This window comes from Hyla sarda, chromosome 2 (assembly GCF_029499605.1).
Source record: "Hyla sarda isolate aHylSar1 chromosome 2, aHylSar1.hap1, whole genome shotgun sequence".
NCBI lineage: Eukaryota > Metazoa > Chordata > Amphibia > Anura > Hylidae > Hyla > Hyla sarda.
Window position 1 is genome coordinate 338,403,019 of NC_079190.1, and position 121,896 is coordinate 338,524,914.

General features: G+C 42.2%; 3 protein-coding genes and 1 long non-coding RNA gene across 5 annotated transcripts; 3 read left to right on the top strand and 1 right to left on the bottom strand.

Moving 5' to 3' along the window:
• Positions 1 to 4,129: 4,129 nt before the first annotated feature.
• On the top strand, positions 4,130 to 31,512 carry RBBP5 (RB binding protein 5, histone lysine methyltransferase complex subunit). Of its 2 annotated transcripts, none has more exons than XM_056558076.1 (14): positions 4,130 to 4,368; positions 8,927 to 8,952; positions 9,505 to 9,677; positions 11,201 to 11,341; positions 17,026 to 17,188; positions 17,277 to 17,386; positions 18,207 to 18,326; positions 20,545 to 20,698; positions 20,842 to 20,913; positions 22,547 to 22,664; positions 24,396 to 24,465; positions 24,881 to 25,110; positions 26,328 to 26,519; positions 30,716 to 31,512. In XM_056558076.1, exons 1-14 carry the CDS (start codon positions 4,350 to 4,352, stop codon positions 30,742 to 30,744), a joined length of 1,617 nt encoding a protein of 538 aa, XP_056414051.1. In that variant the 5' UTR covers positions 4,130 to 4,349; the 3' UTR covers positions 30,745 to 31,512. The 2 variants fall into 2 exon arrangements, with proteins under 2 accessions (XP_056414051.1, XP_056414052.1); XM_056558077.1 differs by having other exon boundaries at positions 4,131 to 4,368; positions 26,328 to 26,405.
• A 2,736-nt stretch (positions 31,513 to 34,248) lies between these two features.
• On the top strand, positions 34,249 to 35,540 carry TMEM81 (transmembrane protein 81). The gene has a single exon (XM_056558079.1). The coding sequence runs from the start codon at positions 34,541 to 34,543 to the stop codon at positions 35,321 to 35,323; it is 783 nt and encodes a 260-aa protein (XP_056414054.1). The 5' UTR covers positions 34,249 to 34,540; the 3' UTR covers positions 35,324 to 35,540.
• Positions 35,541 to 41,698: 6,158 nt separating this feature from the next.
• On the bottom strand, positions 41,699 to 118,006 carry CNTN2 (contactin 2). The gene is made up of 23 exons (XM_056558078.1): positions 117,853 to 118,006; positions 82,398 to 82,459; positions 80,508 to 80,637; positions 80,176 to 80,351; positions 78,948 to 79,043; positions 65,517 to 65,726; positions 63,324 to 63,426; positions 62,864 to 63,039; positions 62,328 to 62,464; positions 61,916 to 62,045; positions 58,826 to 58,976; positions 58,574 to 58,701; positions 58,308 to 58,483; positions 54,613 to 54,733; positions 52,647 to 52,805; positions 47,767 to 47,916; positions 46,134 to 46,204; positions 45,731 to 45,965; positions 45,506 to 45,615; positions 45,091 to 45,277; positions 44,850 to 44,962; positions 44,604 to 44,772; positions 41,699 to 42,174 (listed from the first exon to the last, which is right to left on the bottom strand). Exons 2-23 carry the CDS (start codon positions 82,450 to 82,452, stop codon positions 42,083 to 42,085), a joined length of 3,075 nt encoding a protein of 1,024 aa, XP_056414053.1. The 5' UTR covers positions 82,453 to 82,459; positions 117,853 to 118,006; the 3' UTR covers positions 41,699 to 42,082.
• On the top strand, positions 44,860 to 54,985 carry LOC130356479 (uncharacterized). The gene is made up of 4 exons (XR_008888894.1): positions 44,860 to 44,980; positions 46,383 to 46,526; positions 51,801 to 51,970; positions 54,858 to 54,985. It is a non-coding gene; the product is annotated as an uncharacterized LOC130356479 (long non-coding RNA).
• Positions 118,007 to 121,896: the final 3,890 nt, after the last annotated feature.

Here is a 121,896-nt window from a genome sequence, read left to right on the forward strand (position 1 = left end):
CGGCACAATGTTCCTAGTTGTTCAGGCCAGAAGAAGCTCGAGTACCGAGCGAAACAGATTCTGTCGCCAGACAGTGAATACCCCCCACTGCGATCCCTCTCTCCCCCCTTTTGCACCAGTTTTTATATGTGGGTATGCAATAAAGAAACAACCCTGAAAAAGAAGTCCATGGTGAGTTTGCCGACTTTTTTCACTTTTTCTTCTGCATCAAGATATGAGATTTGTAAATTACTTCTATTAAAAAATCTTTATCCTTCCAGTACCTATTTGCAGCTGTATGCTACAGAGGAAATTATTTGCTTTTTGAATTTCTTTTTTTTGTCTTGTCCACAGTGCTCTCTGCTGACACCTCTGTCAGTGTCAGGAACTGTCCAGAGTAGAATAGGTTTGCTATGAGGATTTTCTCCCGCTTTGGACAGTTCCTGATACGGGCATCAGGTGTCAGCAAAGAGCACTGTGGACAAGACAAAAAAGAAATTCAAAAAGAAAAGAATAGAAGTAATTTGCAAATCTGTTTAACTTTCTGGGACCAGTTGATTTAAAAAAAAAAATGTTTTCCACCAGAGTACCCCTTTAAGTCTCATTTACATACTGTGTGTGACAGTTATTAAAGTTGTTTTCTCCACATTTACAGACTTACCAGCAGACATCCAATCATGGTAGAACACATGATATTAATCTCTGTTACGTGTTGCCACTCATTATATGTGGTAAAACTTAGTGATGGGTTCCCTTTAAGGCCCAGAACGCATAACAGGAAAAGGGGTAATCCTATTGAGAACCTGTGGTCAATGCAAAAGCAGGTGAACAAAGAAAAGTTTGAAAGCACAGAAATTGTGATAAACTTCAGTGATTAGGAAAGAATCGGTTGCCATCAATTAGGATTGGGTCCAGAAGCTGATATCCAGTATGTCAGGCCAAATTGCAGAAAGGAAGGGTCAATGCTGTAAATATTGAGTCATTGCATAAACGTGGTGTATTTGTCATTAAATGGGCACTGTCAGCAACTTTATTTTTTGATATGTTGTAGTACTTATGTACTACAACATATCTCTAATATACTTTTATTATTATTTTTTTCATTAAAAAGGTTTCATTTACATTTAAAAACCGGCTACTGAAAAAGGACTGATTTTGGAGTGGCAATCAGTCCTTTTTCAGTTAGGCTGCACTCGCTCCCTGCCTGTCAATCAGACAGGCGGGAGCGAGCGCATTGACTCCCCGGCCACTGGCTATGAGGCCACTCCTCCCGCACATCGCTGCCGCCGCCTCGTTGCCGCCGCTGTCCCTGCACGCCCGCTGCCGGACTCTGCAGTAACTGCAAGTGTAATGAGGGAACGGGGTATGCGGTGCGGGGGGGGGGGGGAGGAGGAGGGAACGGGCTAGTGCCATAGCGGGGGGGGGGGGGGAGGAGGAGGGAACGGGCTAGTGCCATAGCGGGGGGGGGGGGAACGGGCTAGCAAAAAAAAAAAATAGGATGGTGAGAGCTACCCTTTAAAAGTCTTCAAATGTATAAAATGCTTATAATTGTAGTTCAGTATACCATAGAAACATTGGACTAAAAGATCTAAGAACACTGAAGCAGCAAACTTTGTCAGTCTAAAAACTTTGGGCCAGGACAGGGCTTTGTCCTTCCATATCATGTTCAGTCAAGGTGCAGAAACATCTCAAGTATGATCAAGAAAAATAGGAGGCCTCCAGCGCTAAATGTCAAGTGTCATAGCAGGGGCTCGAATACTTAAATCCATGCAAAATTTTAGTTATTAATTTTTAATACATTTTCAAAAACTTCTAATTCTGTTTTCACCTTATGGAGTTGTGGTGGCCCACTACGGGAGGTGTTACCCCGTACCCTTGCTGCCCTGTCCGTTAGCCTCCCTTAAGTGTCCCCTGGGCCCCTTGTACTTTTTCCCCCCTGTATATATGTTTTGCTATGTATTATAATATATAATGTGTTGTTGCTTTAAGAAATGTACCATGTGATTGTTACCCAGGAGGTACCAGTGACCAGGTGATCCCAGGGGTGACCTATGGGCTCCCTGCTAGTCTCCCCATATAAGCCCTGGGAGGAGCTAGCTCGCTCTCTTTGAGCTCTGCTCTTTCTGCTAAGCTGAGGTCCAGTCAAGTCGAGTCCTAGTGTGTGTGTCCAGAGTCATTGGACTGCAGCCACAGTCAATTGCAAGTAAGCTACAGTCATAGCTTTGTCAGTCATCAGTAAAGTCAAGTCAGTCCCTGTCAACAACTGTCAAGTCAGCGTGGCCTGCATTAAAGGGGTACTCCACTGGAAAACATTTTTTTTAATCAACTGGAGCCAGAAAGTTAAAACAGATTTGTAAATTACGTCTATTTAAAAATCTTAATCCTTCTAGTACTTATCAGCTTCTTTTTGCTCCACAGGAAGCTCTTTTCTTAGTTGAATTTCCTTTCTGTGTGACCACAGTGCTCTCTGCTGACATATTTGTTCATTTTAGGAACTGTCCAGAGTAGGAGCAAATCCTCATAGCAAACCTCTTCTGCTCCAGACATTTCCTAAAATGCACAGAGGTGTCAGCAGAGACCACTCTGGTCAGACTGAAAAGGAAATTCAAAAAGAAAATAACTTCCTGTAGAGCAAATAGAAGCTGATAAGTACTAGAAGGATTAAGGTTTTTAAATAGAAGCAATTTCCAAATCTGTTTAACTTTCTGGCACCAGTTGATTTAAAAAAAAAAAAAAAAAAAAAGTTTTCCAGGTGAGTACCCCTTTAAATTGTCCCAGCAAGCCCTTAAAAGGGTACTCCAGTGGAAAACTTTTTTTTTTTCATATCAACTGGCTCCAGAAAGTGAAACAGATTTGTAAATTACTTCTATTAAAAAATCTTGATCTTTCCAGTACTTATCTGCTGCTGTTTGCTCCAGAGGAAATTGAGTTTTTCTTTTCTGTCTGACCACAGTGCTGTCTGCTGACACCTCTGTCTGCATCTGTCCAGAGGAGGAGCAAATCCCCATAGCAAACCTATCTTGCTCCGGACAGTTCCTGACATGGACAGAGGTGTCAGCAGAGAGAACTGTGGTCAGACAGAAAAGAACTACTCAACTTCCTGTGGAGCAAACAGTAGCTGATAAATACTGGAAGGATTAAGAGTTTTTTTTAATAGAAGTACTTTACAAATCTGTTTAACTTTCTAGAACCAGTTGATTTGAAAAAAAAAATTGTTCACCGTAGTACCCTTTTAAGGTCTCTGAGTCGCCTCCGTGGGCCTGGCTGAACTGTATAGACTTTACCATCTGTCACTCAGTAAAGCTACTGTTATCCGTAACTTGGCGTCGGAGTCATTATTGCCCCCGTGCCTAGCTCAGGATCTAGCAGTATACCTTCGGGTGGTAACGAGGATAAACCATGCCCTGGCGTCACAAATACAAGAGGTTAATGCCATTTGCCCCTAGGGTAACAACAACTGCCCTCATCACACCCCGTTTCCACAGAGTATTGAGGGCAGAATTATGGGGTGGGGAATGGAAGGGTTCTTTTTTGTTATTTTATTTTAGCACAAGGCCTCAACATAATGAAATGTGAAAAAAGGTAAAGGGTCTGAAGATTTTCTGAATGTGTTGTATGTCAGCCATTAGTCACAATACATAGTCTGTAAAAATAAGGGTATGGGCCTCCATTAGACAGTGTGAACATAGCCCAACTGTTGGCTTTTTCACAAATGCCCATCACAGCTGAATAAAAAAAACAAGTAAGGCAATTTTACATAAAAAATGGCATATAAAAAGCAGGCTAGGATGCCCTTATTGAATGTTTCTATGGTGACTTAGAGATTGGCGGTAAACTTTATTGGATGCATACATCTGTGTTTTCTCCTATTTGGCCTGCTTTTACTAGCTTGGGTTTACATAAGGCAGTGTTTCCCAGTCAGGGTGCCTCCAGCTGTTGTAAAATTACAACTCCTAGCATGCTTGGACAGCCAAAGGCTGTCCGGGTATCCTGGGAGTTGTAGTTTTGCAGCAGCTGAAGGCACCCTGGTTGGGAAACACTGACATAAGGAAAGTGCAGAATGGGGAGGATTTTTAGAAGCACTCGAGTCTACATGGACGCGGAACGTTTTATTCAGTGCCGCTGTTGTAGTAGGGACATTGATGCGCGCTGTACAGACTCGCAGGCCCCCGGGCTGACCGCTGTAGATGCCTGATCCCAGATCTTTAGCTGTCTGTGAAAATGCCATTTTGAATTCCCATTTGTGGCTCACATTTGGGGGCTGTTACCCGCAGCCTCCCCCGTGACTGACGGTACCCCTTTACCGGTGGCGTCGGCCCCGTTTCTGGGGCGGCGGTGAAGCTACGGAGCGTTAGGTGAAGGCCTGAGCCATGAATTTGGAGTTATTGGGTGAGCGCAACAATGGGAGAGAAAAGGAGCGGGATGTATGAAAGATGAAGGGGGCACAGGAGGCCCGGGGACGTCAGCTGTGGGCTCTGTGCACCCTTAGCGATCAGCTACATCTCCCCATGTTGGGTGCTGAACGGGGACGTGGACTCCATGGGATCGCTCTTTTCCTGACTGCTATAAGGGACAAGAGGCAGTAGATCCTAAGGGCTTGATGGAAGCAGCTCCTCCACTTACACTTAGAGTCATTGCCATTATGTAGATCAGTGTTTCCCAACCAGGGTGCCTCCAGCTGTTTCAAAACTACAACTCCCAGCATGCCCGGACAGCCTTTGGCTGTCCGGGCATGCTGGGAGTTGTAGTTTTGCAAATCTGAAGGCACCCTGATTAGGAAACAATGTAGTTGAGGATCCTGTCCCACGAAAGCCCTAGAGATATTATAACAATTTATTATTGGTGCTTCCTATGAGTGATGGGTGCCAGCCAAGCCCATTCTTTCTGGATGCTGCAGGTGTGCCACTAGACCAATGTTTCTCAACCAGGGTGCACTGTCTGAGCATGCTGGGAGTTGTAGTTTGGAATAGCTGAAGACACCCTGGTTGGGAAACACCATGCTGGACATATGGCTATTAGTGTATACTGTGGTGTTTCCCAACCTGTGGTGCAAAACTACAACTCCCATCATGCCCAGACAGCCAAAGGCAGTATGCTGCATTCACATCTTGTTTTTGCAATACTGTCGCCGTATCCGGTTTCATAAAAAAAAAAAAAAACGTATCGAACCGTATTGCAAACCGTATATATAGACATTTCATTGTAAACCGTATGCCAACCGTAGCATCAGGTTGTGTACGTTTTGCATCATTTACAAGGTTATACGGTTTTTAACGGTACACCAATCCGTAGTCTACTACGGTTTTGTGTCCCGGTCAAAAACCGTATCCAACCTGTATACGGTTATTTTAAAATGGAGTTCTCTGGTAACCGTATTGAACCGTATGTGCGTATGGTTACATCAGGTTTGCACAATGCTGTTTTAAATTATTATTATTTTTTTGGGGGAAATTCAATAAAAAAAGAATTTAATTTATAATGTTGACAAACATAAACCGTTTTTTTTTTTTTCAAGGAAAATGTATTAAAACTTATGCAAACGGACATCCGTTTTCAAACCATTTACGGTTTAAAAACGTGAAGAGGCATATATGGTTGCATAAGTTTGGGTCCAGTTTGGAGACATACGTTTTTTGTACAGAAACTGGATACGGGACTTGTATTGCAAAAACAAGATGTGAAGGCAGTCTTAATCAAAGTTTTGTTTTTTTTGGCAAAATGTGTTGAGGGCCTAATCTCAGGATTGGACATGAATATCAGATTGTGGTTGAAGTGAATGGGAGCTGAGCTACATATTTGAGCTGTTGCCTGTGTCGGTGTCACACACGCCAGGACAGGAGGGCAGTGTGTTCAGGGACAAGATATGGTAGTCTAATCCTAGAAATGCTCTGGAGATAACTGTAATGCTGTGGGCCGTTACCAGTGGCAACTGTGCAGAATGCCAACACAGGCACCTGGGCCGCAGATTCTGGCGCAATGGGAATAAACATGTGTATAGCAAAACATGTGTCACTGCAATCCTTTTCTGTGAGAAATACTTCATTTTCTTGAAAAATTTCAGGGGTTCCAACATTTACGGCCATGACTATCAGCAAAATTGAGATGTTCTTAGTTTTAGAAGTGATAATTGTCTTGGCTGTGTATAAAAGGTGTCATAATTCTCCCCTTCCAGTAGACTGAAGTGCTTTTCCCTGACTACATGCTCTTTAATTGTTCAAAATATTCAGGTGTCATAAACCCAATTTTTTGTAATACTGTAAATTTAATTGGGGATGTCTTATTGCTGTAAGAAGGGCAGGAGTTGGAGCTTACCTCCAACTTCATAAGTTGGCCATAAAGGTATGGCGGGCTGTTAAGGGAATATATGGATATACTGACATCGCTGAGGATACCCCTCTATGGCATAATCCTCAACTTCCTCAAGTGAGCGATGCTCTGGACCCAGTCTTCTGGCAGAACGCGGGGGTGCTTACTTTGGGGCATGTTTATCGTGACAATGTGCTCTGTTCATTTGATCAGTTGCAATCCAGTCATGCTCTTCCCAGAAACAGTTTTTTTAAATACCTCCAGCTCCGACACGCCCTGAATGCCCAGTTCCCAATGGGGAGCCCATTGATATCAGCGTTTCCCCTCATTGGGGTTCTGAAGTCCCAGGGTCCCAGGGGGCTGGTGTCCATCCTGTACACGCACCTTATTCAGGCCAAGAACTCCTGCACTCCAGTACCGGCGGTCCGGCATTGGGAATCCCATATCCCTAATTTGACTAAGGATGAATGGGAGGACATTTTTTCCTCCCACATGTTAGTGTCCCCGGCAGCGAATAATAAATTGATCCAATTGAACATTATCCACTATAGTTATATCACTCCTTTTAAGGCTCCATAGAATGGGTCGTTCAGACTCCGATGCTTGTCATCGCTGTAGCGCTGCCAGGGCAGACTTTTGGCATTTGATTTGGGCCTGCCCCTATATCGCAGCTTTCTGGCATGCAGTGCTTACTTTTTTAGCTACTCTGGCTCAACCTTCCCTATCTCTTGATCCTTTGATCTGCCTTTTTGGTATCTTAGATGAAGAGATATGGGCACATCACGTACGTACGTTTTTGCGGGAAACTTTGTTCTTGGCCAGGAAGGCTATTGCTCTTAAATGGATGGACCCCGGCTCTCCTACCCTGACTCAATGGAAGGCTATGGTAAATGCTACACTGCCTTTCTCACACATAGTGTACAAAAATAGGAAGTGCCCGGGTAAATTTTATTCTGTGTGGGGTGGTTGGTGTTCCTCTCCCTTGACTCAATGCTCGTACTCTGTGACCTCTTCTGGGACAATGTAAGATACATTGATGCTATGCTTGCTGTCTGTTGTCTCTACTAACCTTTGTTTCTCTTTCTGTGTACGTTTGTCGATTCTTTTTCTCTTCCTTGGATGCGTGGGCTGCCTTCCGGGGTTATTTATCATGGGTTATTTGATGGTACCACTAACTAGTGATAGTATTGTTGCTCCTCGCGGGATGGTATACGATTGCTAATTTTGGCGAATGTTCGCCTTCTTGTTCTATTTTGTTTTCAGTTTACCTACCTCAGTTGGGTAGTGTTTTATGACTTCGATGTATACCATGTGATGTAACCTGGAGTATCCTGTCGCTTGCATTCTGTATTTTGATGTATGGTCTCATGACCCTTTTCTATGTACTGTAGATATGCTTCGTGTTCACTTTAATGGGCCTGTGGTCTAAAGTTATTTACTTTTCAATAAAACGAATTTAAAAAAAAGAAGGGCAGGAGTGGGGGAGGGTACATCTTATTGGCTCACAGTGCGGACCGAATCACAAGCATCACGCCAGGAAGAGCCTGTCCATAAATGTGAAGGCAAAAACCTAAACACTTCTAAGAACATGTACGCTTTCTATGTGCGACATTATGTATAGAGATGAGCGAACTTACAGTAAATTCGATTCGTCGCGAATAGGGATGTAAGAAAAAATCGATTCTCGCGATAATCGCGATTTTTCATTTGCCGATACAGAATCAATTCAAAATATTTTTGAATCGATTCTTTTAGGGATGTGAAATTTTTATCTGCGGATGCCCGTATCTTACCTGCCAACGAGCCCGCGGAGCTCCGGTACAGGTGTTCGGTCCCCGGGCTGTATTCTTCTTACTTCCTGTTAGCCCGGCACGTCACATGGAGCTTCAGCCTATCACCAGCCGCAGCGATGTCCCGCCTCCGCTGGTGATAGGCTGAAACTCCATGTGACGTGCCGGACTAACAGGAAGTAAGAAGAATACAGCCCGGGGACCGAACACCTGTACCGGACTGTACCGGAGCTCCGCGGGCTCGTTGGCAGGTAAGATAAAGTGTGTTTTATTTTATTTTGCAGCCCGGACGGGATAACATGAGAAAAGTGTGCACCGGAGTACTAGATCGCCGCTGTCAAAGCTGACAGCGGCGTCTATTGGGATCTATGAATGCTCCCAGGTGGGCGATATATCGCGATGTATCGTCACCTAGACGGTATCGCGATATATCGGGATATATCGAATCGCCACACTGGTATCGCGATTCGAATCGAATCGCCAAATTCTTGGCGATTCACACCCCTAGTCGCGAACTTCTCGGCTCGGCAGTTGATGACTTATCCTGCGTAAATTAGTTCAGCCTTCAGGTGCTCCGGTGGGCTGGAAAAGGTGGATACATTCCTAGGAAAGAGTCTCCTAGGACTGTATCCACCTTTTCCAGCCAACCGGAAAGCTGAACTAATTTATGCAGGAAAAGTCATCAACTGCCGAGCCGAGAAGTTAGTGACGAATCAAATTTTACTGTAAGTTAGCTCATCTCTAATTAGGTATACTGTAGGTTGATGATATACTATGATGTGTGTTTGTTAGGGTTTTTTGTTTTTAAATATATATAAACATGTGACCTTATTTTTTTTCTCCTTTTCCAGAATCCTTTGGTCAGAATTACCCAGAGGTAAGAGCTTGCTGTGTTTTTTGCTCAAGTTACTTTACTGTGTGTAGAAGTTTAGTTTTTATTTTACCTAGTAGGTTTGCTTTGTGCTCCTTTATATTTGTGTCAAACTTTTTTGTTAAATTTATGTATTTTTTTATTTTATTTATTTATTTTATTTTTTTGCGGACATTGGCAATTTTACTTGTCATGTCAAAGACTCCAAAGATGCCCAGACACCTTCAGTAGTAGTTGGACGAAGTCTTATTTGGCTGGCCGACAACTATTTTCCCTGCTACCCCCATATTCATGGACATTTGGTTTGGCCGAGTTTTTATTGGGGAAAATGAAAAGCAATTGTGGAGCCTATCTCCAAGGAAAACAAAAGGATTGTGTTAAAGTTGATCATGCCTTATCTCTCTTTCCCTCTTATATCCTCCGCAGGATGGGGTCAGGAAGTCAGCAGCCCCCCCCCCCCCCCCCCCCCCCTTTATATGTATAAGAGAGACCGTTTCATCTGACGTCTATAAAAGTATCTTATTGTTGAATTTTAGCCACATACTCTTTGTGTTTTAGGAAGCAGATGGCACGTTGGATTGTATCAGCATGGCCCTCACCTGCACATTTAATAGGTGGGGGACACTGCTGGCTGTAGGCTGCAATGATGGTCGTATTGTCATATGGGACTTTCTTACAAGGGGCATTGCCAAGATTTTAAGCGCTCACATTCACCCTGTGTGCTCCCTTTGGTGAGTGTATCTCTTTTTTTTTTTTTTTTTTTTTTCTTTATTGAATTAAATGACATAAAGAAATAATAGTTCTTACAAAATAAATACAATTTATATAGATCAACAGTGGACATGCAGGACTCACACTGTACAATATTGTATACTTAAGATCCATTAAAGGGGTACTCCGCTGCTCAGCATTCGGAACAAACTGTTCCAAACGCTGGAGCTTGTGACGTCATAGCCCCGCCCCCTCATGACATCACACCCCACCCCCTCAATGCAAGTCTACAGGAGGGGGCGTGACATCATGAGGGGGTGGGGCTATGATGTCACGAGCTCCAGCGTTCGGAACAGTTTGTACCCCCAGGTAAAAAACATGATAGATGGTACATAGTCATAGGTTATAATATAGTGTAACTAAAATAACATGAAATCTTTTCTGTCTTCTGTTCTATTCCTGTCCATTCTGACTGGGAGTCATAAAAATTGAGCCTGATCCCTCTAAGTGTTTATGGATTTAAAATGGTGGCAATTTTTATATATTTGCGGTATGATAGAGAGGAAAAATATAACTTACTATCAATGTGCCTAGAAGTGATATTTTATAAAACTGTATTAGACAGATAACTTACTCCTAAAAGTTGGATGACTGTATAAAAATGGAGTGTTCCAGTAATAACTGATTATCACATATTCGCTGGATAGGTTCAACCTCTGAGACTGGCAGTCCTGTTTAAGGGGAGCTGCAGTTCATATCCTCAGTTGCCGATCTATTCGAACAGCAACAGGGTATTCCGGACCCCCCTTCTAATGATTCGTGGCTGTTTTAGGCTCCTGCTGATCTACCAATTATCATTCATCTAATGAATCCACGAATAGATACCAGAATATGCCTGCTTACATCAATGACTGAATCAGTAGCATGTATGCACCTTTTAGTAAGCAGTATATTGTTTGTTGCTGATTAGAAGTGATCAAATGAACAAAAGATAAACATTTGCATCAGGATTCACTCCATTATCAACAATAGAGAAAATTCTTCGGTTTCACATGTAGACTCCACAAGGAAAATTTCCAATGCCTGAGAACAGGTTGCAGAGACCACATTCACTTGCATTGAAGGCAGAATGTAATTGGATTTTATCTGGTTTTGGTTCAGAATCGGGTCTAACGGATTCTTATCCAGCTCTGCCAGTTCTGTGTTGCCGGTTGCTGCAAAGTTATTATGGCCAGGACACTGCTCCGGACAGTGATCAGTTGTAATGGTCACCTGACTTGTTGGTACTATAGATGTCTCATAGGTGGGCACACTAAATCCCTTGTACTATTCGCAACACAAATGAGGTACAAAAGAAACTAGAAGCAAACTAGTGAACCAGGCTTGTCATAGGTGTGGTGCTGTGGGAGCACTACTGGTTTTGTGAATTAGAGGGTCCTGTGCACTGTGTAAGATGCCTTCGTACAATGTAACTCTCCAATGAAGAGGATGGGAGTAAGGAAAACCTCTGAAAGTTTATCCATCTTTTCTTTCTACCTTTCAGCTGGAGCAGAGATGGACATAAGCTAGTAAGTGCTTCTACTGATAACATTGTATCCTTGTGGGATGTTCTGTCTGGAGACTGCGACCAGCGGTTTAGATTTCCCTCTCCTATCTTGAAAGTCCAGTTTCATCCACGGGATCAGTGAGTAACATATATTTCTTTACGGGGCATAAATGTTTGACTGCATTATGTTTTAGAGTCACATGAGACTTCTTTTCATTTCACTTATACACGCTACAACAGTGTTTCCCAACCAGTGTGACTCCAGCTGTTGTAGAACTACAACTCCCAGTATGCCCAGACAGCTATCGGATTGACAGGCAGAGAGTTCACTTGAGTATAAGCCTAGGGGGGCTTTATCAGCACGAAAAATCGTGAAGACAAATAAGTCACAGGGACCTGATGGGATACATCCAAAATTATTAAAAGAGCTTAGTGGTGAGCTAGCAAAATCGTTAACAGATTTATTTAACCAATCACTGGTAACAGGAATCGTCCCTGAAGATTGGAAATTAGCAAATGTCATGCCCATTCACAAGAAAGGTAGTAGGAAGGAATCAAGCAACTATAGGCCAGTAAGTCTGACATCAATAGTGGGGAAATTAATGGAAACCCTACTAAAGGATAGGATTGTGGAACATCTAAAATACCATGGATTGCAAGATGAAAAACATCATGGGTTTACTTCAGGGAGATCATGTCAAACAAATCTTATTGATTTTTTTTTTTTTGATTGGGTGACTAAAATAATAGATGGCGGAGGGGCAATAGACATCGCATTTCTAGATTTTAGTAAGGCTTTTGACACTGTCCCACATAGAAGACTTATCAATAAACTGCAGTCATTGAGTTTGGACTTCAATATTGTTGAGTGGATTAGGCAGTGGCTGAGTAACAGACAACAGAGGGTTGTAGTCAATGGAGAATATTCAGAGAAAGGTCTTGTTACCAGTGGGGTACCTCAGGGATCTGTACTGGGATCAATTTTGTTCAATTTTTTCATTAGTGATATCGTAAAAGGTCTCGATGGTAAGGTATGTCTTTTTTGCTGATGCCACAAAGATATGTAACAGGGTTGATGTTCCTGGAGGGATACGCCAAATGGAAAAGGATTTAGGAAAACTAGAAGAATGGTCAGAACTCTGGCAACTGAAATTTAATGTGGACAAGTGCAAGCAGAATGCTTGGATGTATAGGGAGAGGTATAAGCAGTAGAAAGAGAGAAGTGCTCATGCCGCTGTACAGAACACTGGTGAGGCCTCACTTGGAGTATTGTGCGCAGTACTGGAGGCCGTATCTCCAGAAGGATATAGATACTCTAGAGAGAGTTCAGAGAAGAGCTACTAAACTAGTACATGGATTGCAGGATAAAACTTACCAGGAAAGGTTAAAGGACCTTAACATGTATAGCTTGGAAGAAAGAAGAGACAGAGGGGATATGATAGAGACTTTTAAATACATAAAGGGAATCAACACTGTAAAGGAGGAGAGCATATTTAAAAGAAGAAAAACTACCACAAGAGGACATAGTTTTAAATTAGAGGGGCAAAGGCTTCTGCAGTAATATCAGGAAGTATTACTTTACTGAGAGAGTAGTGGATGCATGGAATAGCCTTCCTGTAGAAGTGGTCACTGCAAATACAGTGAAGGAGTTTAAACATGCATGGGATAAGCATAAGGCTATCCTTCATATAAGATAGGGATAAGCATAAGGCTATCCTTCATATAAGATAGGGCCAGGGACTATTCATAGTATTCAGATTATTGGGCAGACTCGATGGGCCAAATGGTTCTTATCTGCCGACACATTCTATGTTTCACATAGAGGTTCCCTCCTGTCACTTCAGCAGGTGATTCCGATGCAGACAGCACTGGAGATGAGCGAAGTTACAGTGATTCGATTTGTCACAAACTTCTCGGCTCGGTGTTTGCTGACTTTACCCTGCATAAATGAGTTCAGCTTTCAGGTGCTCCGGTGGACTGGAGACTCTCCTAGGACTGTATCCACCTTTTCCAGTCCACTGGAGCACCTGAAAGCTGAACTCATTTATGCAGGGTAAAGTCAGCAAACGCCGAGCCGAGAAGTTCGTATCGAATCACTGTAACTTCTCTCATCTCTAGGCAGCACCTCTGTATGCGTGTTAATTTGGCAATAAGGCTCAAACATTATTTAGATCCTAATATTTACCTTATTATGCATTTGATAAAACTTTGGCAAAAGTTTTCTAAAAGTTGGTCTAAAAGGGTTGATATAATAACTGCTGGATACAGCACTAACTTCCATCACAGAAATAAATACAGGGTGCCTGCATGACCCACAGCTCCATGAAGGAATGCATTGGAGATTAACAAGGGGCTCAGTACCCATATTCTATTGATCATAGAAGGTTATAGCAGCCATACATTCCATCCTCTGTATGACTATATAACTTGATTTTCTGGGGCAGCCATTTAGGTGACATCTGTCACACCTGATAAACCGCACTGTCACCATATTACTACTGCACCCCGCATACCTGATACCTTGAACTTTTCCTGACTGGGGGGGGGGAACCGCAGCCTACTTAATGGTGCCCCCCACCATTCCCACCACACAGGCCACCGACCACCACTGCACCAGAACGCCCACCCATCGGTGCAGCTCTGCCATACATACATACCTACCGGCACCGCTATTCAGGTCCTCTTCCTCCGCACAGCCTCTTCTTTTCTTCCTCTGCGCTCCGGTGTCTGATGTCATACATGCACCGGAGCGCAGAGGAAGGGTCCAGCCTCTTTTTTCTGCTGGCTTTCTGTAGCTAGGGGCACAAGAGTGATTAACAGGGTGAGGAGCCACTGGCTCTTCACCCTGTCAAACTCTTTACTGAGTGGCACATTTAAGAGGCATTTACAGTTAATTACAGGACAAGTGGGGGCCGTTCTGGGACGGCGGGACATCACCGCAAAAGCGGGAATATCCTGCCGGATCCGGGACGGTTGGGAGGTATGCTACCTCACCCCAGAAAACCTGGTCTGCAGATCATTGCAACATGCAGAGCATAACCAGTCAATGTGGGCAGCACCAGATCAAGGGCTGGACTGGGGAGAAAAATAATTCCATACCAGCCCCACAGCATTGCGGCACTGTGGCAACCACTGGACGCAGGAAAGCCTGGCATTTGATTTGCCAGGCTTCCGTAAGAGAACTATCTTGTGGCTGCGCCCTGAAGTCAAACAACGCAGGCGCAACATACAAGACAGCGTTTGTAGTCGCTACAAAGGCTATAAACACTACAGCCCAAGAGGGAAGCCTGGCCTTTGATTTGCCAGGCTCCTGTTCATCGTGTCCGGGCTTGATGCTGTGCACTTTGAATTAAACTTTCAGTGCACAACACAACAGACTTAATAATTAATAATAAATGTGTATATAAAAAACCAAAAAAGCAAGCACATTCTAGGTAGAAGCCACCAAGCAGTCTGTGAGGAACAGGATCCAAAAGCAAGTCAGCACTCCAGATAATACCGTGAATAAGTATACAGTAATCCCTCAATTTAACAAAGGATCTTTTCTGGACCATTGTAACTTGAAACCAGACTTGCCATACAATGCTATGGACAGTCCAGATCTGTGAAACATGTCAATGGCTGGAAGAACTGACCAATCAGAATGGGTATTTCACTGGTAAAACACCTGTATAGCTGAAGTGTATGCACTGACTGGTGTCTGGTAGCGCCTCCTATAATACAGGGAGGTACTACATGTTCTGTACTCTTTACCTGTACCAGGGTTAGCTGCTCCTTTGGACACCAGGTAAGGGCGACTCAATTTTACATTTTTAGGACAGTGCGTGTACTGTACTGGACCTTGAAGACGCTACTGTCCTCTACATAGATTTACATGATTTACAGCTCGCAGCAGATCTTTCTTACTTTTATATGTAAGGATTTGCTTTATCTATATTAGTTATCTACTTCTTTTCTTTAATCCTCACTTTTTTCCTATTTTTTGATGACATTTTGGGGGCTTCAGAACCAATTACCAGATTTCCATAGAGTTATGGTCTCTACATACAATGATCGTCCTGGAACCAATTAATATTGTAACTTGAGGGATCACTGTATTTTTTTACATCAAAGTGTACAGGGAAGGTTTCAGCTCTCTCCTGGAGAAACATTGCCTGCACATGTTTAATATAAGAAAGTACATTTTCCATGTATGATAATACTGTATACCTTTTAAATAAGTCATACAGTTACCAAGTAACTGTTACCAGAGAACTCCCATCATCTTCTACTGCGGGAGTGTATAGTGCCTAGGTCTCCAAACTGTAGACCTTCAGCTGTTGCAAAACTACAACTCCCAGCATCCCTGGACAGCCAAAGGCTGTCTGGGCATGCTGAGAGTTGTAGTTTTGCAACAGCTGGAGGTCCACAGTTTGGAAAATACAGGTATAGGGAGAGATGCGTCACCCGCCCCGCTAGTACCCGCCCTGAGGACTAGTTACTCGGGAGCCTTCTTAAACTAGGATTACTCCAAATGTCTGAGTGTCTCAGAGTAACTCATAGTGTCCTGGATCGTGATGCCTGCACCAGTTTTATGCTACCCCAACAGCATAAAACTGATCACAGGTTCACAGGTTTAATTAAAAAAACAACCATCTCCCCCCCCCCCCCCCCCCCACACACACACACATATAACAGGTCTCCACTTACTCCCCAGGGCTCCCAGCCCCCTCCCTCACACTATAATATCAGGCTCCCCTCTCCTCTCACCCAGCGCTGCAGATCATCCCTAGAGGAGCTCCAGTGGCTCCAGTTTGCCGACAGGAGGAGGAGCCAGGAGCAGTGAGGAGGCAGACAGGAGAGACAGTGAGTGTCCTGTCTGTGCTTCTCCTGTACATACTCTGTAGCCTCCGGTCACTGTGCAGCAGTGCTGCGGTATGTGTAATATGTGTCCGGACTCGGGCAGCTTGTTCTCCAGCCCCTGCCAGCCCACAGGGCGGCCAGCCTACCGGGAATTTTTCCGGTAGGCCAGTCCGGCCTGACCAGATCCCCCTCCTGGTCTGCAGATGGTTGCACCTTCATACCCTGTAATGTGCCACTCTCAGGTATTTGTAGAGTTGCCACTTGTGGAAGGTTTTCTCGGTGTCCTGGGACAGGCGATTCAGGAACGGCTCCCCCAGCTGCAGGTGCTCACAGCTCAGCAGGCACTTGGCTTTCCCCACCACGGCCTCCTCCAGTTGGGCCCCTTGGAGCCTGCACGTCTCCCCGCATCTCAGCTGAACCTCCCGCACCTCCTGCAGGACCGGCGGCTAGCTGCTTTGGGCACCCAGGAATGACAGGGCCCAGGGCAGATGTCCCTTTCGCCCCATGTTAAAGACGGCCTTGGCTAGATAGAGTCTGCACTTCAGCATCTATACTTATGTTATTAGAATAGGTTGAGCAGCAGAATTCTTCAGACCCCAGTGGGAATAGTGAGTCAGTTTATATATTACATAAACATTTATGGGCAGTCCTCTACAAACCTTGTTTAGAAAGACCAGTAATAGGATGGCAGCCGTTCTACTGTTACATCCTTGTTATGACACCTACTTGTGTTCTTTTAAAGGCGGGAATAAAAAAAAATCCAAAGGGGCGCTGAAAAGAATGTAACACCAATATCTACTTAAGGAGAAATATTACCTCTTTAGTGCCAATATCTAGGAGCATTTTTTAAATTAATTCTGATAAAGTTGCTCTGTTTGGTCTGAACCGATGGAATAAATTAATTCACAAAGGTACACAATTGTACTATAGATTTTAGAACTGTGATTACTTTCCTTATTTACGTGGGTGTTTCTCAACAGGGATAAAGTCCTAGTGTGCCCCATGAAGTCTGCGCCTGTCATGCTAACATTATCAGACTCCACTCATGTAGTCTTACCTGTGGATGATGACTCTGATCTTAATGTGGTTGCATCTTTTGATCGACGAGGGGAGTATATCTATACAGGGAATGCCAAGGGAAAAGTAAGAGCTGCAATTCCTTTATTTATTTATTTATTTTAAGGAGACATAAGTAATAAAGTTACGCATGTTTTATTACATTTCTTCTCAGATCTTGGTGTTGAAAACAAACACTCAGGCATTGGTAGCGTCTTTCCGGGTTACAACTGGGACCAGTAATACAACTGCAATCAAATCCATAGAATTTGCCCGAAAGGGAAGGTAAGTGGAGCTGCCTGAGAGACTATATCATGTGCCATTCAGTCATCTGTAATGGTGCTGCAGGGAAATTAAACAGTCATTGCCAGGTTTCCCAGCTCACAGTTGTTAAAGACATAGATCCTACTTGCTTAACCCTTTAATTGTTGCATGATAAAATGGGATTCTCTGCTCTGTTTGGGTTTGTCAGTGACCCAATCAGACACCAGGAAGTTGCTCTGCAGTCAGCCCTGGGGACCTATAAAGGACCACAGAGCTGTCCGCTGCTATGGCAGAGTAAGTGTAGTCCTAGTAGCAGCCTATGTCATGGTGTCAAGGGTATACTGTGTTAGCATTAAGGAATTTATAAAATTGTAATCCCTTATTGGGATAAATAAAAATGAATTAGGCCGACAAAAATATCTAAAAAATTAGTGATTTAGTACAGAAAAAATAGTGTACTTTTAAATTATATATACTGCCAAACAAAACAAAGTAATAAAGTTTTGCCTGTGGAAATGCAGAGAGGCAAAAACAAAAATAACTGGTCACCAAGGCCTTTCCAGTCCTGGTCATTTAGTGGTTAACATGAGTTATCTAAATCGAACAAAAACGGTCAGCAAACAAGATGGCTGCACAGGTAAAGTCTTTAGATGTTACGGTTTTTATCTAGGTTTTCCAGCCCCAGTCCATATGTCACACCACTGGGGAGTGTCTATATCCTGGAAGCCATTTATCAATAAATAGTGAAAGAACTCTTGTATTTATTATTTCTTCTTTTTTCTCTGGTGCACATTATATTAAATAAAGGGTGTATTCTGTTTGTTTTTGCTTCTTTTTTTAGCTGTTTTCTAATAAACACAGCTGATAGAATCATAAGAGTGTATGATGGACGGGAAATCTTGACCTGTGGCAGGGATGGTGAGCCTGAACCAATGCAGAAACTTCAGGACCTGGTGAACAGGTATTTATCAGAAACAAAGGCTGTATAAGCTTAAAGGGGTACTCTGCTGGAAAACATATTTTGTTTTAAATGAACTGGTGTCAGAAAGTTAAACGTTTGTAAATTGCTTCTATCAAACAGTCTTAATCCTTCCAGTACTTATCAGCTGCTGTATGCTCCACAGGAAGTTGTTTTCTTTCTGTCTGACCACAGTGCTCTCTGCTGACACCTCTGTCCATTTTAGGAACCATTTAGAGTAGGAGAAAATCCCCATAGCAAACCTATCCTGCTCTGGACTTTTACTGACATGGACAGAGGTGTCAGCAGAGAGCACTGTGGTCAAACTGGAAAGGACATTCAAAAAGAAAAGAACTTCCTGTGGAGCATGTAGCAGCTAAGTGCTGGAAGGGTTAAGATTTTTTAATAAAAGTAATTTAAAATATATTTAACTTTCTGGCACCAGTTGATTTAAAAAAAAATGTTTTCCAGTGGAGTACCCCTTTAAATCCATGCTGTAGTTGTATTAAAGGCTATAGACACATTTCATTCTATACTGTAAAAACATTTTTATAAATAGGTCTTTATTATATAATGTTGCTTACTTTTTCTTCTACTGTCTTCAGTTTGCTGTGTCAGCTCTATTTTTCCTCTGTATGATTCTCCCTACCTTGTATCTGCTCTCCCATCTCCTTACCCTTTTTGTGTGAGCTGTCCTCCAAGGTTTTTCTTTCTCATCTCCTATCTGGGCCTGGCATGCAAGCCCATGACCTTGTTAACTCCTAAAGGCATTATCTAACAAAAGAAAAGCAGAACTAAATTCTTCCAAATACAGCACCACACTTGTCCTTAGGTTGTGTGTGGTATTACAACTTGGCTCCTTTCACTTCAATGGAACTGAGCTGCAATATCACACACAACCTTAGGACAGGTGTGGTGCTGTTTATAAACACAGCAAGAGCAGAAAGCCTATTAGACTCTCACAGAATTATCTTATCTATCTTAAAGGGGTATTCCAGGAAAAAACTTTTTTTTTTATTAATCAACAGGCTCCAGAAAGTTAAACAGATTTGTAAATTACTTCTATTAAAAAATCTTAATCCTTTCAGTACTTATGAGCTTCTGAAGTTAAGGTTGTTCTTTTCTGTCTAAATCCTCTCTGATGAAACATGTCTCAGGAGCTGTCCAGTTTAGAAGCAAATCCCCATAGCAAACCTCTTCTAAACTGGGCGGTTCCCGAGACACGTGTCATCATAGAGCACTTAGACAGAAAAGAACAACCTTTACTTCAGAAGCTCATAAGTACTGAAAGGATTAAGATTTTTTAATAGAAGCAATTTACAAATCTGTTTAACTTTCTGGAGCCAGTTGATATATAAAAAAAAGTTTTTTCCTGGATAACCCCTTTAATAGCTGATAAATAGGAGAACATTTTTAATAAAGGCATTTTGCATCCAGGAAACAAATCAACAATAAAAATCAGTGTAGCTCATGGGCTGTTTGTGCAACTCCCTTTAAAGTCAATAGGAGTTATGCAAATTGCATAACTCCCCCATTTTGTCTGTTTTCAGCTTACAGACCACCTCCTGTGGCCCCAAACAGGGCAGAGGGGACCAGACATATTCTGTATGCTGTACATGTCCCAGATGAGAAAAATATTTTAAAGGGGTTGTGAGATGGCCAAAAAATATTATTTCCCAAAATACAATGATTATTTTTTTTTTTTTTTCAAAATGTGCCCTTCTGAGGCATACACTTCCACTATTATAGTACATCGGGGCTTAACAATATTTTTTGAATCTATTTTTTTGAATCTATTTTTTGAATCTTTAGTACATTGTCCAGGAGAGACAAGTTCAGTCAGATGACCGCAATGGGCTGGCCCTCAAACTCTTTTCAATAACTAAGCCATCACCTTTTAGGTCAATAAAAAGGAAGAAGGCACATAACTTCAGAACACATCTGTGTCTGGCAATACTGAGAGGAGTGAACTTAATTTTAATAATGGGAGTGATGGGTGGGATTATACGGTCTTTAAACCCTCATATCTCAGGAACAAAACCTCATACTAAGCTATTTACATTTTCTGGAGCGTCGTTCACAGGTTCTCTTTAAGGGCTCCAAGATGATACATTTTACCTAAACCGATATAGTTTGGCAAATTATAAACTGGGGAGAGATTAATGGAGCTGATGAGTTGATACAATTGAGGCAAACTTCTGTTTTACCCTTCTCATCTTAGGACTCCATGGAAGAAGTGCTGCTTTTCTGGGGATGGTGAGTACATTGTGGCAGGTTCTGCAAGGCAACATGCGCTGTACATCTGGGAGAAGAGCATTGGAAACCTGGTGAAAATTCTTCATGGAACTCGTGGGGAACTGTTACTAGATGTTGCTGTAAGTTTCTAGCTGATTTTCTTATTGAAATAGTAGTAATCAGTTCAGTTAAATAAAGATTTGATCTATGAGAAGGTATGAATCAATTTATACTTTTTTTTTAGTTTTTTTGTTTAATGTATTTATTTATTTTAAATTTCAAGTGGCATCCGGTCCGGCCAATTATTGCATCAATTTCAAGTGGTGTCGTTTCCATATGGGCTCAAAATCAAGTGGTACGTGTTCTCGTGCTAAATCCTATTTAAGACAAATATTTTTTTATTTGGTAAGGTTTGCTTGAGGCTTTAAGGAATGAAATCAGCAGCAGGAAATTTTTCAGAATTAAAGGGGTACTCCGCTGCTCAGCGTTTGGAACAAACTGTTCCGAATGCTGGAACCGGCTCCCGGAGCTTGTGACGTCATAGCCCTGCCCCCTCATGATGTCACGCCCCGCCCCCTCAATGCAAGTCTATGGGAGTGGGGGTGACGGATGTCACGCCCCCTTCCATAGACTTGCATTGAGGGGGCGGGGTGCGATGTCATGAGGGGACAGGGCTATGATGTCACCAGCTCCAGCGTTCCGAACAGTTTGTTCCAAAGGCTGAGCAGTGGAGTACCCCTTAAAAAAAAAAAGACCTAACTCACATGCCCTGTGCTCCAGCATGTGTGCTACAGGCTTTGTAAATTTTTCAAGGTTCAATAACTATGCCCTTCATCCATATCACCACTTTAGCCAATCACTAGCCATGGCAATGAGGCTATCATGTATGGCATTTGACCGCTGCTGCCAGTGATTGGCTGGATAAGTCATACAGGTGTTTTGTTTGGCATGTCATCCCTCCAGGAAAATAAACAGTAGTCAGTATCAGCAAGCAAATTTATGAGATCTTGAAAATGCTCGGCATTTGTAGAAAAAAGTATATTGGAAGGTTGCGCAACCTTTTCATAATACATTGATAAAGTTTTCTTTTTTTTTTTAATCTTTTCTGGCAGTTTTTGGAATACTGCCACTGCAGTTTTTGTGCCAAAGTCAGAAGTGGATTCAAAAGTAATAGGACATATAGAGGGAGGATTTATACTTCTTATTCCTCATGGATCCACTTCTGACTTTGGCTCAAAAACTGCAGTGGCGGTATTCCAAAAATTGCCAGAAAAAAAGAAAAAAGTGGAAACTTAGCCTAAGGGTGCGTTCACACGCTAGTAGCTAGCAGAGAGTTTCCCACTGCGAGTTACACTACCATTGATTTAAATGGGTCCACGGACAGTCTGCAAATCTGACACTATTGCGGACTGTATGTGGACCCATTCAAATCAGTGGAAGTATAACTCTGTGCAAGTTTCCCGCAGCGTGAAACCCTCTGCTAGTAATAGCGTGTGAACGCACCCTTAAGAGGATTTTTCATCTATCAAGCCCAGTGAAGGCTCAGCGAACAAGCGTTGATTACTTAGATTGTCTTCACTATCGTGGCAGCGCCAGCCATCTAGAAGAGCTTTTAGGGCATCAACTGAGATGGTGGCAATACCCCTTTAAATTAATTGTATAATTGCAGTTGATAGACAGTCACATTCAATTAGCCAAGTTTTAGGAGAAGCAGAAGGAACAGACAATTTGCATAAAGTCCTTCTGTGCCTATTGTCTGTTTGGACAGCTTGCCTGTGAATCGCCTTCACTCCATCAGTTCATTGGATTCAGCTATTTAGGGTTATGGGCTGAAGAGATTTTTATTCTCTACATATGCAACGAATCTTGGCTGTTTAACTGAGATACCATTGTATAGGTACATATACTCTACAGATATATTTCAGCATAAATATATTGCCTGATCTGTATTTTATAGCTGCTTTTTATTTATTTTTATTTTATTTTAGGAAAATTGGAGTGCCTTTGCTCCAGACTTTAAGGAGTTAGATGAGAATGTGGAGTATGAGGAACGGGAATCAGAGTTTGATATTGAAGATGAAGATAAGAGCGAACCTGAACAGACTGGTATGGGTGACAATGTTCTTAACTTGATTAGTTATTTACAGCTCTGTCACATGGTTTTGCTCTTGTGTGTAAGGGAGGGTATTAGATCATAAAACCATTAAAGGGGTATTCCAGGAAAAACCTTTTTATTTTTTTATTTTTGTATCAACTGGCTCCAGAAAGTTAAACAGATAATCTTTATCCTTCCAATAATTATAAGCTGCTGAAGTTGAGTTGTTCTTTTCTGTCTAACAGTGCTCTCTGCTGACATCTCTGCTTGTCTCGGGAACTGCACAGAGTAGAAGAGGTTTGCTATGGGGATTTGCCTCTACTCTGGACAATTCCCGGGACAGGTGTCATCAGAGAGCACTTAGACAGAAAAGAACTCAACTTCAGCAGCTCATAAGTACAGAACTGATTAAGATTTTTTAATAGAAGTAATTTACAAATCTGTTTAACTTTCTGGAGCCAGTTGATGTATAAAAAAAAGTTTTTTTTCCTAGATAACCCCTTAATATGGCAACCAAGCTATTGTGGAATACCAGGCAATAAAAGGTGTATTCTGAACATGTGATGCACGTAAGACCTGTATTGCATATCGGGAGGATCGTTACAAATAGCAAGCTTGTCTTGGAGGGATTTTTTTTTCCAGGATTTTCAATTGATGGTCTGTTATTAGGGTAGTCCATCAGTGTATGATCAGTGGGGTCTGTTAATGGGACTGAACTGCAGCACCAAGAACAGCTATTGATAGGGATGTCCCTGCTCCTGAGTGCCTCAGGCTCCCCTTACACAGCGCAGTATGATTAGGGACATATTGAAGTCCTTAAGCCATCAATTTGTTGACTCTGTTCCCAGAAATGTATATTTCATGTTATTGCTTTGTACTTATGGCGCAAAATAAATAGTTTTCTGTTTTTATTTAAAATTCAGCTAGTTTCACTTCTACAACCTCTTTGTTTTGACATAGACCGTTTCTCTGACAGTATGTGACACCGTTGACATGTGTGACCTTTGTCTACAGCTCTTATCTCTCCTCTCCTGAATTATCTTCTATGCTTATTTATGACCACAGCAAAAATCTACTTTGATCTGGCTTAGCATATCATAGTCCTCTGCAGACAGCTATGACCCATCTTAATCCACAAACCCCCTTTTCTTCCACTTGTGCATGCACTCTGCATATACTAGTAATACTGAAAGCTCTCTGCTGCCTCATGTAACTCTCTCTACGCTTTCTTGCTCTAATGCAAAAGAAAGCAGCTAAAATGAAGCAGATTTCAGTATTATGTGCATAGTGTACGCATTGGGGGTCTTAAAGTCTGTGGGTTGTTTCAGCCAATAGCTATACAATACTGAGCTATGGCCGATGGATGGGAAGGACATCATTTCAGCAATTTGAACATCTTAGAATTATGCCGGCCGTTTTATCTTTTCTTTTGGGGTTAAAGATGAAGGGGGAGATTTATCAAAACCTGTACAAAGGAAAAGTTGCCCATAGCAACCAATCAGATTGCATCTTTCATTTTGCAAAGGCCTTGTTTAAAAATGAAAGAAGCGATCTGATTGGTTGCTATGGGAAACTCAGCAACTTTTCCTCTGGACAGGTTTTGATAAATCTCCCCCGAAGTGTACAGAGCATGAAAACATTTAAGGAACTAGAATTAAAGCCCTGGTATGGTACCTGAGCCTGATAGGTTAAGCTTAAAAAAATTTTACTAGATTGTGATGGTCTCTTTTCCTAATGTTTAGGAGGGGATGCTGCGGAAGATGAAGAAGTTGATGTGACAAGCGTGGACCGCATTGCTGCTTTCTGTAGCAGGTACCTCACTGTACACATTTATTTCCTGTATTTCAGTTATTAAGTTTATTTTCAACCATATGGTATGATTAACCACACCTAATGACAGTGGTTGCCCCGAGGTGACCATACACATTGGCTGAAAACTTATTTTCTCTGACAGCAGTTTATTTTCCGTAGGGTAAAGTATCAGGCATGGTATAATCCAACATGCCAATCCTAATTTTCCCAGATATGTGCTGCTGTAAGATGGTGCGAAGCCCCTATACAATTTAGATTGTTGGCTTAATCAGGTGCACCTGTTGGAAGGCAAGGACAGGGTATCTCATAGAAAGTGGACTCTCTTTTGGCTGAGGACCAACTAATGGGTTGGAGATTTGCCAGGGATGTGTTTTATGTGGTTACACCAGAATTTTATTTATTTTTTCTCTCCTAGTGATGAAGAATTAGAAGATACAAAAGCACTTTTATACCTTCCTATTGCCCCAGAAGTAGAGGATCCTGAGGAAAATCCCTATGGTCCACCTCCAGAGTCAGGTCAAATGTCACTAACAGAAGATGGAGCAGGAACAGAGAAGAAGCGACAGGCCTCATCAGATGGTGTACAGCCCCCAAAGAAGAAACCAAAGACCACAATGGTTGAGTTACAAGGTGTGCCCAGTGATGGTAAGTGCAAGATTCTGTCTGTCAAAACCATACAGCAATGCAGTCCACAGCCTCTTCAGGCTGACACGCTAGACCAGTGTGAACACTACTGCTCCATTCACTTAGAGGGCTAGAGACCTCTGGTTAAAAAGGCAGGCACACTTATCAGCTAGGTATTTAAACAACTTTTGATATAACCTAAATAACATTATATGTATATTTTATGTATAAATTGCGTAAAAATGTGTATATTTTTGAGTGAACAAATGCTGTCTTGTCCCTTCAACTATTGCCTGTGTGTGTCTATGCAAAGACAAAGCGGTGTGTGGAAGTGACAATCAGGGCTCTGTGTCCTGAGGCTGTGTGACATGCCCCAGGCTCTCACAGCAGGCTGATCAACAATATATATATTTTTTTGCTTCACTGTACATTTTATGGCAAAGATATCATTGCTAAGTGGTCCTGCTAATAAAAAAAAAGAAGCCCTTGTGTGGCTGAAATTTTTTAAAGGGTTATGTCTCTTAAAAGGCAAGGGGGTTAATGAAAATTGACTCTGTCCTTAAAGGGGTACTCCGGTCCTAAGACATCTTATCCCCTATCCCACTGGTGGGTGCTGCATGCGAGATTGCGGGGGTCCCCAGTGGCAGGACCCCCGCGATCAGACATCTTATCCCCTATCCTTTGGATAGGGGATAAGATGTCTTAGGGCAGGAGTACCCATTTAAAGGGTACTGATAGCTGCAAAAATCATTTGAGCAGGTCTAAACTTTAAATAAGCCTCAAACTCAAAAGTCAGGTTTTGACAGCTCGCAAGAACTTTCATGAGAGTATTCACACTAGGAAAATACCGGTTGTATGTCATCTTACATCTTCAGAAGGGGCATGCCATGTATGGTCAAACTTCTGTGTCTATAAGTAACCGCTTCTGCACCAATCTCTTGACCAGTATCTCAAAGACCTAAATGAGAGAGACTTTATGCTGTGGTATTCCTCCTTAAAAAGGGGGGGGGGGAATGGGCGTTTCAAACACGATTAAGGGGAAACTAATGGTCCAACATGTGGCCCAGCTTGAGCTTTGCCTTCCATGTTTCAGTATTTTTAACTCAGACTTTATGTAATAATTTGTTTTTTATTTATTCTCCTTCACCACTGGGTCCTCTTCGCTATGTGTGTTTTGTATATATTTTGTTTAGTACTTGTTACAAATCTCTAATTTCTTCCAATTCATCCACTGACAGAAGTTCACCCGCTGTTGGGAGTTAAAGGGGACAGTAAATCCAAAAAGAAGCAATCTGGACGACCTAAAGGAGCTAAAGGTAAAGAGAGAGACTCTCCATTTAAATCGAAATCCTTCAAGGGTGACAGGGGCATGCCTCTGGATTCAGCCATGAAAGGCAAAGTTCAGAGTGAGCTGCCACAAGTGCTGACAGGTAAGCACTATACAAATAGGTGCAGCACTTCAGCTCTGCTCCCTGTGGCTGTGGCTTTATGCAACCCTCAGCTCCTTGCATATTCGTCTTAAACCTTTCATACATAAAGTGTAAGCAAATTGTGTAAGGATAAGTTTGTTGGACTACTCATATAGGGAAGCAAGATGTTAGGATATTGTGTAAAAGAAACAAAAACTTGTTTAAATTTCCACATTTCTTCATCCGCTAACATTTCCCATTAAAGCAAGCTTTACATATTATTTCTGGCCAGTACTGTTCAGTATTTTCATGGATCACATGTCCATACTGTTCCCCTGTGAATGATTGGTTTAAGACTCCAGTGTCACACTTGCAATAAATCAGTCCTATGTATAAACTCTCACATTACTTACCTGATTTCAGTTGCCTTAGTCTTGTACATATTCTGTGAGTATAGTAATGAAAGGTGCTTTATATCTAATGGCTTGGTTAAGAGTAGTACATTGAATGCTGAATGCTTAGCAAATTTTAGTATAAAAACCCATAACTTCTTCCAGTTCATGGTCCAGTTTTGACTACAACAGCTCGCTGAGCGTCCAAAGAAGAAAAACACCATATCCAGATAAAATCTTATCTTTATTTAATGTAGATTAAAATAACCAATACATCACGTAATGGAACAACAAGTTTTAAAAAGTTATTCATATCTGGATGTACTGTTTATTTTAATCTACATGAAATAAAGTTAAGATTTTATCTGAAAGCCGGCAGTGCTGGACATTGTGCTTTTCTTCTTTATGGTCTATTCACACGTACAGTATTCTGTGCAGATTTGATGCGTAGGATTTTCTGCTGCAGATTTCATTGTAAACTGAACACAGCTTGAAATCCTGCGCATCAAATCTGTGCAGAATACTGTACATGTCGATAGACCCTTAAAGTAAATAGCTTGGTATAAAAAGAGCTACTGTAATAGCTTTTATTGATGTAACACTAAAAAGGAATCCTAAAGAATATTACAACCTAAGTGAGTTGAGGAACACAGTCCTGTGGACCAGCCATATGGAAATATTTATTTCCTTTTACTTATATACTTAATGCTAAAATAAGGAGCGCCAATCTACTTGATGGACACTTTATTAAGAGCCTATTACACAGCTCCACTATCTTGCGGGCAGTGCTGCATGACCAATTGCTGCATCGACTTTTATACTTTCATCATTCTTTTGTGTAACCAGGAAATGCAACTACCAAATGAGGATTTTTAAATATACTTGAAACATGCAGTCAGCCGACGATCAGGAGGCCTGTTAGATAGGGCAGCATCATCCTGTTCAACCATTAATCTGTCGGAGGACAGAAATGGTCTGGTTTTTATTGTTATGGGAAAACCAGACAGGTTGGTAAATATGGGCCACTGAGCTATCTCTAGACTATAAGTTCCCATGTCCATGTGGGTGCTGTAAAACATATCTCTTAACTACTTTTTGCAGACCATCAACTCAGGCAAGATGGCTAAAAATAAGGTAGAAAAAAATGTATGTTTCAGCATCTGGTTTTATTCAGAAAATTTACTGTAAGTTGTACTCTTTCTTTTAAGAGTCATAGTGACTCTGCAGGAGGCTGTTTAAATGTCCTTTTCATCAGGCACAGTCAAGGAATTTGCCCTTTCAGGACATATTAAGAAAAACTGTTTATATATGAAAAGTAGATTAGTTGGTTTGTAGGGATTAATTCACAGCTATTGTTGATATTAGTTCTCAGGGAGGTGAATGTGAAAGCATTTAGCACCTACCAAAGATTTTAGTACAAAACCTAATGGGTAGCTGATCCACTTTCACAAGCAGCAGGATACATCACATCATATAGCATGTAGGCTAATACTAATACTGTGATAGTCTAGATACCTGTAAAACCCTAGGAAAAAAAAAATTATATATATATATGACCTGACTCAACGCCCAGCCTAAACCCTTGGACCTAGAAAGCTGAATTTTTTCACAGGTGTTGTTGTTAAGATGTAGACGAGAAATAAGAGGTTGAAAGTTTGTATGGAAGGCCGTCATTTTTGAAGCTAGAAGCATGAAACTTTCTTTTTCTGTAATTGTTAGCCTAAAAACAAACACGTGAACGGGTGAAACTGGGGTTTAAAGTTTGTATAAATTAACCCCTGGCCGCAGAACGCCGGGTTATGCGGCACAGGAGCTGAGCTTGCATTATACCCGCACGGTCCCGGCTGCTATCAGCAACCAGGACCCGTGGCTAATGCCGGACATCACCTGTCCGGCATTAACTCTTTAGACACGGCGATGAAAATTGAAAAAATTCGGGTTGTTTGGATGCCCGTAGACTTTACCCAGAGTGGCCTCATTACTATAGGATCGTAAAAAGTAGATCTATGTTACCCCAAATTTAACGTGAGAGAAGCCGCGGGCAAAAGCTAGTTGTCTATATTATCAGTGTAAATCAAGGCAGCCAACTGACAGACCACAATGGAAGCCACTTCTGTCTTAATAGAAAAAGGGATGATGTGATAATGGGGTAGTGGGAGGATCACTGCAAAACTTCCGTGCAATGCGCAGGAGCTGGGGCCATCTCAAGACTTGACATGAAGTAAAACCTGATCATTCAGCTGCCTCTTCCTTCCCTGTACTGATCATACAGATGAGAGGACCGTGCGGCTGTGATTGTAAGTATATTCGGGAAGAGTGCTTAATAAGGCTGGGCTCACACTATGGAATTTCCGTGTGGAAATGTTGTCAATGGGATATCACTGCACAGTGCACACGCATTCCGCTGTTGAAACATTCCGCTATTGAAAGAATACATTGCCATCTATGGTGACGGCAGTCTACACGCAGTCCAAGTGCTGACTGATTCTGTGCCAGCTGCTTTCAAAATATTCCGGCCAGAGATTCCATAGTATGAACCTAGCCTAAGTGTCTGACCGCTAAAAGAGATTATGTAGTATGACCCTAGCCTAAGTGTCTAACCACTAAAAGAGATTCCGTAGTATGAACCTAGCCTAAGTGTCTGACCACTAAAAGTGATTCCGTTGTATGAACCTAGCCTAAGTGTCTGACCGCTAAAAGAGATTATGTAGTATGACCCTAGCCTAAGTGTCTGACCACTAAAAGTGATTCCATAGTATGAACCTAGCCTAAGTGTCTGACCACTAAAAGTGATTCCGTAGTATGAACCTAGCCTAAGTGTCTGACCACTAAAAGTGATTCCATAGTATGAACCTAGCCCAAGTGTCTGACCACTAAAAGAGATTCCGTAGTATGAACCTAGCCTAAGGGTGTGACCACTAAAAGAGTTTCCGTTTTATGAACCTAGCCTAAGTGTCTGACCACTAAAAGAGATTCCGTAGTATGAAGCTAGCCTAAGGGTGTGACCACTAAAAGAGTTTCCGTAGTATGAAGCTAGCCTAAGGGTGTGACCACTAAGAGTTTCCGTTTTATGAACCCAGCCTAAGTGTCTGACCACTAAAAGAGATTCCATAGTATGAACCCAGCTTAAGTGTCTAAAAAAAAAGGTACTAAGAAGCAGGCCATTCAGATCCATGACCTTTTCAATAGAATGTAGCATCAGTGACAAAGTGGTGGTCATTCATATCAGTTGTATATCGGTATCGCAGATTTCCAGTGTAATCATCATTTTATGAGATCATTCAGACCAGATTTCTACTCAGAGAAAGATCTTAATATCCGTTTGGTTGAGTGAACAGTTGGACATGAATGTGGTTCTTTGGGTGTAGCCAGAGTAGTACTGGTTACCGTGTAATCTTCTCAATGGCCTTTATAGATATGTGCCCTCAGTGTTTTGTGATTCCCAACAAGATCCAAATGCTTCTGTGCTTTGCTGCTTCACCCCTCCAGCTCATGCCTTAGTTATTTTTAAATGCTTTCATTTACATTGGTTATATAGTCATCAGGTGTACCATATAGAACTTGTAGAACAGACATAAATGATTGGTATACTTTACGCTTGATGATCTAGCCCAGTATTTCCCAACCAGGGTGCCTCCAGCTGTTGCAAAACTACAACTCCCAGCATGCCCGGACAGCCAAAGGCTGTCCGGGTATGCTGGGAGTTGTAGTTTTGCAACAGCTGGAGGCACACTGTTTGGGAAACACTGACCTAGCCAATGTTAAAAGAAGATGGGGCCTCGCCTTTTAAGTGTCACTTTCTACTTCTGTGTTTTTACCTTGCAGGTGGAGGTGCTATCTCTGAGCTGTTGTGAGAAGATGCTTTAGATCTGGACCTTTCTCTAACTTACTTATATGGAGAGTTCTACAGACTTTTAATTGACATGGTCCTGTCCAGTGATATTTTTTATCTTGACATATCATGTCTTTTTTTTTTTTGTCCATTTATCATGCTTTATTTTAAATAGCAGACATTTGTAAATCTCGCAGCAGTTTTTGGAATTGCCTTTTTTTTTTTTTTCTATTAAGCATAGGTTCAGTTTCGCTGAGGATTGACATGTAAAAGTTTGGCAGCTACTTCCTGCATTCTTCCTAGGAACAGATTATGAGCTGTGTTAAATTGTAGTTTGTTGCCTTGGAAACGGCAAGGTTGAATTAATGCTTAAATCCTGTTTTCTGGTGTGTGTCACTGGATAGAAATGCCCCTTTCTATTTTTATATGGCAGTCATTTTCTTTTTTAGGATTATGTTGGACAATCAGTTTACTCCATTTTGGATTTTTTTTTTTTGCCACTCACAATTGTATGACCTTTTTCTTGTTTCATACTGGGTCCCAAAAAAGTTTCAACTGGGTGAAGAATACGAATACATGTGACCTTACTATTTCCAAGATAAGCCAGATTTTCTAAAGCTATGCTGGAAAGCAGGATGTTATATTTTGCATGGTTTTTCTTATAGTAACAATTTTTTTATTTTTATTTTTTAACGTTTTTCATCTTTGTTTTCCTGTGTAGATACATTTTGATCCCATGGATTTCTGTTTTACCCTAGCTGCTGGGGAAATAAAGTTCTTCTTTTGTCTATGTTTTTGTTGTGTTCATTTATGAGATCACCTTAAAGGGAATATGTCGGCTCCATGTGCGGTACTGAGATGCAGACCCCATCAGCTAAGACGTAGGAAAATAAAATAAGAAAGGCTATACTTTTCCTGACTGTGTTTAATGTTTGTATACCTATAGTATTTTAATCATAGAATGAAAAAAACTGCACCCACCGTGGATCTTCACTGCACTTTACTATTCTTCGGTGCATAATACGGCGCCAGAAACAGCTGTTGCTGATTGTGGCTCCCCTGCCCGTGTACGCAATAAGAGACGGCTGTTTCTAGCAACACCATGCTCTTTGTCAAGCCTCGGGGCTTGACTCCCTGCTGCATTTGTATTATGCACCAAAGAATAATAAAGTGAAGTGAAGATCCACGGTGGGTGGGTGCCGTTTTTTCATTTTATGATTGAAATACTGAACTTATTTCTAACCTAAACTGAGCCCGACCCTGGAAGTGGCAACACTGTGGTAACGCTACATGGCTTTCCAGCCCTCATGTGAACACTGCTCGAGTTACTGATAATGCCAGACTGACCTCTAGTTGAATGCATTTGTATACTTATAACCTGGCCCTTTTTTCTTTTTCAGTTTAATAGTCGGAGAGGCGAGCCGAGCCACAGCACCAAGCCTCCTTCCCGCCCTGCTTGATTGATGTACAAGGCAAATTGCCTTTTAAAGGGGTACTCCACTGCCCCAGCGCCCGGAACATATAGTTCCGAACACTGGGTGCGGGCTGCGGGGGTCGTCACGCCAAGTCCACACCCCCTCATGGTGTCACAGACGTCACGCCCCCTCCCATAGACTTGCATTGAGGGGTGGGGAGTGACGGCACTAGGGGTGTAGCGGTGATGCCACGACTGCCACAGCCCGCACCCAGCATTCGGAACTAAATGTTCCGGACTCTGGGGCAGTGAATTACCAAAGTCTTATCATGGCAGGTCTGAACACTGGGAGTCCCAGCAATTTTGGGAATGGGGTTCCTGAAGCTGCCGTCAGAATAAAGTGACGGCTGGACTTGTGCGCTTCTACATGATTCACTTGCTATAGGACTGGTAAAGATAGCTGGGCACTATAATCAGCTATATTTGGCAGTCCCATAGCAACTGGAAGGAGCTTTAACGCGCATGCATGTCTGCCGCTCCATAGGCAGGGGATAAGCTTTCACTGTGGCACATCCCCTTGACATTTTATAATTCCAGAATGAATCACTGATGTATACATTTAAACAAATGTTTGTTTATTTTTAGTTATGTACTGAAACTTTTCAGTAAAATACCTATATTTTTTATTTTTTTTTATTTTTATTAAAGTAGATCTTTCTCTTTTGTATGAATCTGTTTTACAGATCACATTTTAGGCACTGGGAGGAAATAGTTTTCCCTTCCCACTGTTATTAGAAATAAAGTTACCTCTTTCTAGATTTCCCTATCATCGGAATATGATGTGTATATTTATATTATAAACACATTTAAACTTTTTTGTGGTTGCTTTTTACGGGATTAGGTCTCAAAAATGACTCTGAAAATGATTCCTTTTTTCACAGAAGCCACTAGAGCAGGCATGTTGGGCTGACATTTACAGGTTTTAACAGCTGTGTAGACTAGGGCAGAGTACAAAGTACAGGGAGGAGAACCTAACATTGTAATACAGAGGCTCTACTCTACTAGAATAACAACACTATAGACACGAATAAGTCTGTAAGGGAGGAGGATATAGTTATAAAACTTACCCTTCCACTTGGCTTTTTATTTTTATTTTTTCTCCTGAAAACACCCACTGCAGTTTTTGTGCCAAAGCCAGAAGTTGATTCAGAAGAATGGGAAATATAAAGGAAGGATTTATACTACTTCCTGCTGGATCCACTTTTGATTTAAGCAAAATATGCAGCTGATTTTGATACCCATTGACTTCAATTGGAAGAAAATACGCATCAGCAAAATACAGCATGTGTGACCCTACCCTTAAGATAGGGGTCACACACAGCGCATCCGCAGCATATTTGACGCTTTGGATGCGTGCTGCTGGCAGTCACAGAGTGACTGCAGAATGAGCTCCCGGTAGCACTGTGTATCCACTCGTAGCGGCAAATTTCCCGCTGGCAGTCACAAGCTGACTCACAGAGCTACCTGGCCGCAGCAGGGTGCTCACTCTGCAGTCTCTCTGTGACTGCTGGCAGTGCATCTGCAGGGTCAAATATGCTGCGAATGCACTGTGTGTGACCCTACCCTTAGGGTGCATTTCACACACCGGATCCTCTGCTCATTTGAAGTTGTAAAATCCACAAATGCGGATTTTACAAGGCAATTCTTATGTACTTTTGACTGCTTTGTAAAATCGGCAACTGCCGATCCGTAATTGCAAATCCAGTGTGTGAATTCACCCTTAGGGTAGGGTTACACTAGGCGCAATTTACTCTGCAGATACGCCGATAGTAGTCACAAGCGGCAGATTCTCCACTGTGCATCTGCTATGAGCAGGCACTGTTTCTAGAGTGGTAAATCTGCTGCTACAAGCGGACACACAGAGCTACCCAGCGGCAGCAGGGAGCTTGCTTTTGTGACTTCTGTCGGCGAATCTGCAGATGCGCTCTGTGTGACCTTCCCCTTAGGCTACATTTCCACATGCCAGTTTTTTTGAACACTGCCGCTCTGGATCCACTTCTGGCTTTGGCTCAAAAACATTGGCAGTTTAAAAAAAAAAAAAACTGCCGCCATGTGTGTCAACTGTTGCTTTTCTGACCAATAACTGCTATTGATATAACTGTCCATACAGACAAAATGATAGCATACCTGTTGTTTCATGGGACTTTTTAAAATAGGCTGCCAGGTGTGTACATGAGTTTTCCCCCATGTTTTTTCCTTCATGTGAATGAACCTAAGATGCAATATTATTCACAGCCCAGAAAATTGGGGTAGCTTTCCTTCAGAAACCGCATCACTTCTTGCAAGAAGGAGTTAGACTCAACATTTCTTACCTGGACAGTAGTTGAATATTGCAGCCACCAGAATGGACTTCTCCAGAAGACAAGGCATGATTATACTTTCTTTCTTATTTGAGATGACCAGTTGTTCTGCACAAGATCTAGAAAAGCTCCGTGCTGTCACAATACCTCGTGAATTGGAAAGTGTTTCTGTCAGAGCTGTTTTAGAAAGCACAGAATGTAGTGTAACATGTGGAATAGGCAGCAAGAAAGAAAAGCGTTGCCTTGTGGACAGATCTGGCATTCAGGACTGTGAGGAGGTGATAGTGGATTGTTTTAATAACTGGCAATGTGGCATGGAAGTCTACACTGTAAAGGTTGGTGATCATTTTACTATGGACTGTCGGATACCATCCACTGGAACTCTAGGTGGCAACAAGCACTACTATTGGAAAATAGCGCGGGGGATAGTGAGCAACAATGAGCAGTATTTCCGACCACTAAAAATTAGGAATTCCACCATTATATTTGAGTCCATACAGGAGAAAAATGCTGGAACCTATTGCTGTGATGTACATAGAGAAGATGACTTGAAATTGGTTAAACGCATTTTCTTTGCTGTTAGAATCTTTACCCCTGACATTATTGATATCAACTACGACAAATATGTCATCAGTAAACAGAAGTTGGCCGTGATGGCAGAAGGACTTACTACCGAGGTTGGAGAGCAAAAAGTAATATCAAATGAAGAATTATACACCTATGTCGGCATTGGCAGTGCTGTAGGACTATTGGCGGGTGTAGTTATTTTATTGTTGATACGACGCACATGTAGAGCCAAAGTGGAGGACAATACAAGTAAATTGTAGCATCCTCAATCTTTATCATCCGTACAAGATATTTACCAGTTGAACAACTATTTGACCTGTCCCATTCACTAACTCACATCGGATTCGTTTCAGAGTAGAAAACATAGTAGAAAATCAGTTTAACTATTGGAGAGGAACTTTTCCATTGCCAAAGAAGTCTGGATAAATGCACCAATAAAAATGTGGCTTAAAAAATTAGTTTTCTTTGGTTTGTATTGCACAATTCTTAATATTTGCTGTACATATGTGGGGTGCACGTCTGTTATTATGCTACCTATTAATGCATAGTTACCTATCAGCATTTGTATGTTGTTTTTTTTAAACACACGATTGGGCCAAACAAAATCTGCTGTTTTATCAGGAGTATGATTTTCTATATCTGGAATTTAATAGTCATTATATTACATTTTAATTATCAGATTATTTTAGCATAGGAAAATAATTATAATCTGCAGATTTTATATGTAAACTGTATATATCTCAGGATTTTTTTTTATTTATTTGGCTATGTTACAGGGGCCTTAAAGTTAGTGTAGTTCATAATATAGTGTCTGTACCTGTTTTTGGCTCTTTTGTGATTTTTTTGCCCAAATGTTTATTTTTAGCAGCATGCAAAATTTGTATTGTCTCCGGTTTCCCAGGTTGCAGGGCAGCCCGAGACATTACATCACTAGTCAGGTGTTGAAAGGGAGCCTGTACTGCTTCAATGGGTGAAAGGACTGCTGGGTGGAAAGATACTTCTTTACAGGGCTGCAGGGAATTGTTTTTTGAACACCACGTATGGAAGGAAGCCTTGCTGTGCTACAAAGGGTGGGATGACTGATGTGTGGGAGGGAGAAAAGTCAATTCACACATACAAACAAGGGATCCTGGGGGTTGTAGTTGGAGGGAGGGAACTCCAGCAGGAAAGAGCCATTTCACAAAAAGAAAGCAGCAGCGTTATGGTGGACTACTCGTGTAGCCCCAAGACTAGCACAGATTCTTCCTTAGCATGTCCATTACTGTCTGGTAGGCAGGTACTAAAGTCACCTACTGGTGGATAATAACTTTAAGTATTATCCCATGTATTACACACTGCGCATCAGTTTGAGCACATAGCATTATATTGCATCTGTCTAAAAGGATGTAAAACTACTAGTCACTGCGCTGATGAAAGCACATGTTTGGACAATGAGGAGCTGAACTTTCTTAAAGGTGTTTTCTGCCTACAAAGCAAAGTTAGTAAAATTATATATGTACCACAAATATGTAAAGGTATTTTAGGTCTCTCTTTTTCTCAATGGGTGTACATTTGAAATATGTTTAAAGGGGTACTCCACTGGAAAACATATTTTTTTTTTTTTTTTTAATCAACTGGTGCCAGAAAGTTACAGATTTGTAAATTACTTTTATTTAAAAATCTTAATCCTTGCAGTACTTATCAGCTGCTGTATACTACAGAGGAAGTTCTTTTCTTTTTAAATTTCCTTTCTCTGAAACCACAGTTCTCTCTACTGACACCTCTATCCATGTCAGGAACTGTCCAGAGCAGGAGAGGTTTGCTATGGGGATTTGCTCCTACTCTGGACAGTTCCTGAGACAAACAGAGGTGTCAGCAGAGAGCACTGTGGTCAGACAGAAAAGAAATTATAAAAGAAAATAACTTCCTGTGGAGAATACAGCAGCTAAGTATTTGAAGGGTTAAGAGAAGTAATTTACAAATCTGTTTAGCTTTCTGGCCCAGCTATCTGTGTAGTCGAGCTGTGTCGGGGGTAGCGACACAGGTTAGAGGATCCACATCCAGCTCCATAACAATTAGATTTTATACTCCAGAGCATTTAAGAATGGCACTCTAACAGTATGGGGGACATTTAACACTGTTGTCTTTGGTAAGCGAGTTGTGCAGTCATTTTTTTGCTACATATTTATTATACTAACACCAGGTTGATACATTTAGAGCACATAAGCAAAACACAAAAGTCGCAGTGGAGACTTGAGACTTTTAGAGACTTTCTAAAAGTGCTAACGAAAGACATTTTTGTAAACTATATTAGTCCTGGCTTTGATTAGCAAAATTTGAAGGGGTTTGTGATTTTAATTTTTTGCCTACATTCACACATCATAAATTCGTGACCACTGCAAATTAAAAACTAAAAGTTGCATAGGTAAGACTGTTTGCAACTTTATGCATACCCACAAAAGTTGCAAAAAGAGTTCTAAGGTGCACGTGCGACTTTGTGTGTGCCCGGAGTAAGCAAAAAAAAAAAAAAAAAAAAAAAAAAAATGTTTTTTAAATACTATGATAAATGTCTCCCGATATGATTTTCTTAATATTTGCTTAATTTTTTGGGGTGATGACATTCACGTAACTGATGGTATTGCTTATGTAGGTATATGGTGACGCTCAAAGGATTGTTATTTTAATAGAAATGTCAGTTTTCAGGTACCGTTTGGCATTGCTATGAGGTTATATAAAATATATGCGTATTGTGTGATGTGAATTAATGAATTAGGAATGCATGAAATGTGGGCAGTAATTTTGTGAAGGCACGTATTTAAAATGTGTTTGTAATGGATATCCTTTTTATATTGAAATATAGCAGAAGAAAATTCACATGGTAATGTATTTTATTTGGTTTGGGGAAAAAAATCCCTAATGATAAGTTTTGTTTTTCGCAGCTGTGCACCAAAAGCTCCATTATGTGGAAATACATTGTATGTTGGTAGTGCATGTATACACCGTACTGGACATATCTGACATGCTGCATGGCCTTTATTTGCATATTATCAATTATAATGATAAGACAATGTAACATGAAGATCCTTAAGAAGAAGAGCTCCTCCTGTTACATTTGTTACCCTCAGACCAAAGTATCTTCAATTTATGAATTTAGAATCTCAAGAGCTAAAATGTGTAGAAACAATTGCTAATGCAGATTTAGGAGTTGGATCACACAAGACAGGATATATGGTAACCCAGATGTACTATATATATCGGCCACTCTGGCATAAAGGGGGTATTCCGGCCGTCACGCCCCCCTCCCATACACATGAATGGGGGGGGACGTGACGTCACAAGGGGCATGGCTGTCACGTCTCTGAGGCAGCGCCCGGCACAGAATGCCAGGGGCTGCACCGAGATTGCGGGGTCCCAGCGGCGGGACCCCTGCGATCATACTTCTTATCCCCTGTCCTTTGGATAGGGGATAAGATGTATAAAGCCAGAATACCCCTTTAAGCTGTCATTTTAGAATGTAGGGTTGAAGGTATTTACAGAGGCATGTAAGATGGCTGATGGAAAGACTAAATTTGTAAACAGATTTTATGAATGCTTTTTGGGCAAAGTCCTTTGTAAAACCATTTGAAAAATGTAGAATCTGTAGTTTAACTATTTAAAGTCCTCCAGCTGTTAAAGAAGGTAACCATTATAAAAGTTCACATTTAAGGAAAAAAAAGCCAAAGGGAACTATATGATGGACAAGGCTACAGTGCTTCTGTCCCTCCCCCATCCACGTTACAGGTGGATGGGGAAGTGTGGATCTGTTAGATCTCTTACGGTACCAAGCACTGCAGAGTGAGAGAGACCAGTGGAAGGAAAAAAGGTGGTAAAGGATGAGGACAGCATCTGGATAGTTGTAAGAAACTGTTTGTGAAGAGCCGTGTATCCCACAGGATGACTTTTTGATTATACAGCCCCATACACTAAGCAAAGGGAGCCATTTCAGAGACCGCAGGTAGACTTCACTCAACTGTTTACAGTGGACCAATATGAGTATGCACTTGTCTGCCTGTACTGATCTATTTTAAGGTTCTTCAGAAGCATGGTCACAGCTACAGGAAATAATATAGCAACAAATCTTTGTTGATATAAAATACCTTAGGCTAGGTTCACACCGCCATTTGCATCCGACCCGTTAAGGGTCCAATCGGCCCCTTTTTTTTTTTTTTTAAGCCAATCGGACCCTGAAACGGGTCAGATGCAAACCCATGCAAACGGATTCACTTGCATGGGGTCCGCCGGTGACCCAGTAATTTTACTGGATTTTAGCAGGAAAAAAAATAGTCCTTGCACGTTTTTTTTCTCTCTAAACTTAATGGAACTGCCGACGGAGCTCCACCTAACAGAGCCCGAAGGCAGTGTGAATGAGGCCTTAGCTGTTACCCATTTCTTCAAGCCTGATAACTGAGGCAATAGTGGAAAGAAAATCAGACCCTAGATATGATGGTCCCTTAATACATTTGGCATAATATAGTAGTTTCTTTGTGTAAGTGTACTTACTTTAATGTACGCGTGTAATCCTCTAGTAATTCTGATTGGGAGCGACGCCTTAAAGGCATCTTTCCAGGGGTGAAATGTAACCTTAGAATATATGGGAACTTTCCTGTCTCTACTTAATAAAGACCTGTTGGGAGAATTCTAAAGTCACTTATAAACCCAATGAGGGGAGTTCCTAAGCTTATATTATGTGCCTTGTTTACATTAAAACAACCTCTAGTTCTGAAACAACATTACTGAATATTAATATTTGCATATTGTCAGGGGCGTCACTAGGTCAAATCATTCGGGGCCCCTGCCCCGAATGCTAAGCCAAGGTGCCCCAAATGTCAGCTAACATGCACACGGCCGTTTTTTTTTTTTTGTTTTTTTTTGGGCCACCTAGGTCCATGGATGGACCAGCCCTGCCCCTGTGCCGCCCCTGCTCTTACAGTTCTAAAGTGGCCACAGCGCCGACGCAGCCTGAGCTGCTTAATAGCGCCAGCCGTGGCCACTTTAAGACCGTGAGCTTGCTGACCCGCGCAGGAGGAAATGGATGTCACCTGTCAGTGGGACAGCCCTCTGGGGAGCATCCCCTCCTGTCTCTCTGCACTGACTCTCTCATCAGTCAATCAAGGGTGCCTTGGACACGGATGGGAGGAGGGGGCGGAGTCCGGGGTAGAGGACCCTGAACGCAACCATGACCCAGGAGAGGCCGACGCTGCAGTGTGGAGGTAAGAGCCGGGGGCTGCTCCAGACATTACTTCAGTGGCCATTGGACAAAGCCTCCAAAGTTTAGGGACAGCTGCCTCCTTGTGCATTACACCCACAGGGTTTCCCAACTAACCAGGGTGCCTCCAGCTTGGGAAACAAAACTACAACTCCCAGCATGCCCAGGCAGCAGCTGGAGGAAGCCTGGTTGGGAAGCACTGCGGTAGAGCAGTGTTTCTCAAGCAGGGTGCCTCCAGCTGTGGCAAAACTGCATGTCCCTCGGGCTGTCCAGGCGTGCTGTGAGCTGGATGCACCCTGGTTGGGAAACACTGCTGTATATTGATGGTCTGTAGAGCAAATAAGGAGAGGTGCAGTACATGTGCAGTGCAGTTTCCCAACCAGCCTGGGCGCCTCCAGCTGTTAAAAAACTACAACTCCCAGCATGCCCAGATAGCCAGAGGGCATGCTGAAAGCTGTAGTTTTGCAACAGCTTGAGGTACATTGGTTGGGGAACACTGCCTTAGAAGTTACAGACGGAGTAAAGATGGAAGTGAGGAGATGCAGATATGCCCCGCTGTGTAAAGTACCAGGTACCTATACCTCCTCACCACCATATTTACTCCATCTGTAACTTCTAAGACAGTGTTCCCCAACCAGGGTGCCAGATGTAGCAAAACTATGGCTGTCTGGGCATGCTGAGAGTTGTAGTTTTGCAACAGCTGGAGGCAACCTAGTTGGGGAATACTGGTATACAGTGCAGACACTTATGTAAATCCATGTACATACAGGGTAAGTAATGTAATTTTATACAGTGACCCCAACAGCAGAACAATGAGTCCAACTCTTGAGCTGTAATGATTATTCTGCTGGTGGGGTCACTGTGTACATACATTACATTACTTATCCTGTACTGATCCTGAGATATCCTGTATTATACTCCAGAGCTGTACTCGCTATTCTGCTGGTGGGGTCACTGTGTACATACATTACATTACATTACTTATCCTGTACTGATCCTGAGTTATATCCTGTATTATACTTCAGAGTGGCCCCACCCATTGAGTGGCCTGCCCCATTGCCCCTCCTCTTTTGTGGCTCCGCCCATGGCCCGTGCGCCGGATCTTTTGGAGGCCTAGCAACGCCCCTGCATATTGTATAAGTTTGGTTAAAATATTTAACATTGCATTCTTATTAACTGTAAGGTAAATCTTGTTTCACATAACAGGCTGTTTGCAAAGAGTGATGTGCAGAGAAAGAGAGAAGATTTGGTAAGAAATCTCTCCAGCAGTTGTAACTTTCTTTTCATATCTTTTATCTTATTTTAGGTAACTTTTATGTTTTAGTTCCTTCAATACAAAGAATCCAGCATTACACACCATTTATAGTCTATCCTGGTGCATACTGCTCTTTGATGTTTTGTAAAAGAGAGAAATAAAAGGAAACACAGGCAATTGTAAAAAAAAAAGAAATTGCTATTTATAAAGCATGTACACATGGCTTCATAAGACAAAACCCCCAAATGTGTCCCATCAAAAAGTGCTTGCACCCCTCCCTACCTTCTAAAAGTAAATTCCACTTCAGTTTTAAGAAATCGCATCTGCCACTATGCCTTTTGCTTCTAGAGGACACATACACTTTGCCAGCAAAAAGTTTGTGGTTTTTTTTCTTTTTCTTTTTTTTTTGTTGCTTAAACTGCTTTCTACAGAAAAAAAATGCTGTCTTTTGCTGTTAGGGATGTTTTTTCATTGTCTGGGAAGTGAGAGGCTAGAGTCAACGGTCAACTCCTCCATCTTCAGGGTAATAGGAATGGCACCTCAAACTGCGAGATACCTCATCAGAACCAAGACAGCAACTGTTTTAGTCATGCAGGTCTGAGAAACGGAGTTTTCTACCATCATGCTGGTTCCTGTTGAGAAAAAAAAATTATACACCAAAAAAAGAACTAAAACAATTGATTTTACATGAAATAAGAGCTAGTATATAGGTGAGCAACATGTATTGTTCTACATGAAACTATGGTAAAAGTGTTTTTTATTCTTAAAGGAACTTATCATCACTTTCATGCTGCCTGAACCATGAGTAGGGAGGTTGGCCCTCTCTGGCGGCTTCTATCTGCATCATAGACCTTTCCCTGTTTGGGTATAGGGAGAGATCTATCAATTAAGGTTGACAGGAGGCAGAAGCCACTGGGAATGCTCTGACAGCTCATGGTTCAGGCAGCACGAAAGTGATTACAGGTTTCCTTTCAATAGGTAATAAATTAAGGTAACAAACATATTTAAGTACTTAAATTAACACAATTTACATGGAAAGGTTTAACATGTCCCCAATTCATAGTGCACTAGAATAGTGACAATATGCTACGTTTCCTTTACCCACACATTAGCATGGGCATTTTTTCCAGCTATAGAGTAGGATGCTTTAGGATAGAGAAAGTGTAATTGCTGTATTGACCAAATACCATGATGGTCTTAAAGAGGAGGATCATTGTTTTCCATTATTCATATTCTGTAAGATTTAATTTAAATAGGAAAGTCTGTAGACAGGATGTCTTCTTTAAGGCTCTGAGGAGCCCAGCAGTCGCTAACAGCCTGCTCCCTACTCTAGTTGTGGGATGATCCCTGCGTCGCTGCAGTACTTTGTATGGCCTTTATAATTGCCAACTGTCTAAGTCTATGGTCAGTTGACAAGTGGTTAAACCCTATGTCCACACCACAAGCTGACACAATATACTGTATATTTAAACCAGGGGCATTGCTAGGTCTACTAAAGACCCAGGGCTAGAGCCCGTAGCCCAGCCACACCCCCTAACCACACCCTCAGACGTGCCCCTAAGAGAATGCTTGAAGCATTATCAAGGACATTACTCCTCCATTCTGAAGATCGGTGGGTGTCCCAGCAGGCAGACCTCCCCAATCACCTAGCTGTCCCCTATCATGTGGATAGGAAATCATTTAAAATTTAGGGAATTCCTCTAACAGCAATGGTTGATGTGATGTGATCATAAATCATCAATTTTGGTGATTGGAATTCTTTAAAATTTACTCTGTTCACTGCATGGGATTATAAAACTTGTATTTTCAAAGATAGGACATTTACACATGCGGCAATAGAAGATATATTATTATATAATTTTTTTTTTTTTTTTTTTTTATGGGAAAAGGTGACTGTTTTTATTTTTATTGAGGGTTATATATTATTAAAATCTTTTTTTTTTTTTTTCTTCTATAAAGGGGAACATCATGCTTTTTTTTTTTTCATTATTTTTTTTTTTTTACCCGTTAAGGACATGCGCCGTAAATGTACGTTGCAGCGAGTTAAGTCTGTCTGCTGCAAGGAGATGCTGTTCTCCCGCTCTCTGTGCGTAGCCAAGCCTGAAAGGCTGAAGTCTTCTGAGACTGCGGCTATGTGCAGAGGGCAGGAGAACAGAAGGGCTGACAGATGCCAGGAGCATCATGTCACTTCCCAGAAGCCACCTCTGTCTTAAAGTAGTGGTGACCAGAGACCCTGGGCTGTGGGCCTGAGACCCAGGGCTACTGCCCCATTAGCGCCCCACCCCCACCCCCCCAGCAATGCCCCTGATTTAAACACAATTTTGAAGGTATCCAGATGTATACTTTAAAATTGTAAAGTACCACTAATTCCAGGGCACTGCATGTAGGCAAAGTGTTGGAAAGTGCCTTTTATAGTATGTGGGCTGAATGGGAGGAATATTGAAGCTCAGAAATCTTGTGAGAAATTGAGGTTACATGAGGGGTGGTATCAGGAGAATAGATCATAGATGACATATGTTATTAATAATTTACACTAAATTCACTGGGTAATGTTTAAGAGGGACAAGACAGAGGAGCGAGGGGACAAAGGGGGGGGGAGGTGTTAACTGGGCAGCAGAATTGACAAAGGACTGGATGGTGCAAGAGTATTAGCTGCACAAAGAATGATTTTTCCATAGACCAGGTAGGAAATTAGTAGGGCATGGACTAGGATTTTTCTTGAGTCAAATTAAAAAAAAAAAAGCAGATTTGAGATGTTTTTGAGGCAAATCACTTGTGGTACAGTACTGTCTCTATTTGGCAAAGAAACAATATTGTATAAACAAGGCTTTTTCTGTTTATGTAAAAAATCATTGCTCTTTTTTGATTTTGTCAGGCTAACAGTAACTTATAGATCTTTCTTTTTTAGTGTTTGTTATAAGTGGCCGGAGGATGATGATGTCAATGTTCGTCTAAAAAATAACTGAAGAGTGACAAGCTCTAATTCAGTATGGCGCTAAGCAAGTCAGTAGGAATGATGAAAGCTGCCTTCCAGAATAGCACACAATGTAAACAATGGTACCTGAACTTGTGGGAATATGCACCTCTGCTGGCTCCCCATCACCTCCCAATCCAGTGGCACGTAGCTGAATAGTCACATGGTTGGCACCTTCAGGAAGCGGAAGTTCTGCTTGTGTCTTGCTTGTTACATATAGGGTAGGAGTTGAATGGGAATCCACCCTATAAAGTATCTGCACAAACAAGATAATTCATCGTGACTATTTGAAGCAAACAAAATGAGAATCTTTATCCACCATTTAATAGTTACCTTGTATTCAGTTACAGAAGACTCATTTCTCATCGCTATTACTGGGTCCCACTTGATTCTGACACTAGACCGGGACAGTGTCCAAGAAATATTACCCGGGGGTCTATTTGGAGCTGAAGAGAGACAATTGGGTTAGTGTTCCTTCACAGTCAAATATAATGCATGATACACTATAAAACATCATAAGATTTTAAGAATGCAAAAAGGATTATTTGGATGCATTATTTGAGTTTATACATACGGGATTTGGTGGTGGTAACATTGGCGATGGGGCTAGGTGGCCCAGTACCAGCTCTGTTGTAAGCACGTACTGTCACGTGGTATAGAGTATTCGGCTTTAGTCCACTCACTCTGGCAACTGTGTCCATGCTCTCCGACCTCACTCTATCAGCAGCACCTTCTTTATCACCCGCCTTCCAGTATCTGATCTGTTAAAGGTTATAAAGTTAATAAACAAGGTCTTTATCTAGAAACCCCCAAGCCCCTTGGGCAGGCCCTAATATCCTTATAGGACATTTATTTTTGCATTCTGTTAATTGTTCTTATTAAAATGTTTTCCACAAAAAAACACAGCAAACTTTCCATCTGTGCTTATACCTTTAATACCTATAATTCCCCTAAAAATGGGTACACAGTGGCACATGGATGCTGTTTACCTCATAGCCCAGTAAAACTCCCTTGACAGTTGCCACAGACTTCCATTCCACTTTAATCTCGGAGGATGATAGAGCTGCCGCCGTCACATCAGATGGTGAAACACTTGGCTCTAGGGACCAAAAAATCTAAAATTTAGCAAACATGCATAAAGCTATACAGGCATGTAGCTGGTACCCATGCAACCAATGACTGTTCAGGATCAGACAATACTATGAACATCATACCCTCCTCTGCAGAGTATACAATGGTCTCCAGGCTGTAAGGTCCTTCTCCTTTCTGGTTAAATGCCTTGATCATGACATTGAAGGGGGTGTATGCTGCTATGCTCTCATTTCTGTAGACAAAGTGTTCAGACTGCGCCCCAAGAACTTTAACTGTCTGCCAGGACTCCTCAGTCGTTCTTTTGAATGCAACAATGTATCCAAAACCATCTCCATGTTGGTACTGTTTCTCCAATGGCTATTATACCAAGAGAAAGAAAACAATGATTCATTTATACAAAATAGCTTCTAATTCTGCTTAGTAAATATACCCTAATATGTTCTGAAAATAGGCTTTTCTAAAATAAAGAAATAAAAAAAGAATTTTTTTTTTTTAATAAACTTTACTAAATAAAAATGTACTAACTTTCCAGGTAATTGTGAGTTCATTCGGTGCCCCTCCTCCACCATTAAGGCCTGATGGCGCCACAATTGGTGCTAGTGGGAAATAAGGGAAAGCATTTAACATCCAAAGTATTGATGTGATGGATACAGAGTGACTACTGCAAATATGAGAAAGATGTTTTGTACAATTCTCTTTAGCAAAGATACGGTAGTTATACAGCATGTGAAATAAGTAATGAAACAATCACCACTTTTCTATATATTTCCAAAGGTGCTGAGATTTTCACCAGATGTCGCTAACAACTCAAGTGATCCATACATACAAAGAAACCAAAACAAATTAGGATATATGTAATAATGTGAAATGACACTGAGTGAAAGTACTGAACACATGAAGACAGGGAGGAGCAAAAAGGTATGGAAAGCAGTCAAAAGCTAAAATCTATCAGGAATTAAAAAACAATCCATGTCAGTGCAAATTAATACTAGCTAGTTCAGTCCCTACAAAATGGTCTCATTGCCAAGATGGGTAAAAACAAAGAGCTGTCTTAATGGGGTACTCCGCCCCCAAACATCTTATCCCCTATCCAAAGGATAGGGGATAAGATATCAGATCGCTGCGGTCCCGCTGCTGGGGACCCCGGGGATCGCTGCTGCAGCACCACGCTATCATTACTGCACAGAGCGAGTTCGCTCTGCACGTAATGACGGGCAATACAGGGGCCGGATCATCATTACGTCATGGCTCCGCCCCTCATGACGTCATGGCCGCCTCCCTCAATACAAGTCTATGGGAGGGGGCATGGCGGTCATCACGCCCCCTGCCATAGACTTGCATTAAGGGGACGGGCCGTGATGTCACGAGGGGCGGAGCCATGACGTCACGTGGCTCTGTCCGTTGTATCGCCCGTCATTACGCACAGAGCGAACTCGCTCTGTGCAGTAATGATAGCGCAGTGCAGCAGCAGCGATCCCCGGGGTTCCCAGCAGCGGGACAGCAGCGATCTGACATCTTATCCCCTATCCTTTGGATAGGGGATAAGATGTATAGGGGCGGAGTACCCCTTTAAGACCATACCAACCTAATTGTTGCACAACATAACAATGACGTTGGTTACAGGTGCATTTTTAAGTTTCTAAATGTTCCAGTGAGCAATGTTCCAGCCATAATACTGATGTGTACATCACAGTGTTTTATTACTTTTTGGACATGAGATTCCATATGAATGCGACTGTAATGCCTATTGACATCCTATTATGTCTTGCTTGTGCACTAACATGCCAGACTTGAGGACCAGCCTCTAGGTGACCTAGGTAATTCATTAGCACCCTCCCTCTGTAAGCCACTTAGATGCTGTGGCCAGCAATGATCATTGCCTCTAATGGGTTTGATCCTGCCGATTGCAGCAACACCAGAGCACTCAGCATTACCGCACCTTACATGTACTTTTGTCAGTCACATACTGATAAACTTCCATTTAATATTTAGATGCACAGATGGACAACATAGCCTTAGGCTAAAATTGCAAATATATGATAAAAAAAACAAAAACGTATATAATGATGAGGGGCACAAAAAGTAGCCTATATCTACATCTCAGTGTATCCCATCATAGCCAATACCATCACCCAAAACATTACATTTATTTACTCACCAGCCTCCTTTGTTCTTATTATAGCTGATGGAGCACTGGGTTCCCCAGCTCCTAAAATATTGCTAGCCACAACTCTGAATACATAGTCAGTCCATGGTGTAAGTCCCATCACTAAAGCTGATTCTGCATTTCCCTCCACGGTGGCAGGATCTGTAAAGTGAAAAGACCTTGGAGTTCATCTAAATAAACAATAGAAGGGTTTTAAATCCAGGAGAAAAGGGAGGGATGATACTTCTTTAAGAGGGCTTTCTTCACTTATTGGCATATTCTGTCTTTAATGGTTTCCTGCCCCCAAAGCTTTTGATAGATCTATATAGTAGAGGATTATAGGTAGCTCAAAACAATAGATTGTGTGTGATGGACCGATCGAGAACTGGTATACAAAAAGGTTGTGTACCCTGTACAACCTAAAAATGAATATACAATAATATATATATATATATATAGAGATATATATATATATATATATATATATATATATATATACAATATATAGGGTTAATACTGTTCTCAAGTAAGGTCCCTGTAAGTGTATATGTTATTTATAAATGAGGTTCAGTATGCGGCTGACTGTCTATATGTAGTGAGTATCCAATCAGTGAGGACTGGTATACTTATATACCATATATAACTAGTATTATATTCTAATACCAGTCACTGATTGGATACTCACTACATATAGACAGTCAGCCGCATACAGAACCTCATTCATAAATAACAAATACACTTAGGCTGGGTTCACACTACGGTCGACCACGTTTTTGCCTGCGGTCGGGAAACCGCATACGGCCGAAAACGCAGCCGACCGGAGGCTGCGGTTCACTCCGGTCGGCTCATAGACATGCATTAAATACAGTTCCCCATACGGCTGAGCCCCGCTCCCCTCCTCCCAGCCGTATACGGGAACCGTATTTACAAAATGTAGTGTGAACCCAGCCTTACAGGGACCTTACTTGAGAACAGTATAAGCCCTGTGAGGGGAATTTATCATTTTATTTAGAGCTTTTTTTGTGTATTTTTTTTTGCGCAAAATCTGATAGAATTCTTCATAGCCATGTCTACGGTTAAGTTTACCATATAGCACTTTCTACTGTAGAATCGAATTTATTAACTGTTTTTTTTTGTTTTGTTTTTTTATGCCCAAAAATTTGCAAAAGCACTTTTCTTGCGCAAATATACACCACCTCGGAGGACACGTACCAAAGTGTCAGAAAGCCCCTGCACTATAACTCCCTATAACTCCCATCATGGACAGAGTGGATGGGAGTAGTTGTAGTACTGCAGCGCTGAAGCATGGCACTTGCACATCCCCCGGCTGCGGGACTTTTAGGACTACTACTCCCATCATGGACAGATTCCATCCATGATGGGAGTTATTGTCTAGGGGCTGAGGTGCAGATCACAGCAGGTCATTCTGCTGAGACCCACTGCAATCCGCATTTAAGTTAAAAAGCCGGCGGCACATGTGGCTACACCTCACTGTCCACCAGCTCCTGTATACATCTTTCACATTTCATAATCCCAGCCGGGAGACGGGAACTCTGATTGGTCAACAGCTGTTCACCAATCAGAGCTCCTGTCTCCTGGTGGCGGCGATTATGAATTATGACAGTGTATACAAGAGCCGTCGGGCAGCGCAGTGTAGCTGCATGTGCCGCCGGCTTTTACAGTTAATAAATGCAGATCGCAGCGGGTCTCTGGAGAATGACCTGCTGCCCATCTGCACCTCAGCCCCTGGACTATAACTCCCATCATGGGCAGAGTCTGTCCCATGATGGGAGGAGTAGTTGTAGTACCACAGTGCTGAGGGATGGCACTTGCACATCCCCCGGCTGCGTGACTTTTAGGACGACTACTCCCATCATGGACAGACTCCATCCATGATGGGAGTTATAGTCCAGGGGCTGAGGTGCAGATCGCAGAAGGTCATTCTCCAGAGACACTCTGCGATCCGCATTTATTAACTGTACAAGCCGGCGGCACATGCGGCTACACTGCCCTTCCCGACGGCTCCTGTATACACTGTCATAATTCGTAATCCCTGCCGATGGGAGCTCTGATTGGTGAAAAGCTATTCACCAATCAGAGCTCCGATCTCCTGGCGCTGGGGATTATGAATTATGACAGTGTATACAATATTCCCCATCTGGAGCTGGCGGGGAGCGCAGGGGAGCCGCATGTGCCGCCGGTTTGTACAGTTAATAAATGCGGATCGCAGTGGGTCTCTGGAGAATGACCTGCTGCGATCTGCACCTCAGCCCCTGGATTATAACTCCCATCATGGATGGAGTCTGTACATGATGGGAATAGTAGTACTAAAAGTCCCGCAGCCGGGGGATGTCCAATTGCCATCACTCAGCACTGCGGTACTACAACTACTCCCATCATGGGACAGACTCTGTCCCATGATGGGAGTAGTAGTCCAAGGACAGAGGGACAGATTGAAAGGGGGTCTCACTCCTGAGAGCCCCTGCGACCTTTACTGCTCCTCCCCTAGTGATGATGTCATTAGGGGGCGGAGCTACACTGTCCAGTCCTGACTCAGTTCTCATTATGCGTTTCTGGCAGTGTGTTCCCAAACGGAGACTCCAGCTATTGCTTAACTACAGACCCCATGATGGGAGTTGTAGTTGAGCAACAATTGGAGGCTCCCTGTTTAGGAACAAAGTGCATTATGTATGCTCTCCCCAGGGGAGAGCGCAAAAAATATACTAACCCATATTTCTTGTTCTTCTTTTCTTCTCATTTCAGATACCTGAATGCGGAGGACTACGTCAGATTCGGGGAACTGCGACGATGACTAGCGTTTTATTTTTTTTATTTCAATAGAATGGTTAACGAGGGCTGTGGGGGAGTGTTTTTTTTTTTTAAATTTTTTTTTCAATGTGTCGTGTTTTTTTATAATTAAGTTTTCAGGCTTAGTAGTGGAAGCTGTCTTATAGACGGAATCCATTACTAAGCCGGGGCTTAGCGTTATCCCCAAAATCAGCTAGCACTAATCCCCAATTATTACCCTGGTACCCACCACCACAGGGGTGCCGGGAAGATAGGTGGTAACAGGCTATCGTTATTTAGGCTGGGGAGGGCCACTAACAATGGTCATTCCCCCACCCTGGTAATGTCAGGCTGTTGCTGCTTGATTGGTATCTGTCTGATACTGAAAATAGGGGGAATATGCGTTTTTTTTTTTTATAAATAAATAAAATGTGTGGTTCCCCCAGTTTTTCAGTATCAGCCAGATACCAATCAAGCAGCAACAGCCTGACATTACCAGGGAGGGGGAGGACCATTGTTACTGGCCCTCCCCAGCCTAAATAACACCAGCTTGTTACCGCCTAGGCCCAGGAGCGCCATTTTTTTGTTGCTCCGGGTCTGTTGGTACCGGCTCTTCCCGGCACCCTGTGGGGTAATAATTGGGGGTTAGCGCTAACTGATTTTGGGGCTAAGGCTAAGCTCCGGATTAGTAATGGTTTCTGTCTACAAGACTGCTTCAACTACTAAGCCTGAAAATTCAATTATAAAAAACACAACACATTGAAAACAATGTTTTATTTAAAAAGAAAACACTTCCCCCACAGCCCTCATTAACGCTTTTATTGACATTTAAAAAAAACGCTGTTAATCATCGCAATCCACCGAATCTGACGTAGTCCTCCACATTCACGTATCTAAAATGAGAAGAAAAAAAAAATAAAACAATAAAACTATGATTTCTACACTATGATTTCTACACTATCAAAAAGCTGGTGGGAAATTTTTGATGTAAACTGGACTCTCACCTTTGAAAATATCATGTAAAGCAGACAATATATGTGAAAACACCCACTTTCACAAAACTGACATGAACAGTGTAAATTGCAGCACAAAGCTCTTTGAAAATGCGGTCAATACTTTTGGCGCAAAAAAAGTTTTTTGGGGGGGTTTTTGGCACAATTTTTTGTAAAGGGGTAGATCTGTGTCTACAATAGACACCTAATGATAAATGTCCCCCTATATGTATTTTCTTTTGATAGATATGTTTACTTCTCTTTTAGGAAACACATGTATACCAGAATGGCTGGTGATCTGGAATCAACTGACATGGAGACAAAACCAGATCAAGGAACGCTAGAGCATTCAAGACCATTCCCCAAACTTTGTGGAAATGTAATCTTGTCCCACCACACTTTATTTTCTAAATTCTTCTTCCAGCACTCAGTAGCATGTAAGCTATATTTTCTAGATAATTTTTTCTCAACTTTTTATATTTGAACAACTAATAAAAAAAAATATGAGTGAAAATAGGGTAATTGACAAAGTGAGAGAGGAAGGGGGAAAGGTAGGCTCATTGGGGGAGATTTATCAAAACCTGTCCAGAGGTAAAGTTGCTGAGTTGCCCACAGCAACCAATCAGATCGCGTCTTTCATTTTGCAGAGGCCTTGTTAAAAATGAAAGAAGCAATCTGGTTGCTATGGGCAACTCAGCAACTTTTCTCTGGACAGCTTTTCATGAATCTCCCCCATTGAGTCAGATATTTTTCAGTAGCTTTCAGGGTCCTTAAAGAGGTTATCTAGTATTTCTTTAAAAAAAATTGCACCACACTTGTTCTCAGGTTGTGTGTAGTATTGCAGCTCAGTTTCACTGAAGTGAATGGAGGCAAGTTGTAATACCACACATAACCTGAGGACAGGTTTTTTGAGGAAATTAGCTCTGGTCGTAATATTTAGGCAACAGCCTTATTGTGTACTGCAGCCTAACGACAGCAACGGTAACAACCTGAAATTATGAATTTTTAGTTCATCTGACACCTCTGACCACAAGATCCACACAGCAGTTCCTACAGCAGAATCTGTTGTATGGCTCGAGCTTTCCGCTTCTAAAATCAACAGGTTACACTGACCTGTCCGTGCAGTCTTCCACTCTTCCTTTCCTGATTCCTGCACCTCCACGGCATACCGACTGATTGGGTTATGGTTATCGAAGCCGCGACTCCAGCTCAGTTGAATGCTTGTTTCTTTTGCGTTTCTCGCTACCACACCTCCTGGTGGGCCAGGGGGGCCTATATGAGAAAGTACACATAAATGAACATATAAAACAAGCTTACATGTTCTCTGTGGTTCATGATACCTATCTACTTTATTCTTGTACTTGGACTCAAATTGTAAAGGTTTTCCAAACTTAGCCAATATGTGTGCAAAGCTTGTGAAATAAAACATTGTGAATATATAGAAGCATGGTATATGCACTCTTCATATGTGGCATAGGCTATATTTTCAAGAAAATAAACTAAAAACTGGGCAAGGTAACATTTTTGTTTCTGGTTTATGTATATGATATAAAAACTTAAAAAGGAAAAAGACTCACAAGTTAATAATGAATGGTTAAAGAGATGCTGCTGTATGCCATATAGCAGAATCTAATTTCTATTGAATGACATAATAAAATTAAAAAAAGTTATGCCATAAACAATAGTGTAGTTGACTGCATTTTGATAGGTTTAATACCTAAAAGTCATTGTTATATTACTGGAGTGTTTCTCAACACTAGTTCTCAAGTACCCTATTATTTTACAATATAAAGAGAAGCGGCACTTACCACTTGTGTAAGAAAATCTTTAATCTTGGAGTACACAATCTGGTAACCTCAGTCAGACATTGCAGGGGTGCCTCTGGGACGGCATCCCAGGGATGCCGTCCCAGAGGCACCCCCGCAGTGTCTGACTGAGGTTACCTGACTGTGCACCCCAAGATTAGAGATTTTCATACATGAGTGCCGCCATCTTATTTTCTCTTCATATTGTGGTATACTCTATGATCTGCCGGCCTCTTAAGCATATGCACCATTAGTGTATTACAGCAGGAACCTGTTCACCTGTAAATACTACTTAGTGTTTAACGGATATCTTTCCAAGTTGACGGCTTTTTTTTTAACTGCATCAACAAGTAGTCCCTCAATGCAGAGCTGTCCTAATCCTGAATCTTAATATTATGGCTAAAGCAAAATGGTGTATGGGCACCTCCCCCCGGCACTCAGCACCCAAATCAAGGGCCTTTGTTAACAGAGGCCTTGGGGAAGACCAGTGCGCCAGCTCTGCGCTCATTAAATGAGATATCCAGTGGTGAACAACTTATCCCCTATCCTAAGGATAGGGGATAAGTTGCAGATCGCGGGGGGTCTGACCGCTGGGGCCCCCCGCAATCTCCTGTATGGAGCCCCGACAGCCCGCGGGAAGGAGGCGTGTCGACCTCCGCACGAAGCGGTGGCTGACACGCCCCCTCAATACAACTCTATGGCAGAGCCGGAGCACTGCCTTCGGCAATCTCAGTCTCTGCCATAGAGATGTGTTGAGGGGGCGTGTCGGCCGCCGCTCCATGCGGTGGTCGACACCCGCTATCTGGCCGGAGAGCCTGGCCCCTGTACAGAGAGATCGCAGGGGGCCCCAGCGGTCGGACCCCCCGCGATCTCAAACTTATCCCCTATCCTTAGGATAGGGGATACGTTTTTCACCACTGGACTACCCCTTTAGGGAGTGTACTGTATGTTATAATTTTTAATCGGAGAACCCCTTTAAGTTATTCAGTTCTTCAATGTGCCCTTATTCAATATGAACCACCATTGTTTACTTAGGGGGATAAAATCTGTCCTGGTCATGTAATGGAAACCTACAAAGATCTGAGAACTGTACAGTGATGAACACACGTGTGTCCATTATATGACCAGGACAGATGTGTATCCATTAAAGGTTTATACTGAATGACAGCAAGTCGAGATCTTAAAAATCATGAAAAATTTCAGGTAAATTGGAAACTATTTAACTGTTCATTTTACTTTTAATGTGATGTCAAAGATTTAACGAACATAGTTACCTCGCACAAGGAGAGTGGCTGAAGCTGAGGCTCGGTCCACCACGGTCTGAGCTGTGCATCTGTATTTCCCAGCATGTCTTAGTTTACCATTAATAATGTGAAGATCTCCAATAGATTCATCCTGCAAAAAGTAGTGGATCATTTTAGACACTGATTCTATCTGTCTTTTACAAGCCATTCAAACACAAATGTTTATAATATAATGCATGATATATATGCTTTTTTATTTTTTATCTACATTAAAGGATCAGGCACTGAACAGGTTAACTGCTGGAACCTAAGTATTCTCCAATCCTGTCAGTTTTGGCAGAAATGCAGATCTATATTACAGAGGTCCTCACGCCGGAGGACAAATTTCGTCTCTATCAAGTAAGTCTTGATAAATTGAGTTGTCCTTCCTATGTAGAAGGGGAATTTGTGTGATGTCAGATTACAGCAAAAATGGTGGGGGAGATAAATAAGAATGGTCTAATTCTTAGAAAGTGTAGACTTAGACTAGACAGTCTAAGAATGCACCAGATTTATAACAGACTGAACACATTGAAAATGTAGTACAAGTCATGGAAGACATTTTGTGGTGTACATGTCTAGCACAGGCAGTTTTATCTTCCCCCACTATCCTTAGTGCACGTCCTATGGAATTTCAGTGACAACCTAACCTTAAAGGGGTACTCCGCTACTCAGCGTTTGGGACAAACTGTCTCGAGTGGTGGAGCCGGCTCCCGGAGCTCATGACGTCCTAGCTCCGCCCCCTCGATGGAAGTCTATGGGAGGGGGCGTGACGGCTGTCAAGCCCCCTCCCATAGACTTGCATTGAGGGGGCGGGTGTGACAGCATGAGGGGGCGTGGCTATGAAGTCACGAGCTCACGGCGCCGGCTCCACCGTTCGGGAGAGTTTGTTCCAAACGCTGAGCAGCGGAGTACCCCTTTAAGTGACAACCTATCTGTAATTTAGGCCAATCACCATTTTGTTATAGAGAGACCGTTTTACACAAGTCACCACAAAACCTACAAAAGAATCTATACACCATACACAAGTACAAAACTAATAATAGCATGATAAAGTGCAAGTGTTACAAGCAGTCATCATATAGAAGGGCTTATAATACATTTATGTCACAGCATAATCATCATAAAGTATATAATCATAGAATGCTAACGCAAGGTACATCACAGTACAAATACAATGGGATCACATAGAATACATAAATACAGACACCCACAGTGTGAATATACAATACATTCTATAGGATGACTGCCTCTAACACTTCCACCTAATCATCAGTTTTGTACTTGCAGTACTATTGATTTATTCTTCCAGGTGTCATTATATACGTACATTGATGTTTACTGGCATTAAAGGGGTACTCCGATGGAAAACTTTTTTTTTTTTTAATCAACCGGTGCCAGAAAGTTAAACAGATTTGTTAATTACTTTGATTAAAAAATCTTAATCCTTCCAGTACTTATTAGCTGCTGAATACTATAGAGGAAATTATTTTCTTTTTGGAACACAGAGCTCTCTTCTGACATCATGGCCACAGTGCTCTCTGCTGACATCTCTGTCCATTTTAGGAACTGTCCAGAGCAGCATATGTTTTCTATGGGGATTTTCTCCTACTCTGGACAGTTCTTAAAATGGACAGAGATGTCCGCAGAGAGCACCGTGGCCATAATGTCAGCAGAGAGCTCTGTGTTCCAAAAAGAAAAGAATTTCCTCTGTAGTATTCAGCAGCTAATAAGTACTGGAAGGATTAAGATTTTTTAATATATAGTGATTTACAAATCTGTTTAACTTTCTGGCACCAGTTGATTAAAAAAAAAAACACCGGAATACTTTTAGTGTGATTTTGTACTGTTGTGATAATTACACTTACTTTACTATCTTACTTTTGTACTTAGTTATTATTATTTTTTTTTTATTGTACGTTTAATAAAGATGGCCTGAAGGCAGAACTGGTCTCAGACATTTCTAGTTTAGAGAGCTTGGTAAATTGTTGTTCAGATTCTTACAGTCTGCCTTGAAAACCTATGCAATCCATGTAAATAAAAATTAAAGTGGTTATCCAGTATTATAAAAACATAGCTGCTTTTTTTCCAGAAACAGTGCCACTCTTGTACTCAGGTCTTGTGCGGTATTGCAGCTCAGTTCCATTGAAGTGAATGAAGTTGTAACAACACACATAACCTGATGACAGGGGTGGCGCTGCTTTTTGTGAAAGTTATGTTTTTCTAATCCTGGAGAACCCCTTTAAACGTAATATACAGGGTGGGCCATTTATATGGATACACCTTAATAAAATGGGTTGGTGATATTAACTTCCTGTTTGTGGCACATTAGTATATGTGAGGGGGGAAACGTTTCAAGAGGGGTGGTGGACATTTTGAAGTCGGCCATTTTGAATCCAACTTTAGTTTTTTCAATAGGAAAAGGGTCATGTGACACATGAAACTTATTGGCAATTTCACAAGAAAAACAATGACGTTCTTGGTTTTAACGTAACTTTATTCTTTCAGGAGTTATTTACAAGTTTCTGACCACTTATAAAATGTGTTCAATGTGCTGTCCATTGTGTTGGATTGTCAATGCAACCCTCTTCTCCCACTCTTCACACACTGATAACAACACCGCAGGAGAAATGCTAGCACAGGCTTCCAGTATCCGTAGTTTCAGGTGCTGCAGAATGGGCAAAACAAAAATTGGAACAGGACCCTCAGTTTACGCAGAAGATTTTGTTCAGTGATGAGGCAAACTTTTATGTGAATGGTGAAGTTAACATACAAAACCACCGCTATTGGTCTGACACTAACCCACATTGGATAGATCCCTCCAAGACTGTTGGAACACAAAAATTTATGCTATGGTGTGGTATGTGGGGTACAAAGATAGTGGGGCCATTCTTCATCAATGGAAACCTCAAGGCCACTGGATATGCAAAATTGCTACATGATGATGTGTTTCCCTCTTTATGCACTGAAGCTGGCACGTTCCCTGAGTTTTTCCAGCAAGATGGTGCACCACCACATTATGGGTGTGAGGTCCGAGCATTCCTAGATGAACAGTTTCCTGGAAAGTGGATTGGTCGTCGTGGGCCAGTTGAATGGCCCCCAAGGTCTCCCGATCTGACCCCCTTAGACTTTTATCTTTGGGGTCATCTGAAGGCAATTGTCTATGCTGTGAAGATACAAGATGTGCAGCACCTGAAACTACGGATACTGGAAGCCTGTGCTGGCATTTCTCCTGCGGTGTATATAGTAGTATATAGCAGTATATAGAGAAGAGGATTGCATTGACAATCCAACACAATGGGCAGCACATTGAACACATTTTATAAGTGGTCAGATACTTGTAAATAACTCATGAAAGAATAAAGTTACGTTAAAACCAAGCACATCATTGTTTTTCTTGTGAAATTCCCAATAAGTTTCATGTGTCACATGACCCTCTTCCTATTGAAAAAACTAAAGTTGGATTCAAAATGGCCGACTTCAAAACGGCGGCCATGGTCACCACCCATTGAAAAGTTTCCCCCCTCACATATATTAATGTGCCACAAACAGGAAGTTAATATCACCAACCATTCCCATTTTATTAAGGTGTATCCATATAAATGGCCCACCCTGTATATGTAGACTGCCTATGTCCATAAATCAGAAGATGCAGTATAAGAAAACTAGTGTTAAGTTTCCCTTACCCCTGAATTTCTTTGATAATGTTCTTCTTCTTTCTCAAAGTTTATTGGCATTCCATCTATCTCCCACGTAAATGTGAGATCCATGGTAGGATCATGGGAAGCATGGCACTGCAGTATAACACTGTCCCCCTCATTGATATCTGATCCTGAAGGGGCCAAAGTAATTCTTGTGGCTTCTGTAAGATAAAAATGGTTGGGCTTCTCAGTTATCGCTAACAGAAAAGACAGTATATACAGCTGCTCTAATCTATATTTAGCCATATCACCTCTCACGCTAAGGATGCCAGTACTGTTGGACTTTCCCATGAGATTCTCTGCAAAACAAGTATAATTCCCCTCATCTGTGCGAGATATATTCTTCAGGATTAGGGTACCATTAGAAGTGACTGTGACCCTGTTAACAATCAAGAGATATTAGATTTGGTGTTAACATTGTATTCATGAATATGGACACAGGACCAGTGCAAAGCACTGACATAAGTTTGACATAATTTTGCCTAATGCAATACCCCCCATACCTGCTACTGTTGCGTAGAAGTTCAGTCCCTTTACTCCATAGGATGACTGGGGTCGGAGCTGCTCGTGGGTTACAATGTATCATGATTTCCCCACCACGAGCTGCAGGAATTAGTGGTTTCACTGGAGACAGACGGAAGTCAGGAGCCAGAGCTTCACAGAAAGATACAAAAGGAAAAGAAGTAGGCATTGAATTGGTTAGGCTGCTAGGCAAGACTACATAGCTTGACAAAACAAGATACTAGAAGACAATTAAGGAAAAGGAAAGATACATAATATTAGAAATGATCTGAAATCTACAGATGCTGAAATGGAATCTTATCATACCAGTATTATAAATGTAAAGCACAAAAATCTGGTTTAAAGCACAAAAATCTGGTTTTATTAGAAGAAAAAAACAAGCAAAATATAAAAACAGAAAAGTAAGCTAAAAGGAATACACAAGGACCTAGTCAGTCCAACAGGTGCAGTACAGTTGAGTAATATTATAAAACAGAGCTCACATAAACAAATACGAGCCAATAAACCATGGCAATATATCAAAAAACATATGGAGGCAGTGCAAAGCCAAAGGGATTAGAAAGAAAAAAATGGTGAGCCAATGAAAATGATGAACTTGAGTCCCACAGGTCTGATAGCCAATGGCATGGGGTAGACTCAAAAAGCGGGTAGTAGATGGCCCGCGACAAACCATGAGAATTATAAAGAGGCGAAGGGCCATCGAATCCTTCCCAAATAAATCACAATGAAATCCTCTGGGAGGAGCAGACTAACCAAGACTACCAGGTAGTGTCATAACGGTTCACATCACTGGAAACAACAGACACCAAATACTCCATGTGTTGGGAGTGAGTGACCGCGAATCCTTCCTCCAAGGTGGGAGGGTCATATAACCGCCAAAGTCTGGGAATAGTAGTTTTGGCTGCTTGAAGGAGGGGTATTGTATTTAGATTGGGCCATGGGAAACATGTAGAGGAGAACCACCTTCCGGATCATGAGGAATAGATGTCCGCATAAAGTCAATCACAGTATTAAGAACAGCTCCCAGAACAGTTTAAGTTCAGGACATTCCCACCAAAAATGCGTGATCGTACCCTCGGCAGACCCGTATAGCCAGCAAGTGTTTGGCACTGAAGGATACCAACTATACAAATCCAGCTTTCATGGCAAGGAGGATCATCACAGTTTTTATTTGATTTACCCAATTTCTAACCTATACAGATGGTTCCACTAGTGGATACAGGAATTGGGCACTTTAGATTTTAAGATGGTCTGTATTTTGCATTAGTGTTTTTAAGCCATAACGTGAAGTGGAACATCTACAGAGTAAAAGTAAAATAGACTGGCAGTACTATTGGAGTTGACTTGCAAGTACTACTGTATGAAAGTGGGCTTAGGGGGAGTAATATAGCTGTGGACACATAGCTATCCTATGCATATGAGCAGATGTAGGGTGGAATCAAAATGTTTCACAGGAAGTACTGAGTGCAGTTCATACACGAGTGCTGGTTGTGCAGCAGGTTATGGCCAAGCATTTAAAGGAGTACTCTGGTGCCGACTACTCCTGCTCCGTCCTGCCCGGACTGCAAAGAAAATGAAAATAAACCATCCCTTACCTTCCTGGGTTCCTGCGGAGCGCCACTACAGCTGATCAGTCCTCCGGTCCATCTTCTTCATACTTCCGTGTGAACGAAGCGTCACATGGCGCTCAGCCTATCGCCGGCCGCCGCGATCTTCTGCCTCGGCCGGCGATAGGCTGAATGCTATGTGACGCTTCATTACACACGGAAGTATGAAGAGGATGGACCGGAGGACCGATCAGCTGTAGTGGCGCTCCGCGGGAACTTAGGGAGGTGAGTGATGGTTTATTTTCATTTTTTTTGCAGGAGTAGTCTGCTCCAGAGTACTCCTTTAACACTTTAAATGTGATTTATAGAGACCACTGGCATTCAAGTTGTTAGACAGAAGGACACTTAGACTGCAATACAGAGGTATACAGAGGTGTACTGTACTTGGAATCATACTCCTACTGGCAATGTCTCATACAGTACAGAGATCTACCCCATGATCTATTTATACCCAGGACTGTACCTACAACAAGGGGGCATCTTCTATGTCTATAGGAAAGAAGGTTTCTACATCAGCACAGATGAGGGTTCTTTACTGTAAGAGCAGTGAGACTATGGAACTTTCTGCCTGTGTCACGGTGAGCTCAGTGTAAGAGTTTAAAAGGGACCTGGATGCATTTCTGGAGAATAACATTACAGGTTATGTACAATACATTTATGGGGATAGAACCTTGATCCAGGGATTTGTTCTGATATAATGGAGTCAGGAAGAAATTTTTACCCTGGAATGGGGACATCTGCCTCATAAGGGTTTTTTGCCTTCCTTTGGATCAACACGGTAGCATTTTAGGTTAAACTTAATAGGCGTTTGTCTTTTTTTCACACTACAAACTATTTTACTATGTAAATATAAAGTAAAAAAAATCCCTATAATTGGTATTACCCCATTAATGAAAATCCAAGCTATTATAATATTATGTTGCTTTCCCACACAGTGAATAACGTAAGAAAAAAATGCAATTTTTTTTGTCTCCTTGTCCTAAACAATGTTTGGTACGTTGTATGGTATATTCATTTTTACCCTTGAAAAATACAAGCTGTCCACAAAAGTTCTAGCTAAAAAAAAAGATTTTAGAAAACACTCTTATCAAAATCACTATGGGTTCGAAGTTTATACACAAGGAATAAGATTTTAATATTCATCAGCCAGGAAAGACTAGGGTCAAAATATATGAAAGGAATGGACAGTGGTTTAGTGCAGTGCCATCTTGTGTCCAAAATGAAAGCTGCACGATCAATAAACTAAAGATGAATCTACTCATACAATGGCTATGCTATAATGTACTTTTTCTTTTAGTTTTGTTTTAATATAAGTATTAACTTTAGTCTTAGGTGGTTATTTGATATGTGGCCTTTGGGGACAATGTCAGAAATCAATTGTTCTCATAGTATGTACGCTTTGTCACAATGGCAATACACAGTGAGGGCCTTGGGCGGTGTTATTTCTATTCTGCTGTATCTTACCTTGAACAGTGAGTTCAGCACTTGTATAAATTGTGCCATGCTTGTTTCCTGCTACACACTGGTACATGCCTGAATCGTCTATATTCAGACTGGAGATTTTCAGCCGCCCGTTGCTCACGTCTATTCGTGCCTGTTCCGGGGTTAAAACATATTTATCATTAGCGGCTGGAAATGTTTTATTGCTGTGCATTAACTGTGTTTATTAAAATAGCTCAATGGTGCCCATTTAACATGAATCCACTAAAGGCTATTATAAATGGACTGTGAGATGAATACTTTTAACAAGCATTTTTTTATTCTTGATTTGGTACAAAAATATTTTTGTGCTATATCCTCACCTGCCTACCGTAAATTGTCCCGCAAAACTTGACCCTTCACATGTCTATTACATGTACTGACATAGTTTCCTTACCTTCGAGGTTAGTGATTCTCCATTTTTCAACCAGCGAATGGTAGGACGGGGTTTACCAGATGCTGCACAGGTCCATAGAAGATCAGAATCGATTTTGGCCTCGGTGTCAGAGATAATTTGGAGCCACTCTGGCTGTGCTGTCAAGTAAGGAGGCAATGATGCATGTAACCACACATAAAGGATACCAGACAGAAATGCGATTAGCCCCACTAAGGTCAATGGACATTGCCAGGGTTAGAAGTTTCAGGGCCCCATACTGTTAAACCATCTGGGTCCCTAGACAGTGCAGAGGAAGCAGCAAGGGTCCCCTTTATAATTTGCCCCAGGCCCCTGACTGCAGTATCCTCAGTACTGCCCCTGATGGTGGCTCTGCCCATGAGTGACCGTGCTTACATATGTTGGCATTCACGTCGTGTGAACCTAGGCTTACTTGTAAGAGTTTGGTTTCTGTCTAGTAATCTAAGAAACTTTACTCTTATTCTAAGAATGACCCAGGAATTTCAAGAAGAAACCGGTAGTGCACAATGGCTTCTTACCTTGCACTATCACTCGACCTTGGTAGGTATCCCTGCCTTTAGAGTTTTCAGCTTCACATTCATAGGTTCCATCATCCTCAAAGCTGACACTTTCAATGTGCAGAACAGGGTCTGAAGCAAACCACCGAGGGGGCTGTGACGTATCTACCTTCCTCCATCGAATACGAGGCACCGGGCTAGAAATGATATTCCATGTTGTAAATAAATACTTCATAAGACCAGTCCACACTAGGAGGGGTTTCATTGACCACCCTATTATAATGCATTATCTACGGAAGACCACTATGTGGAACAGTACATAGGCAACATGACATTATAGTGAAGACATATATTAGTGCAAGTTACTGACCTGTGATAATGGACTAGACTGTCACAGTGTGTGTTGTGTACACCCCCTAAAATCAATGTCTAAAAACAGATATTTCCATGTCTGCTTAGCTAACAAATTGAAGCTACTTACTTTCCAAAGGCGAAGCATTCCAGTGTAACTGACTGCCTGGAAAGAGTGTATGTCTCTGCTGGGAAACGCACTTTAATACTGGGGGCGTATAACCGCGGCTCCGCTGCAAGAAAACACAGCTGTAAATAACTCCATGAATTTATGGGACTAATTCATAAGCCCAGACTTATCCATCTGCTGGACACCTGTTTGATTTTCCCTATAGCAACCAATCAAGCTGATTGTTTGCTATGGGGGAAAACCAGACAGCTTAAGTTTAGGGCATGTTCACATTGAGTAATATGTGAGAAAAAATAAAAAAAAAGGTAGGGGCGCTCTCTCATGTGTAGTTGAAACGTGGTTAGGAACCACTACACTCAAGGTAATGTGATGCCCCGCTGAGGTTATCAGCAGCGGTAGCACCTCACCTGGGGAGTAAGCAAAGTGGAATGTGGTAGCGACAGTTATGCAGCTCGAAACCCCTATCCGTATCCGCAAAGGGTACGGAACCAATGGAAACAGTGGAAGGAAAGGAAAAGGGGGGTTGTTAACGAGCGCTACTGTTTTGAGAAAGGAATTCAGGACGCCGCTGTAGCACAGGACAGTTTATTATGGTTCAGAGCGATAGGACAACGCGTTTTGGCACCAGCATGTCCCTTCTTCAGGTCCACAAAACAATTAATTTCAGACATCCTGTAGCCTGTGTTGTGCTAGGATGGCGTGCACGCCATCCTAGCACAACACAGGCTACAGGACGTCTGAAATTAATTGTTTTGTGGACCTGAAGAAGGCACATGCTGGTGCCGAAACACCTTGTCCTATCGCTCTGAACCATAATAAACTGTCCTGTGCTACAGTGGCGTCCTGAATTCCTTTCTCAAAACAGTTGCGCTCGTTAACAACGCCCCTTTTCCTTTCCTTCCACTGTTCACATTGAGTAATGTGAATGGAATCTCCGCTTGCAAAATTCAGCAAAGAATGAACATGTTCTTTCTTTGCACGGATCAGTTTTAGCGGCAGGGTCCCCGGAAGACCCATTCATACTAATGTTAGGAGTTCACAACACGGAATTCTGCACTACATACCCCTAGACAGAACGCTTGTAGACTTCAAAGGACCGGATGGTTGGCAATTACCTCTGCAAAATGATATCAGTGATAGCCAGGCTCGTCTGAGGGAGGCAGGAGTGGAGAATTACCATCCCTGCCTTCCTGATCGCTGTATACACAGTGCTTAGTGAGCGTTGTGTATACAGCTGAGCAGGAATTAATACCGCTTCCCAGACCGGCAATCATGTCGATCATGCCGATGCCAGGTATCTGCAGGAGATGCTGCTTAGAAGACCCAGATCAGCTCTGCAGACAGTGTCAGTGATGATAAAATTGCATTTTAGCGAGAAAATGCCCCCCAAAGATCTTTTATAACCTTATGAGGGGACACAATTGTGAAATAATGTATAAACATACAGTATATATATAAAAAAAAAAAATTCAACAAAATACAATAAGTAACTAAACAAAGGAAAGTAAAAAAAAAACATATATACACCTACTATGTATCTCAAAAGGGAACGCAATTGAATACATTATAATGTCATTATTATAATGTGCTGTTAAAAAAAGTAAACATAAGATATAAAATATTCTGGCAGAGGTGGCATGTCAAAAGCAAGCAGGCTTGCTGAAGAAGGATAGCTATAATGCTTGACTTTCCTTAAGAGTGAAGTCACATACAGTGCCCTGCACATGTTTGGTGCACAGGATTTGAAGCTGCAGATTTCCATGTACACTGAATGACTGGACACAGCTTCAAATCTGCAGCACCAAATCCTGCACATCAAATATGCAAATGAAACCTTAAGGGGAGGGACACACGTGCCATATTTTTCAGCATGTTTTGTTCAGCGGATTTTGCTACCCATTGACTTCAATTGGTAGGAAAATATGCAGCAGCAAAATACAGCACGTGTGACCCTATAACTTATCCCGTAACCACAGAATAAAGGGTAAGTGTCTGAGTGTGGAAGGTGGAGAGGGGGGGGGGGTCCCACTGCTATGGCTCCCACAGACAAAGCATGAAATGTGCCAACACACTGCTATGATCTAACAGTAGATTCATATTTAATTGTGGGACCACCCATGTAAATTCAATGTTATGGTTAACTTATCTGATACATTGGTAAAATCAAAATGTGGTCCTTTACAAGAAACAAACCTTCTGGAGTAATACTAAGCCGTGTGAAGCTGCTGTAAACACTTTTGGTGGTAAAAGCAATGTGGCTGGTGGTCAGACAGGAATACCCCCCTTCATCCTGGGTGTCTGTGCGGGCAATGTACAGGTTTCCTGTCACTTGAGATACAAATCTCCGGCTATCAGTAGGCAGAAACACTGGAAACTCATTTAGGAGCCATCGGTATGACAAACCTGTAAGACATTTGTGATAAGGTAGAAGATTTCCGGAGGTTACAGAAATCATGTCAGAGAAAGAAATATATAATATAAAGCACCTACAGCACATAAATCATATTGCTGTTCTAATATTATCATAAATATGTCCTAAATATTTTCCACTGTATTTTTCATATATTTCCGCAGAATGATAGTGATTGGGAATATAGATCCTGGTTGATTTAATACCCAAAATGTATATAAGAAAATCTGAATAGTAAAAATTTGGTAATGATGTTTTATTTGCTTGCAGAGATTTATTTTTCTGTTTGATAGTAATAATCATTTTTGCAAAAGTGATAAGTTGTGTAGTTCTTTCCAGTCTGACCCCAGTGCTCTCTGCTGACACCTCTGTCCATGTCAGGAACTGTCCAGAGTAGGGTAGGGTTGCTATGGGGATTTGCTCCTACTCTGGACAGTTCCTGACACAGACAGAGGTGTCAGCAGAGAGCACTGTGGTCAGACTGGAATAAAATTACATGATACATGACCACCAATGATAAATGCATTTTTCTATGTTTTGGAACCATGTATAGTGCTATTGAAGGTAGAAGATCGTAACATGATTGGCAGCTGATACATTCACTTTAAAACACAAAAAAATGCACCATGAAAACAATTATTTTCTATCTAAGTGATAGGTGACAACCAAAATGCCTGCACTTGGCTGATACAACTAAATAGATAAATCCTGCCATTTCTCTAAGGAAATAAAATGTAATAACCAAGGTATGGCTGCTGCTGTCATCTCTGATATACTAAGATATGGCCATTTTTTTAGGAGGCCCCTGGAAAGAAGAAAGACGATACGTGAGTCATAGCTGGGAATATAAACAAAATTAGATCAGTTGTATATTCATAAAGTAAAATAATAAGATTCAGCCTGATTTGTGATAAGTGTTCTCGGTTTATCTCCAGCTGATCAGAAGCAAAATCCCATCTGATGCTAGAAATATAATAATTGGAAAACATTATCCGCAGTCATCATCCGGATGTTTATCCTTCTTAATTTTCCTGAAGATATTTGAGGGTTTTGTGCAGTTTCTTCTGGGGGGGGGGATTAGAATTCAGTGAGTGACCTTGAATGGTGCTCATATACTTTCTCGTCTTGACTACTGTAACTCTTTACTGACAACCTCCATAATCTGAACTTCTCACTGCTTTTTCAGAGACTTTGCTTGTGTTACACAAATCTTTGGAATGTAATATCTGCTGCAATCAAACTAAAGTGTTTAACCCCTTAGAGACTCTTTTTTCGCAATTCTGACCAGTCACTTTATGCATGAATAACTCTGGGATGCTTTTAACATTTATTCTGATTCAGAGATTGTTTTTTCATGACATATTCTACTTTAACATACCATATATACTCGAGTATAAGCCGAGTTTTTCAGCACGATTTTTCGTGCTGAAAACACCCCTCTCGGCTTATACCCGAGTGAACTCTTCGCCCTCAGTGGTCTTCAACCTGCGGACCTCCAGATGTTTCAAAACTACAACTCCCAGCAAGCCCGGAAAGCCATCGGCTGTCCGGGCATGCTGGGAGTTGTAGTTTTGAAACATCTGGAGGTCCGCAGGTTGAAGACCACTGCCCGGGCCTTCGTCATCATCCAGACCCCCTAACCCACCCCCTTTAGTTTTGTACTCACCTCCGCTCGGCGGGACATTAGGGTGAGCTGGTCCGGGCCATCTGTGCTGCAGGGACCGTCCGGTGGGGAGGGATAGTCGTTCCGGGCTGTCCATCTTCACCGGGGGGGCCTCTTCTCCGCGCTTTGCGCCCGGCCCCGGAATAATGACGTTGCCTTGACGCAAAGCGCGGAGAAGAGGCCCCCCCGGTGAAGATGGACAGCCCGGAACGACTATCCCTCCCCACCGGACGGTCCCTGCAGCACAGATGGCCCGGACCAGCTCACCTTAACGTCCCGCCGAGCGGAGGTGAGTACAAAACTAAAGGGGGTGGGGGAGGGGGTCTGGATGATGACAAAGGCCCGGGCAGTGGTCTTCAACCTGTGGACCTCCAGATGTTTCAAAACTACAACTCCCAGCATGCCCGGACAGCCGATGGCTGTCCGGGCATGCTGGGAGTTGTAGTTTTGGACCATCTGGAGTTCGGCAGGTTGAAGACCACTGTTAAATCAGACATTGACAAGCGGTGATGATGAAGGGGGTGGTGTGGGATGATGATGACAGGGGGATGATGATGAAGGGGGGATGATGATGAAGGGGGGGATAGTGACAGGGTAATGATGAAGGGCAGGATGATGACAGGCGGTGATGATGAAGGGGGGGTGTGGGATGATAACAGGGGGATGATGACAGGGTATGATGAAGGGAAGGATGATGACAGGCGGTGATGATGAAGGGGGGATGATGACGAAGGGGGGATGATGAGGGTGTTAATGACGGGGGTCTGGATGATGACGGGGGGGGGGGGATGATGTATTTCCCACCCTAGGCTTATAGTCGAGTCAATAACTTTTCCTGGGTTTTTGGGGTGAAATTAGGGGCCTCGGCTTATATTCGGGTCGGCTTATACTCGAGTATATATGGTAGTGGTACATTTTTGTTGTTACTTGCATCCTTTCTTAGTGAAAAATCACAACATTTATAGAAAATTTTGAAAATGTAGCATTTTTCTAACTTTGAAACTCTCTACTTGTAAGGAAAATGGATATTCCAAATACATTTTATATTGATTTTCAAATACAATATGTCTACTTTATGTTGGCATCAGAAAGTTGACATGTTTTTATTTTTTGATGCCATTAGAGGGCTTCAAAGTTCAGCATGAATTTTCAAAAATGTTCACGAAAATTTCAAAATCAAAATTTTTCAGGGACTAATTAGGTTTGTAGTGGATTTGAGGGGCCTTTCTGTGAGAAATACCCCATAAATTACCCCATTATAGAAACTACACCCCTCAAAGTATTCAAAAGGTTCAGATTCAGAAAGTTTATTTACCCTTTAGGTGTTTGACAAGAATAGCAGCAGTGGAGAAGAAAAATCTAAATCTGCATTTTTTACACTAACATGTTCTTGTAACCCCATTTTTTAATTTTTAAAAGTGGTAAATGGAGAATAAGCCCCCCAAAATTTGTAGCCCAATTTTTCTCGAGTATGGAAATACCTCATATGTTGACATAAAGTGCTCTGCGGGCTCACAACATGGCTCAGAAGGGAAAGAGCAATTGTGAGATTTTTTAAAACAAATTTTGCTGTCATGGTTTTTGGGGGCCATGTTGCATTTAGAAAGCCCCCATGGTGCCAGAACAGCAAAATAACCCCCACATGGAATACTATTTTGGAAATTACACCCCTCAAGGAACGTAACAAGGGGGGTATAGTGAACCTTAACACCCCACAGGTATTTGATGACTTTGCGTTGAAGTTGGGCGTGAATATGGAAAATTTGATTTTTAATACTAAAATGATAGTGTTACCCCAAATTTTTCTTTTTCACAAGGGGTAGTAGGTGAAAATGGACCCCAAAATTTCAAGCCCAATTTCTCCCGATTAAGAAAACGCCCCATATGTGGGCTTTAAGTGCTCTGCAGGCAGGCGCACTAACGGTCTCAGAACAGAAGGAGCGCCATTGGACTTTTGGAGACAGAATTTTGATGAAATTGAAGTCGGGTGCCATGTGCATTTACAAACCTCCCATAGTGCTAAAACAGCAGAACCCCCGACATGTGACCCCATTTTGGAAACTACACTCCTCACAGAATTTAATAAGGGGTGCAGTGAGCATTTACACCCCACTGGTGTTTGACAGATCTTTGGAACAGTGGGCTGTGCAAACAAAAAATTACATTTTTCATTTTCACGGACCACTGTCCAAAAAAACTGTCAGTCACCTGTGGGGCGTAAATACTCACTGCACCCCTTATGACATTACGTAAGGGGGGTAGTTTCCAAAATGGGGTCACATGTGGGGGGGTCCACTGTTCTGGCACCACGGGGGGGCTTTGTAAACACACATGGCCTTCAATTCCAGACACATTCTCTCTCCAAAAGCCCAATGGCGCTCCTTCTCTTCTGAGCATTGTAGTTCGCCCGCAGAGAACTTTACATCCACATATGGGGTATTTCCATACTCAGAAGAAATGGGGTTACAAATTTTGGGGGGCTTTTTTCCTATTACCCCTTGTGAAAATTAAAACATTTGGGATAACACCAGCATTTTAGTGAAATTTTTTTTATTTTTTTTTATTTATAGTGGTCTCCAAATTGTGGTCCTCCAGATGTTGCAAAACTACAACTCCCAGCATGCCCAGACATGCTGGGAGTTGTAGTTTTGGCAACTCCTAGAAGGCAGCAGTGAAGGTCACGTACCACTGATCTTCACTGTTGCTTCCACCGCTGCTCCACCGCCGCCTCCTCACTGCCGCAGATCCCGCCACTGATCCGGCCCCGATCACCGGTCCCACCGCCATCCTAAACTGCTCCAGTACCCACCGCCATCTTCCCCCCCTGCTCTGCCCGACATCCAAGAGCGGGCAGAGCGGGGATTTCAACTGCAACCCCCCTGCCCCCAACTGCCATTGGTCGGTTAGTCCTAACCAACCAGTGGCAGGGGATAGGAGGTGGCATCACTGCCACCTCGCTCCTATCCTTCAGGATGATCGGGGATGTCTCTGACATCTCCGATCATATCTATTTTCCGGGCTATCGGGTCATCAGAGACCTGATCAGCCTGGAATCGCCGCAAATCGCCGATCTGAATTGATTGGCGATTTGCGGTGATCGCCGATATGGGGGGAACCTCAGGACCTCCCTGGGCGATATGCTGGAATGCCTGCTGAACGATATCAGCAGGCATCCCGGTCCGGTCCCCGCCCGGCATGCGGCAGGGTCCGGAAGAACGCAGGGCGTACCTGTGCGCCCTGAGTCCTTATGGACTCGGAAACGGTGGCGTATTGGTACGCCCTGTGTCCGTAAGGGGTTAAAACATAGTGGGGGGGGGGGTCATATGAAATAAAAATTGCGCAAAAATGTTGACTAATTGTCAAATCATAATGAAAAAAAAATAATAATTTTCATGGTCACTGCACCTGCACTCACGTTTATACCCAAGACATGTTTCATCCACACAGATAATGTTTGTCTGGGCACTTGTAATCATGGAATATTATATGAGATGCTACTGCCGGTATTTTCCGGGATTTACAATTTAGCTACAAACTTGACAATTTTTGCACCAAAACAAAAAAATAGTCTTTTGGTGACAAACTCAGCAATTTTGAAAAACTGAAAATGAACTCTTGCATATTTTCAAAGCAGCACAAGGGACCTTTGGAAATACCGCACTAATACATTGAGAAATAGTAGTGCTGTGTGTCAGGGTGAACTAGGCTTACATAGATTCACCATAAGAAGGGACTCTAGGGCCCTTATTGTATCAGAGCCTGAGATCCTGTGGTACTCCGGAAGGCTAGTCTCACACTGCTATGGGTTGTTAAGAAAACCATGCTGGTATTGTTACTATGTTAGTAAAACCTTTAAAAACAAGATAAAAATAAAGGATGTGTTTAAATTTTTACCTATTTGGTATAACGGTGACCTTGAAGAGGTAATACAATTGTCTGTTTGCAGAAATTACATAAAGCAGGATGCAAAGTATTAAAAGGTATAATGGATCAAAATTATTTTTTACTTAGCCCCAACTGATAGAAAGATTGAAGAATGTTGGTATGAATATGCATGTCTAAAGTATGCTATTGGAAATTATATTGGGAAAAACATTGTCACGAGGTGAACAAGAATATAAAGAAATTATTAAATAATACATATCAAGGTCAAATTGTCTTCTTATCCATATACTCTAGGGGGGACATTTATTAAAACCTGTTTAGAGGAAAAGTTGTTGGATTGCCTATAGCAGCCAATCAGATTGCTTACTTCATTTTGCAGAAGCCTTGTTAAAAAATGAAAGATGCAATCTGATTGGTTGCTATGGACAACTGGGCAACTTTTCCTCTAGACAGGTTTTGATAAACCTCTCCCTAGGAGTTTAAAACAGGAGAAAGAATTAACTTTTTCTAAAAATCTTCAATATTGGCATAAAGATTTGAAAGTTTTAGATGAGCTACACAGGAGGAGAGTTTATGAACATATGCAGTATGCCTCGCCCAGTCTAACCATCATTTGATTAAGTTTGATATCATATATAGAATATACTATACACCAGTGTTTTACATAAAATAGGAAAACGTTAGAACAATAATTGTTGTAAGTATGGAATAGCTGAAGCAGATTTGATTCACAGTCTATGGAATTGTTGTGAAATTGTAAAGTTTGGGGCACAGATATAAGACGAAGTAGAAAGAAAATGTATTAAGGGTATAAAGTAAAATTTTGCCCAAAGATGGCTTTTTTTGGGAGACGATCTAAATGTCAGAAAACATCAAAGAGTGAGACTGTTATTCTATGCACGATTATTGATAGTAATACCGACCCCTAAGAGAGGAAAGCCGCAAAGCAATCAAAAAAGGACATGCGGGAAGGAAACATCGTTCCCATAAAGAGGACCACGCGGCACAACAGCAACAACAAGAGGTAACTACCATTCCCATTTATAATTTATCCGCTACAATGATTTCAGAGGTTCAACTATCTGTTCTTTCACGGGGACTTACTTTTTCACCTACCAACAAATTGGACTTTTTTTCGGACTATGCTCGACATAAATCGTTTTGTCAGGAACATTACCATCCGCAAACACTTTCCATGCATTGATAAACGAGATGTCACTGTTAATGAGATTGTACCTGATGTAAATACTATAAATGTATTTCAGCATTGTTCCGTTTCCAGCAATGTTATTGATTTATATGCAGACAGAGGGAAGGTCAGGGTGGGTTTTAATTTTGGGGATCTTATTACATTTACAAGTATTAAGTGATGGTGATGATATTGCTGATATTCCCAATTTTGTTACCACCAATTCAGGTTTTTACCCTATAGCATCCCGCTCTCTGGTCTTTCATATGTTCCAGGCTGCCGTAGAGCGGGATCTATTTGCTGTATCTTCTCAGAAAAAGTTTTCATTTTAATCTTACTCTACAGGAGAGAAATGCCTTATCTGAGCTACAGAAATTGGACAATGTAGTAATAAGACAGGCAGACAAAGGAGGGGGGGGTTGTTCTGGACAGGGGTCTTTATAACAAATTGAATATGATGATGTTAAACGATGCAAAAACATATAGGCCCCTGTCCAGTGAACCCACTGTCCCCTTTAAATCCCAGCTGTCCTCTCTCGTGTGCCTTGGGGTGGAAAGTGGTTTTATAACCCAAAAAGTGGCAGAATATCTCGTTCTAGATGATCCTATCGTGCCCATTTTTCACTCCCTCCCCAAGGTGCACAAAGAGACCTTTCCCGACTCCACTCAGGCCCATTGTTGCCGGGATTTCTTCGCTCAATGAATGCCTATGTGCCTGGGTGGATTCCCTTCTCCAACCCCTGATTCCCAATATGGTGGGCCATATTAAAGACACTAAACATCTCCTTGAGATGTTGGATCGGGTGGAGTGGAAGTCCGAGTATAGGTGGGTCACAGCTGATGTGGCCTCCCTGTATTCGGTGATCTCGCACGATCTTGCTACTTAAGCCTTATCGTGGTTTTTGGGAGTATATTCACGTTATTTGTTTGGTTTACGGGAATATATTTTGTTGGTAGTTGAGTTTTTACTAAGTCACAATTTTTTATGTTTAATAATTTGTTCTTTCTTCAGACCACTGGTGCTTCAATGGGGGTGAAATTCTCTCCCTCTCTCGCCAACATATATATGTGTTGGTGGGAGAGGGAGATTCTTTTTGCCCCCACGAACCCCACAGCCAACATCTGCTGTGGTATGGCCGCTTCATCTACGACCTTCTATTTATTTGGGGGTCTGATGTAGAGGCCATATCGGGGTTCTCAGATTTGATTAACAGTAATAATTTCAACCTTGAATTTACTATAGCTTTTGAGTTAGAGGCTGTTAATTTTCTCAACCTCACTCTGTGGGGTGACAATAGTACTGGCAGGATCATTACTACTACACTCAGGAGAAAAACTGCAGTTAACTCTATTCTTCACTCCAGATCTTGCCACCCCGCACATGTTGTCGAGAACCTGCCTGTCAGCGAAATGCTTAGGGCGCGTCGCAATTGTTCCTTGGATTGTGACTTCGCTGCGGAAGCAGTTGCCATTGGCAACAGACTGAACAGCAAGGTTACCCTGATTGGGCTATATAAAGGGCCAGAGACATTGCAAACAACAAGAACCGCACCGATCTAATTAAATTTCAGCCAAAAAACAAATCTAGTTCAGTAATTAACAATGGAACCTCTTCTCCTGTGGTCTTTTCCACACAATTTAGTACGGATTTCAAGGCTGTAAAAGGAATTATCAATAAATATATGCCGATCATATATACTGATCCCGATTTTAGAGAGGCCTTGAAAGATGGCTATATTTGTGTCTCTAGAAGAGCACCAACTATAGGTCAGAAATTTTCACCTAGTCTTTTTGTTATGGGGGATCATTCAAATGAACTGTTATAACGTGTATTTATAATATCTGGTGCAGGATGGATTTTACTTACCGTATATTCTACACGAGGACAGTAAGACTTAGCAGTTTTGTTTAAATTATTTTTCTGTTATGTGTTCTTAAGGTATGACTCTTTTTTTATTTGCACTATACAATGTTTTTAAAGAAATGTTTGTAATTGTATGTGCAGGTGTGTTGTGACATGCCTCGAGCATATATAAGTGATCCAAATGTTTGTAATAAGTGTATGACTAAGGCCTTCCGAGGCCGAAACGCGTGACGGTACTTGAGTCCGTGTGATGTTTCCTGTGGCAACGGAATAAAGAGTTCTATTCAAGAGTTGGTGCTGGACATTTGCCTTTTTCTCTACATTATTGTGGGACGAGTCAAAGTCCAATCTGGGCACCTATTCGGGGGCGAGCTGGACTACACCTTCATTTCTAAGAAAATGGTTATCACATGAATCCCCAAGTGCCCAAAACTGGCAAGAATGTGTTAAAATGGAAGATATTACATAAGAAACTGAGGGAGAAAATATAAGATGAGAATAAAGATGTTTTTTTTTTTTCTCCAGCCAGTGCAGGAGGGGGGGGAGTATAATTTTGTATTGAAAAATGTGTTCATAAAAATAAAAAAAAATTAAAAGATACCATCCTGGTAAGAGGAATGAATATTCATTTTATAGGATATGCTATATTACAGGAAGGGAGATGTTACGCCTAGCGCTCCGGGTCCCCGCTCCTCCCCGGAGCGCTCACGGCGTCTTTCTCCCTGCAGCGCCCCGGTCAGTCCTGCTGACCGGGAGCGCTGCACTGTGTTGGCCGTTGGGGATGCGATTCGCACAGCGGGACGCGCCCGCTCGCGAATCGCATCCCAGGTCACTTACCCGTCCCGGTCCCCTGCTGTCATGTGCTGGCGCGCGCGGCTCCGCTCTCTAGGGCGCGCGCGCGCCAGCTCTCTGAGACTTAAAGGGCCAGTGCACCAATGATTGGTGCCTGGCCCAATTAGCTTAATTGGCTCCCACCTGCTCCCTGCCTTTATCTAGTCTCCTCCCTTGCACTCCCTTGCCGGATCTTGTTGCCTTGTGCCAGTGAAAGCGTTTAGTGTGTCCAAAGCCTGTGTACCTGAACTTCTGCTACCCATCCTGACTACGAACCTTGCCGCCTGCCCCCGACCTTCTGCTACGTCTGACCTTGCTTCTGCCTACTCCCTTGTACCGCGCCTATCTTCAGCAGCCAGAGAGGTGAGCCGTTGCTAGTGGATACGACCTGGTCACTACCGCCGCAGCAAGACCATCCCGCTTTGCGGCGGGCTCTGGTGAAAACCAGTAGTGGCTTAGAACCGGTCCACTAGCACGGTCCACGCCAATCCCTCTCTGGCACAGAGGATCCACTACCTGGAAGCCGAATCGTGACAGTAGATCCGGCCATGGATCCCGCTGAGGTGCCGCTGCCAAGTCTCGCTGATCTTCCCACGGTGGTCGCTCAGCAATCGCAGCAGATTGCCCAACAAGGACAGCAGCTGTCGCAGTTGACCGCCATGTTACAGCAAATTCTGCCTCTGCTACAGCAACAACCATCTCCTCCGCCAGCTCCTGCACCTCCTCCGCAGCGAGTGGCCGCTCCTAACCTCCGCTTGTCCCTGCCGGACAAATTTGATGGGGACTCCAGACTCTGCCGTGGATTTTTGTCTCAGTGTTCCCTGCATATGGAGATGTTGTCAGACTTGTTTCCTACAGAACGGTCTAAGGTGGCGTTCGTAGTAAGTCTTCTTTCAGGAAAGGCCTTGTCTTGGGCCACACCGCTCTGGGACCGCAATGATCCTGCCACAGCCACAGTCCAGTCCTTCTTTGCTGAAGTCCGAAGTGTCTTTGAGGAACCTGCCCGAGCCTCTTCTGCTGAGACTGCCTTGCTGAACCTGGTCCAGGGTAATTCTTCCGTTGGCGAGTACGCCATACAATTCCGTACTTTTGCTTCTGAACTATCCTGGAATAATGAGGCTCTCTGCGCGACCTTTAAAAAAGGCCTATCCAGTCGCATCAAGGATGTGCTGGCCGCACGAGAGATTCCTGCCAACCTCCAAGAACTCATCCATTTGGCTACCCGCATTGACATGCGTTTTTCTGAGCGACACCAAGAGCTCCGCCAGGAAAAAGACTTAGATCTCTGGGCACCTCTCCCACAGCATCCTTTGCAGTCTTCGCCTGGGCCTCCCGCCGAGGAGGCCATGCAAGTGGATCGGTCTCGCCTGACCCAGGAAGAGAGGAATCGCCGTAGAGAAGAAAATCTCTGTCTGTACTGTGCCAGTACTGAGCATTTCTTGGTGGATTGCCCTATCCGTCCTCCACGCCTGGGAAACGCACGCACGCACCCAGCTCACGTGGGTGTGGCGTCTCTTGGTTCCAAATCTGCTCATCCACGTCTCACGGTACCCGTGCGGATTTCTTCTTCAGCCAACTCCTCCCTCTCAGCCGTGGCCTGCTTGGACTCCGGTGCCTCTGGAAATTTTATTTTGGAGTCATTTGTTAATAAATTCAGCATCCCGGTGACCCGTCTCGTCAAGCCGCTCTACATATCCGCGGTCAACGGAGCCAGATTGGACTGCACCGTGCGTTACCGCACAGAGCCCCTCCTCATGTCTATTGGACCCCACCTTGAGAGGATTGAATTCTTCATTCTCCCCAACTGTACCTCTGAGGTCCTCCTCGGTCTGCCTTGGCTCCGGCTTCATTCCCCCACCATTGATTGGACCACCGGGGAGATCAGGAACTGGGACTCTGCCTGCCACAGGAAGTGCCTCTCCCCCCCTCCCAGTCCCGTCAGGCAAGCCTCTGTGCCTCCCCATGGTCCCCGTCCTGGTGTCACACTGCTCCGTACCAGGCCTCGCCCTCTGCCCTCCCTCCCCATTCCCACTCTGGCTGTACTGCCTGCCGTTGAGGAAACCTTCCATTCTTTCCAGGTGTCCTCATCCCAGGGGAGGCAGTTACCGGACAAAGAGAAGGGGAGACCTAAGGGGGGGGGTACTGTTACGCCTAGCGCTCCGGGTCCCCGCTCCTCCCCGGAGCGCTCACGGCGTCTTTCTCCCTGCAGCGCCCCGGTCAGTCCTGCTGACCGGGAGCGCTGCACTGTGTTGGCCGTTGGGGATGCGATTCGCACAGCGGGACGCGCCCGCTCGCGAATCGCATCCCAGGTCACTTACCCGTCCCGGTCCCCTGCTGTCATGTGCTGGCGCGCGCGGCTCCGCTCTCTAGGGCGCGCGCGCGCCAGCTCTCTGAGACTTAAAGGGCCAGTGCACCAATGATTGGTGCCTGGCCCAATTAGCTTAATTGGCTCCCACCTGCTCCCTGCCTTTATCTAGTCTCCTCCCTTGCACTCCCTTGCCGGATCTTGTTGCCTTGTGCCAGTGAAAGCGTTTAGTGTGTCCAAAGCCTGTGTACCTGAACTTCTGCTACCCATCCTGACTACGAACCTTGCCGCCTGCCCCCGACCTTCTGCTACGTCTGACCTTGCTTCTGCCTACTCCCTTGTACCGCGCCTATCTTCAGCAGCCAGAGAGGTGAGCCGTTGCTAGTGGATACGACCTGGTCACTACCGCCGCAGCAAGACCATCCCGCTTTGCGGCGGGCTCTGGTGAAAACCAGTAGTGGCTTAGAACCGGTCCACTAGCACGGTCCACGCCAATCCCTCTCTGGCACAGAGGATCCACTACCTGGAAGCCGAATCGTGACAGGAGATAAAGTGGTTGGTCTATGACGTACCTTTTTCACTTGGGTTCAGAATCAAATAATGTTTTTACAGTATTATAGGCTGCAAACCTTCTAGGTATATGCTATAAATTCTGTCATTTATTATCTTTGTATTAAACTACTTGGTACACGATAAGACTGGCAGGGTGACCAGTTATCCAGTAATACCTTGGAAAGCTTCAGGTAAAATCCTCTATCCTTCTCCATCCTTAGCAGCTACCTCTTACTTTCGTTGTAATTGAACCTGACATTTCTGCTTTTCTATCTAGCAGGGGTATTATTCTAGATATGCATAGTAAATCTAATAGGCTACGAAGCCACATCAGTGGTTGTTGTATTGTATTTCAATATTAAGTGTACAATTGTAAATTCATTTAAACCCAGATTTTTACATTTGACTAATTATTTTATTTTTAGATAACAGAACAGAAAGCTCTTGTGCCACCCGTGAATTGGTTTATCCATTGGCATATTTGAGCCTTCCATTGATAGGACTCTGGGGTCAGCAGATGTTCAGGGATGTACTTCACAGCATGAGATGTGGCTGCAAGGATTAGCAGGTGACTAGGGCTTTCTCTCTGCTTATTTCTTTATTCTAACACTTTACTTGTTTCCCTAAGCTCCTGCCATCTCCATTTGTTTTATATTATTTTGAAGGGCACAACAAGAGGGCTGCGGCCAAAAGGACAGTTTATGAAGTGTCACGTCTGGAAGAATATAATAAGATCTAGACGCCTTCAGATTGTTAATACACCAGGGTATGGGTTTGGCATTTTCTGCCACTCTCATTTTAAAGCCATGTCTCTCATCCCTGTAGATACTCACCAAATATATCCTACTCTATAAAGCTGTGCATTCACCATTGAATTTAATAAATATAAAATAAATGCACTACAGATTAAGGACAAATAAGTTACCGGGGTAGTGCTGTGGGGGATTACATGGCAACATTACTCCCCATCCTTCAGTTGTTTTAACTGGATCTCTCTCCTCGGGTGGGAATTCATGCAAATCTGAGGTGTAAGACAAAGAAAAAAAGATTATTCATTGATTAATATTTCTTTACAAGCAGCAAAGAGTTAACTGGGTTTTCCAACAATAGAACCTATATTTTTCTGTCTAATATAACATTTTATCACCTTTGTGTGGTCTTCCTTGCTTTCCTTCATCTTTTGATGGTGTACATCCTGTAACAGACTTCATGTTTCTGCTGTACACTCTAGCCAGCAAATCAGCCAACTCTATATCCCTCCTACTAAATGGGAGGCTCCTATTAGTGTAAAGGGCAGGCTTTTAGTCAAAAAGGTTTAGTGAATGGGAGATAGATTTGGCTGAATTGCAGGCTAGAGTGTACAACAAAAACAGGAATTCTGTTACAGGATGTTCATTTAAATAGGAAGACAACAGAGCAGACAGGAAGACAACAGAGCAGGTTGCATCAGAAGCAGGAAAGCATGGAAGACTCCAGAAAGTTAGTAAAATAACTGTATTCAACAATATATGTTCATTTATTAGACAATTGACAAAATGATTCATTGTCGGAAGACACCTTTAATGCAGTCTTAATACACTAATAAGGCCTCTTTCACACTACAGGTATCATCCTGTAAAAACCTCCGTTATTACTCCCGGCAAAAAGTCCTGAAAGCTGCCGTCAAAAAATACCATTCATGTCAATGGGATTTTTTGACCATCCTTTTGCTTCAGGCATGTCCATTTTTACTAATGTCCGTTATTTTTGCCGTCACAAAAGACGGTGCATGCACTAATTTTTGGTCCGGCATAAATAATGGTGAAAAATTGGCTGTTAAAATATTACGTTGAAGTCTATAGGAAACTTCCGTTATCATCCGTTATTGTCCTTTTTTTTTTAACATCCGTTTAAAAAAAAATAAAAAATGGGTTAAAAACCTGATAAAAAAAAAACAGATGTAACTGGTGATAGCAGATGAACAACAAGAAAAAAAAACATAAAAAATAACGGATGATGGTCATCAGTTATCAATCAGTTATCAACTGATTATTATCAACTTACCAGTTATTGCATTTTTTTCATCTGTTATTATAAAATAACGACAGTAAAAAAGCAGGATGATACCTGCAGTGTGAAAGGGGCCTAATGAAGGATTACTTCTGTACACTCACATCCAAAGCGCAGTGAGGCTTCACTACTAACAACAGTACCCTTCTGGTTGGAGGCCACACATTGATAGGTTCCTGTATGCTTAGACTGTGTTGGGTTAGAGATGGCCAAATTTCCTCCTACCAGTTGGTAACTGGAATTTGCCAAAAGATTGAGCTCTGTGCCATTCAGTTTCCACCTGCAGGTATACAGAAAATAACATGTTCAGCCATTGTAGCATAGAGACGAGTGATTCCTAGTCAACTAAAGATATGGGCCATGATCCTGTTCATATTATCTTCATTTTCTCTGCACAAAAATAGCAAAATCTATGATATGATATCATGTTTAATACCTGTAAGTGGCAGAAGGGATTGCCCGGGCATGGCAAGCCAGGGTAAGTTGTTCTTCTGACCCCTCTGGAAACAATGTATTATGTGGCTGCTCCTCGAACACTGGTCCATAACCTCCACTAAATCCTTTGGCTGTTATAAAGAAAAAAGTGATATAGAACAACAGTTATAAAGGACAGAGATGTTCTGTAGTTTGAGATCTACATAGACAAACTATAAGGTGAAGTTTCTCAAATCCTATATTTTGGCAATGATTGTGTTCAAAGCTTTTGTTGTTCCATATACTGAAGTACAGAACATACAGAGCTGTACTGTACAAGACCCTCATTGGTGTGTGGTAATGGAGGTGTCCATAGGAAATAGTTCACGTTGATGAGTTTTTGCTTTTGTAACAGGCCTCACAATAGCCATCACTATGAGGGTCGTAGTCATAGCAGATAACTGATCACACCTCGGATGAATAACAAATACAACAAATATGAATATAGTAACAACCATTTATACTTAGGGATCAGATGAGTGACTACATGGGGTGTAGAGGTAATAGTTTCACTGGGGCCTTGGTGCCTAAGGGGCACTACTGCCCCAGAAAAAGACATTCCTATTATAAATGGCACATCGTGGACATGCCCAGAATCTAAAAGTTACACCTCTGTTATGGATCCTACGTTGTGGGAGCACACTGAGGAAAGAATAACATAGTCCATAGGGACTAAAGAGTGCACATTGAAAAATATCCTTATTTTATAAACTTTAACCCTACACCGAAAATAAATATGTATTAAAATAATGTAGTATTTTATTTGTCAGCATGGACTTATATTTGATCATTTAGGCAATATGACTATTATAGAACATGATACTTATCGATGACTATGGGGACAAAATAGTTCATAACAGTAAAGTTTTATTAACCATTAGTAGGAAAATCAATTGGGTCTGCATGAAAATGATTTCCGCCCAAGAGAAAAAACTAAATATGTAAAAATCTATTGACTTTTTGTACAGAGCTATTGACTTCTTGTACAGAGCTATTGACTTCTTGTACAGAGCTATTGACTTTTGTTTTGTTTCAGCTGCAGTTATCATTTTTGGAAAAGTGACACCAGGAAGTGCAGCCGTATTGTTTGTCACCTTTGAATGGGCTTCTCGGTAACTGATGGCAAACGCAGTATTGAGTGAATGTGGTGATATAATGGCAATTTTATGAGTAGCTTGTTCAGCAGTGGCAACCAATTTGGCTGAATAGCTAGTTCTCACTTTTGCAAAAATGACCATAATAAAAAAACAAAAAAAACAATTCAATGCCAATATCTTTGTAAGTAAAACCAACATCTTAACTTCTGATTTACGCGAATAAGCACAGTGTACATTTTCACTTGTCATTATGTCTCGATCAGTCTAAAACTCCTATATGGAGTAGGTCAAATTTTTACTTATATATGCTACAGTAAGAATAATGGTTAAAACAAAGAGAGAAAGGGAAAATATTTTCATGGTTTCCACTTTCTTAACATTTTTAATGCATCCACATTTTTGTCTTTAACCAACCTGATCTATTGCTGTTTAGAAATAAGGCCTTATGAACATGGCCTTTTTAAGTCTTAGTAAAGGCTTTACATTGTAAGAATCCTATTATGGCACCCATGAATTTATATTGGGCCTTATTGTACATGTGTATACCTTCAATTTAATACAAAGACATATAGAACAACATAGGGCAGCACATAAAGTCCTATAGGTTCCATATTATGGAACCACAGAAACTCCTTAGCAACTGCTATAAAGCCTCCTAAATATGGTTCCACCATGGGGACGAAAGCTTAGGGCCATAATACATAATGTAAGATGAAAGAGAACAGAATGAAAGCAAAGCAAAAGACAGAACTTACCTGAACAGCAAAGAAGAACAGAAGACAGGAAGAGGGCAGAGGAAGGAGGCAGCATGGTGCTTCTGCGCAGGGAGAAAATACACGTGTAAATGGAAAGATAAAAGGCAGTGGTAGCAATTGTAGACATAAACTACATCCAATGATGACTACTTATTTTGTAGCCAGTTATGCCTTTCCAAAAAACCTTCTCTTTGAGAAAACCACCCCTGATCTAGATCAGATCTTTCTTTAACAGATTTTTTTTAAATTTTCTAATATCTTATATATGGATCTTCTTCTCTAAGGGGACCACTCCTCTTCTTTAGCAAACCGTTTTTCATTGCAGGCTCAAGTGATTCACTCAATGATGTTTCCCTGTATTCCTTTAAACATGCTTTAAAGATTGAAGCAGAAGATAGAACACACTAGAGGAACAGAATTTACAACTCAGCTGAGAACAAAACAATAATAAAATACAAAAATAACAATTATCTTAAAAGTACCGTATATACTCGAGTATAAGCCGACCCGAGTATAAGCCGAGACCCCTAATTTCAACCCAAAATCCCAGGAAAAGTTATTGACTCGAGTATAAGCCTAGGGAGGGAAATACATCATCCCCCCTGTCATCATCCAGACCCGTCATTAACATCATCATCACCGCCTGTCATCATCCAGACCCTCATCATCATCACCTGTCATCATCCCCTTGTCATCATCCCACACATCCCCCCTTCATCATCCCCTTGTCATCATCCCCACCCCCCTTCATCATCCCCTTGTCATCATCCCCTTGTCATCATCCTCACCCCCCTTCATCATCCCCTTGTCATCATCCCCTTGTCATCATCCCCACCCCCCTTCATCATCCCCTTGTAATCATCCCACACACCCCCTTCATCATCCCCTTGTCATCATCCCCACCCCCCTTCATCATCCCACCTCCCCCCTTCATCATCCTCTTGTCATCATCCCACACCCCCCCCTTCATCATCCTCTTCTCATCATCCGCCCTCAGTGGTCTTCAACCTGCGGACCTCCAGAGGTTTCAAAACTACAACTCCCAGCAAGCCCGGGCAGCCATCGGCTGTCCGGGCTTGCTGGGAGTTGTAGTTTTGAAACCTCTGGAGGTCCGCAGGTTGAAGACCACTGCGGCCTTCGACATCATCCAGCCCCCTCTCGCCCCCCTTTAGTTCTGTACAGTACTCACCTCCGCTCGGCGCTGGTCCGGTGCTGCAGGACTGTCCGGAGAGGAGGTGGTCCGGTGGGATAGTGGTTCCGGGCCGCTATCTTCACCGGGGGCGCCCCGGAATAGAGGCGTTGCCTTGACAATGACGCAGAAGTACGTTGGCAATGAACGTACCTCTGCGTCGTTGTCAAGGCAACGTGACTATTCTGGGGCCGGGCCCGAAGCGCTTAGAAGAGGCCTCCCCAGTGAAGATAGCAGCCCAGAACCACTATCCCACCGGACCACCTCCTCTCCGGACAGTCCTGCAGCACCGGACCAGCGCCGAGCGGAGGTGAGTACTGTACAGAACTAAAGGGGGGTGAGAGGGGGCTGGATGATGTCGAAGGCCGCAGTGGTCTTCAACCTGCGGACCTCCAGAGGTTTCAAAACTACAACTCCCAGCAAGCCCGGACAGCCGATGGCTGCCCGGGCTTGCTGGGAGTTGTAGTTTTGAAACCTCTGGAGGTCCGCAGGTTGAAGACCACTGCGGGTGGAGAGTTCACTCGAGTATAAGCCGAGGGGGGTGTTTTCAGCACGAAAAATCGTGCTGAAAAACTCTGCTTATACTCGAGTATATACGGTATCTGAAAATGCAAGGTCTCTGTATCCAGATTACACTTTATTCATAATAAATGCATTGCAATAGGGAATAAAGGTTAATGTAAAAGCTAAGAATTGGTTCAGATGGCCCATCATTCTCCAGAAGACACACATCAGATGGAGTCGTTCATGCTATTATTCTCTGTAGAAATAGATAACGTTAAAGTGTACTTGAATTTTTTGGCATAAGTTGTGGTATGTAGTACTATTCCTTGTATTTAGCATTTTGTTTACCAGATTTCCACTCAGGCTCTGTGGTAGCAGGTTGTTACCCTAGGGGCAGATGGCATTAACCCCTTGTATTCGTGACGCCAGGGTGGGGTTTAGCCTAAAACCACCTGAAGGTATACCGCTGGATCCTTGTTCTAGGTATGGGGGCAATAAAGACTCTGATGCCAAGTTCCAAACAACGGCAGCTTTGCTGAGGGTAGACAGTTGGTAAAGTCTATACAGTTCAGCCAGGGCCCAAGGAGGTGAACAGTGACGCAGAGACCTTAAAGGGGTACTCCAATGGAAAACTTTTTTTTTTTTAATCAACTGCTGCCAGAAAGTTAAACAGATTTGTAAATGACTCTCTGCTGTCACCTGCTGCCCGTATCAGGAACTGTCCTGAGCAGGAGAAAATCCCTATAGCAAACCTATGCTGCTCTGGACAGTTCCACCCCTTTAAGGGCTTGCTGGGACTTGTAGTAGGACTGGACAATTGAATGCAGACCACGCTGACTTGACAGATGACCGGAACTGACTTGACTTGACTCATAAAGCTGTGACTTTATCTTACTTGAATTGATGGTGACTGCAGGACTTGACTTTGAGGCCTCCAACACTCTGGACACACACACACACTAGGCACGACTGCACTGGACCTCAGCAAAGACTTGTAAGGAAAGAGAGAGAGCTAGCTCCACCAGGGCTTATATGGGGGAGACTAGCAGGGAGCCCATAGGTCACATGATATAACTCTTAAAGATACAACACATTTTATAATACAATACACTGCAGAACATATGTACAGGGGAGAAACAGGTGCAAGGGGCCCTGGGGACACTGAAGGAGGCTGCCTGAAAGGGCAGCAAAGGCACTGGGTAACATCTCCCGTACTGGGCCACCACAGCTCCATCTCAAATTTTCGGTTGTCTCTGAGGTAGTGGATGGAGACCAGCCGCTATGATGTCTCCTATACACTGTACAAATGATGAAGGGATCCTGCTCCCCGTATCTCTGTAGCTTGCTCTCAGAAGCAGCAGAAGTGTGGAGGACATTATAGACTCTAAGCTGTGAATCATGCACAGTAGTGACGTATAACACTCACTACAAGATGCTGGAGCCCTGAAGTATCGTGTTACAGCTTCCCACTCCATACATTTCTATAGGCAGCTGTAACCGATACTTCTGAAAGTTGATCAAACTTGAGATGGCATTTGATGAATTTTAATTTTTTTTATAATATGAATTACAAAATTTATTTTATTTACCTGTATTATTGATTTCTACAAAGTTTATTGAAAAGTAAGTGGCCACTAAGTTCATACAGTTTCATATAAAGACCATAACTTATAACCACATAACTGAAGACTCCATGTAGACAGACCCCGATCACAAAGTGACTTGCTTCTTTCCTTGATAATTCATTGTTGCAATCTTCATATCCAAACTCTCCATCTGCGGTGAGTGTGAAATGTATCACGACCTATTAGTGTTATTGTAAATATCCATTATGAATATTTCAGATGGATGCAACCTCAAGGGATGTCCTGAGTAATCTGTACTATCTGATATTACACCTGATCTTGTATTGACCTTGACCTAGGACTATAAAATGAAGTGGAAGGAATGTGCCTTCACAGCATATCCTCAAGTGTAGACACAGATATATAGGTGATAATGCATCTTATCATTTCCTTCATAATATTTTACAGCAAGTTATTAGGAGTCAGACGTGAATGGTGCAATGAAAACTTATACTAAAAGTTACATTTGTGTTTAATAAACAATAGTGTTTTTTACACAAGAGGATTCTAGTTTGCTTCCGTAGTACAATTAGATATCACTGCACAGTTAAGGATTATAGTACGATTCTTCCATTTTCAAACACATGCTCCCACTTTTTCCCATTGATCAAACTGGATACAGACTGATCAGCCATAATATTAACATTAAACCCACTCAGAGGAGAAATGTTGAGGGCCAAATACTACAGTTACTTCAGGAACACACATCACCATTATACAGTAACTGATTAATGCACCATACTATTAGTGAATAAAACACAGAAACCAGTATCCCAACCCCCCACACCCATACAGTGCCCATATAGTGGTAGATACCAACTTTGCACAGGATCTGTATACCATATAAGTGATTACTATTCACAGATGACATCTTCTCTAATCAGAGTCGTTTCCTTTTCTTGTCCATCAGTCCTCAAACCTCTAAGACAATTTTTCCAGCTAAAACTCATCTCTTCAGCATCTGCCGGACAAACATCTTAGGCTCTGTATTTTTCCAACACTCTCCCCACATCTACAGGCACCCAAACAGTAATAATGCCCCCCTTGATGTCTCACACAGTAAAAGTGGGTAGAAGAGTAGGTCCCCCCATTATGCAGGTATGTTCCCTACAGTAGTAAGATAGTTACACCATTAGACAGGTATGTCCCTCATTAGTCAGTCATGCCCCCCACAGTAGTTAAGTAGTTTACTTATTAGGTAGTCCCCTCCCCCCCCCCATAATAGGCAGGTATGTCCTTAGGTAGATACCCCCCCCCCTTAGTAGGTAATCCTCCCCCTCAAGTAGGCAGAAACATCCCCCCTCTTCAGTTGGAAGGTAGTCTTACCTTTGTGTCACAATAAGAAAAATATATAAACATAGACAGTGATCTACCAAGCAATACAGCACCGCCACAAACTTTATCTTTCACAGTGCAGATGCCAATGAGTGAGGTCATCTGTGTCTTACTGCCTTAGGACAGAAAACATAATTTGCTCTCAGTGTAGGCCACAGGTCTGAGGCTGCCTATGGCCTACACTGACAGCTTCGAACTGTATACACATGTGCCAAACCAGATAATTATTGGGGTGGTAGCCAAGATTTCCCTCATTATAATCCTCCACTGCTCATGCTGCCCCGTTCAGAGAAAGGTTAAAGGGGTACTCTGCCGAAAAACATCTTATGACCTTCCCAAAGGATAGGGTAGTCCTGCCAGTGAGGACCTCTGCAATCTCCAGGTCAGCAGCAGCAGCATCCGGAACATGGAAGCTTGGAGTTTCCATGTTCATGATGTCACGCCACGCCCCCTCCATTCATGTCTATGGGAGGGGGTGTGAAAGCTAGAAGGAAGCCGACATGCCTCCTCCCATAGAAATCAATGGAGGGGCCGTGGCAGCTGTATTCGCCAGTCATCCGGCACAGAGCTGAGTTCGCTCCATGCATGGAAGGGGCATGGCGCCGGAGATTGCCGGGGTCGCCAGCGACGGGACCCCCACAATTAGACATCTTATCCCCTATCCTTTGGATAGGATATAAGATGTTTTTCAGCAGAGTATCCCTTTAAAGAATGCTACAGGTGGACATGAAAATACAGAATATTGGCTTTGGTTATTGACAAAAGTTATATTGATTATTTGTCCTTATCACCCTGGTCTGCAATAGTGAGAGCTGCACTTTGTAGTTGAGAAAGGGGGCTTCTCTACTGACTCGAAATGCCCTGTCAAGGCCTTTTAAAAGTCAAAACCAGACATCCCCTGTAATAAAAAAATAAAAAGTTTACTATTTAAAATTCTTTACTTTAATGGTTTCTAAAAGAGGAAAGTAACAACATTAGTACAATCACTTATATGTAAACTGTACCATCCAAAAACAACAAAAATTACAGATCAAGTTTAAAACCTGATTCGTGAATAAAACTTTCAAACCTGTTTTCACAGATGATTTGGATATTACCAGAAAATGTTTACATTTGTAATAAAAAGTTTTGATACAGGCTTCATCATCTACTGACATACACAACCTAAACATCTCTAATATATCTTGTAAGAATGTTAAAGGGGTACTCCGCTGCTCAGCGTTTGGAACAAACTGTCTCGAATGCTGGCGCCGGGAGCTTGTGACATCATAGCCCCGCCCTTCATGATGTAATGCCACGCCCCCTCATTGCAAGCCTATGGGAGGGGGCGTGATGGCTGTCACGCCCCCTCCTATAGACTTGCAATGAGGGGCGGGGCTATGACGTCACAAGCTCCCAGCTCCAGCGTTTGGAACAGTTTGTTCCAAACGCTGAGCAGTGGAGTACCGCTTTAAATATTTTAGGAGGTTTTATATAATGAATTATTATTCTGTTGGATCAAAATCTTCCATTTAGAATGTTCCAAAGAACATACAATAGGCACCTCCGTGCATTCCTGTGAAAAGAGATGTCTTTTTTTTTATAAGGCAAATTTAAGGCCATGCGTCCATTGTCATGTAACGTTTCGGTATAAATGGTTCTGGCAGATTTTTCAGCAGTATGTAAAATACTGCGAGGGAATCGATGTCCAACATGCAGTTCGGTAATAACAGGTTGTGATCTTTGCCATTGTCTTTTATTGCTGCATTTTTCCCATTTCTAGGCAGAATGCCTAATGATATGAAGCCCTTGAAAAGTAAAACGAAAGTCAAAGAAAAGATCCTTACTTTGCCATCTTGTGTTGTTAGAACAATATAAAAGAACCTATTAAACACATTATTAAAGTGGTTACTCAGTTCTAGTCAATTCCTTGGGGTAATGCTCACCTGCTATTTTAGTTTAGTATTGCTCGCTCTTTACTTTTGCCTGATTACAGTATTGCCCGTGGAAGCAATTGTATCTAAGCATTCTCTAAATCCACCTTCCATCTCATTAGAGGCTAATGCTCTGCCATCCCCCATGCTTTACACTGAAGCTCACTGCTGCTTTACACTGAAGCTCACTGCTGCGGAGAAACACAAGCCAAACTGGTGCCTTGAATGAATGAATTTCCATTGAGCAGGAATAGACTGATTATACACTGTAAGCAATATTCATTGAGACACTTCCACTACACCAAGTATATTCCAGACCTATCTATCATAAAAAAAGATTGATAGTATACAGTTTTTACTGTGGCATTCTAAACCTACCATAAACTGAAAGAACCGTAGATCCAAAATCAAAGATTTAAAGGGGTATTCAGGTGAAAAACAATTTATTTTTTATATCGACTGGCTCCAAAAAGTTAAACAGATTTGTAAATGACTTCTACAAACAAAATAAAAAATTATAATCCTACCAGTACTTATCAGCTGCTGAAGTTGAGTTGTTCTTTTCTGTCTGACAACAGTGCTCTCTGCTGACACCTCTGTTCATGTCAGGAATTGTCCAGAGTAGGAGAGGTTTGCTATGGGGAATTGTTCCTGACATGGACAGAGGTGTCAGCAGAGAGCACCGTGGTCAGACAGAAAAGAACAGCTCAACTTCAGCAGCTGATTAGTACTGGAAGGATTAAGATTTTTTAATAGAAGTAATTTACAAATCTGTTTCACTTTCTGGAGCCAGTTGATATAAAAAATAAAAAAGTTTTTCACTTGAATACTCCTATAAAGGGGTACTCCACTGGCCAGCATTTGGAAGTAAATGTTCTGAATGCTGTTTTTGTCTGTGGGGGTCAGCCATGCCCTTCGTGACATCACAACCACGCCCCCTCAATGCAAGTCTATGGTAGGGGGCGTGACAGCCGTCACGCCCCCTCCCATTGATTTGCATTGAGGGGGTATGACCATGATGTCCCGAGGAGCGTGGCCAACCCCCACAGCGTGAAAACAGCGTTCGGAACGTTTACTTCTGAACACTGGCCAGTGGAGTACCCCTTAAAAAATTTGCTGTTTTTTGCAACACATTTCATTAAAAAGTGGCACATGCCATTTGCACTAAATTTTTTAACGAATTCTGCACAAATTTCACTTTCGTTTATGTTTATGCTCACCTTTTTAAAAGGGGCGTGACCTCTTTAAAAGGGTGGGGCTTAAAATCCACAGAACATACAGCAAAAATGTGCACTTTTTAGACTCAAATTTCTGGCTTAAATTAAGCCACCTGATAGATGAAGCAGCCTTAGGCTAGGGTCACACTACAGAAATTCCGCTTACTAAAATGTATAGTATAGTGATTGGGTTTCCGTTCACAAATTCACACTTCGAAATTTGTGAAGCGGAATTTGTGAATGGAAAATGGCGTTGCTCATTCTTCAGACGGAAATACTCGCGGAACACATTGTAGTCTATTGGAGACTGCAGTGTCCGCACGGTCCTATCAGTCGGTGCTGGCCGCACTCGAAATCCCCGGGCGGAATTTTCCTGCCCAGAGATTCCGCAGTGTGAACCTAGCCTTAGGGTCTATTCACATGGCAAAATTTCCGCCTGCGGAATTCCGCCTCAAATTCAAGCCCATAGACTTCTATGGGATTCCGCACTTCCATTCACACTTCTGAATTTCCGCTTGTGGAATTCTGTTAGTAGAATTCCACAAGCGGAAATTCAGAAAGTGTGAATGGAAGTGCGGAATCCCATAGAAGTCTATGGGCTTTAATTTGAGGCGGAACTCCGCAAGCGGAAATTCAGAAATGTGAATAGACCATAGGCTAGGTTCAGACTACGGAATGGGTTTTCCATTCACCAATTAACACTTCGTAATTTTTGAAGCGGAATTTGTGAATGGAAAATTTGCTTTCAAATTTCCGCCTGAAGAATGGCGGCGCTCATTTTTCAGGCGGATCTACTCGCGGAACACATTGCAGACAATTGGGGATTGCAATGTCCTCACGGTCCTTCTGGAGATTCCGCAGTGTGAACCTAGCCTTGGAGTAGACAGTATAATATGTGCAAGATCTGTAAACAGCCTGAGCCACTGTTCAGAATCTAGTACAATCCTACAGTCTCTAATTCAGTTTACACTTTCTAAGAATTGTCCAGTTTTTCAATATGTCCCTCACAGTCTTCATTAGAGGCACTACTAGTGTGAAGAGGAAAATGGAAAGACAGCTCATATTCACTCTTCAAAAGCCCACTCTATTGACTTCAAGGTTAGCAGGGGAAACGTGCTACTTCAGCTCAGGGCTTAAAGGGGTACTCCAGTTTTATTCAGAATGCTTGGAGCCAGAAGCCGTGATCATGGTGTCCCATAGACATCAATGGAGGGGGCGTGGCATGACATAATGAGGGGGTGTGGCTGTGATGTCACGACCACTGTCACAGGAACTTGGCGTTTGTTTAGAACGCTGGGTGCTGCGGGAGATCGCAGGGTCCCCAGCAGGGGGATCCCCCCGGTCAGACATCTTAATCCCTATCCTTTGGATAGGGGATAAGATGTCTAGCAGGGGAGTACCCCTTTAATCTTCCATTGAAGTCAGTGGAAGCTTCATGGCTGGCTACCCTCTCACTACATGTGGCTCTTTTGACTTTCAGCTTATAATGCATCTCTACAATAAGTCCTGGGGGCATCTGAGTACTGGAAGCCACATTTGGGTCTCAGAAAAGGTGACTATTATATTTCTACCATCTTCTGACCAGCCAATATCATTACACTAGACCTATTACAGTCATGGGCGTCAAAAGAATTAGAAGATATCAAGGCTACAGAACAGCTTTGGGCCTAAGAGTCGTCATTTTCTTTGTGCAGAATGAAAGATGAGTTTTTATTCCGTTTTTTCTTGCAGTGACCAATTGCTATTTTCTATTCAGTTAAAATGCACGTATAGTAAACAGTTGTCCAGCAGTTCTCTATCCCCATGTTGTGAATATAGCTGTAAAATTATGGATTCTACCCATGTCTATTAACATAGGAATGAACAAAACTTGTATATTATTTCATACACACTAAGTAAAGCATTATAGTTTGTCAGTAAACAGCATAAATAGTGTTCACCTAAAGAACTATTCTGATCACATGACTAATAGGAAGTAATGCTTCTTTAAAGGGGTACTCCAGTGGAAAGCTTTTTTTTTTTTTTAAATCAACTGGTTCCAGAAAGTTAAACAAATTTGATATTACTTCTATTAAAAAATCTTAATCCTTCCAGTACTTATTAGCTGCTAAATACTACAGAGGAAATTATTTTCTTTTTGGAACACAGAGCTCTCTGCTGTCATCACAAGCACAGTGCTCTCTGCTGACATCTCTGTCCATTTTAAGAACTGTCCAGAGTAGGAGAAAATCCCCATAGAAAACATATGCTGCTCTGGACAGTTCCTAAAATGGGCAGAGATGTCAGCAGAGAGCTCTGTGTTCCAAAAAGAAAATAATTTCCTCTGTAGTATTCAGCAGCTGATAAGTACTGGAAGGATTAAGATTTTTTTATAGAAGTAATTTACAAATCTGTTTAACTTTCTGGCACCAGTTGATTAAGATTTTTTTTTTCTCCCATCGGAGTACCCCTTTAAGTGAACGTGAAGATGCATAGACACATTTTCCATAGTGGATTACAAATTTATGCAGATAAAAATCTATATTTCCAGCAGTTAATCTTTCATTTTAAATGCATCAACTAAATAATTAACTGTTTGTAATCTTACTGTTTAAACTGCAGGCAAAGGATTATACCAGACTGCTCTTATACCAGGGGCCATCTGTGGACACTTGTGGTGGCAGGACATAGCAATAAGAGCCTGATCTGCTGCCTAGTTTTAAAATATGTCATTGTTTTTCACATCATTTATTTTTTATTTTTTTATCAAAAAATCATTTCAGTCATAGATATGATTTTATCAATCTGTCATCCGGACTGTTAAAGGGGTACTCCGGCGGAAAACTTTTTTTTTTTTCAATCAACTGGTGCCAGAAAGTTAACCAGATTTGTAAATTACTTCTATTAAAAAATCTTAATCCTTCCAGTACTTATCAGCTGCTGAATACTACAGAGGAAATTTTTTTCTTTTTGGAACACAGAGCTCTCTGCTGACATCCTGACCACAGTGCTCTCTGCTGACATCTCTGTCCATTTTAGGAACTGTCCAGAGTAGCATATGTTTGCTATGGGGATTTTCTCCTACTCTGGACAGTTCCTAAAATGGACAGAGATGTCAGCAGAGACCTCTGTGCTCCAAAAAGAAAAGAATTTCCTCAGTAATATTCAGCAGCTAATAAGTACTGGAAGCATTAAGATTTTTTTAATAGAAGTAATTTACAAATCTGTTTAAATTTCTGGCACCAGTTGATTTAAAAAAAATAAAAAAAATTAAAAGTTTTCCACCGGAGTACCCCTTTAAAGAAGAACACCCTGAATTCTCTATAGTTCTATAGGTTCCCGTAAATTGGTGTTCATTTAAATTGCCACCATCTACCCTCCAGGTCCAACCAGCAGGGAAAAGCATGTTGTCTGTTCAGGGTGATTTGTTTCTTTGTGAAGTTCACACTATGCTTCATAGAAAATATAAAATCTATGTTTGGGATAGTTTTCCACTGAAATGTCGGCTGCAGCAGGGAGATCGTGGGGGTCCCCAGCGGCGAGACCGCCGTGATCAGACATCTTATCCCCTAGGGCAGTGGTCTACAACCTGCGGACCTCCAGATGTTGCAAAACTACAACACCCAGCATGCCCGGACAGCCAACGGCTGTCCGGGCATGCTGGGAGTTGTAGTTTTGCAACATCTGGAGGTCCGCAGGTTGAAGACCACTGCCCTAGGGGATAGGGGATAAGATGTCTAGAGAAATATCACAGCATCTGACCCTCACCCATCTGACTGAAGTTTTATAATAGAAATTGCTTGGTATGGGCATCTTAGTAAACCTTTCCTATATAGTTTAATAACTCGTAGCCATTGTTACCAGAGCTTAGAGGAATCCATAAAATTCATCAAGGAATACAACAAGGAAAAAAACAGTGGTACACCCCTTATTACCACTAAGTTGTATCCAATGATAGAGAGAATGACATAAAGCCCCAAACATTCTTATAAATAACTAAGCATATTGATCTATATTTGGGGGAAAAGAGTTTCTGTCAGTATTTAAAGGGGTACTCCAGTGGAAAAAATGTATTCTAATCAACTGGTGGCAGAAAGTTAAACAGATTTGTAAATTACTTCTATTTTAAAATCGTAATCCTTCCAGTACTTATCTGTTGCTGTATACTCCAGAGGAAGTTGAGTTGTTCTTTTCTGCCTGACCACAGTGCTCTCTGCTGACACCTCTGTCCGTGTCAGGAACTGTCCAGAGCAGGAGAGGTTTGCTATGGAGATTTGCTCCTACTCTGGACAGTTCCTGACATGGACAGAGGTGACAGCAGAGAGCTCTGTGGTCAGACAGAAAAGAACAACTTAACTTCCTCTTGAACATACAGCAGCTGATAAGTACTGGAAGGATTAAGATTTACTGTTTAACTTTTTGGCACCAGTTGATTGAAAAAAAAAAACGTTTTCCACTGAAGTACCCCTTTAAGCTTTACAAACATTTTCTCTGCCCCCTCATTGAGCGTCTTAAAGGGATACTCCACCGGAAAACATTTTTTTTTAATCGACTGGTGCCAGAAAGTTAAGCATAATTGTAAATTACTTCTATTAAAAAATCTTAATCCTTCCAGTACTTATCAGCTGCTGCATGATCCACAGGAAGTTCTTTTTTTATTTAATTCCCTTTCTGTCTGACCACAGTGCTCTCTGCTGATACCTCTGTCCATATCAGGAACTGTCCAGAGCAGGAGAGGTTTGCTATGGGGATTTGCTTCTTCTCTGGACAGTTCCTAAAACAAACATAGGTGTCAACAGAGAGCACTGTGGTCAAATTAACAAGAAAATAACTTCCTGAGGAGTATATAACAGCTCATTAGTACTGGAAGGATTAAGATTTTGAAATAGAAGTAATTTACAAATCTAGAACAGAAATAGGTAGCCAGTGGTACGATGAAAAAACTGTTTATTCGGATCCCATAAAACCGCATGCAAGCGGGACTCAGCCAGGCAACCAACAACCAATAATCAGCATGGATGCGTTTCGGGTATACACCCTTTGTCTCAGTGCTGAGACAAAGGGTGTATACCCGAAACGCGTCCACGCTGATTATTGGTTGCCTGGCTGAGTCCCGCTTGCATGCGGTTTTATGGGATCCCAATAAACAGTTTTTTCATTGTACCACTGGCTACCTATTTCTGTTCTATTGCCTATGCTGGAGTCCTCAGCCGTGTTGGGTGTCCTGAGAGCTGACCTCTTCTAATTTACAAATCTGTTAAACTTTCTGACACCAGTTGATTTAGAAAAAAAGTTTTCCAGTGGAGTACTCCTTTAATAAAAATCTCAAATAAACATAAACAGTAATTTTAATACAAACCCTTCCCGGTATGATTTGATTTCACAGACGAACGCCTTGGACTAAACCGGCACCAGCTGTACACCTCACATGACCCCTTTACTATCCTTCTTCACAGTCCTTCAAGTGTTATGTGGTATGTAAACTAGGTTTAGAGTTTACTTTTATATAAATATATATCTTTTATGGGACAGTATGTATACTTTATAGACCACATACGATTGTATGTTTAGGTTTGTAAATCAATAAAGCATCGTTACTAGGAAATCATTTGGTTCCATTTCAGCCCTTACAATACACGACCGGTCTCTCATGAAGACATCCACAAGCTGCCAGACTAAAAGGACTCGGCTAATAAATTTGTTTCTAATGGCCGTCTCCCTGGGGTGATATGATGGGGGTATTGATGTTGTGCAGTATACTCCCCTCTCCTTTGTTGTTAATCTCTTATCATTGCTCCCTTGAGGGGTCACTGAATCCATTACAGTAGGTCACACAGTGATCCTTCTTCCAAGAGTAAAATCTAGACCCCCCCAGTCTATGGCTAAGCTCACTGTCTGTCTCCCTTACTCCCCTTACATTAAAAGGACATACTCATTTTCCTAAAGGCTCCTTATGGGATAGCAGGAAGAGGCTCATTTACAATCTCTTAGAAGATGAGGGCATAGAGTATGCACAATGTCATTATTTATTTAGATGACAGCAACATATTCCATAGTGAGGTACAAAATGAGGGTATGTTACAATGAAACAAAAAGGAAGTTCTTCAGCTCACCTCCCACTGGTTTTGCGCGGATCCTCAGCCTAGCCCAGCTTGATACGTAGTATATGAAGAAATTCAAAAGGGATCCAGCAATTCCAATAAAACATCGATTTTATTCGTTATTCAAAAGCATGAAAATCTTTCGCAGAAAGAACTAATAAAACACCACCTAACTAGTGATACACAGCAACATGGACGCGTTTCGAGCGCGCATGCGCGCTCGAAACGCGTCCATGTTGCTGTGTATCACTGGTTAGGTGGTGTGCTGTGAGTGCTATCTGCGAAAGATTTTGATGCTGTTGAATAACTCGAAACGCGTCCATGTTGCTGTGTATCACTGGTTAGGTGGTATGCTGTGAGTGCTATCTGCGAAAGATTTTGATGCTGTTGAATAACTCGAAACGCGTCCATGTTGCTGTGTATCACTGGTTAGGTGGTATGCTGTGAGTGCTATCTGCGAAAGATTTTGATGCTGTTGAATAACTCGAAACGCGTCCATGTTGCTGTGTATCACTGGTTAGGTGGTATGCTGTGAGTGCTATCTGCGAAAGATTTTGATGCTGTTGAATAACTCGAAACGCGTCCATGTTGCTGTGTATCACTGGTTAGGTGGTGTGCTGTGAGTGCTATCTGCGAAAGATTTTGATGCTGTTGAATAACGAATAAAATCGATGTTTTATTGGAATTGCTGGATCCATTTCGAATTTCTTCATATACAAAATGAGGGTCCATATTGTGTATGGTCGGAACATTACGAGGCATATGTGTCAATACAGTTTATTGATTCATAGGCCAACATGAAAGAAATATGTTTCCATTGTTTAAAGTATGAGTCATATCTCTATGTCATGACAATGTAGACCCTCTTATGGGGTCAGTGCTTAAAATTGTAATTATCGTATACAACCATTATATTAAGAACTGGTGCGGGCTGGAGTGTTAGAGAAGGAAGGCATCTGTGGAATATTTTAGGAAATGACATGTCACATCCCCCGCGTCCTCTTCTTACTGAAGTTATTCATCAGCATACTAGCTTGTAAAATATAATAAGGAGCTGTTACCTGACTTGGGTTTTTATTATAGAGACAATGATAGAAACATAATGCAAAAAGGAATATTATTAATATTAAAGGGGTTATCCAAGGAAAAACTTTTTTTTTTTAAATATCAACTGGCTCCAGAAAGTTAAACAGATTTTAAATTACGTCTATTAAAAAATCTTAATCCTTTCAGTACTTATGAGCTTCTGAAGTTGAGTTGTTCTTTTCTGTCTGATGACACGTGTCTCGGGAACTGCCCAGTTTAGACACATGTCTCGGGAACTGCCCAGTTTGCTATGGGGATTTGCTTCTAAACTGGGCGGTTCCCGAGACACGTGTCATCAGAGAGCACTTAGACAGAAAAGAACAACTCAACTTCAGACGCTCATAAGTACTGAAAGGATTAAGGTTTTTTTTAATAGAAGTAATTTACAAATCTGTTTAACTTTCTGGAGCCAGTTGATATATATAAAGTTTTTTCCTGGATAACCCCTTTAATATGTCCACTTTTATCCAATAACTTTTCACTTCATGCAAAAATATAGTAAACAGGACATGGAAACATATATTCACCCGGTGTTAAAGTCTCTAGGATTCCATTACCGGTACGGCATCTTTAGAACATATTCATCCCCTCCTGGGACACTCTGTTCCTTGAGGGGATGAATATTGTACTGTGCTTATTTATATTGACTAAAGTCTGTTTTTATATGATTTTAACATATCAGATAGGAAGATCTCGCCAGATCATGTCTGTATGTCATTTGGTGGTGGGTACACGGAAACGAGGTTGAGAAAGGGAGGCCACTCCTGAAACGTCCCGTTCGACTGCTGCTCGCGTGCTAGAGAGCACTTCATGTTTGCCCAGAGGGAGAACAGAGTGTCCCAGGAGGGGATGAATATGTTCTAAAGACACCGTACCAGTAATGGAATCCTAAAGACTTTAACGCCAGGTGAATATATTTTTCCTTGTCCTGTTTACTATATTGTTGTATGAAGTGAAAAGTTATTGGATAAAAGTGGACATATAACGCAATCAAGATTAAGAGAATAGTCTCCACTATTTCTCCAAAGATAGCCCTGCAGTGGCTATTTATATAAAGGGTAACACACTAGTACTGTTTAAAAACAAACACAATTGCTGCCTCTACATGTTTCGCCGCCTCCGGGGCTTTCTCAAGAGGCAATAGTGGCAATGGCGGAGGCGGCGAAACATGTAGAGGCGGCAATTGTGTTTGTTTTTAAGCGGTACTAGTGTGTTACCCTTTATATAAATAGCCACTGCAGGGCTAACACACTAGTACCGCTTAAAAACAAACACAATTGCCGCCTCTACATGTTTCGCCGCCTCCGCCATTGCCACTATTGCCTCTTGAGAAAGCCCCGGAGGCGGCGAAACATGTAGAGGCAGTAATTGTGTTTGTTTTTAAGTGGTACTAGTGTGTTACCCTTTATATAAATAGCCATTGCAGGGCTATCTTTGGAGAAATAGTGAAGACTATTCTCTTAATCTTGATGATATAAGCACTAGGGACACCTGGTATCCGTTTTAAATCTTTACTTTTGGGACATTTTAGTAGTATTCAATAAAAGTTACATTTTAGGGGTAAGCAATAGGGGTTTCATACCCCGGGCTTAGGCCCTGGGGTTTAGTGTATTGTTGTCTCTTACATCTTTGTCACATGCTGCTGAGTTCATTTTTTTTACCCTGAACATAAAGTGAATGTAAGGGGAATGATCCCCGCCAGAACAGTATCTTTTGTAAAACAGTCACCTTAAATAGACACTGAGGGACTGCTTGAAGATGCTGGGCAAAATGTTTATTAACAGGGCCCCCAACTATAGTTTCACCTGCAGTACCAGCCCCCTCATATAGGAAAGAGTAGGACCCTCTTTGGCCCCTATTGTAATGCCCCTGCTGCTAAGTCACAGTGATATTTGTTCTGCTTTTGGATTTTTGTGTATATAAATGCATGCATAATATATATTGTGTTCATGTAAAAAAAAAAATTTGTGCAAAAACTACAGGCCAGTGGGCATCACCATGTATCAAACTTTCTGTACTATGGCTGGTAGTAGGAATGAGAGCCATATGAGTTTATACTCACCAGGGAAGGTGCAAGTACTGGCATAGAGCCTAGTGTTGGGGGAAGGACACAAAGGGTTAGACCAATATGCTGCACTAGCGTGTCCCAGTATCCGTGTCCAGTTACAGTATATATAAACAGTTGTGTGGCTTAAAAAACCCTTTACTGTCAGTGTAAGTCTTTGTATGGGGTACTGGGAGTTCACTTGCAAAAACAGTTTTTGTACATGGCATTGCCTTAACAGCATACACTGAGGTATTACACGAGTGTAAGGGTTAAACACTGGTATAAAGCAGGGCAAAAATTAGTGATGTATTTGTCACATGATTCTCCCCAGCTACTTTGTATGTACAAGTTTCTAAAAGACTTTAGGAAGAGTCCCTAGTCTGACCCCCTCTCCCCAAAAGCTGAACCCAAAACAGATAGTGATAACACTGACCAGCGTTCATAAGTAAATGTTCCGACACTGTTTTCGTGCTGCGGAGGTCGGCCACACCCCTCGTGACATCACAGCCACTCCCCCTAAATTCAAGTCTATGGGAGGGGGCGTGAGGGCCGTGTGGGGTCCCAGACTTGTATTGAAGGACGTGACCATGATGTCATGAGGGGTGTGGCCGACCCCCGCAGTTCAGTCTTTTAGTTTACATTGAAATCTGCAGCTGTAAATCCTGCGCATCAAATATGCGCAGAATACGGTACGTGTGAATAGACCATAAAGGGGTACTCTGACATAGAGAATGTTTTAGAACGGCGTGGGGTTGTTTGAAAATAAAAAAGAAACCATACTCATCAGATCTGATCCCACAAAGCTGTCTTTCTGGCAGCTCCCAGTACAGCTCTCAGCTGCTTCCTATGACATTACAGGAAAGTGTGCCCCCTTACAAAAGATCACAAGCCCCCAAGTAACATGCAAAGAATGTTAATAATGTAGATGTTTCTAGAATTCTGAGAAACCTTAGGAAATGAAGATGTGCATGATAAAGCCCCGATCCTGGCAACAGATTTTGTTATGGTTTTTCTGTCATTTATCTCACAGATAAACAATACGGTCAACCTCGTCTCCCACTGAATGGCTGATAAAAGAACGATACACGAAGGATCATTTGAAAACTTTGTCTAGATTGAATCTCTCAGGGCGTTGCATTAGATGTTGCTCCATTTACAGATACGGTACAGTATTTATACACACATATGATGTAATATCTAGCACATATAAGAGATTATCTTTCCAGTAATGATCCTCTATGTATACCAGGAAAAAGAATAAAGAGGCTCCAGAAGAGAAATACAGGAAATCCTACTGACTTATTCCTTATACCTCTTTGCATATTACATGAATCAGCTTTAAGAGGTTTTAGACACATCGAGGAATCAACAACTTGAAAGGAAAGTGTCATATTTCTGTAATTGTGGAATAATGGCGCTGGAGCTCCACGGTGCAGAACTAGACAACCAGGCACAAATGTATAGGTAAAGAGTAAAGCTCTGTAACATCCAATTCTCAGACATACATGCCATCTATCCTACAATAGCAGTGGATGTAGAGACAGGGCTGTTATTGTCTGGGCAGGAAGGTTATGCTTGACCACAAGTCATATGTAATAAAAGCTGTCTGTAACCCCTTGACTCTTATGATTCATAAAAGCCAAACACAAGCATCAGGCATCAGTTGCTAATAGCCGCTCAAAGATCCTGTGCTGTGCCATATTTTTTAACAGAAAGGATTAAAGGGGTACTCCCGTAGAAAACTTTTTTTTAAATCAACTGGTTCCAGAAAGTTAAACAGATTTGTAAATTACTTCTATTAAAAAATCTTAATCCTTCCAGTACTTTTTAGGGGCTATATACTACAGAGGAAATGCTTTTCTTTTTGGATTTCTCTGATGTCACGACCACAGTGCTCTCTGCTGACCTCTGCTGTCCATTTTAGGAACTGTCCAGAGCAGCATATCTTTGCTATGGGGATTTCCTCCTGCTCTGGATAGTTCAAAAATGGACAGCAGAGGTCAGCAGAGAGCACTGTGGTCGTGACATCAGAGAAATCCAAAAAGAAAAGCATTTCCTCTGTAGTATATAGCCCCTAAAAATAATTTTTAATAGAAGTAATTTACAAATCTGTTTAACTTTCTGGCACCAGTTGATTTAAAAAAAAAAAAAAAAAAAACCTTTCCCATGGGAGTACCCCTTTAATGTACAAAGAAGATGCAGCAGAACTTTGCCATAAATTGCACCAAAAAGTGGAAGACCTTGTAGATCATGAATTTATAAACAGTTTAAATAAGTGTTCAAAAAACAGAGGCGACCAAGAGATTTGTTTATACACCAAATATATGATTTCACTTGGACAATAATATAACTTGTCCTGGGTCTAGGACGCAGCATAGTCTGTAGTATGGAGTGACTCAGGGGCTTGGTTTGGGGTTTAAATTCATTTTGGGGTCCATTTGTTTCTGGTGTAGCTGTACTATTTACATATACAATATAAGGTACTGGTCATAGGTGCAAATGTGTTATGGTAAAGGGAGGAACAATTGAGGTCTAGGTATATGTCTAAATGAGGAGGAAAGGGGTACACTAAATCTTTGTCCCAGGAAGGGAAGCTGACTTGTGAATGCATTTGTGCTATGACACTATTGATAAATCTCCACCGCCTACATTGCCTGCAGTTCCAGGGTTACTCTAGGGAATATCAGTAGTCAAGCTTTACTATATGGGGAGCAAAAATAGAAAGTAAGCATATCGGGAAGGCTACTAGTATGCCGATCAGCAGATTTTGCAGTGTTCCTGAATTTCCCTCCATACATTAACTGCTGTTTGTGTAAATGTAATTTTTCTTAATCTTTTAAAAGGGCGACATGGGAACTAGGTTAAGGTAGTCATAGTGCATAATGCAGTAACATTACTGGTTAAGCTTAGCAAAGAAATTCAACAGCGGACATGTAAAAGTGGTCAGTTGACAGAACGTCTGAAAGTGTACCCCTTTCCAAAGGATAGAGGATAACATGTCTGATCATGGGGGTCCAGCCGCTGGGGATCTCCGCCGCAGAACCCCAGTCATCCGGTGCATGGAGCGAACTCCACTCTGTGCCGAATGACTGGCAATCACAGCCACCATGACCCCTCCATTCATGTCTATAGGAGGAGGCGTGGCGGCTGTCTACTAGCCATCATACCCCTTCCCATAGACATGAATAGAGGGGGCATGGCATGACGTCACGATCAAGAAATAACCAGGCTTCCGTAACCATAACGCCACAGCGCAGACCTGGAGATTGTGAGGGGTCCCATCGGTCGAAACCCCCTGCAATCAGACATGTTATCCCCTATCCTTTGGATAGGGGATAACATGTCTAGGGCCAGATTATCCCTTTAACAATAGAACCTTTATGAGAGACTAAATATTATCTGACCACAAGAAAAGTGGCAGTTCAAACAGCTGAACTCCCCACAGATCACAACCTTATTGGAGCCTTCTTTGAGCCATATGTTAGTTTCCATTGTTTCCCTCACTGTATAAAGACACATAGTTGGATTCCTATAAAAAGTCCTATGTGTATGATATTAAAACGGGAATTAGATTATGAATTCACAAATGACAGTCTTTGTACAGAGTATGTTCGCACAATATACAGTACTGTGTAAATGTTTTAGGTAGCTATGGAAAAAAAAAAGCTGCAAAGTAAGAAGACTTTCCAAAATAGAAGTATTTATAGTTTATGTTTGTTAATTACCAAAATACAAAGTGAATAAACAGGAGAAAAATCTAAATGAAATTAATATTTGGTGAGCCACCACTGAACACAGCACCACTTCTAGGTACACTTGCACAAAGTCAAGGATTTTGCAGGATACTATTCAGGTGTATGATTAACCTATTATACCAAACAGATTATAATGGTTATCCTTTTAATGTTTAGGTTGAAACACAATCATTAACTAAAACAGAAAAAGCTGTGTAGGAGGTTTAAAACTAGGTAAGGAGAAGCCAAACTCTGCTGCAAACGTAAGGTGGTGGAAGACAGTGTCAGGTCCTTCGCCATGGCAAGACTGAGCACAACAACAAGACACAAGGTGGTTTTTCAAAGAAGACTGTGGTATCTATAAGTGTTGCTCTTCTGGAGAAGCAGAAAGAAATTGGTAAACTATTATTATTTCTATTTTTAAAAGCATTCATACTTTGCAGCATTTTTATCACACCTGCCCGGTACAGTAGGATATAGGAAGATAATGGTAAGGTCTTCAGAATTCTGTTGAGCTCAGAAGGATACATTCTGTCTTTTGAAGGATATTCTGTAATTTTTATATACTGTGCTGATTCCAATGGTAATTTGAAGTTGTCTCCTTTAATGATATTCAGATAATTTACCTAGCGATAGTGCTCCCTCCAGGTTATTACATGTCTGCATAGACTTTCATGGTTTGATTTAGCATAAAAGATTTTATCTGCCAATCTAAGTGCTCTTTATAAAAAGGGGAAATGAAGATTAAATTCTCTGCTGTCTTCTGCTAAAGAATCTATCTGTTCTTTGCCAAATTAGCCTTCAAAAACTTTGACCCGCAGTAAAATGTAGATTTCTAAATTGACATAAAATATCTCTAAGTGATTAAAAATATTAAATGGATCTGCATTAATGAACAGTATAAAAGATATCAGCTGCGGGTTAGTTGGCCCTATAACTTAGTCCCCATACATCATCTCATTACAGTGCATCCGTAATTAATTTCTATGATCTCATCGGAGATTACGAGATGTTACTTAGGGTGTAATGAGAAAGCTGAGCAGGTCTGACTTATGGCTTTCCATTAGTGTTTGTTAAAGTTATAGATGACACTCGACCCTGTATCTTATCTGTCAAACACTACAGTACCCCCTCCCCATTACAGCCAATCTCTTGATAGGACACATTACAAAGTATCCTTTTAAAATGATTAAGATAAGGCAAAGTGGGCGCTTTCATTCCCCACTTAGATTTTGTGGCCAATCACTGATATTTATTAAAGAGACAGTAACGTTTGTAATACAGTAATGCTACCTTATTGGATTAAGTTCAGATAAGAGCTTTAGTGATGAATTTGCAGATAATATTAGCTAATGAATATTAAAATGTTGTATGCCAATTGTGGAGACATTTGAAAGTGTCTGAGATGTGCTCTGGGTAGATGCACATATTGTACTTAAGAATATTATTTTTTTTACAGCAGGATTTATTTACAGTAGAATTCTGATTGTATTCTAGGGACTGATGTGGTGCCAAACTGTGCATTATTGTTGTATATAATCACTTCTATTTATTATTATGGATGTGTTCAGAATTAGTACTACCAATGATCACTAGTACTCATTGTTTATTATTACTTTTGCTATCCTTTATTTACAAGCCTTAAAGGGGTACTCAAAGGATAGGGGATAAGATGTCTGATCGCAGGGGTCCCGCCACTGGGACCTCCGCTATCTCCCTGCAGCACCCGGCATTCTACACCCTCTTGTGACGTCACGCCACACCACCTCAATATAAGTCTCTGTGAGGGGGCGTGGTGGCCCCCTCCTATAGACTTGCATTGAGAGGGAGGGCATGGCGTCACGATTCTTCGGCGCTGCATCGCTAGTCATCGGGCACAGAGCGAACTTCGCTCCGTGCACCGGATGACTTGGGTGCCGCAGCAGAGATCCCCACAATCATACGTCTTATCCCCTATCCTTTGGAGTATAGGGGCAGAGTACTCCTTTGAGATTATTGAGAATGTCATCCATATTCATGCCATAAAGAAAGACAGGATGGGATGTTTTGTGTTAAAGACTCTACTACTATTGTTGACCAGGACTTTTCATTCACTGTTTCAATGGTAATTGGTGAACTATTGATTTTTGCAGAGAACGGGCCGATCAATATATATACACAACAAGCGATTGATTTTATTTTTGGAATTGAATCTGTCCTTTCTTAAAGGGGTTATCCAGGAAAAATTTTTTATATATATATCAACTGGCTCCAGAAAGTTAAACAGATTTGTAAATTACTTCTATTAAAAAATCTTAATCCTTTCAGTACTTAAGAGCTTCTGAAGTTAAGGTTGTTCTTTTCTGTCTAAGTGCTCTCTGATGACACCTGTCTCGGCAACCGCCCAGTTTAGAAGAGGTTTGCTATGGGGATTTGCTTCTAAACTGGGCGTTTCCCGAGACACGTGTCATCAGAGAGAACTTAGACAGAAAAGAACAACCTTAACTTCAGAAGCTCATAAGTACTGAAAGGATTAAGATTTTTTAATAGAAGCAATTTACAAATCTGTTCAACTTTCTGGAGCCAGTATATATATATATATATATATATATATATATATACATATATATATAAAGTGTTTTCCTGGATAACCCCTTTAAGATACCTACTCAATAAATGAAATTCAGATGGATAATTTGTGCTCTGACCCTACTTCAGAAATACATTCTATCACTCAGGATTTAGCAGTTAACTATTAAAACTAACATATGTGACAGATGGTGTCAGAAAATGTAGCAAGTAAATGGAGTAAGTAGCACAGACCAGAGTCTAATATTTATGGTGCTTGCCTACAAATTTTATATTTATAAAAAAAACAACAATCAAACAAAAGATTTCTGTAACATTATTTTTAGACCATTGCCTTTCACATTGACCATTGTAGCAGATACCAGGGACAATCGGGCAGACATCATAAATATAAGACTGCTTGGGGATCCTGCAAACAACTTTAGTTGTTTCTGTGATAAGGCTGTAAATATTGGCAAGGAAACTATATAGGGTTTAGCAGGAAAGATTTTAACCTCTCCGATCCTTTGTTCTACATGGAGTGACGCCAGGGGTGTCAGCCCCTCCTTGGTTCACATACGGGGCTCTGTACATCAATGAAGGTGGGTCTGGGAGGGTAGGGCGAGTGAGGAAGCATGCCAGGCTATGGCACTTGATCGGCTTGGCCCCACCTCCATAGCACTTGGCTGATAAAGAAGGTGATTTTATAAGTACTGCAGTCATCATAAACTCCTGGAAAAGTACAGTTTACTTTTTACCCAACCATCTGCCCAACATAGTCTGCAGCTCTTAGAAGCAAATTCAGTTGACAAATTCCCTTTAAATAAATGGTCCTTGTTTATAAAATCCTGTTCATAATGTTAAATAATAAAAAGACTTTCCATACGTCTCACCAAAAGAAGGGAACACTTCTGATCACTATATATGGTCCACGTATTTGCCCCATTTTCCTACCGTGTGTAACATCACAAAACCCACACATGCATTGTAGCCAGCGGCTCTTTTTGACCTCTCTATAGGGTCATAGGGTATGTACTAACAATTTCTGTTTGTTGCCAACAGATTTACGAGATGAATATCTGACAATGCCTATTCCGCTTCTTCCTATTGCTTCACACTCACGAGAATAAGTTTACATTTTCCGAATTTAAAATGCATTTTTACTTGTGTCTCAGGCACTAAAAACCATGAACCTGAAATTGTAAAACATGGTTCATTACTTTTTACCATCCTGCTGCTGCGGTTGCCACATCTACAAGAGTTTCATTCATCCTATTTTCAATACAAGCCTTACCTGGAGCAAAGACATTTCTTAGCTAATATGAGCGCATAGAGAAGTCCTGTGAGTCACTGTGTTTTATAGCAAACACTATTATATCTTATTGATCCTATTTCCAGCTATGGCTAAAACCTTATAAATACATGTGTTGTAATATTATCTATGATATGACATCACCGGTTGTGAATATAAGTTAATACACAATGATATTTCCTTGTATTCTGCATTTGGGGGGTGCATGGCAAGTATAGATCAATAACAGAGGAAACATATTGTACGTACAGATGTGTGTGGTCTGAGGCAGGACAACACTGAGTATCTGTCCATTTCTTAAGCTGCTTTTTTCTACAGTCTATCACTCCAGGCTACTCATATTCAGTGTCTGCAGCAACAGATGGGTCAAAAACTATCAAGGGCCAAAAGAACAAATGAACTGAATGAATGTGTTGTGCTCAGATGAAATGGGAATTTCAAGAGTCTCTAATCCTCCAAAAAATGTATTTTAAATAAATTAGAGTAAAAAACCGAGACAATGATTTAAATACAACCGAACAATATGAACAAATAGTAGTAATAAAGCAATAAATGTATCAACTTAAACAAAACAATAATGTACCTGTATCATGATCTAAAACCGTGGAGACTCCTTTACTCCAATTTAAACCTGAACACACTTTTATAGATATGTTGCTGAATGTATATTACAATATCTTTACACTGACCATTACAATATCTTGACTATGCTGATCATTATAACATCTTGTCTATGCTGATCATTATAACATCTTGACTATGCTGATCATTATACCATATTGACTATGCTGACCAATATAACATTTTATCTATGCTGATCATTATAACATCTTGTCTATGCTGATCATTATACCATCTTGACTATGCTGACCAATATAACATATTGACTATGCTGATCATTATAACATCTTGACTATGCTGACCAATATAACATATTGACTATGCTGACCATTATAACATCTTGATTATGCTGACCAAAATAACATATTGACTATGCTGACCAATATAACATCTTGACTATGCTGACCAATATAACATCTTGACTATGCTGACCATTATAACATCTTGATTATGCTGACCAATATAACATATTGACTATGCTGACCAATATAACATCTTGACTATGATGACCAATATAAAATATTGACTATGCTGACCATTATAACATCTTGACTATGCTGACCAATATAACATCTTGACTATGCTGACCAATATAACATCTTGACTATGCTGACCAATATAACATCTTGACTATGCTGACCAATATAACATATTGACTATGCTGACCAATATAACATATTGACTATGCTGACCAATATAACATATTGACTATGCTGACCAATATAACATCTTGACTATGCTGACCAATATAACATCTTGACTATGCTGACCAATATAACATATTGACTATGCTGACCAATATAACATATTGACTATGCTGACCAATATAACATATTGACTATGCTGACCAATATAACATCTTGACTATGCTGACCAATATAACATATTGACTATGCTGACCAATATAACATCTTGACTATGCTGACCAATATAACATCTTGACTATGCTGACCAATATAACATATTGACTATGCTGACCAATATAACATCTTGACTATGCTGACCAATATAACATATTGACTATGCTGACCAATATAACATATTGACTATGCTGACCAATATAACATCTTGACTATGCTGACCAATATAACATCTTGACTATGCTGACCAATATAACATATTGACTATGCTGACCAATATAACATCTTGACTATGCTGACCAATATAACATATTGACTATGCTGACCAATATAACATATTGACTATGCTGACCAATATAACATATTGACTATGCTGACCAATATAACATCTTGACTATGCTGACCAATATAACATCTTGACTATGCTGACCAATATAACATCTTGACTATGCTGACCAATATAACATCTTGATTATGCTGACCAATATAACATCTTGACTATGCTGACCAATATAACATCTTGACTATGCTGACCAATATAACATCTTGACTATGCTGACCAATATAACATATTGACTATGCTGACCAATATAACATATTGACTATGCTGACCAATATAACATATTGACTATGCTGACCAATATAACATATTGACTATGCTGACCAATATAACATCTTGACTATGCTGACCAATATAACATATTGACTATGCTGACCAATATAGCTATAGACCAATATGTACATAATGCTTTTTGTAGATCATCCTTTACCGGGGCATGTCATAGAAGTCTACATATGTGCAGCCATACCTTATATGCAAGTGTGATAGCAGGGTGTGACGAGGGCAGATGTTGTTACCCTAGGGGCAGATGGTATTCTTGTACTTGTGATGCCAGGGCGTGGTTTAGCTTAAAACCACCCAAAGGTATACCGCTGGATCCTGGGCTAGGCACGGGGGCAATAAAGACTCCGATGCCAAGTTACTGACACCGGTAGCTTTACTGAGGGTAGACAGACATTACAGTCTATGTATTACAGCCAGGGCCAAGGAGGTGACCAGTGACACAGAGACCTCACAGGACACGCTGACTTGACAGATGACGGACTGACTTGACTTGACTCATAAAGCTGTGACTTTATCTTACTTGAATTGATGGTGGCTGCAGGACTTGACTTTGAGGCCTCCAACACTCTGGACACACACACTAGGCACGACTGCACTGGACCTCAGCAAAGACTTGTAAGGAAAGAGAGAGAGAGCTAGCTCCACCAGCCCAACCCTATATAAGCAGTAGTTAGCTGCACATGGGCCATTTCTTTCCTAGCTGCCTCCCAGTCTGACTGGGAGAGTATGGTAAGTGAGCTATTACATCCCTGTTCACACTGGTGTGGTGCTGTGCGGTGTCCGTTGCTGCCGTGGCACCGTGTCTGCGGGGGGGTGCGGCCCATAGACTGGTTTGAGTGGCATTGGGGCTGCTCTGCCAGTGGGTTGTTCCCTCCTGTGGGCATTGGCGTCGCGGCGGTGGTGGTCGCCGCCCGGTGCTGCGCCATTTTATGCTAGGGACGTTAGGGACCCACTCTGGATAGGTGGCCTTGACGTGGCGAGTGGGCTTGTACTTTTTGATCAAAAATGTATACTAACAACCTGTTAGTTTTTGATATTATGCTGAGAAGCAAACAGATCATTATACAAGATTGTAGATGTGCACCATGTCTGTTTTTCTACCCGTATTCACATTGATATTTCTATCCCCTCCTTTTTCTTTGTTTTAACTTGTGCTGCACTCTTCCCCACCCCCCAGCCCAACCCTATATAAGCAGTAGTTAGCTGCACATGGGCCATTTCTTTCCTAGCTGCCTCCCAGTCTGACTGGGAGAGTATGGTAAGTGAGCTATTACATCCCTGTTCACACTGGTGTGGTGCTGTGCGGTGTCCGTTGCTGCCGTGGCACCGTGTCTGCGGGGGGGTGCGGCCCATAGACTGGTTTGAGTGGCATTGGGGCTGCTCTGCCAGTGGGTTGTTCCCTCCTGTGGGCATTGGCGTCGCGGCGGTGGTGGTCGCCGCCCGGTGCTGCGCCATTTTATGCTAGGGACGTTAGGGACCCACTCTGGATAGGTGGCCTTGACGTGGCGAGTGGGCTTGTACTTTTTGATCAAAAATGTATACTAACAACCTGTTAGTTTTTGATATTATGCTGAGAAGCAAACAGATCATTATACAAGATTGTAGATGTGCACCATGTCTGTTTTTCTACCCGTATTCACATTGATATTTCTATCCCCTCCTTTTTCTTTGTTTTAACTTGTGCTGCACTCTTCCCCACCCCCCAGCCCAACCCTATATAAGCAGTAGTTAGCTGCACATGGGCCATTTCTTTCCTAGCTGCCTCCCAGTCTGACTGGGAGAGTATGGTAAGTGAGCTATTACATCCCTGTTCACACTGGTGTGGTGCTGTGCGGTGTCCGTTGCTGCCGTGGCACCGTGTCTGCGGGGGGGTGCGGCCCATAGACTGGTTTGAGTGGCATTGGGGCTGCTCTGCCAGTGGGTTGTTCCCTCCTGTGGGCATTGGCGTCGCGGCGGTGGTGGTCGCCGCCCGGTGCTGCGCCATTTTATGCTAGGGACGTTAGGGACCCACTCTGGATAGGTGGCCTTGACGTGGCGAGTGGGCTTGTACTTTTTGATCAAAAATGTATACTAACAACCTGTTAGTTTTTGATATTATGCTGAGAAGCAAACAGATCATTATACAAGATTGTAGATGTGCACCATGTCTGTTTTTCTACCCGTATTCACATTGATATTTCTATCCCCTCCTTTTTCTTTGTTTTAACTTGTGCTGCACTCTTCCCCACCCCCCAGCCCAACCCTATATAAGCAGTAGTTAGCTGCACATGGGCCATTTCTTTCCTAGCTGCCTCCCAGTCTGACTGGGAGAGTATGGTAAGTGAGCTATTACATCCCTGTTCACACTGGTGTGGTGCTGTGCGGTGTCCGTTGCTGCCGTGGCACCGTGTCTGCGGGGGGGTGCGGCCCATAGACTGGTTTGAGTGGCATTGGGGCTGCTCTGCCAGTGGGTTGTTCCCTCCTGTGGGCATTGGCGTCGCGGCGGTGGTGGTCGCCGCCCGGTGCTGCGCCATTTTATGCTAGGGACGTTAGGGACCCACTCTGGATAGGTGGCCTTGACGTGGCGAGTGGGCTTGTACTTTTTGATCAAAAATGTATACTAACAACCTGTTAGTTTTTGATATTATGCTGAGAAGCAAACAGATCATTATACAAGATTGTAGATGTGCACCATGTCTGTTTTTCTACCCGTATTCACATTGATATTTCTATCCCCTCCTTTTTCTTTGTTTTAACTTGTGCTGCACTCTTCCCCACCCCCCAGCCCAACCCTATATAAGCAGTAGTTAGCTGCACATGGGCCATTTCTTTCCTAGCTGCCTCCCAGTCTGACTGGGAGAGTATGGTAAGTGAGCTATTACATCCCTGTTCACACTGGTGTGGTGCTGTGCGGTGTCCGTTGCTGCCGTGGCACCGTGTCTGCGGGGGGGTGCGGCCCATAGACTGGTTTGAGTGGCATTGGGGCTGCTCTGCCAGTGGGTTGTTCCCTCCTGTGGGCATTGGCGTCGCGGCGGTGGTGGTCGCCGCCCGGTGCTGCGCCATTTTATGCTAGGGACGTTAGGGACCCACTCTGGATAGGTGGCCTTGACGTGGCGAGTGGGCTTGTACTTTTTGATCAAAAATGTATACTAACAACCTGTTAGTTTTTGATATTATGCTGAGAAGCAAACAGATCATTATACAAGATTGTAGATGTGCACCATGTCTGTTTTTCTACCCGTATTCACATTGATATTTCTATCCCCTCCTTTTTCTTTGTTTTAACTTGTGCTGCACTCTTCCCCACCCCCCAGCCCAACCCTATATAAGCAGTAGTTAGCTGCACATGGGCCATTTCTTTCCTAGCTGCCTCCCAGTCTGACTGGGAGAGTATGGTAAGTGAGCTATTACATCCCTGTTCACACTGGTGTGGTGCTGTGCGGTGTCCGTTGCTGCCGTGGCACCGTGTCTGCGGGGGGGTGCGGCCCATAGACTGGTTTGAGTGGCATTGGGGCTGCTCTGCCAGTGGGTTGTTCCCTCCTGTGGGCATTGGCGTCGCGGCGGTGGTGGTCGCCGCCCGGTGCTGCGCCATTTTATGCTAGGGACGTTAGGGACCCACTCTGGATAGGTGGCCTTGACGTGGCGAGTGGGCTTGTACTTTTTGATCAAAAATGTATACTAACAACCTGTTAGTTTTTGATATTATGCTGAGAAGCAAACAGATCATTATACAAGATTGTAGATGTGCACCATGTCTGTTTTTCTACCCGTATTCACATTGATATTTCTATCCCCTCCTTTTTCTTTGTTTTAACTTGTGCTGCACTCTTCCCCACCCCCCAGCCCAACCCTATATAAGCAGTAGTTAGCTGCACATGGGCCATTTCTTTCCTAGCTGCCTCCCAGTCTGACTGGGAGAGTATGGTAAGTGAGCTATTACATCCCTGTTCACACTGGTGTGGTGCTGTGCGGTGTCCGTTGCTGCCGTGGCACCGTGTCTGCGGGGGGGTGCGGCCCATAGACTGGTTTGAGTGGCATTGGGGCTGCTCTGCCAGTGGGTTGTTCCCTCCTGTGGGCATTGGCGTCGCGGCGGTGGTGGTCGCCGCCCGGTGCTGCGCCATTTTATGCTAGGGACGTTAGGGACCCACTCTGGATAGGTGGCCTTGACGTGGCGAGTGGGCTTGTACTTTTTGATCAAAAATGTATACTAACAACCTGTTAGTTTTTGATATTATGCTGAGAAGCAAACAGATCATTATACAAGATTGTAGATGTGCACCATGTCTGTTTTTCTACCCGTATTCACATTGATATTTCTATCCCCTCCTTTTTCTTTGTTTTAACTTGTGCTGCACTCTTCCCCACCCCCCAGCCCAACCCTATATAAGCAGTAGTTAGCTGCACATGGGCCATTTCTTTCCTAGCTGCCTCCCAGTCTGACTGGGAGAGTATGGTAAGTGAGCTATTACATCCCTGTTCACACTGGTGTGGTGCTGTGCGGTGTCCGTTGCTGCCGTGGCACCGTGTCTGCGGGGGGGTGCGGCCCATAGACTGGTTTGAGTGGCATTGGGGCTGCTCTGCCAGTGGGTTGTTCCCTCCTGTGGGCATTGGCGTCGCGGCGGTGGTGGTCGCCGCCCGGTGCTGCGCCATTTTATGCTAGGGACGTTAGGGACCCACTCTGGATAGGTGGCCTTGACGTGGCGAGTGGGCTTGTACTTTTTGATCAAAAATGTATACTAACAACCTGTTAGTTTTTGATATTATGCTGAGAAGCAAACAGATCATTATACAAGATTGTAGATGTGCACCATGTCTGTTTTTCTACCCGTATTCACATTGATATTTCTATCCCCTCCTTTTTCTTTGTTTTAACTTGTGCTGCACTCTTCCCCACCCCCCAGCCCAACCCTATATAAGCAGTAGTTAGCTGCACATGGGCCATTTCTTTCCTAGCTGCCTCCCAGTCTGACTGGGAGAGTATGGTAAGTGAGCTATTACATCCCTGTTCACACTGGTGTGGTGCTGTGCGGTGTCCGTTGCTGCCGTGGCACCGTGTCTGCGGGGGGGTGCGGCCCATAGACTGGTTTGAGTGGCATTGGGGCTGCTCTGCCAGTGGGTTGTTCCCTCCTGTGGGCATTGGCGTCGCGGCGGTGGTGGTCGCCGCCCGGTGCTGCGCCATTTTATGCTAGGGACGTTAGGGACCCACTCTGGATAGGTGGCCTTGACGTGGCGAGTGGGCTTGTACTTTTTGATCAAAAATGTATACTAACAACCTGTTAGTTTTTGATATTATGCTGAGAAGCAAACAGATCATTATACAAGATTGTAGATGTGCACCATGTCTGTTTTTCTACCCGTATTCACATTGATATTTCTATCCCCTCCTTTTTCTTTGTTTTAACTTGTGCTGCACTCTTCCCCACCCCCCAGCCCAACCCTATATAAGCAGTAGTTAGCTGCACATGGGCCATTTCTTTCCTAGCTGCCTCCCAGTCTGACTGGGAGAGTATGGTAAGTGAGCTATTACATCCCTGTTCACACTGGTGTGGTGCTGTGCGGTGTCCGTTGCTGCCGTGGCACCGTGTCTGCGGGGGGGTGCGGCCCATAGACTGGTTTGAGTGGCATTGGGGCTGCTCTGCCAGTGGGTTGTTCCCTCCTGTGGGCATTGGCGTCGCGGCGGTGGTGGTCGCCGCCCGGTGCTGCGCCATTTTATGCTAGGGACGTTAGGGACCCACTCTGGATAGGTGGCCTTGACGTGGCGAGTGGGCTTGTACTTTTTGATCAAAAATGTATACTAACAACCTGTTAGTTTTTGATATTATGCTGAGAAGCAAACAGATCATTATACAAGATTGTAGATGTGCACCATGTCTGTTTTTCTACCCGTATTCACATTAACATCTTGACTATGCTGACCAATATAACATATTGACTATGCTGACCAATATAACATCTTGACTATGCTGACCAATATAACATCTTGACTATGCTGACCAATATAACATATTGACTATGCTGACCAATATAACATCTTGACTATGCTGACCAATATAACATATTGACTATGCTGACCAATATAACATATTGACTATGCTGACCAATATAACATCTTGACTATGCTGACCAATATAACATCTTGACTATGCTGACCAATATAACATCTTGACTATGCTGACCAATATAACATCTTGACTATGCTGACCAATATAACATATTGACTATGCTGACCAATATAACATATTGACTATGCTGACCAATATAACATATTGACTATGCTGACCAATATAACATCTTGACTATGCTGACCAATATAACATCTTGACTATGCTGACCAATATAACATCTTGACTATGCTGACCAATATAACATCTTGATTATGCTGACCAATATAACATCTTGACTATGCTGACCAATATAACATCTTGACTATGCTGACCAATATAACATCTTGACTATGCTGACCAATATAACATATTGACTATGCTGACCAATATAACATATTGACTATGCTGACCAATATAACATATTGACTATGCTGACCAATATAACATATTGACTATGCTGACCAATATAACATCTTGACTATGCTGACCAATATAACATATTGACTATGCTGACCAATATAGCTATAGACCAATATGTACATAATGCTTTTTGTAGATCATCCTTTACCGGGGCATGTCATAGAAGTCTACATATGTGCAGCCATACCTTATATGCAAGTGTGATAGCAGGGTGTGACGAGGGCAGATGTTGTTACCCTAGGGGCAGATGGTATTCTTGTACTTGTGATGCCAGGGCGTGGTTTAGCTTAAAACCACCCAAAGGTATACCGCTGGATCCTGGGCTAGGCACGGGGGCAATAAAGACTCCGATGCCAAGTTACTGACACCGGTAGCTTTACTGAGGGTAGACAGACATTACAGTCTATGTATTACAGCCAGGGCCAAGGAGGTGACCAGTGACACAGAGACCTCACAGGACACGCTGACTTGACAGATGACGGACTGACTTGACTTGACTCATAAAGCTGTGACTTTATCTTACTTGAATTGATGGTGGCTGCAGGACTTGACTTTGAGGCCTCCAACACTCTGGACACACACACTAGGCACGACTGCACTGGACCTCAGCAAAGACTTGTAAGGAAAGAGAGAGAGAGCTAGCTCCACCAGGGCTTATATGGGGGAGACTAGCAGGGAGCCCATAGGTCACTCTTGGGATCACCTGGTCACTGGTACCTCCTGGGTAACAATCACATGACATAACTCTTAAAGATACAACACATTTTATAATAGAATACACTGCAGAACATATGTACAGGGGGAAACAGGTGCAAGGGGCCCTGGAGACACTGAAGGAGGCTGCCTGACAGGGCAGCAGGGGTACGGGGCAACATCTCCCATACTGGGCCACCACACAAGCATGTCACATCTTTATTAAAAAGTTGAGCCTTACCCTTACTTCTTAGCATATAATTGCAGGAAGACGTCACTTTTTAATACAGTGTGAAGAAAGTCAGGAAATTGCCAAAAATCATTTTATGATTAGAATGAGTTCCAAGAACAGTAAATAGATGGATATTGCTGCAGTGAAATGTTTTCGTCCCCCTTACTTCTGTTTTCTGCCTTCAGTATGGGACTGACAGACCTATTTAGTATCCTGTTATCCCGCCATCACTGACAGTAGACTGTCTCTACAATCTGAATCTAAAAAGTGCATTGAAGTTTTCGCCACTTTGTAGAACACCAGCCAACATTCAGCTAATGCTTAAGGCCTTCACTTTAGAAATGAATAATACAGGAGCATAGAAGGGATGTTGTCTATGACATCCGACATTCCTTTACCAAATAGCAAAGTGGCCATAAGTTCAGAAGAAAACAATATATGCATTAAGGTTAATACAGCCATGAATCAATAGTGAGGATAGTTTGTAGACATGCCTTTATGGACACAGGTCAGTCCATGACTCCTATATACCAGCACCGCATTACTCCCTCATTCTATTCTTAATCTATCTTTTTATATCCAATAAGTTTGTCTTCAACGTCTTGTGTTTTCTTATGTTTTTTTAGTGATCCACCCAGTTTCATCCACACTTAAGGCCTTCTCGATATGTAGTTTATACATGGAAGATGTTAGACAGGGATACAATTGTAAATTCTATTATTTGCCGACTTCCTTTCTATGACTGTTCCCAGCAATCTGTAGACCGTAATAACCGTCTCTCCAAGATTTCTAATGATACTTCTCTACACAGTATCTTCCTCACCAGGTATATAGTGAGCAGTCACTAGACTCACTTAGGTGCTATGGTCCTACATGTCATTTCTGGCAGATTGTCTGGACCTGACTGAGCACATAGCCTGTCATGTTATGAAGTCACCAGAACACTAGTTGTGACTTTATCCTTCCATGTAGCACAACCACCATCACATCTGAACTGTCCTGCCACGCAGATGCTTCCCGTAAGGCCATACCAAAGACCCTAAGTCTATGGCTAGCATACTGTATCTACTGAGGTATAGACTCAGCAGTCTGTGGCTTCTTGACTCTAGATTTTTGTAGCCAAGATATGCATTCCTGTGCACCGCCGGTCATATAGCCCTCGGATTAAAACATATCCATTTAAATGTGTATACTTTGAAAGATATCATTTCGAGACATTATCTACTAACAAACTAGGTGGCCGCAATCGGTGTACAACAATAAAAAAGCAAAGTCAACTATACACATATGCCTCAATGCCAGCCTTATCTAGTGGTGCTGAATAAACCCTACCTGAAATGTAAAGATAGGTGCCAATGCTACAGCAGCGGGGACTTCTGTCGCTCTCTTCACATCACATACAGAAATCTGCAGCAAGGAGGGAGGGTGCAGGTTCAGTGCTGTGGATATATATATATGTGTGTGTATCAGGATACTGCAAGCTGACTGCATCAGTATACGCTCCTCCTCTCTCTCCTTCTCTCACTCTCTCTTATTCTCTCCCTCCCTTATTCCTCAGTCTCCCTATAACTCCCTCCCTTTCCCTCCAGAGTCCTCCCGGAGAGGGCAGCAGCTCAGACACTTTGGCAGATGCACAGACTATGCCAGGTTTCCTAGCGCTGGTACATTATACTGTAAATAAACGTAAATGCTCTCCTATTACACCATTATATAACGGGGCTAACACATGCTCCATAACACATACATTAGGCTGCACAACAGGAAGGGATTTCATGTTGCAGTCAATAAATGGAGCAGAGCTCAGTTTCCTCAGGAGTAGTATTTGGGTTTGTCATTTAGTACAAGTCACTGTGTGGAATCTACTGGAGTACAGGTGAAACTACTGCAATATCTTCAAGTAGATGTTCAGTTTTGTGTAAATGAAGCTTTATCGCATTGTGATGGAAAGTTTAGCAACTTTTCGACATACGGTGTGTTCACACGTACAGCATCCTGCACAGGATTTGAAGCTGCAGATTTTATTCAATGTAATCTAAATGACTGAACACAGTTGCAAGTTCTGCAGCATCAAATATGGGCAGGATACTGTACATGTCAATCACCCCATTCCAAAATAACTGCTTGTTGTCAGTGAATATTGGAATCTTAGAAACCCAGCATGTCTCAGGGAGTGTTTTCTACAGTTGTAGCCTATGTGGAAAATATGATATGAGCCCGTTCTGACTGCATATGCTTCAATGTGTCAAAAACAGAGATAGCCAAAACAACAACCAAATACATGGGTGCATGCCACTGTGGCAAATACAAAAACACAAAAAGAAGGTGGCACCAGCACTCTAGACCAAAAATTGTGGCTCATTGGTCTAGATTTATCAAACTGTGTGAGAGAAAAAGTGGAGTCATTTTCCCACAGGAACCAATCACAGCTCAGGTTTCACTTTACCAGAGCTCGGTACCTGAGCTGTGATTGGTTGCTGTGGGAAAATGACTCCACTTTTTCTCTCACACAGTTTGATAAATCTGGGCCATTGAATGTTCATTTTGAATCAAAATGTGTCTCCAATCCAGCATGCGGAGGTGGCCTCACTTGGGAACCTGAACACACTCACTCTCCTTACCTCTGACTGGGTGACATGCTGGCTCCACTATGTAAACCAGTCAGAGGCTAATACACAGCAGATGAGCATGGGATCCCACCTGTAGTGAGGCTATCTCCCTGTAGAGATGGGGAAACATTTTGATCAAAAAGTGCGATAAGTGCCTAAAATTTTGGTCTAGCAAGTTAACAACCAATGACGTGCCTATACCGGGAGGCGCTCAGCTGATTTATTTTAAAACATTTAAATAAAGGTTTAACCTATATACATTTAGCCCTTCCTTAGTAAAAATTTAAATCACCCCTTTTTTTATATAGAAAATACATAAACATAATTAAAATAAACATATTTGGTTTCGCTGCATGCATGATTTTTTCAAACTATTAAAATATAACATTATTTATCCCTTCGGTGAACATCATAAACATAAAAAATATCAAACCCCAGAATTGCGTTTTTTTTTTTTTTTTTATAACAATATTTCCCAGAAAACATAAATGTTCAAAAAGTCCAATCAATACCACAATGGAACCATTAAAAACTACAGATCATGGCGCAAAAATTGAGCCCTCATACAGCCTGGTGAACGGAAAAATAAAAAGTTACAGGGTTCAGAATATGGCAATAAAAAAAAAAAATGTTGTGACCAAAAAAAAAAACGCCACAGCATTTTCCTGTGTTTGACGTTTTTTTTCTTGCATTTTTTCTGGCTTTTTTTGCGTTTGAGTGGAAATTGCATTTTTGGCCCCTTTGACTTAAAAAAAAAAAATTGTTGGCTATCAATAAAAATAAAAAAAAATGTAAAATAAAAGGATGCAGTAGTCATGGGAAAAAAATGTATTTAACAAAATGTTTCTTTTTTATAACAGAATTTTAATTAATTTATAATAAAGAGTGTGTGTGTGTGTTTCACTTTTTTTTTCTAAATTTTTTACATTTTTTTAGGTAGTACTACTACTCCCAGTATGGAACAGACTGTTCTATGATGGGAGTAGTAATACCTGTACTAGCAGACATATCGCCCCGGGTGTCACTCCTGACACCCTATGTGATCATCCATAAGGGTACGTTCACACAAGCGGATTATCACTGTGGATCCGTTTCTACGGATCCGGATTTAGCTGCGGATCCGCTGGTGAAGGCCCGCTCTATGCTGTCTTTACATGTGCCTGCTCGTAGCGGCAATACGCTGCTACGAGCAGACACACTGCAATGTGCGAGTTGCAGTATACTCGCACATCGCGGGAGCTCTCTGCCTAGCTCAGAGCAGTGAGAGCGGCCGCGATGTGTGAGTACGCTGCACACATCGCTGCAGTGAGTCTGCTCGTCGCGTCGTATTGCCACTATGAGCAGGCACATGTAAAGACAGCATAGAGCGGGGCCTTCACCAGCGGATCCGCAGTGTAAAATACGCTGTAAATTCACTCGTGTGAACATACTTAAAGAATTTTGTGATTTCTCATTGATTTACAGCTAACATCTGGCCGCAGCGTTTTTTTTTTCAATGAAAAAACCCCATGGGGGCCGTTTTGGCGTTTTTTGGGGGAAAAATGCACACAAAAATAACAAATAGAAACTTAGCCTATGGCTAAGTTTCCACTTGTTTTTTTTTCTGGGGAAGAGGGAGGAGGGGGAAAGGGGTAATGGGGAGGGGGGGGGGGGGGGCTTAATAACAATACAATAATCTACACAGGGTTGCCAGACCTTATGAAATTTATCCTACGTATCTGATACTATACTATGTAATCTATGGATACCCATGATTCAGTTCAATTAGGATCTCACAATATCTAAAGGAAACACCGTACTGATTTCTACCAAGCAGTTTCAAACAAACAAATCTAGTGGTGTGTTTAAAGAGGCCAGGGACTTTCTCATTCGTTTGCGCTTATGTAGGAGATGATATGTATAGTGGAAATGTTACAAGGTAATACTCTGAAGTACTGTCATTTCCTATCATTCAGACCCTTCCTTGTTTGATCCTTATATGTCTGCCAAATTGATTCCTTTTCATATGGGCTCAGCTGTAGATGTGTCTTTTCACAAAAAAAAGTGTTTTGTCATGCAATGCTTATAACAGAATACACCAGTGCCAATGTTATAGTGTCACACACTTAAAGGGGTACTCCGGTGGGGGGGGGGGGTGGGGGGCGGACCTTTTTTTTTTTTTTAAATCAACTGGTGCCAGAAAAGTAAACAGATTTGTAACTTAAGAAAAAATAGGAAAAAGGTCAGCAAGTGAAAAAGGTCAGCAGGTGCTTCATTGGGCACAAAATCTTCACCTGCTCTAGCCAACCTCTTTGTTTTCTGGTGGGAGGAACAATTTATTTTTTCTGATTCTAATAAGTTTTCCACATGCCTCTCATGGTATGGGGGGGATGTGGACGACATCATCATAGTATGGTCATCTGATTGTTCATCTGTAAAAGCATTTATGGATTACTTAAACGTCAATCAGTTTAATTTAAAATTTACACATGCTTGGTCTAAATATGAAACCCCTTTTTTAGACATAACCTTGCAAGGTAATATTACAACTGGAAAAATTGAAGTTGATCCATACCGGAAAAAAGTCACAGGCAATACTATTCTCAGAGCAAATTCCTGTCATTCAAAAAGCACTATATCTGCCATACCTGTTGGGGAGCTGATCGGAGTAAAATGGAGCAGCTCTTCAGCAGATGCATACCTGAGGGAAGCTGATCAGCTATGCACACGCTTGACAGCGCGCGGCTATCCCGGCTGGATGTTAAAGAAGGCCCGATCACGGGTAGATCGT

Bases quoted from the DNA above. Each gene is read 5' to 3' on its own strand.
- TMEM81 (XM_056558079.1), top strand. From the start codon at position 34,541: ATGGACTTCTCCAGAAGACAAGGCATGATTATACTTTCTTTCTTATTT.
- RBBP5 (XM_056558076.1), top strand. The intron at 8,953-9,504 runs GTAAGAGCTTGC...TTTGTGTTTTAG, and splicing joins TTGGTCAGAATTACCCAGAG to GAAGCAGATGGCACGTTGGA. The intron at 25,111-26,327 runs GTAAGTGCAAGA...ATCCACTGACAG, and splicing joins ACAAGGTGTGCCCAGTGATG to AAGTTCACCCGCTGTTGGGA.
- CNTN2 (XM_056558078.1), bottom strand. From the start codon at position 82,452: ATGCTGCCTCCTTCCTCTGCCCTCTTCCTGTCTTCTGTTCTTCTTTGC. The intron at 62,046-62,327 runs GTAAGGAAACTA...ACCCCGGAACAG, and splicing joins GAGAATCACTAACCTCGAAG to GCACGAATAGACGTGAGCAA. The intron at 42,175-44,603 runs GTACCATTGTTT...TTTTCTCAACAG, and splicing joins GCATATTCCCACAAGTTCAG to GAACCAGCATGATGGTAGAA.